At 43.2% G+C, this 144,179-nt stretch overlaps 1 protein-coding gene and 1 long non-coding RNA gene across 3 annotated transcripts in view; both read left to right on the plus strand.

Annotated features, from left to right (window-relative positions):
- The window catches only part of LOC147998798 (uncharacterized), a 14,733-nt gene extending 254 nt beyond the window's left edge, over positions 1 to 14,479 (plus strand). Inside the window, exon 2 of the long non-coding RNA XR_015643763.1 lies at positions 11,799 to 14,479. This is a non-coding gene — a long non-coding RNA (uncharacterized LOC147998798). The remainder of the gene's footprint in view (positions 1 to 11,798) is intronic.
- Positions 14,480 to 46,242: 31,763 nt separating this feature from the next.
- Ces5a (carboxylesterase 5A) lies at positions 46,243 to 104,506 on the plus strand. 2 transcript variants are annotated; one of them, NM_001012056.2, is given in 13 exon segments: positions 74,903 to 75,116; positions 75,992 to 76,196; positions 79,533 to 79,671; positions 81,757 to 81,890; positions 83,977 to 84,130; positions 86,733 to 86,837; positions 89,249 to 89,353; positions 90,722 to 90,862; positions 93,447 to 93,515; positions 94,449 to 94,596; positions 101,311 to 101,460; positions 103,838 to 103,910; positions 103,988 to 104,506. In NM_001012056.2, coding segments are annotated over 13 exon segments (1,728 nt in total). In that variant the 5' UTR covers positions 74,903 to 75,043; the 3' UTR covers positions 104,220 to 104,506.
- Positions 104,507 to 144,179: the final 39,673 nt, after the last annotated feature.

Consider the following 144,179-nt stretch of genomic DNA (forward strand, 5'->3'; position numbering starts at 1 on the left):
TTACAGGCAAGGGTTGGTTAACAGTGTTATGCCACTGTCTTTCACTGAAAATTATACCAGGCGGACCCTTGAATTCAAACAGACAAGAGCAAGAAACCAACAGTAGTGGTTTGAATGGGAGAGTGAAAGCGTCCCTGGCTATAAATGACATGGCTGGCAATACATCAGATGAGCTGATTTCAGAGCTCTCTTGAAAAAAGTAAATACACTAAAATAGTGAGGAAATACAAAGATACATAAGAATTAGTCTTATCAGGTATAAGGGCGTATAAAAATCTAATAAGGCAAGACACTACATAGAATAAGTAGACATGCTCAAGAAACAATAATAGGTAAAAAAAATTCTGTGGTGATTCAAAGTATGACAAAGACGACATCACAAATTAGAGGATAATTCAGTAAAATGGATGTGGAAAATTTGTGTCACCACTTGGAAATATTCCAGTTATCAAGTCTTTGTGCTGGCTGGTGTTTTGTCAACTTGACATGAGCTAGAAACATCTGAGACGAGAGGGCCTTCACTGACGGACTGCGTCCATCACGTTGCCTGTGGTTCATTTTCTTCTTCAGTGATTGATGTGGGAAGACCCAGCTCACAGTGGGTGGTGCCACCCCTGGGCAGACGTTTACACAATTTAACTCAGCTGTTAAAAACAATGATTTCATGAAATTCACAGGCAAATGGATGGAACTTGAAAATATCATCCTGAGTGAGGTAACCCAATCACAAAAGAACACACATGGTATGTACTCACTAATAAGTGGATATTAGCCAAAAAGAAGCTTGAAATACCCATGATACAACTCACAGGCCATATGAAACCCAAGAAGAAAGACGATCACACCAAAGTGTGGATACTACAGTCCTACTCAGTAGGGGGAAGAGAATAATCTCTGGGAAGTAGAGGGGTCTGAGAGGGAAAGAGGAGGGGGAGGGAAAAGGGGGTCCAGTTCAGATATGGGAGGAGATGGGTGAGAAGTACAGAGGGTCAGGAATTTGAAAGTAGGTGTGTAGTAGTGGGGGAGGGGGAGCTGGGGGGGAGCCAATAGAAAGTACCAGATGCTAGGGACCTAAGAGGTTCCCAAGACCCAACAGGGAGAACTTTAGCCGAAATACCCAACAAAGGGGGAGATAGAGCCTGTAGAGACCGTATCCAGTAGATAGGCACAGCCCCCCAGTTGAGGGATAGGGCCACTCACTCACCTCAAAAATATTAATCCAGAATTGCTCCCGTCAAAAGGAAATGCAGGGACAAAGAGTGGGGCAGAGACTAAAGGAAAGGCCATTCAGAGACTGCCCCTCCTAGGGATCCATCTCATCTGCTGACACCAAACCCAGACTCTATTGCTGATGCCAAGAAGTACTTACTGACAGGAGTCCAGTATAGCTGTCCCCTGAGAGTCTCTGCCAGAGCTGGACCAATATACATAGTAATGTGCACAGCCAAACATTGGACTGAGCGTGGAGACCCCATTGGTGAAGTTAGGAGCTGAAGGGGTTTGCTACCTCACAGGAAGAATAAAAGTATCAACCAACCAGACCTCCCAAAGGTCCCAGGGACTAAACCACCAATCAAAGAGTACACAGTGGGGGCCCAAGGATCTAGCTGTATATGTAGCAGAGTATAGCCTTATTTGGCATTACTGAAAGGGGAGCCTCTTGGTCCTGTGGAGGCTGGATGATCCAGGATAGGGGAATGCTAGGCTACTGAGGCAGGAGTGGATGGGCGGGTGGGGGAGCACCCTCATAGAGGCAGGGGGAAGGAGGAGGGGATAGGGGGCTTGTGGAGGGGAGACTGGGAAGGGGGATAACATTTGAAAAGTAAATAAATAAAACAATCTATTTAAAAAAGAAGAAAAAAGGAAAGCAAGCAGAACGACCTATGAGAAGCAAGCCAGTAAGCAGCATTTCTCCATGGCTTCTGCTTCAGATCCTACCAGGTTCCTGCTTGAGTTCCTGACCTGATTTCCTCAATGAGCAAAATAACCTTGTCCTTCCTAAGTTGCTTTTGGTCATGGTGTTTATCACAGCAGTAGAGAGCCAATAGGACAGATTTGAATGTCAACTATGGATATGAAAGTGTAGAGGGGAGAATGGAAGAATCTCCTAGAAGCTATCTAAGAACAGATTGACAGTAGACATTCCAGAAAGAACTATACACATGGATCTGAGTTGAGGGTACCAGCTGAGCTTTCCAGGTTGTTGTGTTTCAGGACAGAAAATTGAACCAGACATGTGTAGTATTGAAACAGAGATACTTTGTAAAGAAAAGGAAAGGTACTCCTGGGTTTGGGAGTGGGTGAGCGAGCTGGGGAATGGCGTTATGTCCAAGGCCAGGGACCTTGTGACCCTTATAAATGGGTTGCATAGTAACCATCTTCTCTCCAAGTTGTATACAGGGATCTTTTTCTCAGGTGTACTTTGTTACATGTTGCCCATGTTGAACATATTACATTTATTAGAGTGCCTTAAAGACTGTGGTTCAGCTAGTCCAACAATGGCTACCTCTTGAGAAGAAGCCTCGTCCAGTAGTTGTTCAGTCCATGGTTCTAGATATCTTATCTGGTCTTTGGTAAATGCTGGGATCCAGAAGAAGTAGGCTGTAATACCGGTGAAGGAATGCCTCAGCAGCTGGTATAAGACCTTGCCAATGAGAGTGAGGGAAAGCAGACAAAAAACAAAAGATCCCCCCACCCTCCAATGTCCTTTATATCGGCTGCCAGAAGAAGGTGCAGCCCAGAGTTCAGGAAGGTCTTCTGACATCGAATGATCCAATCAAGAAAAATCCCTCACAGAGGTGTCCAGCTGCTTGGGCTTTTAGTTAATGTCAGATGTGGACAAGTTGACAAGCGAGAATAGCTGTCAAAACTGGACTCGCTCATATTTTAATTTTGGTAGCTGTCTCTGCATAGCCCTGGTCTCCTGCCAGAAAAGGATCCAGGCGCTTGCTATCTATTTATAACAGTAAATAAAAACCTGAACACACTGTAAAAAAAATCAACAACTCTTCTTAGATTCTCAGAGAATTAGGATCACTGGTCAAACCATTGCCTCCAAATCTGGGAAAACAGATGAGTTCAGTGAATCACATCGGATTCACAGAAACCTCCAGAAATCAGTGCTTGGAGGGGGAAAGCTCAGCTTGCAATTGACCAATTGCTGGAGAATCTCTGTGAAATATGTTCGAGAGTAAAATTTCGAAGGACACAGTAATGGGGAAGGACAGCACTTGTTTTTCAACTCTTAACAGACGGGCAAGTACATCTTTTCTCTCTTATAGTTCAATAACGAGTTAAAGTTTGGACAAAGAACATGAAAAGAATGGCTGACATCACCAGCTATCAGGAAGTACAAATGGGTGCTACCCTTCATACCAAGTAGGAAGACCTCAATATAAAAGACAAAAACAAAACAGAAGCAACCAGCCAGCCAACCAACAAAGAGTTGATTTGATGAAACTTTGGAGAAATTAGAAGCTTCATTTAGTGCTCATAAAACTATAAAATGCCTCAGTTATATAAGGCTATAAAGACAGAGAGTAGATCAATGCCTAGATCCAGGAATGGAAAGGGGGATAGATGAAGACAGCCAGGAGGGTGGTGGAGAGGTGGGGATTGATGGGTAAAGAGTGAGCTCCCCTTCCCCACCCACAGGGGTGGAGAGAATATTCTAAAGTTGGTTGTGGTTAAAGCTGTATAATTCTGAACACACTAAAATCCATCACATTGGATATTTTAAATAGGTAAATTTTATAGTTTCAGATTATATTTATCAAAAATGAATGCTTTTCTATTAAAAAATCTTTTTATACCAACATCTGAAATCATCCTGGTAGAATAAAACCATCTTTAATGGTCACACATCAAAAAACAGTAAAAAAAAAAGTTTAAGTAGAAGCAGCATAGGGGTGTGCGTAACAAAACTATTTTGCGTAAGGCTAATCACGAGAAAGCAAGTAACTCTATAGCATGGCACTTCCATAGGACAAGGTAATATCCGTGTTCTTCACAGAACAAAGTAACACTGCTGTTCTAGGTGGGAAAAGAAGAAATGGATGTGTCAACTACATTCAACGTACGATCACTGAGTGAGTCTTAAATCTTAAATGTTAAAAACAAGGAACCCAACTCAGAAAGTCCATTCCTGTACATACACCTTGTCGTATATTGCCCCTTCCTTTTCCGTCAGTTTTAGTGTTTCCGGTCTCATGCTGAGGTCTTTGATCCATTCAGCGTCCACCTTTGCGTAGACCAGGGTGATAGATATGACTCTTATGTCATCTTTCTACACAGAGATGTCTGGTTTTCCCAGCTATCTGTCAAAGATGCCCTTGACAAACGAGTTGATAAGCAAATGTGGGTGGGGGAACTCTCATAAGGGCCCTAGATGGAGAGTTACAGGCAACTAATGGCTTCCAAGAGAGGGCATTATTAGTTTTCTGCAGGGACAGGGTGCTTAACTGGTTACTCAATACCAAATGTTCAGTTCTAAAAACATGTACACGTGCACAGCACAGAATGAACTCAGCATGTGGTATTTATTCATTTATATATCAATTTGTTTACATACAGGTGTAATAATATTTAAAGAAGCCGAGGCCATGATTTTGAAAGGGGAGGCAGGGAAGGAATCGGGAAGAAAAGAGAGACAGGAGGAAATGATGTAAATATAGTTCAGACACACAAATATTTAAAAAAAAATAAAGACAAAAGGAGCAAAAAAAGAGCACGGCCAGAAGAAGAAAGGAAATCTGAATATAGACTGTTTCATAATACTGTCAAACTTAAGTAAGATAATATTCTTCGTATATGGGGAAATGCTCTTGTCTTTAGTGAGAAATGCACTTACATATTAGGGAATAAAGTATTATGCTTTTTAACCTACCTTAACACACAATTAGCGACCAAATAGCAATTAGTGACCAGTTAGCAATCAATGAGTCTCAAGTAGGTAAAAGTTCTTCCAGTTTTCTATGGATTTTACACAGTTAAAAACAGAAGGGCTGGAGGGATGGCTCAGTGGTTAAGAGCACTGACTGCTCTTCCAGAGGTCCTGAGTTCAAATCCCAGCAACCACATGGTGGGTCGCAACCATCTGCAGTAGGATCTGATGACTTCTTCTTGTGTCTGAAAACAGCTACAGTGTACTCATATACATCAAATAAGTAATATTTAAATAAAATAAAAACAGAAGGTGGGGAAATTAATTAAAAGAAAGAATTAAGAGAAGAACCAACTGAAGCAATATCAGCTTTTTGACGCTAGCAATAAGGCCATTGCCCCAATCTGTGGCTTGGGGTATGCATTCTACTTGATTATATTGATTACATGTACATAATGCTTAAAAATGATTACTGATCTGTCAACAAAACTTAGGAAGTCCCGTAAAGGATGCAGATTGGATATCTGCATACTTTAGCTTGACCTTAAGTAGACCTTTAGAAATAGCTTGTCAATACTTGATAGAGTTATCTATGACTTAGCATTCCATTCTCTTTTATATATTGGATAACAGTCCATGTTATTATCTACAGGCATGTACACAGTTCACATGCATCCCTATGTCTTTCAGACTCTACTGACAATTGTTCAATAAACAAATGGATGAATAAATTAAGATGTTTTCACATAATAAAATAGAACAATACAAAGAAATGCCCTGATGCTTGACAGAACAGCATGGTCCAATTCTACATCTCCCCAAGAAAACGTTGAAAGAAGACACACACACAACACATATATGATTCTGTTGATCAAAGCTAAAACACTGACAGTTTTATTTGTTACAGGGGCAAACTATGGATTCTCTTAGGGCTGAGGCATAGCAGTGAATAGGAGGGGGAATGAGGGCATTGGTAATCTGTTCATCTGAATTTCTAGAGCCATAAGTAAGTTTGCTTTACAAAAATTCATCAATTAAAACAAATAATAATCCAGGGGCAGAAAGGTTGCTTAATGGCTAAGAGAACACATGCGCCAACAGAATAAAAATAGTTTCATTCGTTGTAGGTGTCTGATTCAGTGGATTCACGATGCAGGGGTCCTGCCAGAGAGAATGTAGGCTCAGATTTTGGGTGTGGCTCTTCTGTCTAGCCTCTAACATGACCAGGATGTGCCATCCTTCCATGTAGTTGATGGGCACTAATAGACTCTTGCTGGTCCATGACATTTATCTCTCTCTCATTTGTACCATACAAATGAGGTTAAAATGCTGACACCCTGTTGGCACAGAGGCAGGCTAGTTCCAAAGTGTCCCATTTTCTCTTGCTATTTAGCATTCAGAGTGGATTCAGAACAACAAATGCCTGGCCCACTTTGAGAACGCAGCCTGATCCTATGGTACATGTCAGGCCTTGTTCCTCCAGTGGGTGCTTATTAAGGGGTCTCTCATCCTTCCTTCATAGATCAGCCAAGTGCTTGAAGTGACTATGTAAGGACAGTGACATGTTCTTTCAAGGCCAGGGGCTTGTAGTGGAAAGGAGGCTGGGCCAGAATGGGAAGAGTACCAGTTGATTTAAATCCTGGTAATGACAGAAACCTGGGAGAGTCACAAGACTATATCATTAGATGCTACCATGACAAGAGGCCTGGACTTAGGGCCAAAATTCTGACTGCAAACTTTGTAGGCTATCTGACTCCAGTCTGGTGTAGTTATGCCCTCCAAGGATCTATGTCTCCATCTGTGGTGTGGGGAGAGTTAATCCTGCTGCTTTGTCTCCCAAGGTTGTTGGAAGGGGCGTGGAGGTTTTCTTAGTTGAAACACGCGGGGCTTGGAAGCTGCTTCCTCGATTTTCAGCAGTACAATCATTAACCATTAACCTCACTCTCTTTTATGGCCCTTTTCATAGGCTGCATTTTGTTGGAGTTATTATCTTACATTAGCTGGCGTTTTAAGGTCTGTTTGTCTCACAGTGAAGAGGCATTTCAGATTAATCGCATGGAACCCACAAAGCAGTATTTCACTGCCTACCGGAGAGGGCTGGGTCCTTCTCTGCTGATTCTATCAACTCTCTCCCTTTTTACCTGCGTCAAATTGGGCTTTGGGGAACGGATATGTATAAGTACAACACACACACACACACACACACACACACACACGTAAATCTCTTCCAAGACTGACTGCGAGTATTGCCTGTAGAGATAGGAAGAGAAGCAAGGAGTTGAGCAGCAGAGAGCTGGGGGGACCAGGGACCAGGATACCCTTATAAGGGACTTGGTAAGACATCAAGGGAGTGGGGAGCAAGGTTGCTGACATCAGTGGGTTTCCTCTCTTAGATTTATATGAGTTCAGGCAGCTTCAAATCTTGGTGGTTTCTCTCGGGTATAAAAATTTGATGGGATGCTTGCCCTGAAGAGAGAAGAGCAATCAATTCTTCAATCAACTCTTACTGCTTACCTGTAACTTTGTGTGTGTGTGTGTGTGTGTGTGTGTGTGTGTGTGTGTGTGTGAGAGAGAGAGACAGAGAGATAGAGAGACAGAGAGAGACAGAGAGACAGAGACACAGAGAGAGACAGAGACACAGACAGAGACAGACACATACACACACACCCAGAGAGAGAGACAGAGAGATAGAGAGACAGAGAGAGACAGAGAGACAGAGACACAGAGAGAGACAGAGACACAGACAGAGACAGACACATACACACACACCCAGAGAGAGAGAGAGAGAGAGAGAGAGAGAGAGAGAGAGAGAGAGAGAGAGAGAATATGAATCGTGTCAATATATTTGTGAGGTATCCAGGAGTACTAGGAGAACAAACATGTCAGATATAGGATCTGGCTTTATGAGACCCATCGAGTTTCTCCATTAAGTCATTAGGTGGACAGTGTCCCACTGAAATTCTTGGAGGCTGTGCCAATTATGTCCCCCAAACCTTCGTGTCTGCTCAGATCTTCAGAGTGTGGCTTTCTTTCGCAAGGGGGTCTCAGCAGATGAAATTAACTTAGTAAGGATGTGGTTGTAGTGGATTGAGGTGGACCCTGTCCACACTATGGATATCTTAATAGGAAGAGGAACATTTAGACAGAGAAGATGACGCACAGGAAAATGGCTATGTAGAGGCAGAGACTGTAAGTGAGGTGATGTACCCCCTTACTGAGCAGTACCGATTGTCGATGGCAGCCACCATAAATTAGAACAGTACAAAGAGAGATTTAGCCCTGTATCTTTTGGAGGGTGGGAAGCGCTATTTTCATCTTGATATTTGGACTTCCAGCTTTCAGATTTGTGAAAGAATAGAATTCTGTGCTTTTTAGATACCCTGTTTGTAGTGTGTTATGATGGTGGCCCCAGGGAATGAGCACCAAAGCTAAGCAATGGTGTTTTCTATGGCTCTCCTATAGCATGTGGCGAGCTTCTCCCACCCAGAGACAAAGTTGGCTTGTTTCATCATCAGCCCCAGCCCCAGATCTAAATCTCCTTCCCAAAGTCCCTGTTCGGAGATGCACCCATGAAATCAGAACATCATAGTTGCCCAAACAAGACTTGCATGCACGGGGCAGCACCAGTTGACATTGCAGTGCTGAAGAGGAGCGAAATCTTGCAAGGCCCCAACCCTAGAAGAAGAGCTACATGCAATTCAGAGCTTCTGGGAGGAGGAGGAGAATCAGTGGTCTCCTTGCATGAACTTTCTGGTAGTTTTCCCAATCCTAATTTATATATTCATATATGTGTATATACGCATATACATATGGGTATATATGCAATGATCATTAAAAAAGGAGGAGGGCATAAATTTGAGAGGGAGTGGGAGACATGGGAGGAGCTGGAAGGAAGAGAATATGGGGGTGTACATGATGTCAATAACGTGAAACACCAGCAGAAAGTGCCTGTTCCACAGAAGAATGGCTCTGCTGATGACAGACCAGCCATCACCATGTCTGTTCCAGGCTCCTTGGACTTGCGTGTCTTGTACCTCCTCTGTGTCCCACTTTACGTTCATCCTTGCAGGTCTTGGGGCTCACATAGAGTCCTGAAGGAGTCCTGGTCCCCAGCACGTTTTCAACTCTTTTTCCAAACTTGTGGTGATTTGAAGGGAGAATGGCTCCCTTAAGCTCAGATGATGGCATGCTTGGCCTCGGCTGGAGGAATAATTTGGGAAGGATTAGGTGTGAACTTGTTGGAGGTGGGCATGTCATTGGGGGGGGGGACTTTGGGGTCTCAAAAGATCACACCATCTCCAGTTAGTCTCTCTCTCTCTCTCTCTCTCTCTCTCTCTCTCTCCCTCCTCCCTCCTCTCCCTCCTCCTCTCTCCTCCCTCTCTCTCTTTCTGTCTCTCTTTCTCTCTCTCTTCTCTCTCTCTCCTCCCTCTCCTCCCTCTCCTCTCTCTCCTCCCTCTCCTCTCTCTCCTCCCTCTCCTCTCTCTCCTCTTTCTCCTTTCTCTCTCCTCCCTCCCTCTCCCCCCCCCCTCTCTCTCATGCTGGAAACCCATCTCCTGGGTCTACTGGTGTGTCGATCTTCATCTTCCGACCTCCAGAGCTCTGAGAACCGAGAATTTATTGTTTAAGTCACCCAGTGGTCTGTAGTAGTTTGTTATAGTAGCCCGAGCTGCTTTCCTATCACTTTAGTCTCACCCACTCTCATTATCCCTCTCTGCTACCCACATAGTTTAAAGTCCTTTTTAAAAGTTGTAGATTTTTTTTAATATAAAAGGCTTAATAATAAAGATTTTTAAATTTTCGTGGGCCATCATGGCTATCCTTGTGGTAGTAGTCATTAATAGTATTTGAACAAATGGGTGGAGCTCTGTTCCAGTAAAACATTATCAATGGATACTGGCATTTGAATATCATATCATTTTTGCCTTCAATGAAATTTTCTTCCTCTGATGTTCCAACAGGGACTAAAAGAAAATTGTTGAGTTTGTAGGAATCACACCGACAGATATTTTGATAGTTCCCAGGAAGCATTCTCAGCCTTCTTCAAGACAGTCTTTGCCTTATGATATTCCACTCTCATAGATACCCCTCAAACAAATATGGAGCACCTATGATGGCCAGGAAGCAAGTTTATATCAGATGCTGGGGGATATGCATCTGAGAAAGACAGATGAACCTGGCCAGAGCTGGAGTTGATCCCAGGGCTTTTCTTCCCCCCAGCAACCCAAGTCATAGAGATGCACACTTCCCTCTAAACATCTCGAGGCTGTCTTTTGCTTCTCTTACATGCTCAGTGCACATAGAAGACTCAGCTCATCCTGGTTATCTGCTGGCCCTTGGCGTTTTATGAGTCATTTTTAAGTCTCGTGGTCTTTTGTTCTTCTGGAGTTCACGGGCACTCAATACTTGCCTGATGACTCTCCACGATGGTAAGCTATCATCATACAAAGGCCGTCTTAAGGAAGGAGTTTCTCAGGGCTATCCAACTACAGTCCCCATCTTTTGTGTGCCTCCCACAAACTCAGTGGTTTCGCTGCATTTGTTGGAACATCAGAGGAAGAGTATTTCATTGTAGGCAAAAATGATATGGCATTCAAATTCAGTGTCCATAAAGTTTTATTGGAACACAGGGAGTAGACAAAACATTCTCTTACTAAGATCATTGACCTGTTTACTGAAGAACCACAATTTCTTTTTGATTCTAGGACACCCTCAAACTACTTCTACAGCCGTTCACAGCCCAACTCACGAATACTCTGAGAACTGCAGAACTTCTGTTGGTTGCTTTCCTCATCTGCTTATGTTGCCTCTTGAAGGAGAGGCAAGAAAAATGGCTCTGAACTCTGCACTTTGGCTAGGGCAAAGGAGCCACCCTTGAAACAATATAGTACGGTTTAGTGGAGAATCCAGATTTCGTGACAGTAAGGAGCCAGCAAAGTCAAATGGCAGCGTTCTGTTGGCCCCTGAGCTCCAACCGAATGCTCTAGGGCCTGGATGTATGAAGTGAGCCTGTGGTATGCCAGGGTAACAGACAAGATTTTTGTTAAGGAAGAGACTTGCCTGAGGGAAGGCGGAGCCTTGAAACAGTCTTTATCTGTTTGTCTGTATTTAGCTCCAAAGCAAGGGGTATGAGGAAGGGCCTCGGACCCACTCTCAGGACATTTCTAGTAAACTCAGGGGCTGTTACCTGCTGGGTGGATGGTGCGATTTAACAAGCAGGAGGTAAAATATGAAGGACCCGGATTCTCTTTGCAGAGAAGAGGGTTGCTAGATTGGCAGCATTGACTGCTGCTGGTCTCCTGCCAGGTGACAGGTGTTTTAGGGTTTTGTGCTTGACCTTGGATGGTGCCAACCATCTGGAGTTGAGTTAGTTCATAGCCCACATGTATATCTGGGAACACCCCGGGGAGATCACAGCTGATGGAGACCTGGGGTCTATCTGGCACTCCCCACTGTCTTCCTCTGTGGTTTGGGACAATAATTCCTAATAATCCCCTGGGTCATTTTCCTTCTGCAAAATGCTCAAATCAGTCACTTTTAATCTTAGCTGCCCATTGTTACTGATATCTGAAGCCCACCCCCAGCCAGAAAATGTGTATTAAATGATAAATTTCCCACATCATAGTAATTGGTCCCTGACTTCTGAAGACTGGGCATTTGATTTTGACCTTTTGATGGTGCAAAGGGGACATATACTCAGTAAAAGAACACACCTTCGCTTTTGATCTTTTGCCAAGTCAATGACACATTATATAGTACTCTGTTATCACAGTGTCAAGCAGAGGAAATAAAAAAAAAATATTTTGGAGTGGCCTATGTGGCTATGCTAGCATGTTTGGTAGATCAGATATATGGAAGAGACTTAAATTTACAATAGTTCATCTGGCTCTAACGTCATTACCCTCTGTAACCCATACAGGCACTTTTGGGAGTCAGCAAGCCAAACCACTGATCTCAGACCTAAGGGCACACCAGCAATGACGGGGTGACCGCTGGAGATTCAGAAGGGCGGGCGCAGCTACGGCTTTGGATTTACTTCGTAAGTCAAGCATCCACCTCCGAGTGACGAGTATAAACAATGCTATAGACAAGGAGAGAAGAAACTAGAATGCTCCTTCGGGGCTCTATTATCAGTTTAAATGTGTGGTTCAAAAGTCAGCGTTTCCCGGCGTGCGGAGAGAAGTTGGGCGTGAATGTGCTCGGTAGGCTTCATACATGATGCAAGGGCAGCAGCCTGGGAAATCCTAGAGTCTGGCCTCCGAGGTCCTGCGGCTCCGATCCTGAGGTCCCACAGGGCAGTGATTTAGTTCCTCCTCCCCATGCCGGAGCCACTTGTTGACTGTAAGCTCAACAGAAGTCACTGTTTGTAAGCTCGGCTTCAGAGTCCCCCGAGAGAGCAGCCAGCTGGCAGCCGTGCAGAAAGCAGTAAACACATTTGACTTTTCTACATTGACGATGCCACGTATGTGGTGTTCAAGGAGACTGGATCTCTGTGTCAAGGCAGCAGGGTCACGGAGGCTTAGCGTCAAGCCCAGTTCCTGCTCCGTTTTACTGTGTACATTGATCCAAAGGTAGGAACTAGCTAGACGCAGCATTTGCCCAGACCCTAGTTCCAACCCCTGGAACAGGAAAAATAGAAATATCTTTAGAGATCGTCTCTTCGGGACAGCTCTCTGGGCCACCTTGATGCTGGAAGAATAATGAGCAGAGATTAGCGGATCTGAAGCAGGTTCCGGGGCTGAGCTCTGAGCCTGCCCCTGACTCGGAGAGATCATACCCACACGTCTTCTCCTCCATGTAGCGTGTGGCAACTTAGTGGCAGTGAAATTCATTGTGCGTAATGGAGTGATTGATGAATGATTTCAAATATGGAGAAAGATGTACTCAGTAAGTCAAGCAGACGCCTCCAAGAGGAGATAACTGGGAATAAAAACAATTACATGGTTAAACGGGAAAAATTTAAACACGTCTCCCAAGTTCTCCATCGGTTTGACTGTGTAGTTTGGAAGGCTGCAGGGATTTGGTTCAGTGAATTACTAATCGAGATTCTTTTCTCTTCCCCTTCTGGTAGCTAGTGATATGTGTGTGTGTGTGTGTGTGTGTGTGTGTGTGTGTGTGTGTGTGTGTGTGTATGTGTGTGTGTAGAAAAAACAAGGGCAGGATTTTGGTATCCTCTGGCAGTCCCTAGGCTTCGATTTCTGGGGATTTAGTAGGCTGTCCTTGTGGTGGTCAGAGAGGAATCAGAAATACTTGGCTGACATCAGGCAAGAATCCAGAGCCCTGCTGAGAGGGCCTTCAGAGGACATCTAGCTGGCTTCATTGTGACACTGAGGTCCAGAGAAGGAAAGGATCCCACAGGGTCAGTTGTGTGGCTCTACGCCAGGCTTCTCCACTGTTCTTTCTATGGAGTGGAAATGCTAGCATGGACCTCAGTGAGATGTGCCGGGGAAGATCAGGAATGGGAGGGATAGACATTTAGTTCCTGGGAAGGTGGGGAAGGATTGGCCATGAACTTATTTACGTTCATTTTGTGAGGAACCCTCGTCTTTTATCACCTTACCAGCTGTACCTACGCTAGCTGAGGTTCCTGGGCCCCTGTCCCCTGCTGGCTTGAGCACAGGCATAGGCAGATACGGCCCCTGACATTTTCCTTGAGATGGTGACAGCTGGTGAGACTTTTGACTAAAGAGCAAGCGGCAAAAAACAGTGACTGTGTGAAAAGCGGTTTAAAAATGTGCTGCTGCCATCTGTTTGGCCACAGAGGTTTTGTGGGGCATGCGTGGGGCGGTGGGGAGGCCTTATCTCCCACGTCTGGGTATCACCTTAGTCGGGGCCAGCAAGGAGAAACTTTTCCAAGACTGCCAAGTTTCGTCTTCTTTATCTCAGCCTCTCTTCCTGCTCCCCATGCAAAGCCTCATCTTGTTTTCTGAAAAGACATTTTCTCAACGTCTTCAGCTGCTAACCAAGTACCAAATCTGTAGATAACAGTGGGTTGGCTCAAAGGGGGGCTTTGCTTTCAAAAAGCTGTATGTGAGCTAGGATTTAGAAGACCGTTATCTTAGCTGAGGATGGAGCTCTGAGGTAGAGCACTTTGTACACTGTATGTACAAAGCTCTGGGTTCAAATCCTTGGCTTCACTCTGTATTGTCTTTCACATCTCAAAGTACCCCACACTTTTTTTTTTCCTGCTGACATTGCCTCATGTCTGTTTATTTTGTTTTGTTTTTTTGTTAAAAGATTATAACAATTACACTTTCTAATTATTTATCTTCGTGTCACACAGAAACTCTTAATGTTGTTTGCTGATTCCACTCACACTTCTTTTGATGAATTCGTGTTTAATTACAAGAAGATTTTGGTGCCTGTGTGTTTTTGATGTAGGTCATTATACTGATTGCAAACGTTAACAGCTTCGTCTCTTTGTGCTGAGTGTTGGATTTCTCTTTTCCTTCTCTTGTCTTGTCACTGGGCAAGCTTAGAGGACAGCCTTAGTCCTTCTGAGTGCACTTTGATCCTGCCTCCAGCTATCACGTGTGCTGTGAGTCCAGGGCAAACAAATGTCATCTGCTGTTTTAATAAAAAAATGAAAATGACGTAAAATTCCAGAGTGTTAAAATCATTCGTGGAGACTAGTCTATTGAGTCACATGGGTTGTTTTTTAATTTTGTATTCACCTTACGGTTCCCACATCCATTGTATTTTCCTTGTCTGGTTTTGGTACTGGGCTGTGCTAGACATATAGAATGAACCGCATAGTGTTTTTCTCCCTGATGTAGTGCAGTGCATGGAATCATACCCTTCTTGGACGTTTGGTAGAACATGACCGTTAACATTTCCCTGTCTGTCCACTGCAGCACAGGATGGGTGTGGGCAGTAAACCCTCTCTTGTTACCATGTCTTTGACTAATTGTTCTTTGATGGTGGCCTTCTTTTCCAATTTTCTAGGTGTACTGTTTCCCAGAAAGCTTTCAAATCATCTATAGCTGAAATGTCTTTGTGTAAATTAGTGTATAGTCACACTTGAATTAAAAAGGAAATGTATTTTGAAGCCTTAGAGCTTTAGCTATTAGCATTACTATTGTTTGCCCAGCAAAGTGATGGTGAAGGTCACGTTGCTGAAGATGCCGTACACTTCACACAGAGACTCTTAACTGGACAGAGCTGAGACTAAGTGGCTGCTGGGTGCTCATGTTGGATACCCTAAGTTGGGGGTATCTGCATCACATCCCTCAAGGCCCAGGGAATGTCATGGAAGATAGATTGTTAGAGCTGCGGCATGGGGAGGAGAATCCTAAACACTGTCTTCTGAATATGAGATGGCCATTGCAGCCATCACCACACACACAGCAGCTGTGGTTACCGATGTAAGACCTAACACACACACACACACACACACACACACACACACACTCAAGCACACACACACTCACACACACACTCACTTACACTCACACACTCACACACACACTCACACACACTCATACACACACACTCACACATACACACACTCAAGCACACACACACTCAAGCACACACACACACTCACACACACACTCACACACACTCATACACACACACTCACACATACACACACTCAAGCACACACACACTCAAGCACACACACACACTCACACACACACACTCAAGAACACACACTCACACACACTCACACACACACACTCACACACACACATACATACTCACACACACACACATTCAAGAACACATACACTCACACACACACTCACACACATATACACACACACACTCAAGCACACACACACACTCAAGCACACACACACACACACACATTTATATGTGACATAGAAGTTGGAGGGGGACTGGTTGGGAAGGAGGAAGTCAGCAGATGTGGGAAGGAATAAGAGGTACCTGCTGTGACCGCTATGTTCACGTCTATGACGTTGTCAAGAGGTTGGAATTGTTGGTGGCAATAGCGTAACAAAACCAGTGAGGGCTTGGGAAGATGGCTACCCAAACAAAGTGCTAGTGAGTATGAGAATTGGGTTCCCAGAATCCATGGAAAAGCCAATGAATGTGAATGAATGCCTGTGTTCCCAGCATACGGAAGGCAGAGATGGGGACTCCCTAGGGCAATTTGGCTAGTCAGACTAGAGGAGACAGCAGGCTCTAGGTCCATCAGGAGACCAAATCTCAACATATGCAGTAAATGATCGAGGAAGACATTCGGTTATTCACGCCTATACTCACACATGTACATGTGTGCTTACACACACATACAACCCACATAGGTGATCATGCACATACCACATATGCCTAAATGGCACACTGAACTGTGTAAGTGGACAAGTTGTCCACTATCTGGATTTTTAAATAAAAACAAATCTTTAATCAAAAAATTGAAAAAAGAAACTTGCCTGTTAAACCTGCTTTCTTCATCTTAAAGTTGTTTTACGATCTTTCACCCTATTCCTATGGTCTCAGGTTTTCATAAGTTATATAGCAAGCTTATTGATATGTTCAAAGAACTAGCTTTTAGCTTTATTAAAGATCTATGTTATTAATTTTTGTTTCATAGCTTGATGATTGTACATTTTATATTTCCTATTCTTTCCCTCTGATTTTACTAGGTTTATTTATTTTCCTCTAGCTTATTGAATTAAAAAAAAGAGAGAGCTCACTTTCATTCTTCTGGTTCTTTTCTTTAAAACCAGGTTTTCCTGGCTTCGGTATACATCTTCATGCTGTGGGATTCATGGCCATGATATCTCCTTGATATGCATTTCTAGATAGTTTATTATTTTTTCTTTGTTAACTAAGGGTCACTTAAAAGGTGTCTAACAGTCTAAGCTACACAGGTTGGCTAGCGATTTGTCATGTTTTCTACTTTCTACCCTAGAAGGCAACCTCTGATTGCCTCCTTATAGGATTTGTTGACATTTCCTTTGTACCTTAGTGTATGAGTAAATTTTTCTCTTACAGTGCTGCCAGTTGAGCCCAAAGCCTTGCCCATGTCAAGCAGGTTATGGTATTTACCATTCGGGTCTCCCCTTTCTGTGTGGGAGTCACAGCTGTTTGATGTGACAGTTCTGAGAGCTAGAGAATCAAACACATCTCCCTGGTGGGAAATGGTCACGGTCTCCTTGTGCATATTTTAGGTTTTCCTTTTTGTAGCAAATCTATGCTTTTGGGTTTGTGGAAGATGAACTATCTTCATGGATTTTGCGTGTTCTTTGCATGTCTATTTTTGTGGTGCTGAGATTGGACAAAGGCCACCGTTCATGCTGGTCAAGCACTTTGCCACTGAGTTATACTCAGCCCCTGGACAGTTTATTTCATCACGTTGGAATAGCTTTCTCCTAGCTCCTTTCTTCTTTACCTTAATCTAAATCACTCCTTGGAGTGCGTTGTTTTTATTAGAATTGGAATAAATATATTTTTCTACACTCCTAGTGTTATATTGCTTTGGGTATGACTAATAAGCCACATCTAGCTGTATTTTATATTAAGGTTCTTCTTTGATAACCCCTGTCACTCAATAAGAATTTCAACCCATTCACACTTACCGGGATGATCGATAGACTTTCAAGTCGATTGATTTGTCAATTTCGAGGACATTTTGTTCATAATAAGTTTCGTTCTTGTACATTCAACCCATTGTAAAAGGCTGATGCACTTCGAGGTAGTGACCTATGCTGACTCATGTCTGGTGTCTCTCCGGTGAAAACATTGAAATCTGCTTTTTATTTTCTTTTATTTATTGTTTCCTGACATGATTCTCATTTTTCTCACATGAGCATTTGCATACTGGTACACCTAAGGACTTTAGTTAGATTTTTTTCTTTTACAATGATGAAGATCTAAGTACAGCTCTTCCCCCTTTCCCTCCCATCCTCCAGCCCTTCCTGTGCACTCCAGTTTGTCACTGTCCTCCGCGTCTCTGGACGTATTTGAATGATTGCAAATCATTTGTTTTGTTGTCATTGTTTTTTGTTTTTGTTTTTGTTTTGTTTCCCAGACTTTTTCTATTTTTATGTGGCCTCAGAATTCTTTGTCACCTGCTTGAAACAAGAACAAGAATCATGGGGCTGGCTGATGGTTCCGTTGTACCATTTGATGAGTCTGCAAACAGGGGGGGAGCAAGGACTGGAAAGATGCCCAGGAGGGCACTGCAGTGGGACTGGAGCTGCTTTGTGTCCTGCTCTGAGTCTCCAGGCATTGGGATAGTTGTTATGTGGCGTTATTACAGCAATTTCTGACTGATACAGCAGTCTTCCAGCCCAGACAGGGATCCTAACTCTTAACACAGCACTGCCTTAACCAAAAGACTTGGGTTAGCGGTAAAAAGGTCAGGTCTGGTTCCCATGAGTGAGGTTAGTTATTTCCAGGGCCTGAGACAGGGACTGTAGCAGAAAGAAGAAGACAAAAACAAAACAAAACAAAACAAAAAACAACCAACCAAGCAAACAAAAAAAGAAAAGAAGACAATCAACAAAACAAACAAAAACAAAACAAAACCAACCAACCAGCCAGCCATCCAGCCAACCAACCAACCAACCAACCAACCAACCAACCAATCAGCCAGCCAGCCAACCAACCAACCAACCAACCAACCAACCAACCAACCAACCAATCAGCCAGCCAGCCAACTGTGCTCACTTAATGCTTTCTGATGGCTTTAATTAGGAAGAGCAAGATTTTGATCAAGAGACAGAGGATGGGGCTAGGTGGTGCCTGGGGGCTCCTTTGTTTTTCTATGAAGCTTCCCATGGAGACTTAGGGACCTCCTGCCCCGGGGCCTGAAATTCTGCCTGACTCGGGGCTTCTCAGAATCTCCACTGGGGCAATGAAAGAACAAGAGCTCCCATGTGAACAATATGGAAACCAGGAGTCAAGTCTCACCGAAATATCCTGACCGGTATGTTAGGAAATCGGGGAGAAGCTGCACCGGCTTCCTTCCCACCCAAAGAAAGGATGGATTTTAAGGTGCTTTCCTGCAGTTGAGTTTCCGTTGCTTAAGTGAATTCCAAACGCTGCTGAAAATTCCATTCATTATTTAAACCATTTCAGCTCCCCTGAGAACCTAAGTGCCCAGCAGGAAGGAAGGCACTTTCCCATGCTTGTGTGCCGGGGTGGCTGGAGGAGCTGGGGTAGAGGCAGAGGGCAGGTTTGCAATGTTCCCCAAGAGTCTGTAGAGGTGGGCCAAGAGACCATGGAATGGTGGTGGTGGGATGGACCGGGACAGGGCTGGGAGCCATTACAACCATCCAGGGTGTTACCCTAACTCTCTGATCCTGCGAATCATCTGACTACTTGCTGAAAAATAAATAGATTGCCAGGCAGATGTGGTTTCAGCAGATCTGTATTGAGATCCGAAGATCGTCACTTTTAGGTAAACCCCGAGGTCACTTTGGTAACTGGGTGGGCGTGGCAAATACTGACCAACCAAGCTGCCTTTGCTTTAGGGGTGCAGCTATTTCGGGTTCAACGATGGGGGTCTCACTTGTGATCGCAGGGTGAGCCAGTTAGCACTGGATCTAACTACAGGGCAAACCTACGGAGGGCTGGGTTGAGATGGCCAAATCGTAGCCTTATTGGAACTTACACGCACCCGGAGTGTTTGATGCCCCCTTGCTTTTGGCAGCTCATTTTCTTTTTATAGGAAAGCTGATGGCGCGCAGGGCCCCTGGAAGCCAAGCTCAAACCCTGCCTCACCTCACTGCAGGACCACAGGGAGGCTATTGATCTCCTTTTTATTGATATGCACCTTATAGCAAATGATGCTTCTGTACCTAGTAAGAACATTCATTAGCTTATTAGCACTCTGACCAATTATTTGAGACGATACTGTCTGAGGAGGAAGGATTTATTTTAGCTCATAGTTCTAGAAGGTCCAGCCTGTGGCTGTGTGGTCCCAAGTACTTTGTCCTGAGAAGGGTGGTAGCAAGAGTACAGGAGGAAGCTGTATACTTGATGATGGAGAGGAAGCAGAGAGAAGGGGCTGGAACCAGTATAATCTTTAAAAGCATTCCCAGTGACTTATGACTTGAGGTGGGGAGGGGCCGCTCCCTAAGTGGTGCGGCCAGCTGGGGAGGGAGCATTTAACACCGGAGCCTGAGGGAGACATTTTCTATTCAAATCATTACTCCATTCTAAGTGGTATTAGGCAGTGAGTACTTGGTGAGGGAAACAGGTTTAAATGAGAGGCAAGAGCCCCACTTTAAGTATGACTGTGGGTGTGATATGAGCACGGAACCGCCAGCAAGAAGCCTCTGGAAGGGAAGCCTGCACACCGGGCTGCCCAGGTTCTGGGAATTGATGTCGGATTTCAGGTCTAGCAATTGGTGTGGAAATGCACAGGACCCAGGGAGCTTCTTAGCGTGGCTGCCTGTGATAAAGAAAAATCCAGACTTAACTGGCTGTTTCGATTAGAAGTGATGTAACAGGCAGGCTTTGGCCTAGTTTTCTCAAAGCAGGCAGGTTCCCCAGGCTCCTCCCACACCCTTTTCTGAATTGTCAAGTGATGGCTACTGCCACCTAGTGGTGAGGACTGCACTGCACGGGCATGGAGAAAGGCTCTGGACCTGGGGAGATGCTGTATCCAGGGAGACACGCAGACAAACGGAAACCCCTCAAGTGTTCATGTTTCTCCCTCTCCCCTCTCCCCTCTCCCCTCTCCCCTCTCCCCTCTCCCTCTCCCTCTCCCTCTCCCTCTCTCTCTCCCCTCTCCCTCTCCCTCTCTCTCTCCTTCTCCCTGTCCCTGTCCCTGTCCCTGTCCCTCTCCCTGTCCTTCTCCCTCTCCTCTCCCTGTCCTTCTCCCTCTCCCTCTCTCTCTCTCTCTCCCTCTCCCTCTCTCTCTCTCTCTCCCTCTCCCTGTCCCTCTCCCTCTCCCTCTCCCTCTCCCTCTCCTCTCCCCTCTCCCTGTCCTCCCTGTCCCTGTCCTCCCTGTCCCTGTCCTCCCTGTCCCTGTCCCTCTCCCTCTCCCTCTCTTCTCCCTCTCCCTCTCCCTCTCCCTCTCTCCCTCTCCCTCTCCCTCTCCCCTCTCCCTCTCCCTCTCCCTGTCCCTCTCCCTCTCCCTGTCCCTGTCCCTGTCCCTCTCCCTCTCCCTCTCCCTCTCCCTCTCCCTCTCCCTCTCCTTCTCCCTCTCCGTCTCTGTCTCTCATCCAGTCTCCCCACATACTCAGACACAACACAGTAAGACTGCCTGGTTCCTTATCTCTCCTTGGAGACAGGATTGGAAGATGACTTATTCTAGGAGTTCTTGGGGTTTTCTCTACATAGAGGTGAATCTCTTTTAGTTTAATGGCACCGAATTTTTGCTTTGGCCAGAGAAATGCTAGCATGAGAGCTTGTAGCAGAGCAGTGACCGTCCAGCCACAAATGCTTACAGAAAGTTCCTGTGGTCCAGGCTCCTTACACTACGGGTGGGGTAACGCCTCGATGATATCACAGATGGGGAACACCGCGGATGACATCACTTGGTGGCTGTCCTAGCCTGTCCTTTCCCAGATCCTCTTTCTCTCATGAACACTCAGCGTTAGTAACTAATGCTACCATATGCCAGGAATTTCTAACCGCTTGGCAGGAACGAAAACCGTAGCGGTTTCAAACAAGGGAGGAAGCCATGCATGTTCGTGTTAGCATCTCCAGCGGCCGCCATTCCCAAACCTTTCAGTGAAACAGTACGCAGAATTAGAATTTATGGGCAAAGTCAAGTAATAAAAACTGCGGAGAATGACACTTACTATGCCCCTTGGACAAGCTTGAAACACCCGAGAGCAAGGAAGGTGCAGCTTGGAAGCCAAGGCAATTTGTGAGAAACCCCAGATGTGGAGTCCCAGCGCCTGCCTTCCTGTCCTTCTCTGGCCAAAGCTTGGGGTGTGGCTCTGGGGATCACCCTGGCCTTTGGATCTCCTAGGTTCTGTACTCATAGAACAATGTCTGGGATCTTGGGAAGAACCAATGAGAGAATTGGAGAACGGGCAAAGTGATTTGCGTAACATCCTGTATCCGTAAATGATCTATTTCCTTTTTCATAATTGGGTTTAGTTCGTAATCAACAGACGTTTGTGTCTCTTACGTGGTTGGGTCTGTGAGTTGGGATGATTGTAATCGTCTTAAACCAGAACCTAAGATAGAGCGTCCTCAGTGGGAGACAGCGCTCTGCTGTCCTCTCTCCTCTTGTTTCCAGCCTGGCTCACCACGGTGAGCCTGGGATCTCTGGATGCGTAAATTTAGAAGAAACCATCAAACAGGTGCCTGAGAAGCCGCATCATTTAATATTCTAGAGGCGTGATAGTGCGCTTTGGCCCACAGACTCCACATTTGTGTTGCCGATCTCTTCCATAATGATCGTCGTGGTGGGTAAGGGTTCACATCCACAGTTAAATGCCATGGATTGAGTTATGGCTTATTAATCTTCCTTTGTGAGGCAGCCTTAATGTTCTTACCATTTTTTAAAAAGTCGTCGGGGGGCTGGGGATTTAGCTCAGTGGTAGAGCGCTTACCTAGGAAGCGCAAGGCCCTGGGTTCGGTCCCCAGCTCCAGAAAAAAGAACCAAAAAAAAAAAAGTCGTCGGGGCATTTTATTATTGATTTGTTGGAGCTCTTTATATATTTGATACAAGTTTGTCAGGTATACGTTTTTGCAACTCGTTCTCCTAATGGGGGTTTCCTACTTCATTTTCCTCATGATGTCTTCTTAAAAGCAGGGATTAAAAAGAAAACCCAAGTCCAGCGATCTACTGTTTTGATTCATATTTAGTGTTCTTTTAATGTTCTTAGATCATCCTTTGTTCAGTCTTGGACTGCGGCTATTTCCCGTGGCGTTTTCTTTGAGATGTTTCATGGTTTTCAGTTTTATGTTTAGGCCAATGATCTGCCCGAAGTCATTTTCATGGGTAGAGAAGAGGGACTCAGGATTCCACATGGATGAGAGTCCTTCAAGCATCATTTGTCAGAAACATTTTTCTGTTCACCACTGAACTGGCTTAAAACTTTGGGAGTTAATTTTTAAGTAAGTTTATTTTTAAAAAATGCTTGTGCCAAGTAAATTAAATGAAAACCACGGCCCCACAGGTCACAGCAGCACCAAGTATTCAGGGGCTGTCCAATCCCATGTATAGAGTCATATATCCACTGCCACAATCAAATACAGAAGAGTCTGATGTCCTCAAACCTCCTCCACACTGTGTTCACATCTGTCTGTGGCTGACTGACGCATACCCCCTAGATTGAACACTGAACATTATAGAACCCCCCTTACCCATGTGTCCTCTGATTGGCACACACTGTCTAGATTATTGAACACATGGTAGTTCCAAAGATCAGGGCATATATGGCATTACCTAAAGAACACTTAGCCTGACTGATTTTTCTATTGTATTCCTTTTAGATTTTTAGTTTTTACATTAGATTTATTGTGCTCTTCTAAAAGATTTATCCTCATTTTCTTTTATGTGTCTGCGTCTGTAAGTCACATGTGTGGGTGCCCATGAGGACTTTATGCGGGTGCTGGGAACTGAACTCAGGTCCTCTGGAAGAGCTCCCAGCTACTGGGTGGTCTCTCTAGCCTTTTCTTCATACCGTGTTCTTTTTTCTTCCTGATTACTTTGAGTTAATTTGTTCTTTTTAAATCTCTTGCAGACTCTCAGTCCACCACCTCTTTGAGATGTTTCTTCTTCCTGACACATATATCTAATGGTGTCCCCCGACCCCCAGGTTTTAGCTGCTGTCTACTTGGCAATGCTGTATGCCAATTCAATTCACTTCAAGCACTTCCCAATTTCTTTTGAGAATCTTTTACTTTTTCTGACTCAAAATTTACCCAGAGATGTACTGTTTGATATCTTAGTGTTTAGAGATTTTCCTCTCATCTTTCTTACTGATATCCAACTAAATTCTGCTATAGCTTCAAATATATCTCACGTGGCCATTATTCTGAATTGGTTAGTATGTGTTCCATGATCCATGCCTCTGGTTTTCATTGGCATGGACTTAATGCTCCCTTAAAGAGAATGTGTGCTTTCCCTTGTTGGGGAGGACATCCCTATAACTACTCACGGGAGTTATCCATTTGTTAGGGATTTTATTTTATTTTATTTTTGTTTCTTCACATCTAAAATCTGAGTCTCCTACTTTTTTTTTGGAGATGCCTTCTGATTTTACTTACTATTTATTTATTATTTATTGAAAATAATTTTTTGTACAACATATTTTAATCATTTCTCCTCCCCAAATTTCTCCAAGATCCTTTGCACCTCCCTACCACCCAATACTGTTCGTTCTCTCTCTCTCTCTCTCTCTCTCTCTCTCTCTCTCTCTCGCCCTTTCTGACTTTTTGAGTCAGAACTGTAAATAATTTCAGTGCTGTCAGTTTATCCTATGTTTCTGACTCTGCCAGGCTCAGGTCTAGGGAGGCCAGAGAGGATGTGGATGATTCACAGCCCAATACTTTGCATCTGGCCCCAGTCCTTTGTCTGCTACTTCTCCCTTTGCAGATTGCTCTGGATGCTCTCAGATTTTAGAGTGATGTCTCTTCTGGAGGCTACCTCCTTATTCTCAGTTCATGAGGAAGCATGAAGGGGAGCTGGCAGCCATGGGTCCTCTTGCTGTATCCTGGCTAATGTATCGACTCCAAGACTACAAGGGTCATTGTGGAATGGACACTGGACACAGGATTCAAGTTACACAGCAAGTGTCATCACTGAGCCTTTCGTGTAGGCCAGAGAGACACAGAACCTTTTTGCTGGAGTTAACTCCTGGAGTGAACTCACTCTGGGAAGAGTTTACTTGACAGCAAGTTGACACCCAGATGAAATGGTCTGTGAGGGAAAGGAGAGAGGCAGACTCCTAATGGGCTTTCTTTAGGGACCTAGATCCAGCCATTCCTGATGTCAGTATGTGTTTCTCACATCCTGGGCTTTTTAAGCAAAACAAACCAAGCCAGACCTGGCAACAAACCGCTTTCTCTGAGTTAGTCAGAGTTAGTTGATATTTCTATCATTTAATATAAGGGAGTCTCATTGTCCTTGACGCTATCTCTATGTTTTAAGTTTCCTTTCAACTCCATAAGTTCCCCAGCTGGGATTTAAGGAATCCATTACCTTCTTAAGCCTGAGAGCAACGCCCACTTCTTTGAGAGGGCAAATGGTGTATTTCATGGTTCTCCAAACTTGGCGTCCTTGGAGAATCTCAGCGCAGACAGTGAGTGAGCAGAGAAGCTTGTGAGGTTGACACGGAAGGCAAGCTGTGCTCCAGAGCCTACATCCAAAGGCCAGAGCTCATCTTCCTTCAGAAGGGAAGACAGCACCCTGCGAGGGACAGAAAGGACGGCTGCTCCCTCTTTTGCTGGTACCAACAAAATCTACATTGCTGGCAGCTCAGAAATGATGGGGTGTATTTACTTTTGGGACTCAATTCAAAAAGAGGGAAATGATTTGAGGAGGAGGGGGGGGGAACCTGACAGTTTTCAGAAATGGGAAAAGGAATGTTGTTTCTCCACGGTATTTTGCTACATCTGTTAAAATTAAATCAAGATCTCAAATTACAGGAAAGGTGACATGTTAGACTCGTAGGTAAAGCGTGTGTGCCTAGCAGTTATTAGGAGCCCAGGACCATAGGGATAGTTTTGCTGATGGAGAGGAGGGCCCTTGGGGGAGGACTCTGTCAAGGTCACATGGGGAATTAACTGAGGGTAGCAGCCATGCTCTGCAGTAGATCTTCCTGGTGTGGATACTCCCCTGTGGTTCAGCCACCCACTCTGTCACTCATCCCTCTGGCAATCCCTGAGGTATAAGTGAGTTTTTGTCAGGCAAGGTCTGAGGCGTGAAGGAGGCGGCAGCGTCATCAGGAGGGTTTTTTGAGCACTTCCATGTCCTACACAGTTTTGGGAAGACCTTGGCAGCCCAATGGACCATGCCTTCCAGGAGTTCCCAGCCCAGAGAGAGTGAGACGCAGAAACACACGCTACTTAGGGCTGGGATGATTGGACCAGTGTTATGCTCCTGGCAGGATAAGTCAAAGAAAGGGGCTGGTTAGCAAGACTTCCCCAGAAGAGTAAGTAAGGTCTCATGTTAGATCTTGAAGGCCACTCTGATTTCTCCATGTTAGTGAGGCATGTGACTGGGTTCTGGGGGAGGGAGGCATATGTCCTCCTTGCTTCCCTTGTGACATTTATCTAACAGTGGCCTTTGTGTCAAGTTTGCTTGGTTTCCCAAAGCCCCTTTGTAGCTGTATTGGACATCCATGTGCCTTGTTTTCCTATTCTGTCAAGAAAGTGTAATCACAACATTCCTTCTAGATGGTTATTCATCACGTAGAGATACAAAGTAAGAGTACGGAAAGATGTCCAGTGCACAATCAGCACCCAGTCCTTGCTTAGTTTGGCTTTGCTTGGCTTTGCATGATCCTGTTGTTGCAGCTTTGCAGACTAGACCTTGCTCTTCCTCCGTGCACTTGCTAGAGTGTGCATTTGAGAATCCTCTGGGCTAGCTATGCCAACAGACAACTTGCCATACACAGCCTCCTGGTGATGATGTTCAAGGGTAAAGTATCTGAGCCAGCGAGACGGGTCATCAGGTATCTTCTTATGACCGGATCCAACTGGCCCTGATGTCTTCTGCCAGCACCCATGATAAATGAACTACAATAGTTAATACACAAATGGTGCTCCACACTCTTTCTCTTCATTAAAATGTTCCTTAGCTTTCAAGTGACATTTCATTGTCTGAAATAAAGTCTCTATTCTGGCTGCTAAAGCCTCTAGCAGCTTCATGCCCCACTCCCAGAAGGCATCTGTCTTAGTCCTTGGTCTACAATAACTTAATACCACATACTGGGTAATTAATAAAGCATAAAGTTTTATTCTGCTCAGGGTTCTGGAGGCTGGGGGTGGTATGAGATGGAGGGAGTGCATCCAGGAAAGAGTTTACTACTGGTGGGGGACAGAGTCCTAGGGTGGTGCAGGGTTTCCCACAGAGAGATAGCAAGTTGCTAACTTGAATCTTCTTATAAAGCCAGTGCTTTATCATCATCAAGGGTCCAACTTTATAATCTCATCTAATCCCAATTGCATCTCAAATGCTCTGTTTACAGATCAATTAATGTATATTTTAGGGATTGGATTGCAATGTGAATTTTAGAGGGAACAAACACCCAGAATGCAGCAGTATCCACTTAGTAGATGTGAGTAGGCTGGTTTGTCTGAACTATGCTGGTATTGCATAGAGAATAGCCAGGCTTTAAGGAGCCCTAGGCATCAAAGAAGACGACTCAGCTGGCAGAAGACATCAGGGCCAGCTAGGGAGAGAGTGTATGATTGGATCCGGTCATAAGGAGATACCGGGATGACGCTTCTTGCTAGCTCAGATGTTTACCCTTGAACATCATCACCAGAAGGCTGAGCAAAGGGAGTTACCTGTGGGTATGGCTAATCCAGAGAATTCTCAAATGGATACTCTAGCAAGTACATGGAGGAAGGGAAGAGTCTATCCTGCAAGGCTGCAACGACAGAATTGTGCAAAGCAAAGCAAGGACTCTCCTTGCTTTTTCCAACTATGGCAGAGATCCAGGCATGCTGCTGAGGATGGCCTTGGGAAGAAGGGAAGTGACAGAGGCCCAAAGCAGGTGGCAGGGCAAAGTATGCAGTAGCAAATGCTGTCTGAAGCCAGAGGATGCAGGACCTGAGAACAGGGCTCCACACTTGGGTGACTGTGAAGGACCTTCGTGCAGACTGGAATTCAGACAGCAGTGGCAACCTCAGCTTGTGTGTGTCACCTCTGACTCAGTGTTTTTATATGTGGCTTCCTGATTACTAAATTCTGTCCCTGGTAATTCTGTGGTTGTCAGGCAGCTTGCCTGTTTCACATTTTTTAGAATCCCAGGAGGAGTAGGTGGAGTGTGTCTGGGAGGGGCAGAGTTCTGGAAGAGGAGAGAAACTAATCAATGAAACTAATCAATGAAACTGGTTGCCAGGACAGTACAGGGGGAAAACTTGGAAAAGATAACTCTCAGGCAGTTAGAATCTGAGGCTGCCATTTTTTAAAATGGCATAGAACTCAGAGTTGAGGCAAATGAGCTATGGAGAAGTGGTTTTTGGCAAGGCTTTGCTGGTTAGAAGGACATTGGTGCTTGAAAAGGGAAGACACAGAAGTCCAAGAAGGAAGTGCGACTACTTTTATATATCAAGTTGGGCAACTGGGTACTCAGATATTCAGTCAAATATCATTCTGGATGTGTTTGTGAAGGTGCTTTTAGATGAGAGTTAGAGTTAGTTAGTTCTTCACAACGTGGGCAGATCTTGTCCAGCTGAAAGTCTAAATAGACCAAGAATAGCTACAGACTCCTCTCTTGACTGTTTTGTGCTGGGACACGCTTAAACTCAGTTCTTGGGTCTCTGACTTGCTAGTTATCAGATGGAACTCTCTTCAGACAACCCTCCTCTTCCTCAGGCTTTCAGACTGATGGGGATTGTTATGGTGGTATCTCCTGGGTCTCCAGTAGCCAATCTTGGGATGTTTCAGCTTTCATTCTTTATTCATATTCTCTCTCTCTCTCTCTCTCTCTCTCTCTCTCTGTGTGTGTGTGTGTGCGCGCATGCAAGAGAGTACACACACACGTGCGCGCACGCACACACACACACATGCACACACACTCACACAATGAATTTCTATTCATTTACTTCCCTACAGAACCCCAATCAATCAGATGGACAATGTAACGGTGGAAACCAAGAGCACTGGATATCCTCATGGGTCCCCAGGCTCAGCTGGAGGACCACATTTCTGCATCTAGCCCATGGGTCGATAAATAACAAATATTTATTGTGTACTTAGTCTAGTCTGCAGTGATGATGTGTTTTACATGTTCATCTGTTTAATCAATAAACACTTCCTGGGTGTCTATTGAACGTCTGAAATATATCATTCAATAAGATAAGAATCCTTATGTTCTCGAAGTTCACTTTGTAGCTAAGGCAATGTTGAACAATGAACAGTGATATGACATTCACGTAGTTTATTGCTATACAAACATTAAGTAAGGGGCATTAAGCTTTGGAGTTAGGTTGCCACTTTAAACAGGTTAGTCATGGAGCCCTCCCTTTGAAAGGGAAATGTGATCAGGGAATTAAGAAGCAAGATAGAGCAGACATAGAGGAGGAAAGAGCACACGCAAAGGTCAGTGCATTTGAGGAAGGGGATGGGACAAATCTAGTGGGGCTGGATGAGCATGAAAAAGGAGGGGAGGCCAAGAATAGAAGCTGTAAGAAGAGAGTTGTAGCTTTAAGAAGAATGGAGTTATGTCAGGGGCAGGAAATGGGATAGGGTCAGAGATGGTCATATGAAGAGAATGAGGCCAGTCTCATAATGGCAGGCATATTTTCTCTCATTTGTGGTTCCTATACATAAAATCATATATGTATCTATAAAGCAAGTGAGAAATGTCTAGAGAATTCATGGGAGGGGAGGAAGGGAGGAGAGATAGGATGGGTAGGAACTGGTCGGGGAGGGATATGTTCAACACACAATACATATCAGTAAGAAAGATTACACAATGCAGCTTTAGTCCAGACAGGAGTCCTTGAAGCTTTCTTACAGAAGGATGGTCAAATTAGTCTTATTTTAGCAGAAGCCTGCCTTCCCCAGCCCCCACCAGATCCCACTTTTCAGTGATCCTGGGGGAGACATGGGGATGGCTGGAACCAGGGCAGTGCCGGGTAGATGGATTAACAATCGAAAGTGACAGGGGGAGCACTGGTGTGGTTGGAGCAGCATGGGGATGGAGGAGTCTGGTGTAAGGTGAGGTTACATGCGGACCATCAAAATCTAATCATGTGAGGAAGGGGCTGGCTGGGGAAGAGAGCTTGTTGCATATGCATGAAGCACTGTTTGGATCCCAGGACTCATGTAATAAGTTGGACGTGATCTCAGGTCTACTCGAACTCTAGCACTTGGCATACAGTCAGGTCGGAGAGACGAGAGCAAGGCTGGGGCTTGCTGGACACCAGATCTTAGCTCCAGGTTCAGTGAGAGACCCTGTTTCAAGAGAATAAGGCAGGGATTGGTACACTAGAATGCTTAGCATCCTCTTATGACCTCCATACATGCAAACTACATAGGTGCATACACCCCTCGCATGTATAAACACCACGCGCGCACACACACACACACACACACACACACACACACACACACACACACACATACACCCAAACATTATAAGACTACCTGGGGAGTGGGATGAAGCCAGGTTCTGTGCACTTTATGCAGGAGGCATGTGCTGGTAGACAGACCTGCTGTTTGCTCCCCATTCTGAGGATTCTGAGGAGGGGGCTGGAAGAAGAGGGTACTCTTAGCATCACATCTGCACAACATGTCTGCCAGCAGGCTTGTCAGCCAAGCACCTACTTCCTCAGAGAGGTGGAGGAACCACTTTCTCAGGAGAGCGAGAGAGGAACACGTCCTGTTGTCTTGGCATACTTTGGTGGTTCTAAGGTATTCCTTTCTCTGTTCCTGTCGAGTACCTGATTTGACCCATTGTAGTTGAAGCCCAGGGGATCTCCGCTTCTCTTTGTGATTAATCTACCAGGCCCAGTTTCCTAACTTTCCACACTCCTTAGCTGAGTGTCTTCAACCTGACAACAGCCTTGGCATTTCTATTCAGCATAGACTTCCATGGATTTCCTGGTCAGGTGAAGGGAATGAGTTGCACCTGCACTGGAGAAAGCACTTAGAGTCCTCGGGGACCACTTTTAACAGACTTTATCATTTTTTCCCCTTTTCTCTCTTCTTCTTTTTCTCTGTCTTAAGCAAAAATTCTGAGTTTTCTGTTGAGTGTCGTGGCAGGTATGAGTCATGATTATGCGAGCCTGGACACCCATGTAAGCACCATATGGAAGATGGGGGACGAGGGTCCTTTAAGGAGCCAGTGCAACGTAGAGCCTTGACGACTCAGTGTGTGGTCTGTGATTTAACAGCATTAAAATCATGTAGGAACTTGTTAGACACCTCAGGCCTTTTCTCAGATGGCAGAATGAAAGTATGTATTGCCTCATTTTAGAACAGAGATCGGGGGATGATTTGGCGCGCATTCAGATCTAAGGAGCACCACAGTTTGAGTGAAGTGTGAATGTGGCCCCCAAAGATCAGTGCTCTGGAAGCTTGGCCCCTAGTGTGGGGTTAAGGTGGTGGAACCCTTAAGATTGAACCCAATGAAAGGTGAGGAGGTTATAGGGGTGCTGCCCTGGGAAGAGATTAATGTAGTTATTTCAGGAAGAATCCTAATTGTTCCCTCAAGAATAGTTCTATTTAAAAAAAAAGAACAATTCTGACCCCCCGATCTGTTTGGCTCCCCGTGTCATTATGTGACTGTTTTATACACATTCTGTCCATTGTGCTGCATTTATCAATCACCATTAAATACTGAATCAATGGGGCTTCTGTATCTTAGACATTCAGCCTCCAAACTATAGGATACCAACCCCCCTTCTAATTATAAAGTACCCAGCCTCAGAGATTTATTTTTTTTGTTATAGAGATAGAAAATACAAGAATCATTTCTGTGGAACGCCAGAACAAATCCCTTTAGCTCCCTGAGCCTTTGGGACTGGGTATTTTTGTGATTAATTGAAGCGGGATCAGGGATCAAATCAGGACATTGATTACTTATTGGTGTAAGGACGGTGGATAAATTTATTTTAAAATATCTTCGAGCCTCAGTTTTTTCTTGTGGAGATTGTAGGTAGTAATGGTAGATAATTGCCTGTGATTTAAGAGGAGTTCATGGCATTTTACTGGTGGAAAGTGCTTGGCACACTGTCAGGCTTAGGCAGAGAGAGCTCAGAATATGCCAGAGATGTTCTCCCCCTGCAGCTCTTCAATGATTGCACTATCTTCAACCCACCTGATGACTTTTGATAGATGAGACAACAGATGGAGATACATTTTGGGAACATGTAAATTGATGAAAATGGAGTGTTTCTCTAAATTTTGAGAGAAGATCATTCATAAAAGTGATTTCATGTGTGTGGTTCAGTTGTTGGCTGGCTTTGGCATGAGCTTTAGACCAGGGTAAGGGGGTAAGGGTAGGTCACCTTCAAAGGAGTGCACAGAGCTCTGAGCTGTAAGGTAGAGTTGGGGAATGGCCATGTACCTCCCAGGAGAGACTGAATCATGGCATTTAGGCAGGGACCCTGGCAGGCAGGGAGATAAAACTAACCACAATGACACTCCTGTCATGTCAGGAGCCCTTTGCCCCATAGTTTCCTAGTCTGCATCTGTATTAAGAAATGACTCAGGGGCTAGAGACATAGCTCAGTGGGTATAGCTTACCACTCAAGCTTGAGGACCTGAATTCTGATCCTTAACTTCAGTCTTAGTTAGGGTTTTATTACTGTGAAGGGACACATGATCAAGGCAACTTTTATAAAAGAAAGCACTTAATTGGGGGCTGGCTTACAGGTTTATACTTGATCATAGCCAAAAGGCCGAGAAGCGATGGCTTGCAGTTTTAAAGGTTCAGTTTATTATCATCATGGCAGGAAGCATGGTAGCATGCAGGTAGACAAGGTGCTGGAGAGGAGCCCTCAAAGCCAACCTCCAGAGTGACTCACTTCCTCCAACAAGGCCACACCCACTCCAATAAGGCCACACCTCCTAATAGTGCCACTCCCTATGGGCCAAGCATTCAAGCACATAAATCTATGGGATCATACCTATTCTAAAAACCATGGCCTTCATATAAAAAGCCAGGTGCGGTGGCTCAGACCTGTAATCTTAGCTTAGCACTGGGGATGTGGAAAGAGGGAGATCCCCGGGGCTTGCTGGCCAGTCAGTCTAGCCAATTGATGAGCTCCAGGTTCAGTGTGAGAGACACTGTCCTAAAAATTAGGGTAGAGAAGCAATTGAGGAAAAACATTGGGTGCTGTTACATTGTAAACTACATATATTCACAGAGAGAGAGAGAGGGAGGGAGGGAGGGAAGGAGAGAGAGAGAGAGAGAGAGAGAGAGAGAGAGAGAGAGACAGGAAAGGGAGAGGGGGAGAGGGAAGGAGGAAGGGGGGAAAGGGAGGAGAGAGAGAAAGGGAGAGGGAGAGGGAGAGGAGTTCCTTGATGTATTATTGTATAGAGCTCAGAAGAATTCCAGCTTGGAGGCTTGACCTAAGCTAGTCTTAGTGTGGGGAAGTACAAGGTGTTCTTATAAGGAGCCAGTATACGTCCAGCAGGAAAAGCCCGTGTCCCGGGAACAACTCAGCCTCTGTTGAGAAACACTATCAAGACGGAGGCTGGTGGTGTAGCTCTGGCCTTCTAGGATTGGCTCTGGGTGTGGTTGAAAGTTAGGTCTCAGCATGTTGGAGATTGTCAGGTAAGAGTAGGTGGGAAGGGCCTTTAGAGCACAGCCGAGGCTCTAGAATGAGAACTGCCATGAAGGACTGAAGGAGGCACGTGGGTCCTCTGCTCTGCCCTTGATGCTACTCTGGGACTCACCTCATTGGCAAGACTGAGCCAGCTGTTTGAGAGTTTTGAAGAGGAGCACAAGTTTACAGAGTCCCATTTAGTCTCTATTGTAGGGTCTTTAGAGGACTGGCTTGAGGTTTAATAATAAAGACACAGAGACATCTATTAGCTTGTTTGCCTGGGCAGTCTCTCAGCTAGCCTCTAACTTAACCAGACTTCACCACTGAACCTCTCAGTTTGGCTATCATGGCCTTACCTCCCTGCTCCTTCTGGTCTCCCTGCTATCTGCTGGTCCTCCTCCTGCTCCAGTTGCCAAGGATTTTTTATTATGCAAAAAGCCACACTCCTTACTCCAATTGACATTGGATGACCTTCCTCTCACAGCTTGCCTTTCTTTTTGGGCGGGTGAGGAAGCACAAGCATTTGCATGTCCTGCTAGTCTGGTACCGCTGGTCTAGCAATTAACCATCGAGAACACAGGGACAGCAGCATTTTCTCCTATGTTTGGGTCATCTCAACATCTCCCCCTATTAGTTCAAGAAATTGTTTTCTCTCTAACATTAGTAAACTACATATAACAATTAAATATGAGAACAATCATCTGGGCAAGAATTATATTCATCATATTCGGTCCATTTAGATTTGGCACCTCTGGGAAAGCACTTCACTATCTTCTAGAAGGTTTGTGTCAAATGAGCAAGGGAAAGAGATCTGAAACATATATATCTTAAATCCTCTTCTCACTATCTTTTAAGCTTTTATGTCCTCCAACCTTAAAACACCTTCTCAGACCCTACAACAGTCTCTTAGACCCTACAACTTAAGCTCTTGTATCTTTTCGGAGTCTGGCAATGAGGTAGACCGTAAGACAGACATGTAGCTCTAAGAGAGTGAGGCCTGAGGCCTGACCTTCCCACATGAGGATAACTGAGAAAGCAGCTTGAGTCTTGGTTGTTAGTGATAAGCTTATAAAAGTATAACTGTCTGGTCTTCAACCTCATCAGAGACCTGAGAAGGATAAATTTTACCTGAGCAAGCAGGAAATGCAGAACAAGTAGCCTCCGTATCTATAAAAATGACAGAGACCTGAAATGGTCACCCAAAGTTCCTCAGTGGGGCATCCGCCTTTGACTGCCAGGCCCAGAAGATCTGACAGGGTGTGTGTGTATGTGTGTGTGTGTGTGTGTGTGTGTGTGTGTGTCTGTGTGTATGTGTGTGTGTCTCTGTGTGTGTCTGTGTATGTGTATGTGTGTGTATGTGTGTATGTATATGTGTGTGTGTGTGTGTGTATGTGTGTGTGTGTGTGTGTGTGTATGTGTGTGTGTGTGTGTGTGTGTGTGTGTGTGTGTGTGTGTGTGTAGCAGGAACTTGAGTGGACTGTCCTACCTACTTTAGGCAAGGTAGGGCAAGCGACTGCCCAGTGTCCTGCTTGTTCACAGTTTGGACAGTGTGCTGTTAGCAGTCAAGGAAAAGGGCAGTTTATAGCTCAATGTCCAGCTTTACTACATGTAAAGCATGCTCCAGGGGAGGGTTCTTCTGTGCCCATCATCTTCTTTGGAGGAGATTAGGGATGCTTCCAGGAGCTGATGTGTGTCTCTGTCAGAAAAGCCTCCTTTATTGAAACACCTTAAATGCCATATTCTGTAGATCCCTGAAGTATTTGAGGACCACTGTATGTCTAATATATATCTAAATAGATAAATTTGTCTGTTTCTAGTGACTTAGCTTTTTTCGTTTAAACATTGCAAACATATTCAGGAGGCTAAGAAGGTTTGTTCCTACCATGACTACCTAGCATGACTACATGTATTGTTCTGAATGCATTAAAAGATTTTATTATTTATAGGTGACTGACTACTAATTTGTATTTCTTAATTATCCTTAACAGTTTACAATAGTAACTTTCATAACACTAGGGTTTTACACTATATTTTTAAGTGAAATACATTCGAGTTATGTGCACATATACCTTAAACAAAAATCGAGTCATATCTGCAGTATGTTGAGGTAAATATAACCTTAAATTTCTACCATCATACAAAAATCCATATCAACCTAAAATATTTGAGACTCATTGCTTTCTTAGTCTAAAGGACAGACAATAATCCACCCTTCTTTTCCCTCTCATTCCCCTCCCCAGTTTCACCCCCTAACACTAGATAGGAGAGAAAGAAAGATGGAGGGGAGGGAGAGAAAGAGACCCCTTTCCTTTGTTTCTTTCCTGACCATAGCTATTAACAACCCCAATCAACCCCCTTAGATGTCAACAATCATCCATAATCCACCAGATGACCGATATCCACCTACTCCACCTCTTGGGAATGAGGCTGTTGTGTCCTTTAGATGGCTTCCTGCAGTCTGGGGGGCAAGTGCAGGCAGGCCCAGGAGGAGCAGGTCTTGGCCTTGACTCAAGCCTTATTGCTCTGTTCTCTTCATCCAGACATAGTGATGATACCAGGCCAACTGAGAACACAGGGATACACTTTTTCATAGCCAGTGGATACAGTATTTGTGGGTCATCTTTAATCAACCCGAGGTCCGACATGAAGACAGTACTGAAGTGAGGCTGAACAACACCCAAGTCCAAGTTCAGCAGAAGGAGGTTTTGCAATATGGCGACTAGAATGACTAGACAGCAGGCAAACCCGGGGTTCCCATTCCTCTTTCTCTCTAGTTGCTTGCTGTCAATAAGGTTCTGGATGATCTTCTCAGCCTTTCAGATCACTTCCTCACTAAAAGCACAGCCTTTAGTGTGAGGCTAAATTAGTTAGTTGCAAGCAGTACAAAGCTCAGGGTGCAGGGTGTAGACAGAGTAAGAAGCCAGGCAAGGCAGCTAATTATTGCTTCCAGAATCTGGTGGAGTAGGGGGTGTCTTAGTTGGGGTTCTATTGCTGTGAAGAGACACTATGACCATGGCAACTCTTATAAAGGAAAATACTTTACTCAGACTGGCTTATAGTTTCAGAGGTTTAGTCCATTATCATCATGGAGGGAAGTGTGGTGGTGCGCAGGCAGGCAGGATACTAGAGGAAGTGCTGAGAGTTCTACATCTGGATTGGCAGGCAGCAGGAAGAAGCTGCCACACTGGGTGTGGCTTGAGCTTGTAAGAAATCCTGCCCGCCATGGCCCACATTCTCTAACAAAGTCACACCTACTCCAACAAAGCCACACTGCCTAATCATGCCATTCCCTAGGGAACCTATGGGGACCATTTTTTTTTTTTTGTTGTTGTTGTTCAAAACACCACAAGGGATTAGAAGACAAAGGGGTTGGGGAATTCAGAAAAGTCTTCTCAAGAAGGAGAAATTGCAGGTACAGGAAAAGAGACAGATCCACAATGCTTAGGGAAAGAGTTCACTGTGGTTGAAATGGTAGCAGATCCAGTCACCAAGGTCAGGCTATGAGGAAGCTTTTGGACAGGGTGAGGACAGAGACACTTTGCCTCTGGGCAACTCCTATCTTACTGGGACTGTGCATGTCTCTGGGCTGTAGGCTTTGGGTGACTGTTGCTGGCAGGCTGCCTGTTGCCATGAGGTGGACACTGAGGAGGGGAGACTGAAAGCAAGTGGGGTGATCAGGTCTCTCTGTGTCTGTTGGGCCATGTATCTCCCTGTGATGACAGTTCGAGGCTGATAACTGCCATGCCTTCCTACCTTCCCAGTCTTTAGGAGTTCCCACCTATGTAAGAACCATGCAGGAGTCTTACTCAGATTCACCACAGGCCTCTAGGAGGAGTCTAGGAGCTAGTCTAGCTAGTTTTAGCTAGTCCAGATTGAGAGGACAATTATCACAGTTCTGAAACATTACTTCCCAAGGTAAACTCAAGGAGGAGGAAGAAGATGAGGTGCATGTTTCACCCGAGATGCCTGTTTAAGATGACACCCTGTGATCCTGAGTCCTGCCACTCATTTCCTAGGAGATCCTTTCCTCTCAAGTGTGGGCTTGGTGAGGGGACTTAGTCTAAGAAACATAAATCAGCAGCCGTGATGGAATGTCACTTTTAAGACCAGGTTATAAAAGGATTGAATTGTGGCTTCCGTCCTCATGAGTCTTCCTACTGTATTAGTTTCATGCTCTGAGGCCAGCCAGCTCTCCATTTGTTAGCTGATTCTTTATGGGCCCACCTAACAAGATATTGAGGTAGACCCGTGGCCTGTGGTGGATCTGAGTAAGAATCTGAAATCTATAGTCCAAAGACCACTTAGGACCTGAAACCTGCCAATTGCCACGTAGGCTAGTTTGGAAGCGAAATTTCCCTCTGTCTACATTCAGATGAGATCATAGCTCAAAGCAACAGCTTGTCTCAGAAAACAACTTGAGCTCAAGGGCCCCCAGAGGGAGCCATCCAAATTCCAGACTCACGGAAATTGTGATACATCAAACAAGTATTGTTATAAACTATTATCTATCAGAAGACATTTTCTGTAACAGATTAGTATTTGTAGTGGTCTCTGTGACCACCCAGGATAGCAAAGTGACATTCTAGAGGAGGCAAGAAGACAGTTTGGTTTGTTACAACTAAGTGGCTGGCATTATTTTAACTTGGTGATAACTCAGTTCTGTGTGCACAACAAGGCACAAAATAAGCTAAATAAAGATTGTATACAATGACATCAAAACTCTTTGTAGGAATAAGTGGCCTTCCATAACGGTGGGTTCTGGAGCTTGACTACACACGACACCTTCCACAATGATGAATTCTATAGATCGAGAAAAACAAACTTACAATAAGGGTCTGAGGGAGAATCTGGTGTGGTCTTGTCCACAGACAATGTATAACCCAGCCTTTTGGGCAGAGCACAGGCTATTCTGTCCTTTCTGTGAGCATAATGACCTCTGTGCCTCCTATAATTGGGCATTGAGGTCTGCCATACAAAGGAAAAAGCGGGCAATGTGGAGAGTTAGTGCTGGGGCAAGTCTGATGGCAGAGTGCTCAAGTGGAAGGCTTTCGAGTCCTTTTTGGGTTAGTTGATGGAGACCGTTTCACTGTAATGGGTTAGTCGATGGAGACACTTTCTTGGTGTGGCCTGACTTTAAAAAAAAAAATCCACCTTTTAGCCATTCAACCAAGACTCCTCCCAGGTAGTAGTTATCTACAGAGGGAGAGGATTCATGGCTGCACAAGCACGTATTTTGTTTAACTTTTTAGTAAAATGTTAACAGTCAGTCCTGGCGTACTATAGGAGCACCTGGAAAGTCTTTCTGGCAGAGTGAATGGAGGCTCCCAGGAGATCTCAATGCAGAATGGCCAGCTGCCTGAGGAGAAGGTTATTTTGAGTTCATTTCCTAATCTCACCCTCTCCTGACCTTTTCCTGTTCTTCCTACTCTTTCCTTCCCTGACCTGCCTCCTCTCTGGCTTCTCTCTTCCTCAACTTCTCTCCATTCTCCTTAGAGGCCTTTCTCTTACCAACTCTAGTCCTCCCTTCCCCTCTCCCCTTCTCCCCTCCACTCTCTCCTCATGTCCTGCTCTTTTCTCCCTCTCTCCTTCCTCTCTCTTCCTCCTTCCCTGGCTTATGATGAAAGGCCTCTTCAGCCTCCATACTGATGAATTATGCAAACCGTTCCAGCGGGTGTGCCTGGCATCCAATTAAGTCCTTGGCTAGGTTGATAACACAGACAGATTAAAATGTAATTCATTGGGCTTGACATTTAGGCCCCAGTATGAGTGGCAGGGAAGAGAAACAACACCCTCGGGTACTTTGTTTGCATTTTGAGAGGGGGGCTCTGGGTTACCTGTGCTTGCTTAGCTAATGCTGGCTTAGAGTAGTGAGTTTTCCCACTGTGTTTGTGGTAGGTCAAGGGACTGCGGGAAGGCCCATGATGGGCTTTCAGCTGAAGCAGACTTGCTTTTTTTTCTTGTTCCCTCTAGACTTTTAATTTGGAAATAATTTGAGAATTACACAAGAGTAGCAATCATAGCACAGCGAGTCCCCATCTCCTTCCCTGAGCTTTTGCTGATGCTCACGTCTTATGTAACCACGGAACAGCGATCAAAGCAAAGAAATTAACATGGGCACAATCCCATTAACTAAGCTACTGATGTGTTTTGGATTTCACCCAGTTTCTCACTAAGATCTTTTTTTTTTTTTTTCTCCTGCTCTAGGATCCAGGCCAGGACCTTACATTCCACAGCGGCCTTTTGTGATCTTGATTCCCTAGGGAGAACAGTTCCTCCTCAATCCTCAAGCCAGTGGCTCTCATACATCATAATTGTACCAGCGATTTTGCTTAAAGGGCACATCCTTCAGTAGACATCCCAATTGGGAAGTCTTTGCTACAGGCTTGGCATCTTTATCCTTAACAAGCAGCCCACAGAGAGATGGCGACCCTGCCCTGCCCCCAAGCACAGTTGTCTAGTCTCAGGGCTCTCAGTTTCTTTGCCAATTCCCTTGTCACCAGCGCCATGTGGCGTTCCTCGTCTTTTGGCTTAGCCTTAGGATAAAGCTGTGTTCTCACCGTGCATCATCACCCCTGGCAAGATCTAGAGGGCAGGGGCTCAGATTGCATGCATTTCCCCCTTTCCACTACTGAGATGACTAATAGTTGGCCTGAGCAAAATCCCCATGCAAGTCCTACTTGGAGAGGCCGGCAACTGGGACCTCTGTGTCTGGACAGAAATCTCCATGTTGCCCTTTAATCCATAGAATAACCCTGCAAGGAAATAAGGGTTCTTTTCATTTTATAGAGCAGTCCTAGGAAAGACAATATAAGAAGTGTGATTAAATTTGGACTTTAGTATAGGAACATATTTATGTTTTAATATTTTTATTAACACTGAAAGGTCAAATGTAGCTGAACCTCCTATTTTTATCTTTAGTCTCAACTAAGTAATGACCTGTGACTTAGAGACTGTAGATAAACTCAGACTTGGATGTGATGGTAATGGCTATAGCAAGAGGAACCCTTGTGCTTGTCTGTCCAATGTCTGTCTTAACTGGGAGGCCACAAGTAACAGGATGTGAGGACCATCTGTTTTTGTCCCTCACCGTTTCTCCAGAGTATGGTACAATAGGGCAGTGGGGACTTAATAAATATTTGCTGCATAAATAAATGGTCATATGCATGAGTGCTTATACAAGTGAACATATAAATGAATGGCTATGGGCATGAATATATATATACACATATATATATATGCATATATATACACATGTATATGTATGTATATATATGTGAGTGTATAATCACATGCATGTATGTAATGTATGATGGCTACAGGCACTATACACATACACCACAAGGATGTACAAATGAATGGCAACAGACATGAGTGTATAAGTGAGTAACCACATGTATATGTATTATGTTAGTATATATATATATATATATATATATATATATATATATATATATATGAGCTATCAATAGGTGACTGCAGATGTGAGTGTACAAGTGAGTGCATAAAAGAGGGCTCCATGCACAAATATGTAGACGAGTAGTTAATAATAAATGCTACACACATGCTCAGAAGGACTTGCTCCTGCACTGATGGTGGTTAGACAGGTAAGCTGACTAGGAGTTGGAGGTCTGACCTGTCTCCAGAGACTGTATACCCCGTGAGCATGGGCTATGAACCAGTTCCTCATCTTCGTGCTTAGCACCTCTGCTTTCTCAGCTGTGAAATGCTGTCTCCTCTGTAGCTAAGCTTCTCTGGTCTATGACCTTGCTTCCTTAACCCCACCCTCTTGAATGGGTTAAAAATGAGGATAAAAGAGGCTCACTGCTGGCTCCTAGATATTTCTTCCCACTTTGCTATTTCTTCTCTCCTTTCTTCTGCTCATCTCTCCTATCCCATGACAATGTTTTGAGCACCCCTTTTGCGCTTGGCCTTTCAGTTTTGTTTATTTCTTTTTGTTTGCTGCTGTTGTTGTTTTCCTTGAATGCCCCCTTCCACATTGTCAGATGGATCCGAAGCCTGGAGGGGCTGGCATAATGTGGTTCCTTGCAGACCAGGGAAGACATCGGGAGCGACTGGAATCTTTTAAAATAGACCTGTTGTCGTTGTCGTCGCTGGAATGTATTTTTAGCCCTGTGAGAGATTGGCATACTCTCTCTACCACCATCTGCCAAAGGCAGTTGCTAGGCAACTGACACTGACGACAGCAAGGGGAGGATCTGGGGACTCTAGTGGCTCAGTCCTTCTGCACTGTCTAGTTCTTACATGACAACAGTCTGGCCCAAGAGAATAAACACTCCTAACCTGGGAGAGTACAATTCAACTCAGTTCAAGGTTCCTGAGCTGAGTCCAGAGGGGACTGCCCAGGCAACAAGGACAGTGGCAACCAAGGTCTCTTTGTTGCCCAGGCAACAAGAATAGTGGGAACTGATGTCTTTTTGGTAGGCAGAGATTTTATTTAGAAAGGTCAGGTGCTGTCGCACTCACTGAGCCAATATAGCACAGCCTCAGCTCTCACAGCACTGTAGGGATGGGCCTGAGCTGGACATGGTCTATTGGCAAATGGTCAGTCTAGAGCAGGAGCCCTGGAATGAAGCAGGAGGCAGATGGCTGGGGTTCCTGGGCTCTCACCCAATTTGGTTTATTTTTCTCTGTGTGAGTTGTCTGCCTTTCTCTGGACTCTAGTTGTCTCCTATCCAAAGTTAGGGTGTTGAACCAGGTAGAACACATCCATATAAAAGAAGGCAAAACAATCACAGAGCAAGGATCCATTAACAAGGCTTGGCATCAGATCTTCACTCTACCTCTTATGGCTTGTTTGTGAGTTCAGGGAAGCCTCAAAGACACAGTCTCTTCTGTGAAAGACAGACTTGTTCTTATTATTCTTTGAGAATTCAGAAAATAGTACTTTGATTTAGGTGTATATTGCAGCACAGAAAATAGGTAGATATCAATAAATTTCAAAGCAGAGAAGGTAAATCTTCTATAATCACCTATCCTCTTTCTTATTAACAGACTTAAATCTGGGAATGACTCCAGCCTTCCGTGTAACAAAATTTTCACCAAAGACTGCTGAAGAAATGAGAAGGGTACCCCTGCTATTTTATGCATTTTTAGGAAAACTGCTTTTCTTAGAGTTCCTTATAAACCAGGGCACAGCTATGCCTGGAACACCCACTTATGAAGCAAAGTGGGAGGCAGTGCTAGGGATGTAGACGAGACGGCAGAGCAAGAAGATGGCAGGAACCTGGGATGTGCCGGGCTTAGTACAGATCCCTCCACTCATGGAGGAGGGAGTGAAGTATTGTGTGAGGGGCCTGCGCACTGGTGGGTGAACTGGGAAGGTGTGTTACCAAGTAGGTATCACAGAGGATGGGCAGAGGTGTGTTCTATAGGGAGTCTCTGAGAGTTGGGGAGCATCTGGCTCTAATTGCTGCCCAAGGGGTGGGGAACTGGGGCAATGCTACCCTGACACTCATGAATTCCTGCGAGCAGCTGTTCTCTGGCACCTCCAGGCTTCTATGCTGTGGGCAGAGTGAGTACCAGTAGCCCAAAGGCATTCCCCTATGAATCTCCCAGCGTATACAGTCCTTCCATTTTTTAGTATGGTGATACGGAGCTCAGAGAAAGAATCAGCTTGCTCAAATACTAGAAGACATAACAGAATCCATATTTCCTGACCTCACCCAGGTGAACAGTGCAGCCAACACAGAGGTAAGTGAGTCCACAGGGGTACATGATGCCTTTCACTCTTCTTGAGATAGCTGTAGCTGCTCTCTGCTCTATCCCAGTGCTCCTTCCAATCGCTCTGGTATCTGGTATCTCCACTCGTTGTTTGATTTGGCTTAGTTTCCAGGCACAGGTTGGTGTGATGATGGGAAGAGGGTTGAACTGCCTCTATAATCACTGTCCTGTTTCATGGGGAGAGCCTGGAGGGAAGACGCTTGACATCACTGCCTTCAGCTTTGCCTGCTTCCCCCAGTAGCTTTAGACATGTTGGAAAGTGTGAGGGCACTTCAGATAGGCTCCCAAGTTGCCTGCCATCCTCAGCATGGGATGGAAATAGAGGGCAGTGTTCTCATTGGTGAGAGGACAGGGTAGCTTTAGAATAAACTCGGGCAAATGAAAACTGTCCTTTCGATTTGGTTAGAATCCAAACACCTCTCCACTTCCTCTCCTAGGAAGACCTTGGATCAATGCTTGACCTTCTCCACGTGCTGTGGGAGAAACTAGAATGGTACAGGTCTACTCACTTGCCAGCCTGTGCCAGAACAATAGCTATACTTGACACAGCCACCCTTTGTTTGGCTTCCAGCAGAGCATGCTGGTGGCTCTGCCTCTAAGCCCTCCTCAGGCTGCTCTCAGTGCTAAGATCTGCCCGAGCTGATCCACCCAATGAGTAGTTTATAGTAACACCCTGATTAAATCAAAGCCTGATCTAGGCAGCTTTCCTCAGCTCTTACAGCGCAGTCCAATCATGCTGACTCTCCCATCCCATTGCTGGTTTTCTTTCGTGTGCCTGTGGCTTCTTTTAAAAGGTAGAAATCCCTGTTTCTTCTTATTTTTATCCCCTTTAATATAGACAGTAGAGTTAAAGGAACTGCATTTCAACCCCAAGTTTTCTTCTCCCTCCAGAGTTGTGTTGGAACAGACAAGCATTATGTGAAGGCTTCTTTCAGCCCCCACTTGCCTTCACTGCTGACCATCGTAGGAGATGCCATGTAGGAGAATCCAGACACTGTGTACAGCTGCATCTCAGCATGGCCCATTTTGGCTGGAATTCAAAGAGTAATTATAGCCAAATGAGTATTATTACAACCCACGTCAATCAGCAGCCTTCTCCTCGAATGCTCTCATAAGGAAACAGGGACACTCTCTGAAAGATGCTGTCTGGGTAAAGCCCATGTGTCTTTCTGGGGACCAGGATGTGTGTGCTTATCCGGAGGGAAAGAGTGCCTATTACCTGTTGCCAAGTCTGAAGAGGATAGCCTGTGTGATCTGAGACTGTTGGTCCCTGGAGTTAGACAGATCCAAATTCAAATTCCACATGCTACTTCCTCCCTCTGTGAACTTACACATGGGCTTAATGTCTCTACATCTCCATGTTCTGATGGGTGATTTGTGGCTTCAGGGATTCAGAGAGACAGCGTGTTTAAAGAGCCAAAAGAGTTCTAGGGTGATTTGTTAACAGAACTTCCTTTCCTCCTCATTCAGTAATTAATCATCAGCTCTTTGTCCTCTGTTGGGGGGCGTGGCTGTGTGATTGTGAAGGCTTTGCATCAGCAGCTGGATGCTAAGACACATTTGTCTGCGTTTTAGGCCTCCTTTGGAACACAAAGCAATGGGTGCAGGGAGAGTTTCCTGGAGAAACGAGTGTGGGGAAGTCATACTGAACATCACATTGGCAACTCTTCTGTAGGGGGATGGGATGCCCTGGGGAACAGGGTAGGAACAATGGGAATTGGAAGACTCCCATAACTGTGGAGTTCCACCAACTTTAGAACAGTACTTTGGGAAATCTCATGGGTGTGAAGGAAAGACTTTGTCTCAGTAGAAGTTTGGTGGAGAAGAGCTCTTTGCCTAGGCCCCTGGTGGCCTGGTTAGAAAGAACATTGTTATGGTTTCAATCTGCAATGCCCACCATACACTCTTGTTTTGAACATTTGGTTCCCAGCCAGTGGAACTGATTTGGGAGGGTGTGGGTCTAGCTGGTAGGCATAGGTTTTCATGAGAGGGTTCCTAGCTCCTGACTCTCTTTCCACTTCCTGATCTGCATGATGTGAATAGCTCCCCATACACACTCTTACAATTGCCACCCTACAGCCGTGGTCTGAACCACCATACCAAGCCTCCTCTGTCATAGCGAAACTCCTTGAGACCATGAACCCAGAGAATTCTTTTCCCCTTTGAATTGTTTCTGCCAGCTATTTTGGCCATGCTAACTCAAAAGCAACAAATAAAAATGCTTCTAAAAGTGGGTCTACAAGCAGCCAGGCAACCTTGTTCGTAAGCATGGGGCTTGGGCATGGGGCTTGAGTCAATCTTGTAAATTTGCTCCCTTCAATTTACTAAAACAAAGATTTGCACCTGATAGGGACCATAATTTGAGGTGTCTGGAATTTCTTTGAGAATGTGTTAGGGACCTGGGTGAGGTTTAGAGACCCTAGGTCCTTCTGCTAGGTCACAACCATTTCCCAATAGCCTTGCCTTCCCCCCAACCTTTGATGTATGGTGGAGTATTTAAGATCTAAACTATAGCATCAGGATTTAGAGAAAAAAGCCTAGTGATCCCATCTCTCAATCTCCTCCATGTCTTCTATGGACAGGTCCTTAAGATGTCAGTTCTGAGGGGGAGGAAAGTAGTAGACAGTAGCGTCACCATGCCATTTCATCCTACCCAAGGAAGGGGGATAGCCATCTTTAGGACTTGCCCAATGCCACATCAAGTATCGGTAAGGACATCCCTATTGCCAATCCATGCCTTCTGACCATATCCTCCCCCAAGCACAGCCACTTTTCAGGAGCAGATGCTCACGTTTTTCAGAACCTGCCCTGGCTGGTTAGGTGGCGAGGTGTTCTGCTTCATTATAAGTAGAACATGAAGCATCGGGCATCTTTAGTAGCTTTTGGCAGGCAAAGGATCAGAGCCGTGCTCAGCATCCAAATGTAGAGTCAAAAGGCTCAGAATCAAAGGCAAGGCATTTTGTTTGAAGTCAACTCTCAGGTCATTATACAGCACTTCTGTCATTTAGAGGAACAGCGATGAGGAATTTTGGCTGCAGCTGGCTGTCTTGTACTGTCAGACAGTCCCGGAACATCCAGAACCTTATTGTTGGCTTCAAAATTAAAATAAAAGCCATTGATATGGAAGAACTAAAGAGGAACAGCTCCAGTGGGGTCAATGTACTGTTTTCAGATATTTTGGGTTGGCCTGTATCCCATAATGAGCGTGAGAGGTGCTGGAATTTGCCATGGAAACAACCTGAGGGATGCTGGGAGGATTTAGAACTTGGTAGGGGATTCTAGCTATAGCTGGTACCCAGTGCACAGGGAAGATGAGTGATGCTTACATCGCTAAGAAGTCGGAGGAGCCAGATCCCAGCGGCAGGTGCATCTTACCAATGATGAGGAAGCTGTTCTCCAAACTGTAAGGCTGGGCAGCTTGGTGTATTTTGGATACGTGCAATTAATTTTAGCTTCCCATTGAAACCAAGTGAGGAGCTTAAGAGATTTCCCTGTCAGTAAAGTGGGGCTTGAGTTTGAATCCTTAATATCCACATCAAAGCCAGGGGGTACTCCTATGACCTCAGTGCAGGAGGGACAGGCAAGATAGGGAAATCCTTGGAACTTGGTGGTTAGCCTAGCCGACCAACACATGTGTGAGCCCGAGCTTGTGCAAAATAAACTTCTAACAGTATTCTTGACAGTATTGTGCTCTTGGATCCAGATGTTGGTACCGGTGTCAGCACAAAGTATGGAGGTTGAGTATACACTGGTAGGTGAGCAGCTGCACAGCTCCTCCTTGCTTTTGGCTGAAGGAGGATGAGCTTGTATTTCCTGCCTCAGCCTAACCCCACTAGTTTGATTGCTCCATTTCTCCTGGGTGGTGGCCAAGTTCTGGGACATTGCCCTGGGCTTTGGGCTCAAGCCCCTGGAAGCAACTGTAGCATCACATAGTAATTTTTCCTGGACTTGAGTTCTCCTCTTCTTGGCCAGGCTCCTTCCCAGATTTTATTATGGGATGGCACTGAGCTGTTTCTTCCAGACAGTGAGGCTCCTTGTCTATCTGGGGCAGAGCTATAATTAATTTCCTATTAAATATCTCAGCTGCCTTTTCTCTCCGTTAACATTCGTGAGAGGGTCTGAATCTCCCTTAATTCCCTGCAGCTGCTCTCATTCTGCATGGCTTCTTGGGGATATGATTCTTTTGTTTCCTTGTTTTTCTTTTTAAGCAAATGTTTTGTTTTTGAGTTCTGGATAGGTGTCATCTGGAGTCTTTAGGGAGAAATATCCCCCTCTGAAACTTCTGGACAGGGCATTAGAGCTGCTGGTTGGGAAGAGGTCATTGCTTGTGATTGGTCAATGAGATTATCACCAAGGAAGGCTTAGTAGGGCAAGGAGGAGAGCATTTGAATCTGTATCCACATTCTCTGCTGTGTGATCTTGGGAAATTCCTTACCTTTTTGGGCCAAATTATTACCATCTGTAAGGATGGGGTTGAGTTTAATTAAAGGTTTACAGTTAAAAACAAAAGCAAATCCATCAGAACCCTCATTAAAATCAAGGTAAATTAAGTGTGATTGCTAATTTCATTGGTTAAAATGGTTAGTATCATACATTTAGCTCAATGTTTCTCAGCCTTTTTGATCTATGGACCTTTGGATCCAGATGGTTATAGGAGGCTGTCCTATGCACTCACAGTGACTGAGAAAGGCCTGAGAAATATTCAGATGTTGACAGAGACCCCACAGTGGGCAACTGTTGCCTCTGCAGAGAATTACAAGTTTAAGCTGATTGACCTATTAAAAGATGAGGGTCCAGGGAATAATGAAAGGTAATTATTGGTCCACTCTCCATGGCCTTCTGGTGAACCAGGGTTGCAGGAAACAGTTTAAACATCAGTACATTCAGAGTTTCAATAGTTCTCAGCTTAAAACTTCCCCCATGGACCCAGGATCCTATGTGTTTTTGTCAGCTCTCTGCTGCTGCTTTCAAAAAGTCACCCTAAGGACAAAAGACTTGACTCATGTTCCAAAGGTTTCAGTCCATGGTTACTTGGCTCTGTTTTTCTGTTTCTGGACCTGTGACCATGCAGGACATAACAATCATGGTAAAGCAAGGAGGCTAGAAGGGAGGGAGAGGAGAGGACAGAGGATAGAAGGGAGAGAGATGGGGGTATTCCTCAGAGAATTACTCCATTCAACTAGGTCCTATGCCTTGAATGTCCATTACTTCTCAATAGTCCATCAATTTATGAATGTACTACATTGATGAAGTCAGAGTCACCATGATTCAATAAATGTCTAAGACCCCCGCCTATGAATATTGCAACATTGGAGGGAAAGCCTTCAATACACAAGCCTTTAGTGATAATCGCATGTAAATCATAACATCTCCCTTTAGATATGGACTGAAACACACTCTCTTGTTTACGTGTCCCTGAAATCTCTGGGTTTTAAAGTTTAAGATGTCAAGTGGAATAGCCAGCATCCTCAAGACTGTGATTAAAACCTGTGTGGGGTTGGGAACTTCCTACTAAAGAAGCCTGAAGCCATGGATCCAATAGTCACTAGTAGAGTGAAGCCTAAATACAGTTTATCTGGGTTTCTGCTCTAGATTGGATCTGGGATGCTGCTTCAAGGCTTGGCTTCTTCCAACCCGTGGGAGGTGGAACCTTTAAGAAGTGGGGAATAGTAGGATATCTTTAAACCACTGGAGGTGTGTCCTCCGAGGAGACTGTTTCTGCATTTTCATAACCATGCCCAGGTCTGCAGAGAAGGACTTATTGTAGAATATGAGGGAGATTAAAGCCAGAGGCATCTGGAAGAGTCCAGAGCAAGGAGAGAGAGAAATAGATTTACTATGGTCACCAATCTGAACTGGGCCATGAGACAAGAGAGGCAGCATGGAAAGGTCAGCAAAAGAGGAAGAGAAGAGAGAAGGGGAAGAGGACGTGTGGATCAAGGAGGAAGCTGAGGACTGAGAGAACAGAGGGAAGAGAGGGCAGAAAAAGAGATAACCAAGAGAGTGCATGGTCAAAACAGAAGCCCCTGTGCTGAAGAGGTTTAGGGTAGGGGCTCGGGTATGCCAGCCAGGATGACTCTGGAACAGGTATTTGCTGAGAAGGCCTATAGGCAGCATGTCCTTGGGTAGGCTAACAGCCACCTCAGTTGGCCATTTGTTCTGAGGTTATTTGGGACCTGATAGTCTCTTTTCTTCTTCTTTTGCCTCTGTGGCTGCTATATGACAGGCATCTGACTAGCCTTACCCTATGCTCTCACTATGATGCAGGCCAGGAAACAGCCATGAGATGCTGAAAAATGTCCAAAACTGCAACTCAACATAAACTCCCCCTCTTCCTAAGCCAATTATCTCAGATAGATTGTTATAGTAATATAAAGTCAACTAACACGTTTACCCCTGTTAAACTGCCTTTTTTTCCATGTGCCCAAACGTCCAAATCTCAATCATTTTTATCACATCCTGTCTTCTGTTAAAGTTACCAGCACTTGCATGAACCTCCTGGCCCAAATCTAAGTTCTATGGGTAATCTTTATGTCTCAGTTTCTCTGTATGCTTCCCCCCTCCATCTAGTTTTCACATGAGCCATTTAGTGAAGTTAATAGGCAGAGTATATCAATCCTTTCCAAGAATGAACAGGTTAACAATGTATTGGTATATGATAATATATCTCCTTCTATTCCTTCCACCCACTGGCCATTTTTCATTCAGCTAGCCATTTTCTTGTATTTATCAATTCAAGAAGAATGGGTTCAGCATAATAATGAGAATCAGTTGTAGAACTATGAGGTCTCAAAACCTTAGACTCTAGTAGAGTAGAGAAGTCTTATATTTTCAAGAGTAAGTTTGTGATTGAAATCAAGTGGTAGTGACAGGGAATTCAACTCCATGGTGTGGTGTCATGTACTTGTAAAAACTGTGTTGAGTTAGAGAAGAATAGGGCTCTGCTTGTGGTGTTCCTCATTGTGTGGATCAGGATTCCCACGCACTCCTATGCTAAGCCTGTGGTGAACAACTATTATCTTTGACAGATTCCCATTTGACTGGTTCTTTCCTGGTAGAAATCAGAGAGGATTCACCTGGACTGATGAAAGAGCTTATATCATTGGCTGACAGTGTTTTCAGGGCTAAATCTTGAGCTAGGGTTTTGGCCGATAGATGAGTATAATGGGCTAACCAATCATGAGTCAGTGTTGGGAAAATGTCCAGACAAGCATATATTGAGTATGAGCTGGAACACCCATCATCTGTGCTTGACAGTGAATGAATGAGGACATGGTCCTGACTTCCACCACTCTGGGTATATGACCGAGGAGTTGACTATTTTCATCCATACTAATAACTTGTCATCAGAACCAGTTAGTAATGGGCCCCATCCTATTAACTTATTCTTCTTTGGGTTACTGAAATATAATTCACTTTAAGGAGCAGAGAAGGGGCTCAAGGGGTATCTTCATATTTCTGTAGGTATGTGACCACCAGATCACGACACAAAACATAGAAGCTCAAGCGATCTCCTGTGTTCTTCTCCCTCTTCAATACTCACCACCATGAGGCCACTGTTTGCCTCTATTGTATAATAGAGTTTCTACTGAAGAAGCTTTAAAAGTTTATGAAGTATAATTTATTATTCTTTTCTGGGTGTTATATTTTGTATTCTCCTTTAGAAATCTCTGCCTGTTATAGTACCAAAAAAAAAATACGTTCTCCTGAGTTCACATTTAAGTCTACAACTTATCTTTAACTAATTTGTGTGTGTGATGAGTTATGGTGAAGGTTCCTTTATAGTAAGTGAGCCTTGCCATTGGGTAGCATAGGTCTCCAAATATTTTTCAATATGCCTTGGTTTTTCCATGTAAGATTAGAATTACCATTTCAATTTCCAATAAAGTGAAATGAAATAAGCCACCTGGACTTTCATGTGGATTCAATTTACTCAGTCTAGTCTGAGAAAATTGATATCTGTGATGATTAATCTTCATCATTCACTTGCCTGGATTTAGAGTTATTTAGAAGATTGGAGAAGCACGCTTCTGGAAATGTCTATGAGGGTGTTTATAGACAAGTTTAACTGAGGGGAAGACCAATCCTAAATGCAGGTGGCTATAGTCCTAGATGAAATAAAAGTGGGGAAAGGGCCACTTCCACCAGTGCATTGGCATTTCTCCTGTCTGCTTCATGGCCTGATATGATGTGAGTTTCTGTGCTCTACTGTGATTTACCCTCCATAGCACATGGAAACCTCTAAACTGGGAGCCCAAGTAATCATTCTGTCCTCAGCTTGTTTCTGTGATACATTTTTGTCAGATTAAAACACAAGCATCTTACTGATATTGAGTCTTTGAACCCATGAACACATTTTAACACTGAACACATGGTTACTTGAGATCTCCTTTAGTTTCTCTTAGCAGTACTATGTAATTTTAGGATACAAATCATTCAAATCTTCCATTTAATGTATTGAGTATTGGATATTTTGATTCAGTCATACTTTGCATTTTGAAATATTTAGCTTCTTTGTTCATAAAGAATAGAAAATTGATTTTCATATTGAAAGAACATTCCCATAAATTGAATAAGGATTGTTTTTCATCTATGGTAATAAGTAGTCAGTAGAACTAGTTGTAAGTTTGTTCAACTGACCCGTGATGGCTTGTTGTAGTAAATATACCATTTTAAATCATGAAATTACTGTTAACACTTTTCTTCTAAAAATCAACCAACCAAGGATAAACTCACTTCAGTAAACACACCTCTGAGTATCAGCAAATCAATACTAGGGAAACCTGAGCAAGCACACTTCTAAGAAGAACTCAGCCCATTTATTCTATCTAAAAATCCATCACATCCTGAACCTTGTACAATTTTCCTTGTGATATTTTCCATTGATTCTTGGATAATTTACAAATGTGTTAACTTTCAAGGTGTAGAAATTTTATTATGTTTAGTTGCTGATTTCTATATTGTGAGAGGATATAATCTGCAAATTTTTAATATTTTGTTATTTATTAAAGCTTGCTTTAGGAAAATTTCAGAAGGTGGCTGAGGACATACAGGTGTGGTATGTTAAAATTCCCGGAGAACAAAGTTGGGAAAGTTGGATAACAGATGTCAGTTGATGTGGGTGATAGCTGAAAATCTCCAGTTCAAAAGAAAGGAAAACAAAGGACATTGGCAAACAGATCATGGATAAGTCAAGATCTGCCTTGAAAGGATTGGAGGTTCTAGGAACTTCTTCCCAGTGAGAGGTACTGAACAGGAGAGAGAGAGAGAGAGAGAGAGAGAGAGAGAGAGAGAGAGAGAGAGAGAGAGAGAGAGAGAGAGAGAGATTAAGAAAAATCAGCAGTGTATTCTCAATAAAAGACATTTTAAATAAAAAATAAATAAAAAGAAGCAAAAGAAGGGAGTTTGCAACAGAGGGAGACAGAACACCAGGAAGGACTTTATTTTGTCATCCAACTGTAGCAGTGGAAAGATGCCATTAATAGAGACCTGTGCTGAGTGACCCTGTGTTTGGTGACCCTCAGCTATCAGACCCTATATTTCACAAACCTCCAGCAAATCAAATGCCACAGGATTATACCCTGAGACAGTCTAGTAGAATACCTTGAGACTGTGAAGAACAAAATTTGCATGCAATATTCAACAACATAGAAACCTAATTGAATCTAAAGACTATGGAAAACATAGACACAAGGTTCAGGCAGTACACCTAATCTTAGTTGAGAAGAACCACTGAAGGACAAAGTCAGCACTTGGAACCAGACTCCAGAAGTCTCATACACCCACGTTTGTGATCTGACCTCACAAAGGACTGCTGAAAGGTGAGAATAGCATTCATAACACTACTCTTTAAGAATGTCATAGAAGCATGGCTAGTATCTGTGTCCTGACTTGGTAAAGGACTGCTCAGGTGTATGGCAGATGCCGAACCCATATCATACAGTATATAGTATAGAGTACTAATAAATTAATGCTCATAGTACTATCAGTGTTTTTTTCTTCATGAAATGATTGACATTTATATAGTTACTGTATTAAAAGTAGTGGGCCTACCCTTTAATGATGATTGTTTGTAGATAATATTTTGCTTTCAAGCCTGATGGCCCTAATTCTCATGTAGAAGAAATCAACAACTCATCCCTACAACAACTTGAATACTGCAGACGCCTCCACTGAAAAAAAATTAAAAGGTATCAAAAAAGTAAACCAATGATTTAATCCAAGATGCAAAGTCCTGATGCAAAATAAAAGAAACATAAAAAACCAAGACAGCATGATACTTCCAAAACTTAAACCTGTAGTAATGTCCTCTAGTGAGAATGCGTTAGATGAACTCCCAGACAAAGAGTTCAAATGAACAATAACAGGTATGTTTAAGAAAATAAAGCAGGGCACAAATAAACTTCTTAATTAATCCCAAAAGAGTTCAGACAAACAACTGAATGAAATAATGATGTCAATATTAAAGTGGATGAGAGATACTGAAAAAAAACAAACAAAATGAAATAAGTCAAATAAAAAAAGCTCTGCAGAAAATCTCAGCAATACAGTGTATCAGGGGAAGGGCAGAAAATCAGGGCTTGAACATGGTGGTGGATATGGAACATTCAGACCATGACAAAGATAATAAGAAATATGAACAGAACATTTGAGATCACAGGGACCCTATAGAAAGACCAAATCTATGAACAGATGAAGGATGATTTAAATCTTAAAGATACAGAAACATTCAATGAAATCATATCAAGAAATTGCCAAAATCTAGGGGGAAATAATTATTCATCTAGGTATAGAAGGTGTTAACATTAACCAGACAAAACCAGAAAAGCATCTTCCCATGGCACATTGAGATGGTTTAGTGGGTAAAGGTTTGTGCTTGTAAATTCTGATGACCTAAATTTGATTCCTCAACCCACATTGTGCAAGGAGAGAAACAACTTCCACAAGCTGTCCTCTGACATAGACAGTTGTGTGTGCACCTGTGCATAAATAAACCTTTCTATGCCAGTATTCATTTATTTGTTGCCTCCAAGAAGTGCACCTCACCACCAAAGATGTATACAAATAGAGATGCAGAGATGATCCAATATATGCAATAAACAAGTATAATATATCACATAAAGAGACTTGTCTTAGTCAGGGTTTCTATATCTGCACAAAACATCATGACCAAGAAGCAAGTTTGGGAAGAAAGGGTTTTATTCAGCTTACATTTCCACATTGCTGTTCATCACCAGAGGAAGTCAGGACTGGAACTCAAGCAGGGCAGGAAGCAGGAGGTGATGAAGAGGCCATGGAGGGATGTTACTTACTGGCTTGCTTCCCCTGGCTTGCTCAGCTTGCTCTCTTATAGAACCCAAGACTACCAGTCCAGGGACAGCACCACCCACGATGGGCTGGGCCCTCCCCCTTTGATCACTATTTGAGAAAATGCTTTACAGCTGGATCTCATGGAAGCATTTTCTCAAGGGAAGTTCCTTTCTCTGTGATAATTCCAACTTGTGTCAAGTTGACACACAAAACCAGTCAGTACAAGACCTGAGGACACAAATAACATGATCATCTCAATGAATGAAGAAAGACATTTGACAAAATCCAACCAACGTCTTTTTATGATAACTTATCATGATGCAGTTTAGGGCCTTGGAAAAACAAGAACAAACAAATCAAGAATCAGTAGACAGAAAGAAATTATTAAAATTATAGCAGAAATTAATAAAATGGAAACAAAAATAAGAACCAAGGAAACCAAGAGTTGGTTGTCTGAGAAGATAAGCAAAACGAACAAACTCTTAGCTAAACTAACCAAGAGAGTGAGAAAACCTAAATATTAGAAAATGGAGACAGAAAAGGAGAAATTTCTACAGATACCAAAAAAAAATTAAGAAAATCATTACTAGAAAGGTCATCCAGAGACTGTCCTACCTGGATACAGACACCAAATCCAGACACTTTTGCAGATGCCAAGAAGTGCTTGCTGACAGGAGCCTGATACAGCTATTTTCTGTGAGGCTTTGCCAGAGACTGACAAATACCGAGGTGGATGCTTGCAGACAACCATTGGACTGAGCATGGGGACCCTGATGAAGGAGTTAGGGAAAGGACTGAAGGAGTTTGCAACCCCATAGGAAGAACAATAATATCAACTAACAAGACCACCCCTCCCCCACAGAGCTTCCAGGGACTAAGCCACAAACCAAAGAGGGACCCTTGGCTCTAGCCACATATGTAGCAGAGGATGGCATTGTCTGGCATCAATAGGAGGAGAAGCCCTTGGTCCTATGAAGGTTCCATTTCCCCATTGTAGAGGAATGCCAGGGGGAGGAGGGATGGGCAAGGAGGTTCTGAAGGGGAAACCAGGAAATGGGATAACATTTGAAATGTAAATACGTAAAATGTCCAATTTACAAGAAAGAAAATCATTAGTACATATTAAAAAGTGCATTCCACTAATTTGGAAAAGCTAACAGAAACATTGATTTCTAGACGTATATGACCTCCAGAAATAAAATCAAAATGAGATAAATGTATCTATAACAAACAATAACATTAAAGTAATAATTTTAAAATCCTCTGATTAAAAAATAGTCCAGACTCAGATATATTCACTGCAGAACTCTACCAGCCATTTCAGGAAGAGCTAATGCCGAAGTTTCTCCCACTGCTCCATGTAGTAGACAAGGTAGGGACACCACCAATAATCATGATGTTATTATGATATGAAAACCAGATAAAGACATAAAAGAAAACCACAGGCTAAACTTGTGATGAATATAGTTGCAAAAATTCTCACAAAATGCTTTCAATCTAAATTTAAGTCCACATCAAAAAAATCATTCACCATGTTCCAGCTGGTTTCATTCCAGACATTTAGGGGTGGCTTAATATGTGCAAATCAATAAATGCTAACACTTCACAGAAATGGATTTCAGGACAGGAATTGCAAGATTACCTCAATGGATGCAGAAAAACCTTTGCTGAAATCCAGCCAACATTTCTTTATGATAGAAACCCCAAAGAAAAGACATCTCAGTGGTTAAAACGTTTGCTGCACAAAGCACTAAGACTTGAGTTCAGATCTCTAGACTCCTTGTAAAATGAAGGCAACCACACATGTACCAACCTTGCTGGCTAGTGTTTATAGTTAGGGAAACTGCTATGTGGTATGCTGGGGTATGAAAGACATTAGTGGTCTTGTACAAGACCGTGCGTGCTGTAATGATGACTTGCCATGGAATTTGCGCAATGGTGGCATTACTGCTGTAGCATAACCAACCGTTTTCTTATTGGATATGCAGCCTAATCCACGGAAGGCAATCCGTTCTCAGTACTATAGAACCGGTGAAAGCCTATGACTGTGGAGGTCATAGGTCTTAGAGCGAAATCTACTATCGTTATTTCGTAAATGGTCATACTGTCAAGCTGCCTTTTAAATATTTATATTCATAGACATGAGCTGTATTTAATTAGATTAAATCAATTAATTCTATTCAAGTCTTTATCTTTAGTGGTTTCTTTTGCCTATTTGATCATCTGGATGGTTTTGTTAAAACTTTGTGACTGTTTTCTATCTTTCCTTAAGACCAGTGTTTGCTTCATAATATGGAGGCTGTGCTGTTAGGATTGCTATACAGTGCTAGTCATATCTATGGGTGTTCATGTACAGATTTAGACAAGCATGGACAGGTAATATATATTTTAATTGCATAGACTTCTCTTGTCATTGTCTACTAAAAAAATAAAGTAACACAACTACTTAGTAGATTTTATTGTAGTGAGAATTATATACCACCTAGAGATGACTTAAATAGAAGAGTGTAAAGCCAGGCCATGGTGATGCATGCCTTTAATTCCAGTACTTGGGAGGCAAAGGCAGATGGATCTCTGAGTTCAAGGTCAGCCTGTTCTACACTGTGAGTTGCAGGATAGCCAGAGCTCTATAGAGAAACCTTGTCTTGAAAAACCAAACCAAACCAACCAACCAACCAACCAACCAACTAACCAACCAACCAACCAACCAACTAACCAACCAACCAACAAAACAACTAACTAACCAACCAACCAACCAACCAACCAACCAACTAACCAACAAACCAACCAACTAGCCAACAAACCAACCAACCAACCAACTAGCCCTGTTCCTGCTGTTTGTAGGAATATATTGCACACAGCTTTTAGATCTAGTCAGTTTATACTATTTTTAAAAGCTTTGATTTCTATGAGTTGCTTATATTTAAAGGATCTATCTATTATCCAAAGCAGCACATTAGAAACTTTAATTATCATCATACAATTGTCCCTTCAAAACTTGTGAGTTTCTTCACTGTCTATTTTGGAGTTCTGTTAGATGTGGGTGTATTGGGCCTTCATCATTACATATACCCTTCTCTATGTCTTTTTAAGAGTGTTTGTGTGGTCAAGTGTGTGTGTGGGTATCCATGTGCAGGGGTGAGAGTGAATATGAGTTGCCTAATATACAAAGTCAATATTCTTATAATGATGTCTCATTAGGAAAGGGAAGGAAAACACTCCCTGCGTGTCAGAGACGGTACTGAGCATGACTCAGCAGACAGCTCACCAGTTGACTAAATTGGCACCAGTAGGCTGTAGGGAGTCCCCTATCTCCCAGTCCTGTCACTAGCAGTGAGCACACAGATGTACACCACTCTTATGTGAGTGCTGGAGGTGCAAACCCAGCTCTTCACCTTTGTGTGACAGACACTTTAGAGATTGTTTTCTTTTTAATTAGTTTCTTTCATTCTACTTTTATGTGAACTATTTTTTATATGTTGACGTTTTGTTGAAAATTATACATCCTGAATATCTTAAGACAGAAGTTCTGCAAATCCTCACTTTACCCAACTTTCTGTCACTGTAACAAAATAGTTCTGAAAAATAGCTTAAACAGAGGAAAAGTTCACTGGTGGTTTTTGGGACTTCAGGCCACAGTCTCTTGGGCCCATCGCTTTGGGTCTTTGGCAAGGCAGAATGTCATGGTAGGAGCTCAGGCCATTATGGCAGAGGACTTCATCACATTATGACTGTTCACTTCATCACAGTTCCAAGTCCTCTTCAAGCACCCTACTCCTCCCACTGTGCCCCACTGTCTAGAGGTTCTGGCCTCTCTCAATAGAACCAGCAGACTTCTGATCAACCCTTGAACACATGAATGTCTTTGGGCTGGGGCAGGGGCATTCAAGATCCAAACCACAACCCTTCCCCCTTCGAGTGTGTTGTTTATATTTCATTGGTTTTTCTATGTTTAGTGATTTATAAACTAAATTTGTTAAGTTTGTATTCTATGTTCTCTGTGGCCACTGATATCTCTATTTGGTCAGCTTACCAGTCATTTGGCAGGGATTTCCTGTTTACGTTTCATTTTTTTTGTTTTGTTTTAATTTATTCTGTGGAGTTTAAAGTCGAAATTTAAATGCACATACCATGGAGGCTTTAGATATGGTACCGAACAATGTTGAGACAAAAACCAAAACAAACAATAATAGCAACAAAACCAGATCATTTATACATTCCTTTTTTTTTTTTAATTTTACTTTTACAAAGTTACTAGGAACACACAAGTCCTAAGTCCTCACTGTTTGCCAGGCAGTGAATCAGCAAAGAGTCACAGGACAGAGGGCTCCCCTAAAAGTTCTGCAGGCCTAAGTCTAGCCTGTGCATATTTTATTGGTTGGTGGTTCAGTCTCTGAGAGCCCTAAGGGTCCAGGCTAGTGGATTCTGTTGGTCTTCCTGTGGAGCGCCTATCCCCTTTTAGGGGCTGCAATCTTTTCTCCTATTCTTCCATAAGAGTTCCCAAGCTCCATCTGCTGTTTGGCTATGGGTATATGCATGTGTCTGAGTCAGTTGGTGACTAGGGCCTCTCAGAGGACAGCCATGCTAGACTCCTGTCTGCAAGCATAACAGAGTCTCATTGATAGTGTCAGGGATTGGTGCTTGCCCATGGGATGGGTCTCAAGTTGGGCTAATTATTGGTTGGTTGTTCCCTCAGTCTTTGCCCCATGCCAATCCCTACATTTCTTGTAGTCAGGATAAGTTTTGGGTGGAAAGTTTTGTGGGTGGGTTGGTTTCCCTGTTACTCCACCAGTCCTCCGTGATTCCTGCCTGGCCACAGGAGGCAGCCTCTTCAGACTCAATATCCCTAATGCTGTGAGTCACAACCAAGGAGACCCCCATTGGTTCTCGGATGCCTTCTCTATCCCAGGTCTCTGTCTCTTCCTGGAGATGCCCCCACCTCCTCACCCCCCACCATGTCAGTTGCAGATTTCCATTTAACCAAAGAACATACATGGACTTGACCAAGGCATCCCTGCACATATGTAACAGATATGGGTCCTAAATAACTGGAGTGGGGGCTACCCCAAAAACTGTTCCCTGTATGTGGGATATGTTCTTGTAGCTGGGCTGTCTTGTCTGGCCTCAGTGGGAGAGGAAGCGCCTAGCTTCACAGAGACTTAAAGTGCCAGGAAGGGGAGATACCCATGGGTGGGGCCCACCTGCCCACTCAGAGGAGAAGAGGTGGGCGGTTGGGAGAAGGACTGTGGGAGGGGGTAATTGGGAGGGGGAAGTGAGCAGGATATACGGTGAGTAAGTAGAAGAAAAACCCTACAGCAGCAGTGTGAATGAATGGCTATGCACAGACCTGGGCAGGAAGGTGATATCAGGCGTTCTTCACGCAACAGGCAATGGGTATGAACCGACAATTGGGAAAACCTGGACTTATACTGATACTGAGAGACGATAAAATCTTAGCTCTGGGACACTTTTTATTTATTTTTTATTCTTAAATTTACTTATTCACTTTATATCCCAATATCAGCTCACTTCCAATAACCCTCATGCAGATCCTGACCCCTCTTTTCCTACCCTCCTTACCCCCATATACTACCCCTTTGCCTTCACCCCCTACCCGCTTCCCAGCACATCAAGCTGCTTTAATTCTGTTCTGTAACCTAACACTTCCGCAGCTGCCTGAGAGGCAGCCTGCCTCAAGGGCTTCTCATTAGCTTTAGGAAAGAGACCTTCAAGTATAAAAGCGCTCAGTCCGCCTGCGAAGAGTCTACATTTACACCAATAAACGGGGAAAATAGACTTAAAAGAGATTGCATTGTGGGTTCAGAATAATTTTTTAAAAAGTCATTTCCCTTGAAAAGGAAAACATGATACTCTTCAGCTCTTTCAATGTGCGTTAGATGCCCATGGTTTGTAAATTCTAAACTTGAAGCACAATTCTATTTTTGAAATGCTTCTTAAGCCTAATCCAAAAAAACAGAAAAGAAGCCAGCATATTTGTGAAATGCCTACCCAATACATGATTTCACTGGAAAAAATCCATTCAGGTCTATCCCTATCTTCAGATGAGTGTTTAGTACTCCCATTCAACAATTTCACACAACTATTTAGTGCCTCTAACTATGAGAAGGCATAAACAAAATCTTCCAGTCTTTGGAGATACTTTCTGTGTGCACTAAAGTCCGCCTTCAGCACCCAGGTTGGCAGTCCACAATCAACTTTGCCTTGTTGCTTAAAGACATTTGTTGAGTGTGTTCCCCACCTTTGAAATGCATGTTGCCACAGGACTACAAGGGAATGCTTTAAGTCTTTCCCATGTGGGAGTCAGTTTTTTGTTGCTGTGACAGAATGCCTCGCACAAACATTTTAAATGGAAGAATAATTTATTTTGGCTCATAGGCTCAGGGATTTCTGTCTGCCACAGTGCGAATAGGGCTGAGGAAGCAGAGAGAGGGAACACTTCCATTGGTAGGTAGGTTACACCCACTCTTATTTTGTTTGGGCCCCCAGAATATAGGGCAGGGCCACCAACATTGGGGTGGGTTCCTGCCCTTAGGTAACGCCCTCTGGAAAAGCTATGTTGGGCACACTCAGGTGTGACTTTGAAATCAAGCTTTGCTCTCACAAGTTTCCCAGTCTCCAGGTTGTCATCTGAAGCTTTCACATGACAGCTGTTTTCCTGGATGGGAATCCCCTGGCCTACCATGATCACAGTTATTTTTTCCCATTTTTAAATTTAAATTCCTTTTTGTTCATCTAACACATTTGATCACACTCTCTGAACTCCTCCTGAGTTCTACTCAATATCCTACGCACCCAACATCACCCACAAAACAAAACACCATAAAATTTGTGTTGTGTGGGCCAACTCCCTCTGAACGTGAGCCTGCCTTGGAGTCTCCCAGGGATGTTCCATTGCAGAAAATTAGGTTTTCCCCTCTCATCAGGTATCAATTGTAAATGGCTTCTTGGTTAGGAGTGAGACCCTGTGTCCCCTTCCCCATCTTAGCACTCGGACCCTAGATAGCTTGAACCTGTGCATGGAGATAGAATATGATCAGTTCGTTGCTAATGAAGTCTTTTTTCAAAGTCTTTTTTCCCCTCTACTGGGTATTTGAATTGATCCATCTGAACTCGCCAGAGAACTGGGGAGTGGGAGAGGGGGCCAAAAGATGCCACAGAACTCCCCTGCCATGGCTTAGGTATTCTTATCTGGATTAAAGGTTTATCCGGTTTTGTTTTCACACAGCTTTCAGCTGCTTTGCAGAGAGATCAGATAAAATTTACTCTGACAGTTCTGTTAGCATATCCACTCACTCGTGGCTGAATGGGCTCTGGGAGTCCTTCCTTGCTTGATGGTTGTCTATGGTTTATTGGTAATTTCTCCCTAGGTCACTAGACTGGAGGCTATGATTGGTCTTTAGATAAAGTCCAGCGTGGGTGAGCTGAGGACTTGCTGATAAGGTTCCCTGATTCTTTTCCCTGATTCTTTTCTTCCTGTATGGATCACAAGAGCCCTGAACACACCTTTGCTCTTCTTGGTGCTTGAAGGCTAGCCTCGGGGCATAGGTGTTGGGCAAGCAGTTTTTCCCCTTTTCTTCTGTTCCCATCTTCTGAGCGTCCTCCAGGGTTGCTTCTAAAAATAGCTACCGTTCTTTGGAGTCTCCCGGACTCCAAAGAGTCTTGTGTTTTATTTTCTGTCTGCTTTTAAGCTTTCTCTTTAAAAAGCTTTTGATTTTCAGACATTGATCTTGGTATACTAAGTAGCAATGTTTTCCTTTGAATTAATTTGGTCTAGAATTTGTTGAGATTTTTAGATACGTGAATGCCTTTTTAAAATTAGTTTTTCAGGCAATATTTTTTTTTCAAGTAATTTTCAGTTTTGCTGCCTTCTCTTCCAGACTCTAATATTGTTTTGAGATAAGATTTTAGTGTGTAGCTCAGGCCGATGGCAAAGGACAATCTTCCTGCCTCTGTCTCATAGATGCTGACTGAGATAACACCCACCACCCCAGCCTTTTCTGGTCCCCAATCTCACACAAATGTTGGGCTGTTACACATTGTGTTGCTGTTTTCAAGTTTGCTCACCGATTCCCCAGCTAACATGAGTTTACTCTCTAACCAGTTCAACACAGAATTTATCTTACGTGCAGCATTTTTATGCTTCAAAACTGTCATTACCAGTATTGTCGCGTTTTAATTTTGCCTGAAATATTCCATCTTTCTGCTCATCTTGCCCGCGTGGTTCTCTTCCCTATGTTTGTAATCGTCATTTTAAAGTTCTTATAAATTACTAACGTCTCGGTCATTTATGAAAACTGCTTTTTATTGAGTTTGACTTCTGATGGCAAGTCGTGTTTTCTTGTTTCCTCACGATTTACATGGTTTTCTACCTTATACCAGATATCGTTAACTACAGTTGTGCTTCAGTCAGCTTAACTACTGCTGATCTCCAGTTTCACTCTTCTGGCTGGGACGATCCAGTCTTTTCCGTCTGTGGGGCTCTAGTAAGCAGCACAGTCCGTGTGCGCCATTTCTGTTTCCCAGCATCCCCCTGGGCTTCTCAGCGCCAAGGCTCACTCCACAAACCTGTGCCTGGGAAGTGGCAGCCGGAAAGCCCTTGTTGGACTCTATTCCAGACTTTGGTCTGCTGGGCTAACCCACATTAGCACCGGAAACTTGGATGGTCTGATTCTGTTCCCAAGAGAGGCTACCTGTCTGGGTAGTTCATTCTCCTAGCTTGCGAGGCCCACTTGGCAATCCCTCTGCATCCTGTATTCATATGCACATACCAGGAGTGCTTTGTTCTCTTTGTGTAACTTGCTTTAAAGAGGCTTCTCTGTGACCATCCATCTGATCTTCAAACAATTTTAAGGAAAAAATCCATACTTTTATAACTTTATCCAGTCTTTACTCCTTCCTACACCAGAAGCTGTAATAATCTTCCATGTTTTAAAATTTCCATGACTGACTTTACAAGCAGAGTTGTATTTCCTAAGGTTTTTGAAAAGCCACCCTGATGACTGCTCAAGGTTTTGATATTAGGCCAGGGCAGCCTGTTATGTGGTAGCCACACGGACTAATTTCTCTAATATTAAACCAACCTTGTATGACCAGGTAGCCATGGGGAAATCTAAGTAAGTGCTTGAGTTTCATTTGCTTCTAATAGACTTTAAAATTCATCCTTTTTTTTTTTTTTTGAGGTCACAGAGCTAAAGGATTATTATGGATACCTCTGAAGATGGCCAGTCCATTAAACTGTTACCTTTTGCTCTCTCGCCTTATTCTCCAGCATATAATTTTTTTTAATTTGTTTTATTTTAATGATTAAACGCAAGGTAATTTATTCATGGGAAAAGAAAGTAAAAAGAATACACAGTATAAACTTACCTCTTAGTACTTTCCTTTTAGATATATTAAATTTGGATATCCAATAGTCATCAGATTCAAAATGTGGGCAAAGGGTTTGCTAAATTTGTTATTGTTTTTCTTTTGTTGTTCTTCTTCTTGTTCTTATTGTTACTCTTGATGTTCTTGTTCTTGTCATCTGAAATGCTAATTTATGGAAAGAATTCAATAGATATTAAAGGGAGTCATCTATATTTGATTTTTATTCCCCCATAAGGCCTTTGATCTGTTTTGAATGAACATCTGGGAGTGTTAGAGTCACTGTTTCATCACTAGGACCAAATACCCAACAAACTATTTAAAGAAGGGTTTGTTTTGGCTCACAGCTTTGAAGGCACCATTCTATCATCATAGGAGGGCATGGGAGAGCCAAGCAACTCATAGCATGGCGTCTAGAAAGCAAAGAAAAATAATATGAGAAACAGGGTAGGATAAAATACAGCAGTCAAGGAAAACAATCTCTCAGTGACCCACTACTTGAGTTAAGTTCTAGTTCCTGCCTTTCACTGCCTCCACCAGACACTATTATGTTATGAATCCATTGAAGGATAAATGCATTCACTAAGCCAGAAACTTCATGGTTCAATTTCCCATGGAAATGATCTCACCTCCCCACCCCAGGCAAGCTTTTCTAATCTCTTAGGCATTTATCCATCTAGTTAAATTGACAATCATGATTTGCTATTGCAAAATAGTATTCAATATTTTAATTCTCTCTGCCATGTTGACATGATTGATCTTTAAATGTTTACCCCTCCCTCAAATCATAAAAAAGATAAAATGAAAAAAAAATGCCTATACAGGATTCTCTTTCACATTTTCCTTCTCAAATTTCACAGACAATAAAAATGCAAGAGTTATTTACTTCAAATCTCAAGCACCTTAGATGCACCTTGAAATGTGAGACTAGATGATTTGACATTTTTTGTTTTTTGTAATCAGTAACTTCAGATTCATTTTCCCCCCCCCCAGGTTCTCTTGGGAAACAGTTTCCTGTGTTTCATGATCCTTCTTTTCTTTTCGTAGCTTTTCTTCTCAGTCTGATTTAATATGTAGTGGAAGGTAGTCTCAATCAGCCTTAGAGACCTTCAGATCCTAAAACCCTGGAGTCTCTGAATGATACCAGCTTGTCTTTCTATGACAATGGGATGACTAGTAGATGAGGACTGGTCACTAGAAGGTTAAAATGATGAGTCCCTTCAACAGTGTCTGGGGATGGGAAAGAAACCTAGTGTTGAACTCATGAAGAATGTGCAGTGATTTAATCAATCATGCCCATAGAACAAAAACTCCTAGTCCTTCAGGTGAGTAAGCTTGGTGAGCCTGTGATTAGCTGTCACTGGAAGTTCCTGGAAATGGGGGTGGGGGTTGGGTAGAGAAGAGGAGCCAGGGAGAGAGAAAGAGAGAGAGAGAGAGAGAGAGAGAGAGAGAGAGAGAGAGAGAGAGAGAGAGAGAGAGAGAGAGAGAGAGAGAGAGAAATGCCTTTTCAATGAACTTGATCCTTCTACCTGGCTACTCATCTTTATCTTTTATAACAAGCATAGCAATGCAAGTGCTTCCCTGAGTCCTCTAAACCACTCAAGCAAATTAATCCGACCATATCCTGGGTTGCTGAAATTCCAGTTTCTATCTGATCAGAAGGATGAATACTGTTTGTGACTGAGATCTGAGTTAGTTTGTAGTCTTGTAGGGCCAAGCTCTAACTCAGTGGTATCTGTTGCTCTAGGCAGTCAAATTGAATTGTCACTTGTCAAATGTCAGTGGGCATCCAGATGGCTTTCACTGGAGAAGTGTTTGAAGTATGGAAAAATAACCTACACAGTGGGTGAAGTGTTGTGTTGATTGGTGCACGAGACTAGAAACAAACAAATAAACAAACACTTGTTTTTTGCTCTATCTCTTAGACTTACCAAGATCTAGTCCCTGTCCTTTAGAGTTCTAGTACAGGATTGAAATGTTTTGCTAAGTTTAGGTTATTCTTGGCCACTTTGCAGAAGTAGTATCTTCATCTATTGAATTCATTTATAATTTTAAGCATAACATTTACTAAAGTCCCGTACTATAAAACATAGGGATGGTCAATGGAATAATAAGGAAATCCAATGGATCACAGCCCTTGTGTGATCTGTAACCCAGTGTGATGATTCATTTTGATTTTCAACTCGGCGGATTCTAGAATCTCCTAGAGGCTGAACCTCTGTGTGTGTCTGTGATTCCATGGGCTCTGGTCCAAGACCAGGTACGAAGGAGAAAGCTGGAGCTGAGGATATGACTTAGAAGTTAAGAACCTCACTCTTGTTCTCTTCCTGAGGACCCAGGTTCAGTTCCTAATCCCCACATGGTGGGTCACACTGATCCATAACTCCGTATATAGAGCATCTGATGCTTTCTTCTAACCTCCGCAGGTACCAGACACACATGTGGTGCGCGTACAGAGGAACACTTACACACATAAAATAAATATATATCCTAATAAATATTATGAAAAGGAGAAGACCAACTGAGCATCAGCATTTATCTCGCTCTGTTTCCTAATTCACATTGTGAACACAGTGGAACCAGCCATCTCATACCCCTGCTGCCTTCCTTCCTATGACAAAACTCACCCTCAAAACTATGAGCTGAAATTAACTCTTTTTTCACTTACGTTGCATTCATTAGGCATTTTGTCGTAGTAACAAGAAAAGTAATTACTACGCCTAGTAAGAGAGGCTGAATAACATTGTGGTTGAAACTAGCATCAAACAGATCCATGTTTAAAGACTACCTTTACCACTCAATGATCTCTATGACCTTCCTTTTACCCGACAGGGCTCAGTTTCTTATCTCTAAACAGAAGAACCAAAGAATCACTTCCATAATATTTTATGAAGATTTAACAATGCAAGGCTCGTTATACTGTGAAGACTGACACAGAATTTATCAACATGGAGTCTGTATTTCCATAGCAGGGTTTGTTAAAACTTCAGCCGACGTCAGAGAGGTCCAAAGGGATTTATGTAAAATCTCTGAGACATCTGCTTGTGGGGAAGCTCTTTGAATCGGGGAATAATGGGTTCATCCTTGGGGAAGTAGTATATTACTGTCACAGCTCCTTTCTTTCCCACCTTGGTAAATATTGGGGGGGGGGGCTCCTGCTAAAGAATTGTATCCCATCTATCTAACTCTAAAAGAAGTAAAGGGCCCATAGGTCTTCCTCATTGATTAAGATAATTAAAATAGATGTTCACAGAAGTCCTCTTCCCAGGTGATTTCAGGTTCTGTCAAGTTGATAATTAAGGTTAACTGCCACAGCACTCAATGTTTTCTCAACTTGAGACACGGGTGACACCATTGGACTCATTTCCCAAGATGCATCTTCATGTTTCTTCCTAAAACCTCTGAGTCATGTTTTTTTGACCTGCCTCTTTCCAGGCTCCTGAGCAACCCACTTCATTCACCAACATCCAGAAGTGTGTTTGTATTTCAGGTTGTTCTTATTCAAGATAGATGTCTAAAAGCATAGCTTAAAATGGGGCACGAGTCTTGCCTGGTCTCCTTTAGGGTAGGCGTTATAGAACAATTGGATTTTCACCCCACTTTTTTTTTTTTTTTTTGGTTCTTTTTTTCGGAGCTGGGGACCGAACCCAGGGCCTTGCGCTTCCTAGGCAAGCGCTCTACCACTGAGCTAAATCCCCAACCCCTCACCCCACTTTTCTTAAACATGACTCTATATGAACAAAGACTGTTTTCTTCCTTCATCAGCTAGTGACAGAGACTCTGCTGTGGGTGGGTATATGGATTCTCTTAAGAGAGGGGCATTTGCCCAGGGAAATGACAGGGGCAGCCATGCCTATGTATGCTTATACAGATTTGCTTAGTTCCAACTTCTAAATGTGATTGTCTGACCCTATTTCTAGATCTGAAAATATTCAGCTTCTAACTGACAGCACCAGTGGTAATACTTACTTTATATCCAAGAGAAGGATAGTAGCAGCCATGGGGATGGGCTTTGCAAGTGTCCAAGTCTTAGACTGGGAGTGCCAGCTGCTGGCCTCTGAAGTCACTTTATACCACAGCCATGCTCCCTGGAGGCTTCCTCCAGTTATACTGAGCACAAGAGTAATATAAGACACAGACCAATTTCTGGGGAGCCTCTGTGGTGATTGGTTTTAGTTTCTAGGCTCCCCAATATATTTTATACCAACTTTAGTCCTCATGGGCATCTAGAATGCTCCTGACCAACACATTTGTCTTATTTTATCCAGTTAAAATGAATCACCTTTCAGAATCACCTTGGCAACTCCCCTCTATTTGTCTGGCTCCTTCCCCAATTTTAAGCCCCACATAACTCCCTCAGTAAAAACCCTTGTACAAAATCCTCTCTGGGCACATGTTTCTTAGTTGATTCAACACAAAGAGTATCAAGACTAGTCTCAGAGAGCAGGCAGGTGGTATGATGGGGGGACAGGAACTGGGCCTTGAAGAAATAGAAGGTGTTATCTTGTTCGACTGGAGGTGGGCAGGGAGACTCTATCACAAAATGGGAGCTCAGTTGCTAGCATTTTTTTTTTCTGGTGTTGGGGGGATGATATTAACAAATTGAGAACATGGTAAGAGGTACAGTAATATAGGATTGGAAAAATAGAACACCAAAGCCAGCATAGACAAGAGAGTAGACTGATGGCTATTAAGTTCTGAGCTGCAGAACATGGTAGAAGACAGAGCTCTTAAGGAACAGAGAATGGCTGTGCACGAGACCATCAATGCCCGTGTGAAAGCATAAAGAAAGTCTTTTCACTCTATTGTGGTAGCCATCCTCAGCGTGCTGTTGCTACTCCATTCTCCTGTCTCCTTTATTGTGGATGTGAAGCAGCATCTCATGGTCTATTTTGCTTCTCCAGACACAATACCTTATTAAGCAACTCTATCATTTCTGATAGGCAAAAGCCTTTTCATGGGTCCTTGGATGTTTGGGGTCTTAGAGTCTTTCTCCTGGCAGCTGAGTGTCAACACCTAGTATTGACACTCCACCATCTTCTAGAATGATGGCTATCATTACCACTCTCTTGTAGGAAAGCCCTGTGACCAGAGAACCCATTTCTCTCGTTCTCCTGCCTGTTGATGCTAGTCCCTGACCCCACCACTCCCACATCTATGGTGAAGTCTTACCCTGCAGCTTCACTGAGTTTTCCTTGCTATTCTTTAAGTACACCAGGAATTCTCTCAGGACAATCAACCATACATCACGTGAGTGTGTTATTATTATTATTATTATTATTATTATTATTATTATTATTATATCCTCTCCTACCCTACTTCATCTTCTTCCCATCTCTTCAGGACCACCATCAAGAATCATCTCCACTCCATTCCCGTTAGTACCTGTGAGGCACACTGTATAACTCATTTGGTAAGAAATTTATTTTCCTCTACAGAATGGACAACTTGAAACCTAAAAGCACAAGTCTCCCAGAGTTCATTCCCATTACAGGCCAATTGTTCTCAATCTGTGGGTCATGACCCCTTCCAGGGTCCAAATAATCTCTCACAGGGGTTGCCTCAGACCATCAGAAAACACATATTTACATTACAAATCATAAGAGTAGGAAAATTACAGTTATGAAGTAGTGATACAAATAATTTTATGACTGGGGTCACCACAACATGAGGAACTGTATGAAAAGGTTGTGGCCCTGGGATGTTGGAAACCTATTGCTATAGGTAATCTCCATGAGGAAATGAAGTTTCATTTTGTGAGGCATAAGTCCCAGATACAACCTGTGTCTTGTTAGAGCAGGAGTTTCTTTTTTCCTTCAGTAAAAAGGGGAGGAGGAGACTTTAGGGGAAATCTGGGTGTTCCTGGTTTTCCAATGGACCATCCCAGGCCCCATGGCATGCTTAATGCCTCAGTGCCTGGCTTTGGCTTAGGAGACCTTAGCTTCTTCCAAGGTTATATATGGAGCTTCTCGTTTAACTCTGCTATCCTTGTGATTGAACCCTGTGTCTAATTTTCAGCACAGTCTAGGTACTAGGAATAAAGGCTCTCTTTCAAAGCTGCCCACAGGCCCCTTGACTTGCACATCATGTTGACAACAGATTCTACTGAAGCTCACTTTTCCCTTCAAGTTTCCAAGGCAGTTAACAGCCAGCCAATGCCATGCTTCAAACTCTCTTACCTCTATCTATGTCTGGTGCGGATAGAGCTTAGGTGCTCTCACAAGCTGCCCTTCTACTGGGAGTCTTCCTAATCTATCAGTGCTAGCAATCTGAGGCCACTGGACTAGCAAGTAATTGCATTTTATAGTTTCACTGTGTTCTTTCTTCTGGTTCTTTTAATGCCAGTGGACTTAATTTTGTTTCCTGAAAGCAAAACCTGGTACAAGGTTTCTCAAACAACAGCAACAACAACAACAACAACAACAACAACAACAACAACAACAACAACAACAAAACAGATTGAGAGAGAGAGAGAGAGAGAGAGAGAGAGAGAGAGAGAGAGAGAGAGAGAGAGAGGGAGAAGGAGAGGGACAGGGAGAGGGAGGACCAAGTTGGGCTATGTGTGCATTATAGACAATATAACTGTCACATGAGTGCACACATTATAGACGAGATTACTGTCAGAATAGTGAGACTTTGGGTTCTCGGTAACAATGAGAATCTAACTTCTCTAAGTCGCTGGCCTTCTGAGCAGCATATAGAATGCCTCCAGAACCCTCCTTGCTGTTGTGGCCCTCTCATTGACAGTTGCTGTCAGGGCTTTAACTGTCCTGTAATTACAGTTTCATTTGAGTCAAAGATATGTTTGTATATGTTCCAGTCTGAGTCTGATTGAGATCTCAGCTCTCATCTGAGTTTTCTCCCTCAGGGTTCAGTAGAGCAGCCTGGAAAACAGGGAGAAGTGGTCAAAGGTTAGCGTCTCTGGGCCACTGGTCTATGCTCCTGATGAGAGAACATTTGGGACCAGGGAGGTAGTGGCAATTGAAAGGGTGAATTGATTGTGGGCCAAGTAGACAGAGAAGCAAGACTGGCCTTCCTGATCTTATTGTTCCTCGTTTCTTTTTTTTTTTTTTTTTTTTTTTTTTTTTTTGGTTCTTTTTTTCGGAGCTGGGGACCGAACCCAGGGCCTTGTGCTTCCTAGGCAAGCGCTCTACCACTGAGCTAAATCCCCAACCCCTGTTCCTCGTTTCTTATTCCATTCTCCTCAGATGTATAAGATTTGCTGTTAAGAGGTAAGGAAGTTAGCTTCAAGGCCCAGATGTGTCCATTACTGTGATATTGAACAAGCGTGCTACTACATAAAACTTCGATTCCTTATATGCAAGTTGAAGAATTTTATTACACATGTGAGGGTTTTAAACTGGGGCCTGGTACCTATAATACTCCCTATCAGTGGAAGGTGAGACACTCAGAGGTGTGTCCTATGTGATAACAAGATAGCATGTTTGAAGCCACTTTGAAAGTTTTAACAGTAAACTACTGACTTCTGATTGGACAGAAATGGGCACAGATACCCAGTCAGGAAGAATGTTTGTGGCTGCCACACAGGAAGACTGGGAACGAAGGAGATTAAAGTAACTGGCAGGGAGCACATTGGCCTTCATCCTGGCTCACATGACTTTTGAGGTGGCAAAATTTGTGTCTTCAAAGCCAGTCACCTGCCTGTCAGCAACCTCCCTCCTTTCCTGTGGAAATGTCTCTGCTTCTTTGTCAGGTTCCCATGGTCTCACAGGCAGGTCTGGAAACCTCACACTTATGACCCTAGGACATATCATTAAATGTCTGAAAAGCTGTCATTTATAATGCAGGGAAACTGAGGCCCAAAGGAGAGGAATGATTTGTTCAAGGATACCTTCTATTCTAAGGGAGAATCAAAGTAGAATCCAGGTCTCCATTAAGAATTATGGAATTAATTACCCATTAAGGCCATGGGTAAGAACATCTAGTAGCTTAGGGCTGCTCCACCAAGAAGTGCTGGCTTGGAAAGGCAGGGAGAGAAAATCATACTCTTCTTTAGGACATTTTGGAGACCAGTTTGTGGGGAGGATTCAGACTTGGATTCTACTTGGACAAACACCATTGTCCAACCTACTGTAGGTTCCAGATCTGAACAGAACACTTTGACATCTACAAAGCTATAAAGGTAGTCTGGCTGCAGTCAGTGTCCTGCTGCTCATGTGTTGAAATAGCCAGTGAACCCGACTCAGATGAAAAATGAACACACCTTAATCAAAACTAAAATTGTTAAAGCTTCTTGTGAATTCTCTCAGTAGCAGGTATGTATGTGAGCATTCATTAGGCTCTTTACATGTCCAGAATTGCATGCGTACGTGTGAGCTTCTCAGGCAAGCTGGGAATGGTTTAGACATTCCCTCTCCTCCACCGACAAATTGCCAGAGGTTTTGGTCACCTCAAAGACGGGCAGTTTAAAGTGCCAGGTCTTTCTTATTTTTCTTTTTCTAGCTTTAAAAAGTGAGGTTTAATTAGTGTATAATATACACTAATATATTAGTGTAACATGTAAACAGCCAGGTTTTAACCTAAACATCTCTTTTCCTCCTTAGTTGAAGCTTATAGTCTACTAGGGTCTAATCTCCTATGTTGGTCATTGGGATTCAGGGAAAATTTGCAATATTTTAATTTTATTTATACATATATTTATTTTATTGAAAAATAGATTTTTCCTCATGTAATATATCTTGATTATGTTTTCCCGTCCCTCTATTTCCACCTCCTCCCCACCTTCCCTCCCAGCTGGATCCACCCCCTTTCTGTCTCTTGTTAGAAAACAAACATGCTTCTATGGGATAATAATAAAATATAAACAATAAGAAAAAATATAAGATGAAACAAAAGCTATCATGCCAGAATTAGATAACACAAACAGACAGATAGAGGCCGAGAGAAGGCATGAGAAACAGAGACCCATTCAGAAATCCCATAAAACACTACGTTGGAAGCCATAATATATATACACAAAGACTGCAGGGTAAAAAGAGAGAAGAGAAAAATATATAAATTAAAATAAGGTAAAATGAAAATGAAAACGTAATAAGATGAAATGAAAATAAAACAGGAAGAGCTATGACATGACATTATGAGACAAGACAGCTCCACAGATGTGACTGAGTTTGTCTTCTGTTGGCCATCTTCGGCTGGGCCTGCAGCCTACGCCTTCTCTCTTCATGCGGCCTCTGTCTCTATGAGCTCAGATGACTTCCGTCTTGTGGATTTTGAGGGCCCCGTTTTCTTGGTATCCTCCAGCCCCTCTGGCTCTCATACACCGGAGCTCCCTGATCCTTGGGGGCTGTGGATTTCATGGAGACATCTCATCTAGGACTGAGTATTCCAAAGTTTCTCTCTCTCTCTGCATAATGTCTGGCTGTGGGTCTTTGTATTTATCCCCCTCTGCTGCAGGGGAAAGCCTCTCTGATGATGGCTGGGAAAGACACTGGCCCGCCTTTCTGGCTGGAGCCTAGACAAACACACACACACACACACACACACACACACACACACACACACACACACACACACAAAATCATTAGTTTTTTTTTATTTACCTGTGTGTGTGGGCATGCCTACATGAATCTATGTGTCCTGTACCTACAGGTGCCTGTGAAGTCAGAGGATGTGGAATTTCTTGGAAATGGAGTTAGAGACCATTGGGAGTGGCCTGACATGTGTGCTGGGAACTCAGGTCCTCTATAAGAGTAACCAGTGCTCCTAACTGCCAAGCCATCTCTCTAGTCTCAATCAGTTCTTAATGTTAACTTAAAGCATTGGAGATTTTTTGCCAAGTCAGGAGCCAGACTTCCATGGATTTCGCAGTCACCTTTCTACAGTTTTGGTGAACCAGCAGTACGTAGGAGTGGAGTTGGGAGCAGGGAGAGGAGGACCAGCTGGAGTAATTCAATCCTTCATGGATTTACGGAGTGTCTTTGCTTAAACAAAGAGTATTCACCAGTCGCTGGTTCTGACTTTGAGAAACTCCGTTATTGTTTCTTGAATAGAGTTTTGTGTCCAGCAGGAATTTAATACTTGCTCATGACTCACCATGTGAACGTTCTTGAGGTGACTACCCAGAAATCTGTGAGTTAGATGGATACTTCCCAAACCTACTATTATGGTTTTCAAATCATAGAGCCTGGTACCCAAATCGCCAAGGGATGGGAGGATTCGTTTTTACAAAGTACCAGTCCAATCTACCAGCACTTGGGAAATCCTCTTCGAGGCTCTTGACTAAGTGAGGTGTGAAGCCATAGGGGAAAGTGAGGCTGTTCCTGGTTCTTGCTCTGGATCCCCAGGATCTACCAGAAGTTTCCCAGAGCCCTTACCTATATCGGAATGAGCACTCTGATAAGCAATCAGAATGCTAAAGACAAATCCGGTGGCATTGATATCATAACTCCATCTCTTTAGACCTGATATATAGGTATAGCTTAGTATATAGGTGGGAAACCCTAGGTGTAGGTTAGTTGCAGAGGGCTGACTCAAGACACAATTCAAGCCAGCAAAAAATGTGATAGTGAGGTCAAAGAATTAATTTTTAAAAAAATTGAAAATGTCTTTAAAAAAAACTTGACCCACAACACTTCCATAAAACAAGTGTGTACTAAAGGTGAGGAGTCCCTGTAACTTTAGCAAACATACATTTTGTTCAGTTTGCCCACGTCCTTCCATGCCCGATTGCCTCTCTCCTGGTCATCTTCATTCACTGCAAGTTTGTAGCCTTTCCAGGATTCTGTCAGCATCTGATATGAATTGAATATCACATATTTCCTACAGGAGCAGGTGTCCCTAGCTAGTGATGCTCTTTTGAGATATTATGGAAGCTTTGGGGTATGAAACACCTGGGGGAAGTGAGTCACTTAGGGCAGGTCATTGAGGGTTTCTCATTTTTGGCTTCTTCCTATGTCCTTCTCTCTGCTTCCTGCTTGTTATGGTAAAACCTTCCACCACCACACATATCAACTGCCATAAACTCTTTGAAACCATAGGCCCAAACAAACCTTTTCATGATTTCTTCAGATTGGGGGTTTTATTACAACAAAGGGATATCTGACCCACACGGCATCTGCATGTGAAAACCCTAGCTAGCAGATCCCAAGAGTCCTTCTAATTTCTGTCATCCTATGAGTTCAAATCTATAAGGCGCTTTTTCTCAGGACAAATGTTAATCATTACCTACTCCGTATGTAAATCAGAACTGGAAGGTCCCGTTTGACCAATTCTCTGAAAATCTTGCCTTAACCTTATTCTTCATTTCTTCTGCATCCCATGTCTTGCCTTTGGGGTGCCTGTCTACTCACAGGCAGCACATTCCGGTCCCTGACAGAAGTTCTTTGAGGCCAGAAGCAACCGTGGATATCCAGACAGTTCAGGCACACCAACCAGATGAGTGGGGACTGGGTGCATACAGGCCAGGCCCTAATCTGGGTCCTTTGGATCTTTGCAGCCATCATCAGGGGTGAGATGACCTGTGGGAGATGAGGGCTCTCAGGCTATAGGAGAAGGGCAGGATTTTCTATTAGGGGAAATGAACCTATTTCCCAGAGGTCTCAGGGAGGTGGGCATGGAGACGGATGTGTAGACCTTGGGTTCCTCACACCCTGTAAGGAAAGGTGTCATCCTGGGCGCTGGTAAGACATGTGGACTGGAGCCTGTGTTCTATGGTGTAGGCTGTGGAGACAGGACTTGCCCAAATGACAGGGAAAATGATGCCAGACTCCTGGGTCCTGCTAAGTAAGTAAGGCTTCATGCTCTGTGCAAAACCCAAGAGGCTTATATGCACTATCTTCAAACTCTTGTAAGCTTCCAGCTATCATTATGAGCATTTTCTTTAACATTCTCACTGACATATTCATTTTCCTAGGTAACCAAAGCAGCTGCCTAAGTCATCCAAAGACTCTATGGCTATTATTGCTCAGGGGTCCATCTAGGCTAAAATTTAAATTTTAAGAAAGTTTACTTAGTTTGTAAAAATGTCACCATCCAGAAACTGCAGGCCGCAGGCAATGACTGACGTGTGGAGGTTTTGTGGTGAGTATGGAAATGACAAGATTGTAGTAGACTCCACAGTCCTTTTGGCACCTACCAAGCACCAAAGAAAGGGCAACTTTGGTGTGGTAGAAGAGAAGTTCTTTGGTGTGGTGGTGGGCTCTCAGAAGCAACTGAGGCAGGGCCCCGTGATGGTGGTTTCCAAGCAATCCTGAAGGAAGAGGGCCTTGTCTCAGAGAGAAGGTCCCAGCTACTGTACCCTCTGGATGGAGAAAGAGTCCCAGCATGGCTGATTGTTTCCCTCTTTCCAGTCAGCTTTCTCAGCCCTGCCTTGTGTTTCCTCAGGGTCTGTGACTGAAGAGCCACATAGGTATACCAGGCTGGGATGGGTGCAGGGGAAGCAAGCCACTGTGCTGGGAAGACTTGAACCTGTGAACGTGTTTCTTGGGATCCCCTTTGCTGCACCCCCTCTCGGACCTCTGCGGTTTTCCAATCCACAGCCTCCGATCCCTTGGCACGATTTGCGAGAAGCCACTACCTATCCCAATGTGTAAGTCACAGGTGGCTTGTGTCTCTGGGAACTTGAAGAGATTGTTGAAGGGCAATGCAGATCAGAAAGTCTGGGAGCAGAGGAGAGGAAAGATGGACCTGGAGGTGGGAGGACACAGGTCTGGGTGTTTCCGTGTCTCAGCTTTCCCACAGTGTCTGCTCAGCAGAGTTGCTGGAACATTGTTAGGAATGTTTGGTTCCTTGGTCTCTTCAAAGCTTCCGAATCAGACTCCCAGAGCTGGGTCCAAGAATTTTAATGATCGGAAAGCTCTTTGGGGTTCTGAGTCCTGAGCAGGTGTAGGAAGTGGGTTCCAGTCTTTCAATGAAAGGGGTTTTCCTGATGTTTCTATGTGACCCTTCACCCTGGGATGACCTTTGTGGTCAGTCTGGGTGAGGGTTTCCGAGAGCATAATGACAGTGTGAGTATGTGTATGTCAGTGTGTGTGTGAGTTTGTGTGTATCTGTCTGTGTCTGACTGCATGTATATCTCTCTCTGTGTCTGTGTCTATGGATCAGTGTGTCTGTCTGTGTCTGACTATGTGTGTTTGTTAAAGTCTGTGTGTCTGTGTCTATCAGTGTGTCTATCTGTGTCTGACTGTGTGTGTCTGTGTCTGACTGCATGTCTGCTAATGACTGTGTGTTTGTGTCTGTCTGTGTCTGTGTCTGACTGTGTGTGTGTCTTTGTCTGACTCTGTGTGTGTCTGTCTGTGTCTGACTATATATGTATATGTATATGTATATGTATATGTATATGTATATGTATATGTATATGTATATGTGTGTCTGTGTCTGTGTCTGACTGTGTGTGTCTGTGTCTGACTCTGTGTTTGGCGTGTGTGTGTGTGTGTGTGTGTGTGTGTGTGTGTGTGTGTGTTCGTGTGTGTGTATACATACATATGCTCTAAACTCCCATAGTCTCAGTTGTGTTTCATGCAAGGCCAGGCCCTCAGTGGGAACTCCATAGATGCCTGTAGAATGGTTTTATAAATGGCTGCTGCCTTAGTTATTTTTCTTGTCTCCATGACTAAAATCTGACAGGAAGCTACTTGAGGGAAGAAGGGCCGATTTTGGCCCACAGTTTGAGCAGACGGGATCTACCGTTGTAGGGAAGGCTCAGCAGAGTCTGTGGAGGCAGGAGACTGCAGCTGAGACTCCTCATATCTGGGCCAATGAGGAGGAGGCAGAGAACAGGGTTTGCTTCTGCTCCTTTCTCCCCTTTCCCTCACTGTGAGACTCAGCCCACAGGATCCATTTAGGGTAGATTCTCCCAGGGAGCATCTCCTAGGAGACTCCAAATGCAGTCAAGTTGCCAATGAAGATTAGCTGTCACAGATGCCTCTGTGACCCAAGAGGCTTAGGAGGCAAGTAGCTCCCAGTCAGTGAAGAGTCCCAGGGCCAGCAGAGTAACAAGTTACCACATTAGTTGCAGAAGAGTTAGGGAACACTGTGTAGGGTGGGGAGTGAAGAAAGAATCTTTTGCACTGTATGGAAGCATCGCCTGTCAATAAAAATGCTATCGGCCTAAGCCTTAAAGGGCCCTGGGGATGCCCAATTCTTCTGCTTTTCTGAGTTCTTAGGTTGAGTCACATGGGTCCCAGGCTAAAGGAGTACTTTGGTACTAGGACATTCCCTACACCACAAGAGATGGCTTCAAGTGGCTCACCTGTGAACTGGAAATAATATGATAAAACCCATTAGTTGGCTTTTTTATTTGATTTTTGCTTGTTTATCCATTCAATTATTCATTCAACTCATTGAGAACCAACTCCAAAATTGGATACCATTAGGTCTTGGGGAATTCCACAGTGAACTAAAGAGATTCTTCAGTCTATAATGAATTACATCTTTGTAATTTGTACATTGTAAACTGAAAATATATTTAATTTCCTTATTGACCCTACCCCACATCATCCCCCCAACCTGAATATGTGCCCCTGTGATACTGTGACCATTCACCTATACAACCAAATAGCTGCGCATTAGGCTTACCCAGGTAAAAATCAAAACTTGGCATTTGAAGTTTGGTTTCTATGGATTACATATTGATTTTTTTTATATCATAAAGTTGAGAAACCCACAGGATCATTGTGTGTTGGGCACTGTCATCACAGCCTCCCTGAAGGAGGATGTAGACCAATAACGACAGAGGGCAGAGAAAAATAATTAAAATGTAAGGAGCCAAGGCAACCACCAGGGGTCAGAGAAGACAACTGAGAGGCAAGAATTACCTATCCCAGCTTTAAGGAAAGGTCAGGCATCCTCAGGGGAAAGCAGTGAGGCCTGAATTTATGAATGACAACATACAAAGAAGCAAGGAGCATAAAAGCTCCCAAACGAATGTATTTCAGTGATGTCTTCTCCTTGTTCATGAGTGTCCACTCCTATCAAGAAAACAATAATAATGGAGCAGTTAAGAATGACAGAAGTATATATATGCACACACACACACACACACACACACACAGAGACACACACAGACACACACACAGACACACAAACACATAGACACGCACACAGACACTACACACACACACACACACACACACACACACACACACACACACACACAGTTTCCCTTCGATCACCCCTTAGCCCTTGGGCTAAGATCAAATGTAGTATGTTCTCATTGTTAGAGTGTGTCAGACTCTTTGCTAGGAACTGTGGGATGCAGAAGTGATTAATCCAGACTCAGAGGCCTTTTAGCTGCTCACATTTGACCTGCTAATGTCACATACAAGCCTAGGGCAAGGTGTAGGGGATAACCCACATTCAGGTGGGTGTTTCTAAAGAAGAGCTATGGTGACTTGGTGAAACCTCAGGTGGCTTGTTGGGGGATGAGTATTTGGAGTGAATCTGAGATGGAGAACAGAACATTTAGGGAGAAGCAATCCAGGCAGAGATAGCTTGTGCAAAGCCTGGGCTCAGAGCCTTCCTACATCTGTCTGGGTGCCTGACACAGAGGCGATCAAAAGATCCCATTGTTTCTCTGGCTGAAGATGAAAGACTGGTGGAAGCAAGCTTTTGCAAAGCAACTCTGGTGGGCACAGGCAGGGCGTGTGCCCAGGGTTAATGACACAGCTACTCTGGACAATGAACTTTCCTATCCAGGAACTGTATCAAAGGGGCTCATCACATGTTAGTTTACTTGTTTGTTTCTGAAAAAAGGAGGCCCAGGGCACAGTCAGATTCTGTGCCAATCATTTTGACGTGCCTTTGTGCTCAGAAGGGATGCCTGGGCCTTGCTTCTGTCCCAGGAAAGCATGGTGCCGTAGATGCTGGAGAGATTAATTTTCCTCCTACCTCTCTTTCCCCTCGCCCTCCTCTCCCTCACTCTCAGGTGCTTTCAGAACTTAGAGTGGCTCTTCATATATCAAAACCTGCTCAAAGTACATTACCCTAAACTTGGAGTGTCAGAGGACTGTCTGTACCTCAACATTTATGCACCAGCCTACGCCAATGATGGCTCCCGTCTCCCGGTAAGGCTGCCTGCTGCACTGGGGATCTGTTAGCAGGCCTGGAAACTAGCTAGGCATGGGGCATCTAGAGTTAGATTTAGCCTCCTCTTGGGTAAGAGGAAAAGCCCATCACACAAGTAACTCAAAAAAACAAAACAAAACAAAACAAAACAAAACATAATGGAAGCTGTCCTTTGCATTGTCTCTGTTGAATATTTCAATGGTAGAGGTTTTAACAGTCAATTTTCATTTTTCCCCCTCAATGGTATTGAAGTCTGTATTTCTTAGAAAAGATACATTTTGATTGTTATTTTTTTTTTAGTTTGAGAACGCCCTTTTAAAAAATATAATTGAATTATTCAACTTTTCTTATCTAATTGAGACAGTTAGGTATGTAGAATGAAGGAAGGCTTCTTTCTATAGTCTTCATCTTAGATACTACCTCCCTCTCAGCACTCTCTCTCCATGCCTCTGTAAGGAAAGAGCCTTTCCACATATGACAATAACATTTATCAAGTATTTACTGTGCACCAGGCATTGAACATTGCACTATTTAACTCAGTGTGTAAAAGTGGTTGAACCCATTTTGCAGATGACAAAGTTGAGGCACAAGGAGTGCACACATGCGTGCTCTATGTTGTACAAAGCTTCCCCTCCATGGCTTTCTTCTTTTTCCTTGACTCGAGGGCTATTGTCTTGGATAAGGGGTTGGATGAACAGAAGGGATTTATTATGAACTATGAAAGTGACGATACCATTTGAATAGCATTTTGTGTTTCTTGATCCTACTTTTTCCTAAATAAGAGAAGATTTCTATACTCCCCCTCTCTGCCTCCTTTACATTGAAGATGAAAGAAAGAAAGAAAGAAAGAAAGAGAGAAAGAAAGAAAGGAAGGAAGGAAGGAAGGAAGAAGGAAGGAAGGAAAGAAAGAAAGAAAGAAAGAAAGAAAGAAAGAAAGAAAGAAAGGAAGAAAGAAAGAAAGAAAGAAAGAAAGAAAGAAAGAAAGAAAGGAAGAAAGAAAGAAAGAAAGGATGGACCTAAAGAAATCTCTTCAGCTTAATAATGGCTTAGTAATTTGTCTTATCACTATGAGAGAACACCCAGGCAAAAGCAAGTTTAGGAAGAAAGAGTTGATTTTGGCTAACAGTTCTAGGGGTCAGTCTATCATGGCAGACAAGTCACATCCTCTGTTGCTCCCACTGGATCTGCAGTTAGGACCAGAGACATGTTTGATGATGCTCACCAAGGTCTCTTCTCTAGTGTAGCCCAGGACGCCAGGCTCAGGTTCAGAAGAGTCTTTCCACCTTAGTTCTCCTAATATAGATAGTCTTTCACAGCTATGCCCAGAGGCTAACCTAATCTAGACAGCCCCTCACACACTCACTTGGAAGCATGTCTTCTAGGTGACTCTAGAGCCTTCCTAACATTACAACCCTTTGGAATAGTTCCTTGTCCTATGATGACTCCCTGGTCCAAAGTTATTTTCATTGCTACTTTTAACTGTAATCTTGGTATTGTTATGAATCATAATGTAAATGTCTGCATTTTCTGATGGTCTCCGGCGACCTCTGTGAAAGGATCATTTGACCCCAGGGGGGTCGCAACTCACAGGTTGTGAACTGCTGTTCTAGTGCCTGTGAAGTTGATAGTTTTAACTTTACAACTTTTCCCCTTATAAACCCTACAGTGATTTCTGTCTTCCTGTGAGTCACAGACTCAGTGAGTTTCAGTTACTGGTCTCTGAGCATTTGAACGGAATCAATGCTGTTTTAACTAATGCTTTGGTTGCAGACTCTTATTTGGACCTCACAGAATCCTCCTAAGTGAGGTAGTTATACTCGTTACAACTCTTACTTCAGTAGGGAGGGGGGGGAAGAGCCCAGGGTGGTTGAGTAGCCTGTCAGTACACACTCAACTAATCCAATCTACTCACTGAGATGCCAGGAGTCTATATGTTTACCCCTGGGTCTATTCAAAAGACAAGACCTAGGAGCCTACTTAAAAAGAAGAGTGAGACACTTACATTTTCCTCAATTTAAAAAAAAACAAACAAAGAATCCAACACGCATGGGGAAGGATTGACTCGAGTGACTCTGTCTCCTCAGGTCATGATGTGGATACCTGGAGGTGGCTTTGAGACTGGCTCGGCCTCCATCTTCGATGGGTCTGCCCTGGCTGCCTATGAGGACGTGTTGATTGTGACCATCCAGTACCGCCTAGGAATATTTGGATTCTTCAAGTGAGTCTCTTCCGGTGAATGGCGCTCCATATCACAAAGGGAAGTGGCGTAGCAATTGTGGATGACTGAACCTTCAGTAGCACTGAGTAAATTAGGTCCTAATTAGCTTGGCAATTTAGCACATTAATATAAAACTGCTCAGATCCTAGCAGTTTAAAAAGACCTTTCTCATCAAGGACACTCTAGGTTTGTGCCCCAGATACAGAACAGATGTCCTTGCACACAGTTAACCGGGACCCTAGGACCCTTCCACCTTGTGTCTCTGACACAGATGCTCTCCATCTTTATTTGACCAGCAATGAAGAAAGCATGTAGGGCCACACAGGAGACGCACTCCCGGGTCAGCCTCAAGGAGGCATTCACCACTCTGTTCACATACCACTGGGTAGAAGGCATTCACAAGACCCACAGAGCTGCAAAGGAGACCGTGGTGTAGCACAGTGGTGAGACCTGGAATTTTGTGAATCTGATAGTCCGGGACAAGCCCAATTGGGCAGGGAGCTGGATGCCATGATGTTTATGGAATTTGGGACTTTATCTTTTATAGACTGGGAGGGTCCTAGAAGTGGCCTGCTCAGAGAAGAATAGCAGGAAGCAGTACTTTGGGAGAGACTGGAGTCTAGACCATGATTGACTGCTGTTCATTAACAAATGAGGGGGCAGCAGTAGGGAGGCTACTGCCGACTTACTGAATCTATGGAAGGTTGAACCATAGAAGCAAGAGGAAGCAAATGTAACACAGTGTGCCTGTTATCTATCTTTCCAGCAGTCCCACAGAGCAGGCACTATTTTTATCCTTAGTTTCATGAGGAATTTGAGGCCAAGTGGTTAGATGACTGGCCCAAGGCTACCCGATAAGCAGTGAATTCTATGCCACACCTAGAGATCTTAGTGACTTCTATGAGGTGGTTCTCCCTCTGGGAGGAACGGAACCACTGTGGGACACACTATGGAAGGAAGGTTAAATTGACAGGGCTTGGAGAGGGCTGAGAATGAAAACTTAGCCTTAGCCAGCCATGGTTACAGGCAGACAGAGGGATGTAGAAGAGGGAACAGGTTTGAAAACCTAAGGATAGTAGGGGATAGGATGCTGAAATTTCTCTCACAGCTTGCAAACCACATGGCAGTTCTGGGTCCCAATATTTCTTTGTTTTCTTATTTCATGCACTTCCCCATGAGTTGCCCAATAATTTTGGGAAGCATGGGACTTTATGAGACACATGCATTGAGTGTGATTACACGAGTGGATTCTGAGGGCAGAATCGTTGACTCCTATTTTTTTTTCCCGATCTTTCTGACAAGGAGATTTAATATGTCTGTGCCTGAATTTCCCAGTCTGTTTAGAAGGGATGAGTATAATGGTGGGACATTCATAAATTTATCTGACAAGAATTGACACAAGCATGGCGTTGGGGTAGTGTGCCATTATCCTCTCTGTCTAGCATGGAGGGCACATGGGGTGGTGGGGTGTATAGCCTAGACTCTCTCCACTCAACCCTCAGAGCCTCTTGCCAATGGCGCAGGCTGAAACCCAAGCAGTGCAGTTTCTAGAGGCCAACCTTTCAGGGCAGGACAGAGAAAATCCAGAGAGGCAAAGAGGACAATGTCCAGAGCCATCTGTCTCACAGGCTGTGGAGATTTTAGGAGTCAGCCAAACATTTCTTGGGGCCGTATTGGGCACACTTGCTGCTGTGGGTACTGCCTTTATTGTTAATAAGGAGGCAATTTGGGATTTTGTTATTCATTGGAATTTCTTAGTTCAAGAAAGCCTGGGTCAAGGGGGCAGAGATAACTCTTAGCAACCAAACACTTTAGGGGTCCATGTGTTAAGGGGAGCCAACAACACCCTAACATTAGACATAAAATACTGCCTGTGTACTTCTCTTAAGGACCATTTTTGCATTTTTGAGGAAATCACAAAACATAAGGGCAAGGCCTTGTGCCCTCAGCGTGTGCAGAGTTCTGGTTCCCAATGTCCTGCCAGCTCACACCTGACAGGGACTAGGGACTGGGGACCTGACCTGACTGGGGACTGCAGGACTCATGCTAGCTAGCTAAGAACTTTCACTTTGCCTCTTGCTCCCAGCACACAGAACCAGCATGCCCCTGGGAACTGGGCCTTCCAGGATCAGTTGGCTGCCTTGCAATGGGTTAGGGAGAACATCAACTACTTCGGTGGAAACCCTGACTCTGTGACCATCTTTGGTGGCTCGGCAGGAGCCATAAGCATTTCTAGCCTCGTGAGTTTTCTGCTTTATGACTTGGCTGTGGGGTGGTGGTGGTTTTCGTCATAAAGACAACAGACATCATCTACATTTGCTTGGTCCCCTTGTGTTGAATACATATAACATTTTTTATTTCCTTAGGGTTAAAAAAAGACACTTGTATAAATTCTTTGAGAGTTTTATATGTGCTGACAATGTATTATATCCATTCCCTTCCTCTTCTAAACTCCTCCAAGAGGCAACTCTCCAAGCCTCACATCCTTTTTACTTTGAATAACCCACCTAGTTCAGTTTGTGCTGCCCATGTCCACATCAGTGTGGAGTGGCCCACTGAAGTAGAATATACATTTTAAAGAATATATATTGCTTCGTAGACAAGTTGAGAGGCTGGGGCACAATCTATTTCATTGACAAGACAGCTGTCAACAGGAGAGTTTAGATAAATACCTAAGGTTACACAATGAGTGATGATTTGAGGGGGAAAAAATCCCTGTGTTTGTAGAGTCAAATCTTTATAATCTAGTCTTCTGTACTGGTAAGCACTTGTTGATAGTTCTCTACCTTCTCTTCCTCCTCCTCCTCTTCTTCCTCCTCCTTCTCCTCTTCCTCCTCCTCCTCTTCGTCCTCCTTTTCCTCCTCCTTCTCCCTCTCCCTTTCTTTCTCCTCCCTCTCCCTCTCCTGCCTCTCCCTCTGCCTCTCCCTCTCCTCCTCTCCCTCCTTTTCCTCCTCCCTCTCCCTCTCCTTCTGCCTCTCCCTCTCCCTCTCCTCCTCCCCCTCCTCCTCCCCCTCCCCCTCCTCCCCCTCCTCCTCCTCCTCTTCCTCCTCCTCCTCCCCCTCCTCCCCCTCCTCTTTTTCCTCCTCCTCCTCCCCTTCTTCTTCTTCTTCTTCTTCTTCTTCTTCTTCTTCTTCTTCTTCTTCTTCTTCTTCTTCTTCTTCTTCTTCTTCTTCTTCTTCTCTCTCTCTCTCTCTCTCTCTCTCTCTCTCTCTCTCTCACACACACACACACACACACATACACACACACACACACAGGGTAGGAGCCCCTGAAGGAAGAACAATCACATCTTGAACCAGGAAACCAGGAAGTAGTGAGATACATGCAGTTGGGCCTGCTTAGTTACCACTCTCTCTGGAGAGCCACTTAGGTCCTTTCTAGCACCAGAGGCCCCTCCTCAGCTCTACCTTTTTCACACTTTTTTCCAATACTGTGGTCCTGGAGACTAAACATCTAGTATTTGGACCTCCTTACAGGCAGGGGGGGTCACACAAACCGTAGCATTATTCTCTGGAAAAACTCATTTAAACACGAATAAGGAAAGACATTGAAAGACCTGTAGATGTGCATATAATAACATTAATTTCTCCCTGGAAACAGGATGTAGGAATTTTAGAGTTTGTCTGCTGAGTTTGGATGTGTATCTTTTTGTATAAATCGGCTGCAGAACTCACTGGCTTTGAATACAGTTTCTGAGCCTTTTATTTTCCAGTTAGCATCTATATTCAAAGTAACTTGTAGTTTGCAAAGTAGCTTGTACTCTTATACTGTTGTAACAGTATGGCAGGGTTTTATAGTTCTCTAAAATATTTCACTCTTACCCATACCAATTTTTTTTTAGCCACTCATATTTACCAATATTTCCCTAGACACAATGCTTTTTTTTCATATGGGAAGGCCACTGGTTCGGATGATAGTCCCTCGGCTGTGTAATTACAGTAACTTGTGTAGTTGGCAGTGCAACATTGCAAACTTCATACCTGACTGTTGGGAAATAGAATAGAAATGTATGAATCTGCTGGAAAATGGCTTGTCCCCACATGGTCAGCATTTCCCTGACATAAATTAACATGTTAACCAGAGTCCAGTTACATAGTAGTGGGTCAAGAGGGTTTCTGCTGTGCAGTGGCCACCAGTACTCAAGGTAACTTTATGTTTTCAATATTGCCTTCTAAGGAGGACTATGGTAACCCACTTTGTGTATATGATAAGCGCCATCCTTCCTGAATGAAATCGATCAGGCACTCAGTTGATGTTAGCAATCGGGCAACCTCTGAGGAAGGGGAGGGGCTTGTGGGGGAGGGGCTGGCCACAGAAGGGCTGGCTTCAGAGGTTACCTCATATTCATTACTTCTTCCACCCTAAATAAAAAAAAAATCTATGACACAAATGCAACTTTTGCTACAGTGTTTCAGGGGAATAAACTGATGCTTGGAAATATTAAGTAACTTGCCAATAGCAAGGGAATAAAGATACTAGACGCCATGCCAGAATAGCTGTAAGTGTTCCTGAAGCCAATCATGGAGGTCCATGCCTGAAATCCTGGCACTCGGAGACTGAAACAGAAGAATGGAGGGAGCTGGGGCAAGAATTCGTGAAGCGTTCCATAATTTTTTTTAAAAAATTAGATCCTATCTTCAAAGCAGAAAAACAAAATGGGAAATGGGGACTCACAGAGGTGAAATAACTCATTTCAGCCTTGAATATCCAAGCAGGGCTCTCCAGGCCAAAGCTTGGATTCTAAAGCAGACTTTCTGGGAGAATGTCTTTAAGGAAGGGATTGATCACATTGGGTGTGATTCTTGGATCACTGAAGCTGGATCTCCTACATTCTCTTTCTAGATTCTGTCTCCTTTGAGCGCGGGGTTATTCCACAGAGCCATCATGCAGAGCGGAGTGGCCATCATCCCCAGCCTGAAGAATTTTGATGATGAACTGAAACATGGTGTAGGTATACTGTTCATATCTCTCCGTAGTACTCAAAAGCCCACAGGGTGCCCTCTTCTCATACGCTTAGACTTTCTTCCTGACCATGGCAAGGGCTACTTTATGCCTATATGGAAGGTCTGTTCAACAGGAAAGGCACCAGCTATTTGTACCAATGGGTGTATGTATGCATGCCATGGAGCAGTGGCTCTCAACCTGTGGGTCACAACTCCACGAGGGGGAGTCAGATGGCCCTTTCATAGGGGTTGCTTAAGATCATCAAATAACAGAGATATTTATATTGTAATTCATTATTATTTCATTTTTTTTATATATGAGAGTATGCTGTCGCTGTCTTCAGACACACTAGAAGAAGACATCAGATCCCATTACAGATGGTTGTGAGCCATCATGTGGTTGCTGGGAATTGAACTCAGGACATCTAGAGGAGCAGTCAGTGCTCACTGAGCCATCTCTCCAGTCCCTGGCAGTTATATTAACATTAATATAATATTAGCAAATAATATATCATATATTAATTATATATTATATATTAATTAATTAATTATTATATATTATATATTAATTAATTAATATATTATATTATATTATATTAACATTAATATAATATTAGCAAACAGTGGCAAAATTACAGTAATGTAGCAATGAAAAGAATTTTATGGTTGGGGGTCAGTACAGCATGAGGAACTGTATTAAAGGGTCATAGGATTAGGAAGGTTGAGAACCATTGTCACAGAAGAAAGGAGTCCAGCTACACAATGCAACATTATTGTTGTGTCTGAGTGTGCACATATGTGTTATAATTCTTAAATAATTTTTGTGGGGATACAAATCAGTCCCAGTATTCTTATTCTGTACAGCTAATCTTCTGTGCCTATCATATTTTATGCTACCCTAGAGTGTAATGTTGAGAAAGACTCTGAGGCTGTTTCCGGGAGTGTGGTGCAGTGACTCTGGAGTTTAGGGGAAGAGGTAGGGTATATATCTCAGATATTTGTTACCCCCTGGAAATTAGTCATTCAAGACTATTTCTCTTCCTTCCTTCCCTCCTTCCCTCCCCCTCCTTCCTTCCCTCCCTCCCTCCTTCCTTCTTTTCCTTCTCTCTCCTTCCTTCCTTCCTTCCTTCCTTCCTTCCTTCCTTCCTTCCTTCCTTCCTTCCTTCCTTCTCTTGAGATGAATGTCTCACTGTTATTTTGACTGGTCTCAAATTTCTGGGGTGAAAAGGCCTTCCTATCTCAGTCTCTAGAGTATATGGGTACTACACTGTAAACCCCCTCATTCAGATCATGTGATACATTTTCTTAAACATGATGTAGAAAATAGCACACATAACCTCCGACATCTAAATAATGTCATAAGATTGTGAACTAGCTTCAGTGCAGATGAATACTGATTTGGGTAATGCTTAATTAAACAAGGCTACTTTCAACTTATGCATCACTCGTTCACTCCCAAAGCACTCATTGAGCACCTGTGGTTTCTCAGTGCTCAATTAGGACTCATGACTTTATCAACGGAGAAAGCATATTTTCAACTAGAGAAGTCTTTTGTTATGTTGATGTTACCTGGAGTCTGTGGATTGGTATGGAAGCTTGTTCTAAAACGACCTAAAGTCACATGTAGACACTATATGTTGACCATGTATGCAACTTATATTCAGTCCTCAGAGCATTCATGACTCCCAGTTACAAAGCTCCCATAAGGACAGTTGTAAATGAATGAATGAGCTCTACAAATATGGGAAACTTGATGGTAGGCTGCAACGATGCCTGGCAATGGCTGGGGTAGGAAAGGTGGGGACACTGGAGTATGTGAGATCAGGGAACAAAGAGCATTATGGGACTTCAGTGGTCTGGAAGGGAGTCCTAGAGAAGGCAGGGCTTGGGCCTCAAATTAGAGAAACAAGTAAATCAAGCAAATATAAAATTATAACTATAAAATCTTTAGATATAGAGAAAGGACCCCTAGAGATTCCTAGCCATTTATGGGACTGAAACTTAATCCATAGAGAAACTCAGCACAGATCCCAAACCCTGCCTCAGCTAATGATTGGAGGTCCCAAAGTGATCCCTCACTCTTGAGGTTCAAGCTCCATTTAACATACCAAGATCAGAACCTGTGGCATTGTAGCTAAGTGTACAGGCCTGGTATATCTGTGACCAGGAAGGAACCCTGATTCCAATCCATGGCCATAGACTGACAACTCCTTTCCTCCAGCTCTGGAAGCCAGTAGAGTTAGGATAGCACAAAGCTAACCTCAATGTGGCAGCATTGGCCTACAGCAAGTTAGGTAGCATGCTGGACCTCACTCAGATGGACCAACCAACTGTGGCTGGTGGAGGCCACTTTCCAGGCCTTAGTTCTCCTGGATACATTCAGTACCACTGTCTGTCTGCCCTCTCTGTAAACAGTTGCAGGTGGTTGCGGATGTCTGTAAGTGCAACGTATCAGACTCCAAGGTTTTGCTGAAGTGCCTGAGGGAAAAGTCTTCTCTCGAGTTGCTGAGCCTTGGCCAGGTGAGGAGGGGGGGAGAGCTGGGGGGGGTGGATAACTCAGTAGATGGATTGGATATATATTCTAACCCTTTATTTTGATCTTTTTTATTTTGATTTTGATCTATCTTGACAAGAGAGGGGTTGGAGATTCATGGCAACATCTGAATGTTGTGGGGTTTCAGACATTTCCTTACAAGGGATTTAAAGAACACTGTGGGATGGGGATGTTGCTCAGCCTGGGTTGTTCTTAGACATTGAAGGCATCGCCCTGGGAAGAGGGCCCTGCTTGTACTCCATGACCCTGAAGCTAAAGTCAAGACTGAGTGTTGGGAGTTTGAATTGGAAGTGACTTTTTTTTTCTTGTTGTGACAGAATATTCAAAAAATCTCAGTTGCCTGAAAAGGAATGGTCAGAGACACACCCACTGCTGTAGGCATTCAACCAGTCTGGCTGGTACTTGTGGATTTCCGTCATTAGATGACTAATGGCTAATCTTGAGATTCTGCTAGTCCTTGAATGATTAAGATTGTTACTTATCAGACTCAAATGTTTGTAGCTACCTGGCATGGATAAAACATCTGGAGTCTAGAGTGGGTAATAGAGAACCACCAGTTAAGCTCTTGCATGGCTCTCTTCTACCCAATTTCCTAAACTGGCACCCAAAGAGAGAAAAATATGATCAGGGCTGGTGCGAGAGCTCATCCAAGAAAAGTATTTGCTGCATAAGCCTGATGACATCAGTTCAATGCCCAGAACCCACCCAAAGGTGAAAGGAGAGAACCACGCTACCCAGCTGTCCTCGGGTCCCACAAAGACACTGTGGCATGTACCAGCTGCATGCCACAGCCCCCCTCCCCCAACAAATAATAGAAAAAGATGAGAAATAGTTGTTGCTTTCTGAGGCCCAACACACAGGAGTGGATTTGTACCCACTTTCTCATCCAAGTTACTCCTACCCTTCCCAGTTTGGCCAGAAATTCTGAAACTTGAGTGGACATCAGTATCACCTGGGGGCAGCCCCAATGACAGCCTGCTAGACTGCCCTTAGTGTTCCCTATTCAACAGACCTGAGAATTTATGTCTCTAATAAACTTCCAGATGCCATCGATGCTAGTCTATGAACCTCTTGGAGAACGACTTTGCTAAGCTCTTATTTTCCTTGGGTGATATTATCATTGTTGTTTTTATTATTTAGCAAATGACAAAACACAGCGCGGCAGAGTTTAGATTTTTTTTTCCTTAAGTGCACGGCAGGCCAAGTCTGAAACGAACACATCTGGCTGGGTCAATGGTGTTTTGCTTCTCCTTTTCCTGAATGCATCTGGGCTTCTGAGGACAGTAGATTTCATAAATGGAAACAACTGTTGGTTTCCCTTTTCTTTGTTGCAGAAAACAAAGGCATTCACTCGAGTGGTTGATGGTTCTTTCTTTCCTGAAGAACCGATGGAACTGTTGTCTCAAAAGACATTTAAAACAGTTCCTTCTATCATTGGAGTCAATAACCAGGAGTGTGGCTACATACTGCCCATGGTAAGAATTCTGGCTGTCCTCCTTGCTTCTGCCTCTATAGCAAGACGACTGTTTGCTTTCATAGATGATTCTCTGTGTGGTAAGAATTGGGAGACCATTGATATTCATGCAACAATAACCTTCCCACTGACCAGAAGAGGAGTCATAGTCTGCTAAAAGAAGGATTTATTTGGCCTGTGATTTCGACCAATAGAAGTAAAAACAGTATGCTTCCAGCATTTGGAGATGACATCACATGACGGAGAAGTAGAAAGGGAAGGCGTTATGCAGAAGGGGTCCAGCATAAAGAGGTTGCCTTACCTTTTTAATGACTCACCCTCTTGCAAACTAACTAGGTCCTAGGAGAATTAGAGTAACCTCTTCCTGTGACCTAGTCACTTTTGCCTAGGTCCTACCTCCTGGAGATTTACCACTGTACAATACACTTCTAATGGGAACCAAACTTCCAGCACATGATCACCTGGTTGGACATACTCAGTCACATCTAAACTACAGGCAAGAAGAACTAGAGACTGGAGGATCAACAGTATGTCAGCCTCGGCCCTTATACTGATTTATTGCAAATGAAGCAACTGTATCCAGAGGAGAGAGTTAGATCCATTGAGAGTTGGATCCATTTGTCTTTACTAAAAACAAAACAAAACAAAAGAAAACAACCCCTAAAGTTACTATTTCAGATAGATTTGTGGAACTGCACTCCCTCAAATTATATGCAGTCTTTGTCTAGGTATTTTGACTTCCAAGAGCCCTACAAAGATTGCTTCTGTGTAGAATTATGAAAAGTAGAGAAGTTGTATACATTTAGAAACCCTGAACCTTTGATAGTAGACATTCATAGCTTTCTGTCAAGTCACATTTTCCAGGGCCATATAGTGGATACGTATAATTAGAAGATGCTTTCAGAGCATGCCCAGAGCAATGAAGAACACAGGGTGGGGAAGAAGTCATCTTCAGGAGTGTCAGAGGGCGGCAATGAGGATAAGCCCTCTGAGGAGGGGTAGATGGTTGAACAGAAGCCCAGGTAAGCAGAGGGAGGGACACTTTCTGGACTCTGGGAAAAGCTTTTCATCTGTTTTATAAGTTTGGAGGAGAGTTCAAATTCATTATGACATCAAAGTTCACTTACTTAGACCAACCTCTGTTTTAAAGTGGCAGGGTAGCAGGGAGAGAAGACTAAGAAATAAAGGAATCAGTGACTGCGAGGCACTATGAGCAGTCTCCAGAGTGCCTTCCCCATACCAGGCACATATCATCTGAACGAAAACTTGCAAACAGGTGCCACCTCTTCTACTTTTAGTTAAAAAACTGCCCTTCAGAGGGTGAGAGTGGTGTTTCTGTCTCCAGCCAATAAAGAGACCGTGCTGTGTAACTTGTATGCATTTAGTCTCTGCTTTTCAAGATGGAAACTCATTAAATAGCCTGGCATATTGCAAGCTCTCAGTAAGCACTAGCTTTTGAATAGCTTTAGGATAAGGGGGAATTAGTGCTCAGGTCTGCACCATTCAGGGGATACCATGCCTATGGGTTTCAGTCAAATCTGTCCTTATTTCCTTGAGACCTAATGCAAATCTAGTTCCTAAAATGTGTCTGTGGGAAAGTGTCAGGGAAGAAGATGACAAGATTTTCAAGTAAATTTATTTGCCTAGGGAACTATAGGTCTACCAGATAATGTTTTAAAGCTGTAGTACTGCCAGGAGATAATCACCAAGTATCTATGTAGAGCCTCTGCCATGTAAGGACCGCCACGGTGAGTGCTTTCCAAAGAGCAACTCTCCAGTGTCAGCAGTCTTTGTGGGTGGTTCATTGTTTTCATATCTCAAGGGAAGAATTGGAGACACAAGGAATTATTTGTACATTCACCACAGCCCTCATTCCCAGTCCCCCAAAATGTTGTGAACCCCTGGTCTTACCTTTGGCTTCTTACCAGTTATGGCCGAAAAGGTTTTGGAAGGAGAGTAACAAGCCACTGGCTTCTCTCTGAATCTGAGGTCAAAGCCAAGTGTGTATCAGTTCAGATCACCATAACAAAGTGAGTCTCGGTGTCTTGAACCACAGAAGTGCATCTTCTCTCACTTTTGGAGTCCCCTGTGCTTGAGATCAAGCTGTCACAAGCTTGGCTTCTCTTTGACTTGTGGATGGTCACTTTCTCACTTAGTTCAGTATAGTGTGTCCTTATGCTTGGATTCCTAGTATCTGTGGGTCTGAATTTCTCTTCTCAGAGTGCCTTTAGTGGTCTCATTAAAATAGCATCACTGCTTTAAAGACCAAATACTGTTATACTCTGATACACAGGGGTTGGGGAGGGGTGTTCAGCACCCCAACATATGAGTTTAATCCAGCTGATAGCTCGTAACCACTAGGACTCCACAGGGCCACAGATATGACAGGGAATGGCTGCTTTTGATAAGACAGGAGAAGGGGACATTCACTGGCCAATCGATAACCAACACTTCTACATGCATGGCCACCTGGGACTGAGAGGACTCCTGTCTTTCCGGTTTCCACTGGAAGAAAAATTACACGTTCAGGTCCTGTTTTGCTCTCTGGTGCTCATGGAGGATTCCCTGTTTCTCTCTCTTCGCAGAGGGAAGCGCCTGAGATTCTTTTCGGCTCCAATGAGTCTACCGCTCTCACCCTGATACATGTCTTGCTGGTAAGTGACTGTGGATGATGTGGCTCTCCAGACAGTCATCCACTTGACAAACATCCCTGTGCCCTACACGTGGATAGAGCTGAGAGTTCCTCAAAAAGTTGACCTTCTGCAGTCTGCCATTGAAGCTCAGGACAAGGGCAAGGTTAGAAGAGTGGGAGGCAGCTGGAGTTGGGTTTAAGAAGGCACTCAGTTGTCCAATGGAAGGGCTCAGTCAGAGCGATCAGGAACCAAGAGATCCAAGGCCTGCTCTCAGCCAGGCAGCGTACTCTGCTTGTCCTCTTGACTAATCCTTAGAATGACCCATTCTAAAAATGACAGATGAAGAGAATGAGGCTGTAAGACAACAAATGGCTTAGAAACACAGCTTGCCCCAGGAGCTGGGACAGTTTTGTGGATGTATGGCCAGTGTGTCATACACCACTTCCTTCTCCTTCAGCTTGATGCTTTGCTGTCAACACCTGGAAATTCTTAATAACTTTGAGACACAAGACCCCAGATTTTCATTTTGCAATGAGTGCCACCAATGTGTACTGTGTGGCCTAGGGCATGGGGTTTGAGGATAGACTTGTGAAAGAATTGTAGTCCCATGAGTTTGGACCAACCATTTATTCTCTTCATGTTCTCTAAGTTGCCAAAACTGTGGTGTTATTTTTAGTGCATCCTAGGATTGCTGGTGGGTGAAATGAGGCAATGCACAGACAGTATTTACAACTTTACCTTCACAGGTTAATGCTTAATTAACAGGTTGGCTATTGTTACTTGGATTTCCTATGACCATGAATTTGTCTTTTTTTCTCTTTTTCTTTTCCTTTCCCTTCACTTTTCCTCTTCTTCCCTCTTTTCCTCCCTCCCTCCCTTTCTTCCTCTCCCTGTCCCTCCTTTCCTCCCTCCCTCCCTTTCTTCTTTCTTTCCTCTCTTCCTTTCTTTTCCCAGCATATTCCCCCCCAGTATATGCACATCGTGGCAAAAGATTACTTCCACGGCAAGCATTCTCTGACTGACATCCGAGACACTTTACTGGATTTGTTTGGAGATGTGTTCTTTGTGGTTCCTGGGCTGGTCACAGCTCGAAATCACAGAGGTGAGTCCCTGAAGAGCATTTCCTCAAGGACACAGACAGTGAGACAGGAGGTTACAGGGTCCATGTTGTTTCCTGAGGACCCATCCCAGGGCTCCTTCACTGTGAGGATCTCTTTGGTGCGCTCATGGTGGAAGAACACTATAGCCATCGTTGTGACTCGGGAACATATACCACTTATTATTTCAGTCCTCTACTTTCTTCAGTTTTCTCTCTGGAGCTGGTTGTCTTTCAAGACATCTTAGCTATAGGAGTAAGGAAGAAAGCGAGATGAAAGTAAAAAAGTCCCTGGGGAGTTAATGTAAAGGTAATCTCCCTTCGTCTGTTCCTCTTTCCTCCCCTTCCTCCCCTTCTCCCTTCCCCCTCCCTCATCTCCCCTTCCCCGTTTTTCTTCTAGAAAATACTTATCAGTGACTTCCTTTGTACTTGATTCTGCTCTATATCCTGGAAGTTTGGCATCAAGCAGAATAAATACCCTGCCACTGTGCTAGTAAGAAAGACTGGAAAAAAGAAACAGATTTCATGTAGACTGTGTTCTATGGTGATGTGTGCAGTGGCATCAGTGAGGGACAAAGACCATGGGCCAGGTTGCCATGCGAGGTCACTGTTGCACTGCATCTCTTAATGACAGACAAGTTGAGGACTGTTCAGTTGATGTTGAGTTTGACAACACAGAAGTCACTGGTGACCTTGACAGCGACTTTAACTGAATGATGAGAGAGTGTAAGAGTAATTTAAATGGTTCGAGGAAAGTGGGGTTGGGGGACATTTATCTGTAAACGCAGTACTGTGGAACAATTTCAATTCTTTTGTAACAGTTTTGTAGATATTAATGAACTAATTCTAAAATTTACATGAGAATGCTGGGATGGCCAAATCAATCTTGAGTGAGTGTAACAAAATTAGAAAAGATACAATTCACTTGATTTTAGGACTTATCATTGAACTAGGATAATTGAGCAGGTCCCACCTCTCACTGAGGCACTACTGGCAAGGAACAGTTGCTAGGGTAGAGAGAATAATTTTTGTGGAAGTGGACACTGGTTGGTTGCCAGTATTTCAGTAGATCACCTGACCCAGGCCTATATGGGTGACACTAACCGGGTTAGTAGGTTATAGAATTAAAATACATCAAGTTGAGGGAGGTAAAGAGGGGGGAAAGTGGGCAGGCATAGTCTTATTTCATTATATACATGTATAACATTCTCAAAAATAAGGAAAAATTTAAAGGAGGAAAGACCATTCCTTCAACCCCCAGCATGCATATGCACACATGCACACACAAATGAGTCTGACTGAAAGGACTGTGGTGTTTTCTTCCTCTGATCTGTTTGTTTCATTGGTCCCCAAGGTTTATGGAAATCTCAGCTGGCTTACTGTCATAAACTGATCACTAAGTAACAGAAGATAGGCTGCAGTGACCACTTAGAACAAATAATAAAAACTTTATAAAGTCAGTATAGAGTATCAGTAAAACAAACAAACGAACCCAGCAGTACCCCCAAACAAAAATTCAGGCAGTTAGTAAGATTAGATTCCATCACTTCCACACCAGAACTTCTGTTGTTATTGTTTTTATTTTTTTTAATTATTGTAGACAAAGAAACAAGAAGGCAATGCTTACATACAGGAAAAGTAAATTAACAGCCCAAACATTACAGATACAAAAACTTTAAATCAACTATTTTAAATATGGAATGGCAGGTATGCTAACCACTGTCTCACCATCGCCTGAGCAAAAATTTACTATTTTAAATATGTTCAAATGTCTAAAGGAAACCATGAGACTAACGTATAACTAAATAGTGGCCATAAAGAGAATTTATTTCTTAAAACTGAGAAGAAACTGTACAAAGTGGAAAGATACAATAGCTGAAATGAACAAGTTACTCTAAGGATCCATCATGGCTCTGTGCACATGAAAGAAAGAAGAAGGCATTTAGTTTATGCCAATTGAGACTCAATCTGAAAGAGAAAAGAAAAAAGGAAAATGAGCAGAGCACAGGAATCCTGTAGGATAATTTGACCAACCAAATATATGTCTAAAAGGATCTCAAGAAAGACAGGAGAGAGAAAAGAGGCAGGAAGAATAAGTAACGGACAAAACGTTCCAAAGTTTTTGAAAGTCTGTCTTCCAAGAATGTCAAAACCCCAGATAGGAAAAACTTAGAGACCACAAAGAGACACATTGTATCTAAAGTCAGAGATAAATAAAGGAGCTTCATGGACACAGAGAGTTGATACTTGTCATTTATGAATCAGATTATCATAGGCTCTATCAAATGAAGTGATGGTGGTCATAAGGCATGGGGATGACATATTCAAAGTGCCAGGAGATAACATAGTCAAGGCTGCTAACCAATAATTAGATATCTGGGTAAAACTGTCATTTGGAAAAGAAGGAAAAATTATGGCATTTTCAGGTACACAGAACGTACATAGCTAATAAACTTGCCAGAAAAGGAAAAGGAATTCTTTAAACATTTTAAGCTGAGACAAAAGGATGCAGAAAGAATTTCAAATCCACATGAAAAAGAAAATAATACAGTAAAACTAACCATGTAAGTAAATATGGAATTAATTCTTAATCTATTTTTATTTACAACATCCCCTTACATAAATTATTTTAAAGACAATCGCATAAAACAAGTGTAAATCTGTTAGAAAGATACAATACATAGACATATAAATTCAGTCTTAATAACAAAGGTTTTACTCTATTAAGAGTAAATTGATATTAATTTGAACTTGATTATCATAATTTAAGATGTGAATTACAATCTTCAACATTAATTTAGAAAATAACTAAAATTTTCCTGATAAAAAAGCAAGAAGTGGATCAAAATGATGCAGTAGAAAACTCTAGTGCAAAAGAAGGCATTAATGGAGCTATTAAAAAAACCAAACTGCTATAAAAGACATAGAAAACAAATAGTAAATTGGTGGAAGTCAGTCCTTCTCTTTTATGAATTATATTAAATGTAAATGGACTAATTTCCCAATAGTCAGATGTTTCAGAGGGATTAAAGAAACTGTGCTATTGAGAAGAGATTCACCCCAGAACAAAGGAAGTACACTGGCTGACAGTGGAAGAATGGAGACGATTGTCAAGGCAGACAGCCACCAGAAGAAGCTGGGCTGCTGCTTAAGTCAGACAAAATACATCTGGAGACAGAAAGTGGGACAAGACACAGTGAAGGACATTATAACTACACCAAGAAGGCATCACAATTAAAAACCTACATGTGCCTTACGATAGAACCACAAAATATATGAAGTAAAAGTGATGGGAAAAGATCGAAGGGATAGTTTTATTGTAATAGTTGGAGACCTTAACATCTCACTTTCAATGACAGAACAATTATGAAAGTTATGAAGAGGGAAATAGCCGAGAATACTATAAACCAGCCAGACCTAACGTTGCGTAAAGAGCATTATACCAGAGTCTCCATTTCTCTCTTGTACATGTGATGTACACGATAGACTACACATTTGACCACAGAACAAATCTCAGTGAATCCGAGAAGGTAGAGTATGATCACAGTGGAGTGAAATCAGAAATCAACAAGAAATATGAAAACTCGAACATGTAAAAATTAAACAACATAATTTTCACACTTAAGATATTATGTCACGAGATGTATGACAAAGTATTTAGTACTCTAAGCATTTTACATATTTCCTATAAGTGAAATACAATATTTGTGGTTTTTGTCTAGCTTATTACCATAATGCCCAAAGTTCACCTATTTACTACCACCTACGAGAATTTCTTTCTCAGGCTGAGGAATAATCTTTGCCCGTATATACCATGTTTGTTTATGCATTCATCAATGGTTGTTGGAATGGATCTACCTTCTGATTATGGCGAAAAATGCTGTTTGAACACGAACATAGGGATACCCATTCTTTTACACGCATATTCCTGGAGCTCACAATCATTCTATCTTACGAAGAGCTGCGCGTTACTTTCATAATGGCTCTGACGATTTTCATACCCTCTACCAATGCGTGAGAACAGGATTCCCTCTGCTGCATCGACACCCGCTTCCTGCAGTTTCAGGAGAAATAGCTACCACATACATGTATGTGTGGGTGAAGTGATATTCAGTTATCGTGTTAATATGTGTCTCTCCAATGGGTAGACAGGTTGGAGAGATCTCCATGTACTTTTCAGACATTTTGAAATTAAGTTTTCTCTTGCTCCCTATTCTCTTCCCCTCTTCCTTCTCTGCCCTTTCTCTCCCCATCCCCCTCCTCCTACCATATGTTCATGGCTGACCTCTACTCCTCTCCTCTCTCTCTTTTTCCCCTACCCCCTCAACTCTTCTAAATAAACTCTATTCCATACTAAAAATAATTTAAAAAAAATCCAATACAAAATAATGAATCTCATGATGAGAGTTCCATACATGAATATCATCAATTTTCCCTCCCCTACTCCATTTGGTTGAAACACACATCCCATGTAAGAGAAAATGTGGAATATTTTCCAAACATTTTCATGTCTCGTAGCAAAACAAAATGCCTGTGCAAGTTGTTTCCTCTTTTTTCTTTTAACTGAGAATTATCTCTTTCTTTTTTTTTTTGCTTTAGAAATTCTTTGTATATTGCACAGACTAACTCCATTTGAGATATGATTTGCAAGTATTTGCCATAATTTGAAAGACACTCTATAGGTTGATTTCTTATTCTGTTGATAGTGGATAGCAGAATACTGGTTTTAAATGTTCAAATATTGCCTCACTTATGTTTTCTTTGTTAATTGTGTAATTTGTATTGTATTTTAGAAACCACTGCCAAATGCAGGGCAGTGGGAATTAAAACAAATTTTATTTTTGTTGTGTTTAAGTTTGTGTGTGTGTGTGTGTGTGTGTGTGGTGTGTGTGTATGGTATGTGTGTGTATGGTGTGTGTGTGTATGGTGTGTGTGTATGGTGGGTGTGTGTATGGTGGGTGTGTATGTATGGTGTGTGTGTATGGTGTGTGTATGGTGTGTGTATGGTGTGTGTATGGTGTGTGTGTATGGTGTATGTATGGTGTGTGTATGGTGTGTGTATGGTGTGTGTATGGTGTGTGTGTATATGGTGGGTGTGTGTATGGTATGTGTGTATGTATGGTGTGTGTGTGCATGGTGTGTATGTGTGTGTGTATGGTGTGTGTGTATATGGTGTGTGTGTGTATGGTATGTGTGTGTATGGTGTGTGTGTGTATGGTGTGTGTGTGTATGGTGTGTGTGTGTATGGTGTGTGTGTGTATGGTGTGTGTGTGTATGGTGGGTGTGTGTATGGTGTGTGTATGTATGGTGTGTGTGTGCATGGTGTGTGTGTGTGTATGGTGTGTGTATGGTGTGTGTATGGTGGGTGTGTGTATGGTATGTGTGTATGTATGGTGGGTGTGTGTGCATGGAGTGTATGTGTGTGTGTGTATGGTATGTGTGTGTGTATGGTGTGTGTGTATGTATGGTGTGTGTGTATGTATGGTGTGTGTGTATGTATGGTGTGTGTGTGCATGGTGTGTGTGTGTGTGTGTGTGTGTGTGTGTGTGTGTTGGGTTAAGGGACATATTCTATGTGGTCAGTAAATGATTATGCATAGATGTGCCAAAGCTCCTCAAATTCTACATTTGAAGTGTGTGCATTTTATTATGTGGGAAAGAAACATAAAGAGAAGGAATGAAATAAGTGTAAGGCAGATAGATTATGCTGTCTTGTTGGAAGAGATGCCAAGAAACGAGCTGATAATTGGAAGAAAATTTGAGACCAAGTGTGTGTTTTTGCACGCGAGTGCCTGTGTGCTCAAGTATGTGTGTGTGTGTTTCAGAGGAAGGACGTTGGTGGAAGGAGGTGGGGTGGAGGTTGCATGGGTGCAGACTGTTTTGGAAAGGGGGAAATTCTGGGTGCTTCCAGACATATGGACCAGGGTGAACGACAGGAAGTCACAAGGTATATCTGGGCTCAGTATGGTGAGTTTTTTGTGTGTGTCTGTTTGTTTATAAGTAGAATTCTTTCCTTCTCTGAGTGTGCATAGGGTTGCCACATCTTTGTCAGTAGGATAAGAAGGCTGGTCTAGAGGGGGTTCCAGCCCCAAATAAGGAAGGAAGGAAGGGAGAGAAGGAGGAGGAGGGAGGAGGAGGAGGGAGGAGGGAGGAGGGAGGAGGCAGGAGGCAGGAGGCAGGCAGGAGGCAGGAGGGAGGAGGGAGGAGGCAGGAGGCAGGAGGCAGGCAGGAGGCAGGAGGCAGGAGGCAGGAGGGAGGAGGGAGGAGGGAGGAGGCAGGAGGCAGGAGGCAGGAGGGAGGAGGGAGGAGGCAGGAGGCAGGAGGCAGGAGGGAGGAGGCAGGCAGGAGGGAGGAGGGAGGAGGCAGGCAGGAGGGAGGAGGCAGGAGGCAGGAGGCAGGAGGCAGGAGGCAGGAGGCAGGCAGGCAGGAGGCAGGCAGGAGGCAGGCAGGAGGCAGGCAGGAGGCAGGAGGCAGGAGGCAGGAGGCAGGCAGGAGGCAGGAGGCAGGAGGCAGGAGGCAGGAGGCAGGAGGCAGGCAGGCAGGCAGGCGGCAGGCAGGCAGGCAGGCAGGCAGGCAGGCAGGCAGGCAGGCAGGCAGGCAGGCAGGAGGCAGGCAGGGTGGTTTATGAGCTAGCACACCTCTGGGCCTGTAAATTTGGGCCTTGAAAGGTAGGGCTACAGGACCATGCCTACCTGATGCTTTCTGCTCTTTGTTTTTTCAGATGCTGGTGGACCTGTCTATTTTTATGAGTTTCAGCACCGACCCAACTGCTTTCAGAACACAAGGCCAGCTTTCGTGAAGGCTGACCACACGGATGAAATCCGCTTTGTCTTTGGAGGCCCATTCCTGGAGGGTGACGTGGTCATGTTTGGTGAGTAAGTGGCTGTGGGCTCCTCTTGCAGGGACATGGAATGCGGAATGCCGTGAGAAGAGAGTAGAGTTAATTCCCCCAACTGCTTCTGTAAAGCCCCCTGCTCATCCACCCCACCCCACTGTGCAAGAGTCAGTAAGAGCTGGGGGCTGGGATTTCATTAGCTCAGTGGTTTATAAACATATACCTATTTTACACACACACACACACACACACACACACACACACACACACACACACACACACGGTGGGGGGAAAAGAGGGAGAAGAAATGGGGGGGAGGGAGGGAAGGAAAGAAGGAGAGAGAGAGAAGAAGGAGGAGGAGGAGGAAGAGGAAGAAGGAGAAGAAGAAGAAGAAGAAGAAGAAGAAGAAGAAGAAGAAGAAGAAGAAGAAGAAGAAGAAGAAAAAGAAGAAGAAGAAAAAGAAGAAGAAGAAGAAAAAGAAGAAGAAAAGAAGAAGAAGAAGAGAAGAGAGACAGAGAGAGAGAGAGAGAGAGAGAGAGAGAGAGAGAGAGAGAGAGAGAGAGAGAGAGACTGAAAAGTTACAAGCAAATCCCCCATAGGAACAACGACTAAAACATTTAGTTTAAGATACCATGCAATGGAGGATCTTTACTAACTCAGCCTTTGACAGAGGATAGTTCTTTTGTTGAGATTTGTGGATTGTCGTTTCGTCATTTTGTTTATCTACCCATCCTTATTAGTTGTGGCAGAGGTACCCCTAAGGTGCTTTTTATTTTTGTTTGTTTTTTGATTTTTAAATAAGGATGAAGTTAAATAATTGTCATAAAACAAACAGTGAGTGCTTAATACATGCTTTTATTTAGCAGTGGTTTCACACTCTGACTGAAGGAAGGCCTCTCCAAACTGGAAACAATGATTAGCCTTAGTGGTGTGTGTGTGTGTGTGTGTGTGTGTGTGTGTGTGTGTGTGTGTGTGTGTGTGTGTGTGTGTCTGTGTGTGTGTGTGTGTGTGTGTGTGTGTGTGTCTGTGTCTGTGTCTGTGTCTGTGTGTGTCTGAGTGTGTTGGGGGGGGAGGTTAGATTCCTTGCACTCTAGAATCTTTAATGTCTGTAAGGAAAGAGCAAGCTAATAAAATCTTGAACAACTTATGGAAAAGTAGAAATGTGGGTGACTTTTAATGTATGCAGCCTGCTCAAGCTCAGAAATGGCAGGAGAAGAACAGACCACTCTTGGCCCGTGAATCATTCTACCCTAAATCAATCCGTGTTTGGTCTATTCCAGCAGGTGTGGGAAACAACTATTTCATATCTTAGAGGAAGGCTGTAGACATTTGCAGTGTGTACAGTCCTCAGCCTAGCAATTCCGTGTGCAGGGCTTTTGGCTAATTATATCCACATGTGCCAAAATATAAAAACATACAAGAAACATTGCTATCTCCAAAAAGTGCTTGATAGCATGTAAATATCTGTCACTGGAATGTGGGGTACACATACTATGTTCAGTACTTTCTTAGCTGCCATTGCACATACACATGTTTGAACATTGACTATACTGTGAGGTTATAGAACAATGGTAGGTTTACAGCTGACAATGTAGAACTTATAGATACAATTTCCAGATACAACTTTTGTAGAGAGAACAAGGTGCAGAACCTGTGCCTGTGAATAAACAGATGCATAAAGTTGTGTCCAGCTGTGCCCTGTGACCATCTTCCTGAATGTGTCTACAGCATTGGTAACAGCGCTTATCTTTGAGCCGGCAGCTAAGTTTCTGCAGGGAAGTGATGGGATTTACCTGTTATTGCAAGTGAGAGGGAAGTGATTTAAAGGGTTGCAGATGCTATCTGCCAAATGACATTGTTTTATAGATGGGCTGTGGGATCCTTGGGGATTTATTATTGTTAGGGGCATCTTGGAAACAAGCTTTAGCAGATAGTAGTGGATGGCTGGGGGGGGGGAGGAAGAAGGAGGAGGCGGAGAGAAGAGAGACAGAGAAGCAGAGAGACAGAGACAGTCAAAGAGGCAGACACAGAGACAGACAGTCACACACAGAGAGACAGAGACACAGAGAGACAGACAGAGAGACAGTCACAGAGAGAGGGAGAGGGAGAGTGAGAGCAAGAGCGCGTGCACGCATGAGAGAGCGAGAGAGAGAGAGAGAGAGAGAGAGAGAGAGAGAGAGAGAGAAAGAGAGAGGGAGAGCACTCTGCATTCAAATGGTAATGGGTGGATCAGAGGACCAATGAGAAAGATATGCTCAACCTGCATTCTATGGGCGGTGCCTCAGTTGCATATTGGAGCTAGGACTTAAGGATTCAGTAATGGGCTCAAGGCATGACTGGGCTCACCATTGGGAGGAGGCTTGGGATGTCTGTGACGCAGGCAAGCAGCTGCATTTCTGTTCATCTCCTCCAGAGGAAGCCACTGAGGATGAGAAGTTGCTAAGCAGGAAGATGATGAGCTACTGGGCTAACTTTGCCAGGAGTGGGTGAGTGAACCAGCCAGCCTCCTTGCAGTTGGGCGTTTGAGGATGGCCATCTTACTGGGGTCTGCTCTCACTTTCAGGGATCCTAACGGGGATGACCTGCCTCTGTGGCCAGCCTACGATCAGAATGAATCGTACCTGAAGCTGGATGTGAACATCAGCACTGGATGGAGACTGAAAGATCGGAGAGTGGAATTTTGGACAGACACCCTGCCCCTGATCACGTCTGCTTCCAAAGCGCTACTCAGTCCCACTTTCCCCTTAATCCTCTTTTCGCTGCTGCCGCCGTCTCTTCTCTCCATTGCTTCTTAGAAGTCATGATTGTTTGCTTCTGATTTTCTTCTAAGTTTCTCCCTCAGCCATTATCCCCATTCCCAGCTGAGCTGCTTTCCTGGAGACTTCTGTGCGCTAATCTGCTTTCACTGATGTTTTATGGGCTTAGGGATCAACCTCATAAAATTCTTTTCAACATCAAAAAAATTCAATTTGTCTTGGAAGGTAATGAAATTTTCTCAATGAGTCTGGAGGAGGGCTGGTCCATTACTTGTCATATAATGAACCCATTACTCATATAAAATAAAATCAGAGTGCAAAATGTATGCAGGGAATGCAATTTAATTTGTGTTCGTAGATCCCCTCCCACCCCCCCAGCACTCAAGATACAGATAACGAATACAATGGGAGTTCTCTTAGCTCCAGTGCAGTACAACTTTTAGTATGAACCACATCTTGGCACCTCTTGGCTGTGTCTTAGTGAGCAATGTGGGGGAGGGGCACATGCTGGAAAGTGTTCTGCTCTGACATCATTCAAGGTCCGGGGGCGTGGAGCTCCAAAAGCAGACAGCAAGGGTCAGGCCAAGAACAAGAAGAGGCTTCGATGGTGTGGTTAAAGATGATTCCACAATTCGTTAAAGCTATGCCGGGTGCATCATATATACCAGGTATGTCCCCAATGGGTAGAGTGAGTGTTTAGGAGATCTACACCTCTGAATGTCTTATGGTATAAATCTAGTGATTGCTACTTGGGAAGTGTACAGTGTGTTAAGATTTAGAAGAGAGGGAACTTGATTTAGAGCAAAGCTGTGGGCCTTCTCTGGAGAACTCACATTTATGCAAGAAAGGGTAGAATCAAGTTAGCCAACTGGCAGGTGTGTGTGTGTGTGTGTGTGTGTGTGTGTGTGTGTGTGTGTGTGTGCGTGTTCTTCTTGCCACCATTTGACAAAACTAAGGTGACATGCTTACTCTTTCTATCCCTACTGTATAACTTGTCACAGTATCTTGTTGTTGCTTCAGGACTATACATGATGTACAAACAGCAGGCAGCTTCCTGTGATGCCAGTAACTTTGAGCTTATCCAGTTCACAGGTCTCCAACTGACAGACTGATTCTGCCCGCCCAGAAGGGCATTCTTCAGCCCAGGCAAAAAAGAACTGATTTGTAATTAGTAGTGGGCTAATTTTATTGGAGGAACTTTGTATTCCAAGCCACCTTTCCAACTTCTCTAGAAAATAAAAACAAACTCTGGAGTCAGCAGAGTTCTGTTCCCATATGCTGAGAACCTATGGGCCACATGCTGGAAGGTGGGGCTTCCTCAAGACTGTTGCTGACGTCATCCGGGAAGCTGACTTGCTCCTTCACAGCAAGTCTCTTTCTGCCTCTGCTTACTCTCTGAACACGCCAACACCATGGGCTGTCTCTAGCTCAAGTGGTTTTGGAAAAGGTGGATCAGAGATACCTGGATCTCTTTAGGGTCCTAGAAAGAGGTCACTCCATTTGTAAGGGAGCCAGAAATTCCATGACCTCTGCAGCTGTTGGGAACTCTTTCCTATCGTATTATTTGGAAAAACTATCAGCTAGAAGCATTTATTTAAAACAAAAAAAAATGTTACAGAGTTGGTACAGTGGTTCATTCTATCGAGTGCTTGGCTTCCCAGTGTGAGCAATAGACCCCACATACAAATTTCGGGTGTAGTGCTAGGCACCCCTAATCCTGGTGTTGGAGAGGTGGAGACTGGAGGTTTCCTGGGGCACTAGCCTCATTGGTGAGTTCAAGGTCTGTGAGAGACTCTGTCTTAAAGAGTGTGGACTGCATTACTGAGGGAGGGTGATGCCTGACATTGTCCTTTGTTTTCCACATGCATACACATGTGCCATGTACACACATGTGAACGCACATGTGAGCACACATGTGAGTGCACATGTGAACACAATGCATTACATTACTACTACATCGAATGCTGTCACAGGCTTCATTTACACTGCCCACGTCCAGCATCCTCAAACAGGGTTCTAATTTTGGCAGGTGTCTTTCTGTGATATTCCCATGTCACCCAGATAATGAGTCCTATCCTTTTCTCTTAACATGCAATTTGATGTATTGTGGATTTGAAATTGACATATAAATGAAAGCGTGTGTCTTAGTTAGGGTTTCATTGCTGTGAAGAGACGCCATGACCAAGGCAACTCTTATAAAGGACAGCATTTAATCAGGGCTGGCTTACAATTTCAGAGGGTCAGTTCATTATCATCATGGCAGGAAACATGGCAGTGTCCAGGCAGGCATGGTGCTGGAGGAATTGAGAGTTCTACTTCTTGTTCCATGAACGCAAACAGGAGAAGACTGGCTTCCAGGCAGCAAGGAGGAGTGTCTCAATGTCCACCCCAAAGTGACACACTTCCTCCAACAAGGCCACACCTAACTCAACATGGCTACACCTCCTAATGGTGCCACTCCCTGGACCAAGCAAACTCAAACCACTACATGTTGGGGTTTTTTTTTTTTTTTCTGTTTGTCTGTGACTCCCCTCTCAGGGGTGTAGATGAATCGTTTGGATGCATATTCTAGTATCCAGTAGCTAACCAGTCTCCAGTCACAATGAAGTAGGAGTTCCCTGCATGGGCCCCAGACATCTGTATTTTCAGTTCACAGATGTCTGATGTTCACTTGATTAAGAAGCCCCAAGTCTACACTTGGTCTACGTATACTTTCTCTCCAGAAGCCTGTTTTAATATCCTGGACAAGGATGCGTATAGTTCCATTTTTAATCTTTGGTGTGTTGAGACACATTTCAGGTAGCCTGGTCTTGCCTTGAACTCAATACATCCGTGGTGAGAGTGACCTTGGACTCCTACCTCCCAGGCGCTGGGATTATCAATATATGCCTTCCCTCCTAGCTTTAGAGGTGTAATTTCACGAGCTACTTTGGGAATGATTGTTTTTTTATTTTAAAATATTTATGGAATCAAGATTATTAAGAACAAGGGTTCCCATAAGTGTATTCTCCATGAGATATTTAAGTTCACCAACTGAAGAGTCATAGCACTTCCTTCTCATTTGCAGTGTGTGGTATCAAGACAACGTGTAGTTCATAGCAACCACCTATGCTTTCCTTCATCGTACAAATCCAAAGTATGTAATAATAACTTTATTATTTGAAAAAAATATATATATTCCTTTTATAGAAAGTTTTTTTTAGCTATCCCACTCCTGATCTTGGGCCCTTTTCATTAAATCAAAACAAGATCAAGATTTAGGAACAAAACACATCTTTGCCTGTGAATCTCGTAGTGTCCAGCTCATAGCAGTGCACCAACAAGGAAAAGGAGCTTCCTCCTGCTGGCAGCTCCGGGCAGCTGGGGGAACCCTGTACATCGAGGATGGGACACAACCATGCTGAACTAGAAGGAGCAATACCTTCGACTTTCATTTTTGCTGTAACATTTGGCATGGGAAGTGGCGTTAGTCATGACCCAAAAGGCTAGACTCATAGGCCGACGAGAGGTTGAGCAAGGTCTGAGTGTTTTTGCTTTGTACTTTCTGTAAAGTTCCCGAAGAGCCTCAGGTGAGGCCAATCTTTCTTCTAGGCCTACCTTTTCTTTTGTTCTCCAGATGGCCTCTGGACTGGAGATCATCTGCTCAAGTCAAAAGTCCAATTCTTCTTTCTCAGCCACTGACCAGAGATGTATATTAGCTTCCACCTTTCTCAGAGGTGGGGAGAGAGTAAGAATTGTGCTCAGTCTTACACTGGGGAAGATGCCATATCTGGTACTTCCCCAGACATTTTGCCCACAGCTGAGAGGGAGGCCATTTTGTTCATAACCTTTGTTCTCTGCTAAAGGATTCTGGAGTGGGTGCATACAGGGAATGATGGTTCTCCCAGGCTACAGAAGGAGGTAAACAGAATCCGTGGTCAGTAGGGGTATGTGATGAGGGACCTTGTCATTATATAGAAGGAGAAACTGAGGCTCCCATGGAAATGCACTTGTTCAAGGTCACCTGAAAATCACAATGAGTGTGCCTCATTTGCTCCCTGGGAAGAAAAGGATAGAAAGAAAACAAACCAAAACCAGGACAGCAACAACAACAAAACAAGAATAAATATAAGAATGAGGAGGAGGGAGGAGAAAGAGGAGGAGGAGAAGAAGAAGACAACAATCTACTTAGCCATTTGAGTGTGTCAAAATACAGGACACACTTACTGATCAATGTTGGCTTGAATGGATTGGAGCTCATGTGTAGACTTAAGGGTGATTAGTAAGGGGACCTGCAGGAACAGTGCTGCGAGAGTGCGGAAGCACATGTGCAGGGCATGGAAGGGGCTGACCAGCACACAGTGTGCTTATGATCATAAGGTTGCTGGAGTGAATACATGTGAGGACCTATGGGGACAGCTTTCATAATCTGATCTGCAGGAAATACTTAGAAAAAAACCAGAAAGTCATATTAGTTCGTCCTCTGTTGCCGTAACAATATACTTAAGGCCGAGAGGCTCGCATAGATAAAAAGCTTATCGAACGCACAGTCATGGGGCCCAAAAGCATAGTGCTGGCATCTGCTGGCTTTGGTGAGGACTTTAGGATAGATGACACTGTGAGGTGGGAGCATGTTCAGAAGAGATCTGTTGGGGGGAAGATAGACTCGCCTACTAACAGCAGCATCAATCTAGTCTGTCCTTCCACAGTCAACAGATAACACAGCTGAAAGGGTTGGAGAGTCAAATACCCTGTCCAAATTCTGTCCGTTGGGTGAAAGAAGATCCAGAGAGAAGCCTTGATTTGCATAAGCCTTGAGTTCCTGGTCTGATTTCCCTAAGGGATGGACTGCTCTCCTCCCCACATTGCTTTTGGTCATGGTGTTTCACACAGCACTAGCAACTCTGTTGTGCCGAGCACAGAATCTAGAATCTGGAAGTGTATAGAGATGTACAAAGAGTAAAGCATCTGGCCTGGGTTCTGAAGTGATAGCTCACTGAAGCTCAGGAGGTAACTGCAGTGGCTATGACCCTTGACCAATCTAATACCTGCCACCTAGCTCTCGATGGCGGTCCAGATAGTGGTCGGTATGTTACCAAGTGACTGTCAGTGGTTCATTTCCCGTTTTGTTTGTTTTCAGGTAGGAATCGTTTTGTAGATAGAGTATGTCGTTACTTGTATTTCTCCGCTTACTATCTGTTTATTTGATCATCTAATTTTTAAGCGCACCGACCTATTTCTCACATTTATCTCGAATTCATTGCATGTAACACTGGTCTTCCATTTATAAAAAATGAGTATCTGAAATTAAAAAGTAATTAGTGCAGTTAAAGAAATTTCACAGTGACAGAGATGGTATGCCGATTGGTGTGGACCTCCAAACAGAAAGCAGAAAGGGTGGGAGTGGGGGAGGGGGTTGGGTTCAGGGACGAGACGCCCCTTTGAAAAGCATGCCCAGACAACATATTTCCTCTCCCTAGGTCCCCGCTCCTGAAAGTACATTCAGCTGCGGATTCATCAAAGGATCATTAAACTACCCAAGCCAGTGCCCTCATGATCCACTCAGCTCAATAGCATCATGATCTAGGGGCAAGTATTCAACACTTAAAAATGTAGTTAGGCACGTGATGATGAAATTGTAACATCGGCAGCTTGGGTAAAGTACATGAGCGTATCCAAACTTGGAAGCCTTGAACCATCAGAGATACCAGACAGCAGAAGCTGGGAGATGTGTCTTACCATCTTCATTGAGCAACTTTGGGGTTTCAAGTTGCCCTACAGTGTTGCACCTCCTTCTCAGGGTCCAGGTAGCCTGATTATGTCTGACTCCAAGGCTAGAGTTCTACAGTGGAGAAAGTCTTATATACAAAGTCGGATTTGTTTATGTGTATCTGCTATGGACCTGTTACAGACTGTTCCGGTGACAGAGAATAGACATGGCTTGGTGGCCCTAAAGGATTTCTGGGAAGCCCTTTGAAGGAGGGAGGTGTTTTGTGCTACATTAGATGATGTAGTTGGTCTGTTTATACAGAGCAGTGATTGAGCTCTGGGGCAGGGACAGCACATCCTTTAGGGGGAGCCCAGAGAAGTCAGAGAACTGTTGCAGTTCCCACGCTCTGGTTCTGGTCTCCATCTCTGCTTGCATGACTTATGATGAGTCCCCTCAAATACAAATATTATGAGCTCTGTTCCAGGAAAGAGGTGGGAAGAACTGTAAGGGATAATGGTTTGGGTTCTGGAGAGTGTTTTATTCTCTGAACTCAGACTTGAAGTTGGAGGAGTTGTGTCCAATCAGCCTCGGTCATGAAAGATGATACAAAAGACCATAAAATCCCTGAGATCTCAGCAGGCATCAGGTTCAGGAGGCCAGTGTGCTAACTGCAGGCTTCACACAGGGGGAATAAAAGATTGAATTATTAACCCCTTGATTCTTAGTCTATTTCTAGCTGGATCTGAAATATCTAAAACAGATTGTTAAAACATTTTAGCAGAATATTAAAGTACCGACCAGTTTCAGCTGGAGCATAGGTCTAAATCCAGCTCAGACTGTAAGCTGTGTACTTTTATGTGCTGGATGATCCTATGTTTTAAAAAGGGATAATATTTTTTGGGCTGTAGTGAGAAGGAAGCAAGTGCTTGTTTTTTAAACACTTAGAATAGGCTAGAGGAGGACACACACAGGACATGAGTATTGCCAAAAGACACCAGGTCATTCAGGAGGTATTGGGTAGATAGGCTGCGGGCAAAGGCCTTTATTGTGTTTTTCCTGAAAGGAAGTGAGGAGGTAGAAGAAGCTGGTGTGTAGTCTATGTGGAATTATTTCAGAGGACTTTGGGGCACATGGGCTGTTCCTAGTTTTCTGGTGTTTCGCTTTGGGTGTCTGGAGTGTGGATTCTGGAGTGGGTGCATCCAGGGAATGATGGTTCTCTCAGGCTACAGAAGGAGGAAAACAGAATCCATGGTCAGTAGGGTTATGTGATGAGGAACCTTGTCATTACATAGAAGGAGAAACTGAGGCTCCCATGGAAATGCACTTGTTCAAGGTCACCTGAAAATCACATCTGGACACATCTCTGATTCCAGAATCTAGCCCAGGGCTCATCTATCAGAGCCTAGACAGCCCAAGCCTCTACTGGATTTTATCTTCTTTCTGGGTACGGGACACCATGAGAAGTCAGGTGCTGAGTGCAAGGCAGAGCTGGGAAGGACTCAGATTTTATTTTGGCAATGCTCACCTATTTTCATTTTCAGGAGCTCCACACAGTCTGCTCTCAGAATCTGCCCTTTTATCAGTTAAATAAGCACATTACTGGGCACCTAGCAAGGTTTCTTTGAGGAATTAGTTGTACGAGGGATTGGAATCCACACCTGGCACACAGTAAGTGCCTGATGTGTGTACCTTCGTACACTTACTATGTACGTGTCAATTTCTCATGGCCTTTTCTTTGCCCTTCCTCGTGGAATTTACTCCCTATAAAGTTTATCAAGCACAAAGGCAAATTGCAAGGCTGCTGCTGACTGTCGACATCCAGAGCTATGGTGACAACTCATGAAGCAGGGTTCTGGGTTTTTAGAGTCTCCAATATCAATGATTAAGTTATGGTGGGGCTATGTTTTCTATATTAGATTAAAATCATTGTAAGTCAGAACATGATAAATTAGGGACTATCTGGACATGACTCCCTGAAAGTTCATAACAGTGGTATTTGTAGTATTAGCAGCCACCATAAAAAACAGCCTGAGTAGACACAGCATGGAACTGGCCACTGGCATTATGACACTTGGATACTATATCTATCTATCTGTCTGTCTGTCTGTCTGTCTGTCTGTCTGTCTGTCTGTCTATCTATCTATCCTCTCAATTTATAATGAATAATTTATTCAAGACATACTATTAGTCCATATAATATGTAATACTTTATTAGGAATGTAGTTAATCACTATAAATTATTACTAATAATAATTACTCAAGGAAAAATCCAGAGTAAATATGAGAATTTAGAGGTTCAGATATTGTTTTTAAAACTTTTCCCACAAAGCATTCCTAAAACATGGACTATGATTTTGTGAGGCTCCATCTAGATGGTTGTTTTTGTCTCGGGCCACACATACTTTGCTATCAGGAACCATTGAGAAAAGGCTAAGGCTAGCAGTCAGCCTGCTGTTTTTGCGTGGTCTGCCATTGGTGAGCTCTGAGAAGCCAGGACTCAAGCAGGTATGCCTTCAATGTCATTATTATATAGCCCAAGGATTGCTGGGCATTGGCCCACCCTATTGAGTAGATTTCCTACAGATCAACAAAAGATGAACTTTCACAAATTAGTGCTTTTTAGGTGAATTAATGATTTCAGAGAAGTCATGATTTGATTAAAATAATTTTAGGAAGAAAATTTTAAGATGGTTTTACTTATCTTGCTAGAAGGATGTAATAAAGTTAGAATCAAGGATAGAATATGCCCACTCCTCATAAATAGTAAGTAAAAGCTGCATAATAAGAATCCTTCAGGAGGGTTCATTTGTAGGATGAATTTCACAAATGTCTTCCCATTAGAGAGTCCTGAGATGTTCGTTTTTTGACAGACCCATAGAGATAACAATTGTGGACGTTCTCAGGAGGATGTTCAGAAAGGGGAAGGAGCTGGAGGGAAGGCTCAGGAGAGTTGGGACTGGCCTAATTGCTTCCAACCTACATGTGCAGTCACATGATTATAGGCATCTTAATGGACAATTAAGCCAGAAGCTAGATAAAATAGTAGGATAGACTTTATGCACTAATATGACCACAGTAAGTTAAACAAGTAAGCATGACCTGAACCTAAATCTCTGACACTAAAAGATGTAGATGGCTCAAAGAGGGCACCGCAGGTGTGAGTCCAGGTGTGAGTCCAGGTGTGAGTCCAGGTGGCTACATCCATGGTTTGTTAATCAATTCCTGCAGGGGAATTGTCAAATCCTCCTACATCTTCATCAGAGACTTCGTAGCCTGGCCAAGACTTTTCTCCCCAAATACTGAGGATTCAAAGATGTTTAAAATTTTTAAAGTTTTTTAAAAACTGCTCTCAGGTCCTTGAGGAAGTGGTTTTGTGTAGGAGATTTGTACCCCGAGCAGGGAAATGGCTGCCAATTGAAGCTTTCCAGAACAACTGCATCTGAAAGCATCAAGCTTTCTCAGGCTGGCATTTTAGGGGGCTGTGCTTATCCTGAAGTGTGTGTTAGGCTACTGGATCCAGCTACAGTTATATCTCTCAGTGCAGAGGTTTAAATATGACCAACACATCCTGAGGTGCCTGAGCTCATGTTCGGAAATTTTGGAGGTCATCAAGATCTCAACCATAATGGTTGATTTTGGTTTCCTGTCACCTGAGTCTAAGGAGTGTGTTTTCTATGTCCCCTGTCCATGAACTCTCTGCTTCTACATAGAAGTCCTTTACTTTCTTTGACTTTTTCTAATTCATGGAAGAACTATGCTCATTGAGACCCAACAAAGAAATGCCTTGCTTTTTATTGATTTGATCGATTTTTCTCTTAGGTTCTTTCTGTAAATTCTTGAGGACTCACAAGTACTTAATTTCTTCAACAGATTATGGGATATCCACTTTCTGCTGGCAAACTGGACCAGAAGACAGCCACATCTCTTGTGAGGAAATCTAGCCCCTATCTTGTAATAGGCTCAGGGTTGTGAGAATTGATTGAGAAGCACAGAAGGGCTGAGAGTTCATCTCAAATGGCAGACAATCCAATGGCCCAAATATATGTAGGCTTGAGGTTCTTTTTTTTTTTTTTTCATCCTTTTAACACTTTATCACTGCAGCAGAAACTGAAAAGTTGAAAAAGACTCCTAAACGTTGCTCGCCATTTAAGGGCAGGGACTACTTTACTGATTTATTTCAGAACATCGCTGAGGATATGATTCCAGCAGCCATTAAAGAGTACTTAGGAGGAGCAGAAGACTCTGTCAGAAGACCTCTTTGTAGGCTCGACTGGAGATGTGTTATTTGCTGTACCATCTGTGAGTGTGGCTTGCCATCACAGAGGTGAGACCCAGGGGCTGGGTACTGCAGAGAGGCTCTGACATCAGCATTTGTTTCGGACCCATTTGCCTCCTGGCACAGACAGATGAGGAAACTATCGAGAGCTGGGCTCAAAGTCTTGATTCTATGTCGCCACGGATGGGTATTCTCCTATTGTATTATCTGCTGGTAAGTGGCACATGCTAAGGAAAGGATCCAAATACATGCAGTTAATTTATAAGGCTAACAATGCACAGTTGAGCACATGTTTAATATTGATGATGGAAGCTTGAGAGTTCTACAGAACAGTCAGAATTTCTCTTGGTGCTGGGGACATTGAGACCACCTAGGTTTCCTCAGCATGAATGTACATGGACCCATGTCTTCTCAGATGATGGAGCCCCTGTCTACATGTAGGAATGTGAGTTTCACTCAAGCTTTTCATCAGATCTGAAACCTGTGGTAGTGGTGGGCAACCATGGGGATTATCTCTTCTCAGTATTTGGTGCCCCGTTTACAAAAGGTAATGGCTCCTTGGTTATATGCCAAAAGTCAGGAGGCCTGGATTCCCAGTCTTGTTTGAGCATCCTTGAGAGAGTTCTTTGACACTAGTTTCATGGTTCATTGAAATGGAGCTGAGCTAATTTGGGCAGTCCCTAGCCTTTCCCTGCTCTGATGGGCATGAAAGAGGATGATATTTGTGTGTGACTTAAAGACCCAAGAGCTGAGAGCAATCCTACGAGGCAGAAAAAGTTCTGGTTATGGCATTTCAAACTTATAGTAAAAGTCTGGAGATTTGGTATGGAAAACAGAAGGAGCCAGCTAATTGATGGACTGTGTGCATCGTTGAAAGTGTGAAATTGGTCAGCATTTTATTCAAATGCAAATTTTGACTCAGTTAATATGGAATAAGGGTAGAGAATTTACAATGTTAAAGGTTTCCATGGCAGTGATGCTGCTGACCTGTGGACCAGTATGAGCAACAAAGGCCTTTTTCCTAAAACTCTTCCTCACAGGGGGTGCCTCAGGTGGAGAGATCAACATCATCAAGATGGTGATGACGTTTTGGGGCAATTTTGCTCAGAATTGGTAAGACTGTGGCAATGATGGACAGGGTTGCTGGGTGAGGTGGTATGTTATGGGGATACCCATGGGGAAATGGTGGATTTTTAAAGTTTAAGTAATCAAAGGCCTAGATATATGACAATAAGAGCCCTCTAACAGTGGTTAGGCTATCTAAGTAGATAGGGAACTCCTCATCTCCAGGGTCATATGGCCCATGGCAGCAGTATATCCAGAGTCCATCCAATTTTCAGAGAAACATGTGAACCACAAAGCACATTTGAGAAACTTTGTGATTCTAGGAGTCCCAGTGGGAAGCCATTGCCTGAATAGGCAGAACACAGCCAGAAGGAAGGACACTTGAAGACTGGCACAACCACTCAGCTGAACGATAAGGAAATGGCATTTTGGACTAAAGTCTGGACTAAGGAGGTAGTGGAAAAGCCCCTCCAGGAAAAACTGAACTCTGAATAGAAAGCCCAGCTAGCTTTGGGGTAACAGTGTAGCAAAGGCAGTGTTAGACCATGTGGTATTTGTAGCTGAAAGGGGTGTCTTACCATGGGGACTTCAGAACTGTGTGATAGGATGTGTGGCATGGGAAGGCAAGAAAAGATGGGATATTTATCTCATTGCTTCAGTTTGCAGAAAACATTAGCTCTTTAAGAGACCAAGTCTGTGTCTACGTTACAGACTCTTCTTTGGCAGAAGATGATGAAGAATCACCATCTTAGGAAGACAAGGGAAAGTGTAGGAAACAACTTACTCAGGGGGGAGGTAGAAACAACAGTAATATACATGAGAAAAATAACATCAAAGATAGAAGGTAATAGTTAATACTATTAGAAGAATTAAAGTTATACCTGACATGTATTGTTTGAAGAGATGAGATCAAACCTGGCAATGGAACGCCCAGGGCAATCAGTAAAGGTTTTCTTTCCTTCTACACAAGAAGAACATGCAGTGTCATAATTCTTACATGCTACATGCCCAGAAAACCAGCATATTATTGGTAACGACAGAATTTGTTGCCGTCTTGAGCACTAATAGATCCCCTTGGTCACAGGAGCCTCTGTATGCCTGGATGGATGGATATGGAGAAACAAGTCCTAAGGCATCCCTGTGTGAGCACAGTACTACTCAGCTCTCTTCTCAAAATAAAATGTTTCAAATTTATTTAAGTGTTTTCACCCTTCATCCCCACAAGCCTATGCTGGGTGGTATCTAGCTAGTGCCTTAGATGCATTAAGGCATCTTCCTTATTGTCTCCATGCAAATGGTCCAATATTTTGAACTTTCTTCGTATGTATCTTTGAGTAGTAGTTTAAATAGGGTGAGAGAGATCTGATTCTCGGTTTTTCTGGCATCAAATGAAAAGGTATTTTCTAGTATATGTTTTGGGAAACTTTGGCAAAAATCAAGTGGCTATTTTTTTTTAAAAATCAAGTGGTTTGTTTTAGAGTAGCATGCATACTATATATATATATGTATATGTATGTATACATATACATATATATATATATATAAAATCACATTGATTTTTTTCTCATGTGGCTCTGAAATATATATTTGAAAACAGGGATTGCAATGGCCCCAGTTTTGCCCCTTTGCTGAGGATTGCTTTATTTACTCAGCGACTCTTTTGCTTTATGTGAATTTTATTGTTTCCCCACTTTTATGAAGGAATGCATTAGTATTCTGATGGGGCTGACACTGAAATTGCAGCTCACCTCTATAGAGTGGGCATTTAACACATTTAACAACACATTAGCATTTCTCTTTACCCAAGAGCACATGAGGTCCTTGGATCTTCCAGTGTCTCCTTCAATGTCTTTCCCCACGCTTTACCATTTCAGTTGTTAAAGGTCTTCTTCCTCCTTTGACTTAGTTCTAGATATTTAATTTTATTTTGTGACTTTATCATGAATGGTGGTGTTTGCCTCATTTCTTTCTCATGGTTTGTTAGTGATATACAGGAAAGCTATTTTTTGGCTCTTGGTCTTCAAAGCATGTGCATAATAAGCCAATATAGACAAAATAGAATTACAAATGTTTCTTTAATCTCAAAGCGAACAGAGTAGTAGGAAAAGAACGTTGAATATATGAAGGAGTGGGAATGTCCTCCCAAGGTAGTCCACTTTGGGGAAACTCTATTTAAATTTCATTAAACAATGGGGATTTAAACTCATTAATTAAAAGATATTATCAAATGTGCCACAATGAGTCTGATTTGAGTTTTAGTTTTTGTCTGTTTTCATTCCTTGCCTTGTTTTGAAGGAACAACAGAAACAAACATTTAAAAGTGATCCCTACTGCACGGCTTCTGCATAACCTATTCTTGAGTGAGCAAAGACAAACCAGAATCCTGAAATCAAAGGCTGAGACAGGAAATGTCTGAGACCTATGTGTTGTAAAGGGGTTCTGTCTGCACTCCTTTTTACTTGCTGCTACCACATTTGTCTATTTCTAGAACCTGGGGCCTCAGAGTGATACCCTGTAGGAGTGAAGCCCCAAGGCAGTTAAGGACAAGAGATGTCAGAGTAACCAGGGTCCCAAGATTCTCGTCATCCTGGCCTTGCTTTGGCTCTTGAACTGCAGCCATCTTAGCTCTTCAAGGCCTTTGCACGGGTCAGTCTGGCACCTGGACTACACTCATTGCTGTTCTGCTCAGCTCAGTGCCACCTCCTCAGAGGGGCCATATCCAGAGCCGATTGGTATCCATCCCAGCAATTATCATTTGGTGCTACAGATCCTGGTGATGTACCTGGTGATGTACCTGGTGATATACCTGGTGATATACCCGGTGACGGTTGGCACAGGTATCTTCACTATTACTGAAAAGCTGCTCTTGCTGGCGGCTGGCTGGTGAAGTTTCCTTTAAGCAGGCAGATGCTAGAGAGGCATTTGTCAGTTTAAAGGGCCAGAGATGCAGAGAAAGCTTAAACGTGAGATGAAGATTAAGACAAGAGTAAGCATGGAGCTGGTATTCATGAGTTCAGACCTCAGGCCTTGGTGGGGGAAGAAAACTCTTCGGCTTTTGGCTTCAGGTTTTCTAGAGAGCTTCAGTGGGTGATATCACAGGCAGGGAAATGGGGCAGCAAAGGAGATTACTTAAGTATTCCTGAAAGACACTGCTTTGCAGTCACACCATAGTGACCTTTCGGAATCGATAGTCCTATGTTTCCCTGGATACCCCTGCACTTTATAGAATCAGATCCCACGTTTGTCCTGGACAAGTCCCTATCCTAAACACCAGCTACTTCTCGTCTTCTCTTCCCCCAGAGAGAAGGAGACGAACCAGAGAGGAGGAGTACAATGGTAGACCGAGAGAAGAAGGAGCTTCCTCCACCCCCCCAGCTCCACTTCTGCTCAAGCAGCCCCTCTCTTCTCAATCCCCAGCTGTTGGGTAGCACTTGCATAAGGCAGGAACTCCAACAGTGAAGCGAGACAAAGCTGTGATGAGAGCAGACACAGAATCAAAAGCATCTTGTGGATGTGGGGCTGAAGCTCAGTGTTGGAGCACATGTATAGCATGTGTAAGAACCAGGGTTCTATTTCAAACGATACAACACGAACGCACTCACACATGCATGCATGCATGGACGCACACTCCATCATTTAACAGGAGAGAGATGACAAAGAGTTGGTGGCAGGCTGTGTGTGCTACACTGTGAGGCCAGCAAATAACTGTTTTGTTAAAGGGCTACCACCTTCCCAAAACAAAGGCAAGGATGCTCTGAAAAGCACATTACCACTGGAAACAGCAGCAGAAGGGCTGGTGCTTAATAGACGCCACCAGACACCAACTCGCAAGACAGCAGCTGCCTTGTTGGACTGTGCCTTTAACAATAGCTTTTGTCTCCCAGCTTCTCCCTGGTCATTCCCTGCATCTTTTAAAGGTGCATCTCTATCATGGGATATCTAAATTCTGAAGAGAGGCCTCTTTACAGCCCCCTTCTTTCTTCAGACTATGAACGATCCTCAGTAAAAACAAAACAAAACAGACAAAATCCATGCCTGTCTGAAAATATTGGATGGTGTGTGTGTGTGTGTGTGTGTGGTGTGTGTGTGTGTGTGGTGTGTGTATGTGTGTGTGTGGTATGTGTGTGTGTATGGTGTGTGTGTATGTGTGTGTGTGGTATGTGTGTGTGTGTGGTATGTGTGTGTGTGTGTGTGTGTGGTATGTGTATGTGTGTGTGTGTATGGTGTGTGTGTATGTGTGTGTGTGGTATGTGTGTGTGTATATGGTGTGTGTGTATGTGTGTGTGGTATGTGTGTGTGTATGGTGTGTGTGTGTGTGGTATGTGTATGTGTGTGTGTGGTATGTGTTTGTGTGTGTGTGTGTGTATGGTATGTGTATGTGTGTGTGTGTATGGTGTGTGTGTGTGGTATGTGTGTGTATGGTGTGTGTGTGTATGTGTGTGTGTGTGGTATGTGTGTGTGTGTGGTGTGTGTGGTGTGTGGTGTGTGTGGTGTGTGTGTGTGTGTATGGTGTGTGTGTATGGTGTGTGTGTATGTGTGTGTGTGTGTGTGTGTGTGTGTGTGTGGTGTGAGTGTATCAGATCTACAGGAGCCACTTGCTCTGCAGAGGAAGCCTGCCAGCCTATGAATTCCTTGCCCATTGGTCCCCTGTATTCCTTTCATCTATCTTGTGACTTTCATGCCTTTAAGCTCTGGCAAACAATGGGTATATGAGATGAAAAAGTCTCTACTATGCTTAGGGTTTTCAGCTTGTTTTTGAGACATGTTCACTCAAAGTCCATCTGTAGGCTGCAGCTCAGGGGGGAGGAACTTCAGCTACTGATGAAGCCTCCGGGAAGTCTGACAGGGACCACTGCTTATCCCCTAAAGTAAAATCAACCTGATGGTCAATAAAGGACCAACAAGACATGCGGGATCTTCTAGACACTTCTTGCCTTTTTTGACCTCATGGAAATACCAGACACATACACTAGTTACTCTCCATTGGGGCCTTGAGTTCTTATATTGCTTCTACTTGTCATAGTTTTAGGCTCGTGGACTCTGTCTTCGTGCTCTTCCCAGCTTATTCTGACTTTACTGCTCTTTGTGTCTCCTCACTGAGCTTGGCATTCCTACTAATGAGGACATCAGTCAACAACCCTGAGTTATCACTTACTGTAGTTAATCTGGGATACTCTTTTTTTTTTTTTTTTTGGTTTTTTTTTTTTCGGAGCTGGGGACCGAACCCAGGGCCTTGCGCTTCCTAGGTAAGCACTCTACCACTGAGCTAAATCCCCAGCCCCATCTGGGATACTCTTAATGCCAATTGGCCAGTCCTCAGGGCCATGTTTTCATGACTCACCTAACCCATGGCAACTTCTCCACTCTTCCCCCCCTCCTCCTCTGTTTCTTCTCTGACCCCCAAACCCTGGAACCCTAAACCCCACCTACATCTCTTCTGCCAAGCTATTGGCTGTTGGCATCTTTATACACCAGTCAGGAATAATTTGAGGGCAAGGTCACATAGCATCACTTGGGTCTACTTGGGGACTCTCTCTTCTCTGGGGCAACCAGGTCTTGAGGATCTGGTATTAGCATTAGAATGCAAGCAGCATCAGGCCAATATAGCACGTCTATATAAGGAAATGAATTGCTTTTTGTGCCTTTGATTGGCCTTCATTTCAGGTTGGCTGGTCAGCTGAAGGCTATTTATTCTTTCTCTTATTTATAGGGCACAACTATACACACTCTCTTTCATTCTGGCTTGCACATTCCTGATAGAGGAATCTTTGTCCTTGATAAAGAAGTAGCAGCCAAATTCTGCCCCTTAATGTCACCATTTTCATTTCAGAAGAAATAAATCAAACCAAGGCATACCTCATTCTTGTCAGCCCTGGCAAACAAAGAAGAAATGCTGCCACCCTATGTACAAGCACTGTAGGCAGGAAGTGGAACTGGTCACTGGCACAGGTGATTCTCCCTGGCCTGGCTTACTTCTCCCAGCCCCTGGGTCAGTTGCACTAAGATAGAATTTTTCTCTCTGGAGACTGTGCTGAGCTCTGCCCACTCTGGAGCAGGCTTCCTGTCAGCCCCGGTCTCCTGGCCATTTTCTTGTATTTGCTCTGGCCCCCAGGCTACAATTTTCTCTCAGAAACCTCATCCCACCCTGTATCACAGAAATAATAATAGATTTCCCTAGGACTTCCCCTTCAGAAGGACGATCTACCATTCTTGGGGTTGGTTGATGTAGGATGTGTTTCTCTTGCTGTTTCCCAACCTCCCTCCCTCCCTCCCTCCCTCCATTCTTCCCTTGAGGCTCCCATATGAGGACCAAAGCAGGGGGAGAGAAATGAGACAGGGGAAGTTGTGAGCCATGTATACTCTATGATCCTTTCTCTGCTGGTGTTCTATATAATTGAAACTCCAACACCTCTGTTTCAGAAAAGGCCGAAAGTTTGATTTCTCTACAGGAACTGATGTTTTACAAGCATCAACTAACTTGGGAAGACTGTCAGAAGTATGTCAAACCCTCTTCACAACCAAGGAGAAAGAAAGAATTTGACTGGAATCTCAGAAACATGCCATGGGAAACAATGGAAGACCAACCAGTGACCTGAGGTTATCTAAGAAAATTTCCCTGCCAAACGGCCACATGGGACCTCAGTTCTAGTGAAGGTAGAGAGTCTCTCAGCCACATTCACTCGACTCTGTTAGGAGGTCTCTGGGTAATAGTCAGACAACCTACAAGCTTCTCTAGGGTACAACAAATAACGTGAGGTTCAGATCAGGCACCATTTGCTTTTCTGGAGCACCCCATAGAGGCCTATACAGCTTACACCCAGGTTGACCTGGAAACCACAGAAAACCAGAGGGCTGTTAGTGTGAATTTTGTTTCACAACACCAGATAGGTATTAGGAAGAAAATAGAAGGATTTGAAGGAAAAGTATTAACAAAGTTCATTAAGATTGCTTTCTGAGTATGCAGTAACAGAAATACCCCAGAGGACAAACTAGTGTGATGAAAGTTTCTGGTTGTGGCATGTGATGCAAACACACATGATATTTTACTGAAGTAGACTCGTGATGTTTTGCTGAGGCAAGAGCCATGAGAGGACAGGTGATGTTTGGAGAGAGTATAAGTAGGACTCAATGGACAGTGATGGGGCTTGCATATCTAGCCTTCCAACAATTCATTGATCTTGAGCCTTTGATGGCATCCAGGCTGATCACTTCCCACACCACCCACAGCCCTGCCCTGCTGATTTGTGCTGATTCAGCAGAGGCCTGGTTGTTTCTGTCAGATTGTGCCACCAACGTTGGTTCTTGTTTGGTGTCCTGATACTACTGAACCGGACTGTTGGTATTCTGACAGTGGAGATTGGAATTACTCTAAAGAACTACTTCTAAACAGGTCCATATCCCCTTGTCCTCTTTACCATCCTTTCCCCTGATCTTTGGGCAGTGGGCTAAAAAGTGAAGGGAGTCGAAGCATTTGAGAACCCTTATTAAAATAGGTTTTGAAAAATCTAAGCCTACAGACTAGAGAACTAGTTAGGACTGTGGTGGCATTCAACAAAGGGGAAGGATCCTGGCTTTCAGGATCTTCAAGGGAAGGGAAAGGATGAGAGAAACAGACATGAAGAAGAGCTATCTTGAAGAAAAGTTGATGTCTACACAGGAAGGAAATAGGCCACTAGAAAAATGAAGGTTCAAAATGAGAGCACAAATCTGGATCTATGCTCCAGCTAGGGAAAGACTGATAGGCTCTGGGCTCAGTTTCCACCCTCAGGTCCCAGGATTACTTCCCAAAGTGGGGAAGGGGCTCCTGGTTAACATTCTGTTGGATACAGGAGCCACACATCCTGTTCCAAAACAGTCAGGTGGGCTAATACGTCAAGAGCAAACAATAATACAAGTGGTTATTGGTGGTTTACAGATCCACTCCTGAGCTACCAGAAACAACCAACCAATAAACAAACAAACAAACAAACAAACAAGCAAAAAAGTGTAGACTTGGGAAAATGGACCATCACCCACTCTTGCCTAGGAATGTCTGAAATTCAGCAGCATCTGTGGCTTCTGCTTTTTTGACCTAGGTGGCATGGATCCATGGTATAATGCCACTATTGTTACAGACATAGAAGTGGGAAAATCACTGTGCAGGACTCTTTTCCCAGTTGGTTTTACTGCCCCTTTGGGTACCCACTTGTCTCAAGAGAGTTTCGGTTTACTGGAAATGGGCGGTAGTCTCTATGTGTGCTGGGTTTCTCCGATAGTTCAATGACTAGCCTTTATGGAGAACTGGAGGTCCTGGAGTGACTTGAGAAAGGAATGGCTAGTGTTCCGCCAACTGCTGGTCACTGAGCTTGGGATGCAGTGGAAAAGGTCTTCTGAACATAATCTCATTGGGGGAAATTCCTTTCTTAATGGTCCAAAACAAAGGAAAGAAGGTCTAGCCACCCCTCACTGGATTCTAATGGCAGTTTTGTTAGTTTTAATCATTGCTTGGTTTTTCATTTTACCTACCCAGAACTCTGAGGTCTAGATGCATAATGAAGTTTTCAATCTATGTCTAAAGCTTTAGCTATTAATTGTGAAGTTTTGGCCATGAAAGCCAGGCCATTGACCCCGTGGCTAGAGGGCGGCCAAATCAGGGGACCAGTTCCTAGGGAGCTTTTGAGAGCCAACTAATGCATACTTGTATTTTCACCTGGCAAGCCAGATCTCGATAAAGCCTGTTTTCCACAAGTTTGCTGGAGTGTTGGTCTCTCATTTGGACCCCTTCTTGGGTAAGGGCTCTCTGTTTTGGATTTACTTGAGTACAAATCTAGCATCTGGCTGAGACAGCCTATGTTAGGCTGTCCAATCTAGGTAGAACATACCCTAGTTCTAAACAACTCAGAAAGATTTGTGGACCTCAGATGAGTAACCTAGTTAAGATCAGTTTCCAAAGTTCTTCCAGATGGTTCTAGTAGGATATTGTTTCTTCTGGGGTCCTCCATCAACTTTGGGTTGGAGCTGTTCATTTCTTCTTCTTCATGGATTCTCAGGGAGTATTGGGTCAGGATGTGTCATTGTAATATCCTATTTGGGGACTCAGTGCCCCTCTTTGTGCTGGTGTATAGAGTCCTTGCTATTTCCTCATACTCTTGTATCCAGAGGTATTAATACCTAGCTGTACATAGAACTCTTGAACATGTATCTTAGTCTTTGGAGTTGGCCTCTCAGGAGTGGCAGTGATCCTACTCTGGGATAGGCTGCTTTTGCCTTCCTTCATCTCATAGCCTAGATGAGTAGTCTCTAATGTACAGAGTTGGGCTCTCCTTGGAGGAGGGGCCCAATCTCATTGTAGGGTCCTGTGAGTAGCAGTTCCTCAGTGTGGCCCTTTTCAAGTAGCCTAGTTAGTATCCTGGTTATGCATTACCTCAGGGGAGTCATCCTTTTTGTGTGGTCATCAGGCAAGAGGGTAGCAGGCTTGATGGTAGTGTGTTTTTCAAGCTAAACTCAAGGGTGGTCCATAAGTAGGCCCCAGACTGTGTTACACAGGATTTAGACAGCTTTCTGGCACCCCTTCTCACCAGAAGCCCTCTTTCTCTATTGATCATCTATGGCTATATGTCATAGTAAAAATATAGTGATTATCCATATATACAGTGGTGGACTTTAAATCCTTGGGGCAACCTGTTACATCTAACCTGCTTTAACCTCCCTCTTGATCTCTCCATTTAAAGTCAGATGAAATTACTCACCTCTGCCAATGAGAGGCTGAAGAAAGCATCTTACAGGTTGGAGATTGTGTATCTCTATTTTTTCTGGAAGAAGCAGACTCAGGAGAATCAGAGGTCCTAGGTTTCCCCATAGGCAGGAAAGATGTAATCTAGGTTAACAGGATACCTGTCTCCATTAGCTAGACAAAATGTATTGTAATAATCCCTTATCTTCCCAGGATCATTGAATATTGTTTAATCTGGGCAGGGGTACCTGAACTGGTTAGGTGAACAACTATAGGACCTTGGTGTTGGGCCAGTCCTTGGGGACAAGTTTCTGCCCGTAACCCTTAGAATATTTATTAACAGAGAGAGTATGACTGTATCTTTTGATTGGAGTCAGAACTTTCAACTAAGAGGTATTTTGACAGAGCAAGACACCAAAATTTTGCTGGATTTTTGTAAATCTTATTGTGTCTCTTTATTAGAGAATGTGATGGCAGTTTTTAGTTCTGCAAAAATTCTTGTCCCAATCAGTTCTCTGTTGTTAAAAATTGTTTGGCTACCTACAGGAACTGGAACCTAATTATACCTTTAATTTTCCAAACTTTTATAATTTTTTTTCTACTGTTAAGAGACATGTTCTAGATTTCAGCCATCTCAGGAATGAGTTCCACCTTGCTGGCAGGATCAAAACTGAGTTCAGGTTCTCAGGCCCTGGATCTCAACTTCTATCCTGCTTCTTCATGTGCTTCATGTTTTTCTGTTAGACAGTAAGGGACATAAAGAGGGAAGATGCTATAATCCTGTTATCTAAACAGTAGAGAGTCACATCTGGCTTAAGGCTGGGAAGGAGAGCTAGAGTGTAGATATTACTTGATTTACTACAGTGACAAGCATCAGGCCACAACACATGCATAGCGTGCTTGACTCAGAAGTAAGCAGCAGAGAGGCTCAAAGGCAAGGCTCAAAATCTGCTACTCGGTGTGTCTCAGATAGCAGTTCCTTCCCCTGGATCTTTTTTCAACATCCAGCCAGGGCAGCAGTCAGTTGTTTTCTGGTCAGAGAACAAGACAGCATGATGGTATTCACTATCTCAGCATCAAGACCTCTGCCTGCCTGCTGTGAGCCTCTGCTTTTATTAGCTACAAGGGGCAGTCACACTGTATCCAATCATACCCTAGCATTACATCGTTATCTGCCACACACAGCGGAGATGAGCTAGCTGCTCATCGCTGTAACATCCAACTCAAACCTGTTCTTATTTCTTAGTTACATGCTCTCTACATTTCATCCCCTGAAGTCTTGTGGCACTTAGAGTCATGGGGATTCACAAGGGTATGCAGGCCGCAGGTACCAGAGTAATGAGTCACATTTTCTGTTATACTCAGTTTGGTAAATCTTAAAGTTAACCTCTCCAGTCTTAGCAGTAGGTTATACCTTTTTCACATATTAAATTGTGATGGGAGGTTTCCTGTGTAACATAAGCATTGAGTTGGAACAGACTTGCTTCTAAAGATGGTTTTACCAATTGTCTAGTACAACATGCATCTAATCTTTTTGCATCTCCATGAACAGATTCACCATTATGTCTTATCAGAGCTTTGCAAAGATCATATTTGATAATGGCTACCTTTGTTTATATAGGCTGCAAACATGGAGGCTATGCAGTGATTTTCCTGTCTAACTGCAAACTGTTCCTTATATAGTGGGTATCTGGTGAGTGGAAACAAACATGGTTTACTAACATACGATGTAGGTCTTCGCCTAGTGGGCCCCTGAGGTATATCATGCTTAATGGGGACATACAATAAGTACAATTTGGGGGAATTCCAAATGTGAACATATGCAATCTGCTAAACAAATATTTCAATGGCTCCATAGTTTTATGGAAACAACTAACAAAAAAGTGTCTGACTGCAGATGAATTTGCCAGGTCGCATTGACATCCTGAGTGTACTCCCCAGTTCTTCCTATTAGAAACTCTTGCTTTCCTCATTATAGACACGTTTAAAGGGATACAAACTTGTTAGTACAAAAAATGCAAAATATCATGAACCAAAATACTTTCAACCAGTTATATACAGGATAAAAAAGCAACACACACACACACACACACACACACACGCACGCACACACACACGCACACACACACACACACGAAATCAAACTGAGCAACCCTAGCTACTTGGTTCTGTATGCTACATTTCTTCAGTTCCTTATTATCGTCCTTATGAATGTAGGCATTCGCTCTGAGTAGGCCTACCACATTGTGTAATTCTGCAGTTCTATGCATTAATAACTTTTCTTGGTTCAACCATGTTTGATGTATGCTCTGTAGTTGTTTCTCATTGTGCTCTGCTAGCCCATCCTTTTCTCTAATAGTTTTAACAAATTTACCCACGTGGCCTTTCTCCAATTCAAAATCAAATTGTGCCTCAGACAAGAAGTAATATTTTAGTTGGCAGTTTACTGTGGCTATTCTCCTCTGGTTGGGTACCACGATCTGGAAATAATAACGTACTAGACAGCATCCTCTAGTTATAATCCATTCTACATGATGATCATCCATGGTGGTTTTATTTAAATAATTGCATCTAGCTCTCATTTCATCATTGATGCACACCAAGAATTTAGAGTTACCCAGGGCTTGTATAGTGGAAAATGCCTCTCGGACTGTTTCCTCCATGTTTCTTATGGGTGTGTGTGGAAATTCATATGTGTTGGGTCCTAGTCTGTAAGTTTGTTCCACGGGGACGTATCCTGGTATGTTATTGACATGTATCCATATGAAGTGGTCAGTTGGTGCTACCCAGCTTTCCTCCTGTGTATATGGTGTTTTATATGACTTATAAGGTTGTGTTACATTTTTACCTATATATCAATTCTGTGCATTTTCTAAAAATATTTGCACTAAGTTTAATTCACATATGCCTTCAGCACAGTGAGACATTCTTTTTTTTTTTGTATTTGACATTTTTTTTATTAACTCGAGTATTTCTTATATACATTTCGAGTGTTATTCCCTTTCCCGGTTTCCGGGCAAAAGTCCCCCTCCCCCCTCCCCCCTCCCCCCTCCCCCCGCCCCTTCCTTATGGGTATTCCCCTCCCAACCCTCCCCACATTGCCGCCCTCCCCCCAACAGTCTAGTTCACTGGGGGTTCAGTCTTAGCAGGACCCAGGGCTTCCCCTTCCACTGGTGCTCTTACTAAGATGTTCATTGCTACCTATGAGGTCAGAGTCCAGGGTCAGTCCATGTATAGTCTTTAGGTAGTGGCTTAGTCCCTGGAAGCTCTGGTTGCTTGGCATTGTTGTACATATGGGGTCTCGAGCCCCTTCAAGCTCTTCCAGTTCTTTCTCTGATTCCTTCAACGGGGGTTCTATTCTCAGTTCAGTGGTTTGCTGCTGGCATTCACCTCTGTATTTGCTGTATTCTGGCTGTGTCTCTCAGGAGCGATCTACATCCGGCTCCTGTCGGTCTGCACTTCTTTGCTTCATCCATCTTGTCTAATTGGGTGGCTGTATATGTATGGGCCACATGTGGGGCAGGCTCTGAATGGGTGTTACTTCAGTCTCTGTTTTAATCTTTGCCTCTCTCTTCCCTGCCAAGGGTATTCTTGTTCCCCTTTTAAAGAAGGCGTGAAACATTCACATTTTGATCATCCGTCTTGAGTTTCATTTGTTCTAGGCATCTAGGGTAATTCAAGCATTTGGGCTAATAGCCACTTATCAATGAATGCATACCATGTATGTCTTTCTGTGATTGGGTTAGCTCACTCAGAATGATATTTTCCAGTTCCAACCATTTGCCTACGAATTTCATAAAGCCGTTGTTTTTGATAGCTGAGTAATATTCCATTGTGTAGATGTACCACATTTTCTGTATCCATTCCTCTGTTGAAGGGCATCTGGGTTCTTTCCAGCTTCTGGCTATTATAAATAAGGCTGCGATGAACATAGTGGAGCACGTGTCTTTTTTATATGTTGGGGCATCTTTTGAGTATATGCCCAAAAGAGGTATAGCTGGATCCTCAGGCAGTTCAATGTCCAATTTTCTGAGGAACCTCCAGACTGATTTCCAGAATGGTTGTACCAGTCTGCAATCCCACCAACAATGGAGGAGTGTTCCTCTTTCTCCGCATCCTCGCCAGCATCTGCTGTCACCTGAGTTTTTGATCTTAGCCATTCTCACTGGTGTGAGGTGAAATCTCAGGGTTGTTTTGATTTGCATTTCCCTTATGACTAAAGATGCTGAACATTTCTTTAGGTGTTTCTCAGCCATTCGGCATTCCTGAGTTGTGAATTGTTTGTTTAGCTCTGAACCCCATTTTTTAATAGGGTTATTTGTCTCCCTGCGGTCTAACTTCTTGAGTTCTTTGTATATTTTGGATATAAGGCCTCTATCTGTTGTAGGATTGGTAAAGATCTTTTCCCAATCTGTTGGTTGCCGTTTTGTCCTAACCACAGTGTCCTTTGCCTTACAGAAGCTTTGCAGTTTTATGAGATCCCATTTGTTGATTCTTGATCTTAGAGCATAAGCCATTGGTGTTTTGTTCAGGAAATTTTTTCCAGTGCCCATGTGTTCCAGATGTTTCCCTAGTTTTTCTTCTATTAGTTTGAGTGTGTCTGGTTTGATGTGGAGGTCCTTGATCCACTTGGACTTAAGCTTTGTACAGGGTGATAAGCATGGATCGATCTGCATTCTTCTACATATTGACCTCCAGTTGAACCAGCACCATTTGCTGAAAATGCTATCTTTTTTCCATTGGATGGTTTTTGGCTCCTTTGTCAAAAATCAAGTGACCATAGGTGTGTGGGTTCATTTCTGGGTCTTCAATTCTATTCCATTGGTCTATCTGTCTGTCTCTGTACCAATACCATGCAGTTTTTATCACTATTGCTCTGTAATACTGCTTGAGTTCAGGGATAGTGATTCCCCCTGAAGTCCTTTTATTGTTGAGGATAGTTTTAGCTATCCTGGGTTTTTTGTTATTCCAGATGAATTTGCAAATTGTTCTGTCTAACTCTTTGAAGAATTGGATTGGTATTTTGATGGGGATTGCATTGAATCTGTAGATTGCTTTTGGTAAAATGGCCATTTTTACTATATTGATCCTGCCAATCCATGAGCATGGGAGATCTTTCCATCTTCTGAGGTCTTCTTCAATTTCTTTCTTCAGTGTCTTGAAGTTCTTATTGTACAGATCTTTTACTTGCTTGGTTAAAGTCACACCGAGGTACTTTATATTATTTGGGTCTATTATGAAGGGTGTCGTTTCCCTAATTTCTTTCTCGGCTTGTTTCTCTTTTGTGTAGAGGAAGGCTACTGATTTATTTGAGTTAATTTTATACCCAGCCACTTTGCTGAAGTTGTTTATCAGCTTTAGTAGTTCTCTGGTGGAACTTTTGGGATCACTTAAATATACTATCATATCATCTGCAAATAGTGATATTTTGACTTCTTCTTTTCCGATCTGTATCCCCTTGACCTCCTTTTGTTGTCTGATTGCTCTGGCTAGAACTTCAAGAACTATATTGAATAAGTAGGGAGAGAGTGGGCAGCCTTGTCTAGTCCCTGATTTTAGTGGGATTGCTTCAAGTTTCTCTCCATTTAGTTTAATGTTAGCAACTGGTTTGCTGTATATGGCTTTTACTATGTTTAGGTATGGGCCTTGAATTCCTATTCTTTCCAGGACTTTTATCATGAAGGGGTGTTGAATTTTGTCAAATGCTTTCTCAGCATCTAATGAAATGATCATGTGGTTTTGTTCTTTCAGTTTGTTTATATAATGGATCACGTTAATGGTTTTCCGTATGTTAAACCATCCCTGCATGCCTGGGATGAAGCCTAGTTGATCATGGTGGATGATTGTTTTGATGTGCTCTTGGATTCGGTTTGCCAGAATTTTATTGAGTATTTTTGCGTCGATATTCAGAAGGGAAATTGGTCTGAAGTTCTCTTTCTTTGTTGGGTCTTTGTGTGGTTTAGGTATAAGAGTAATTGTGGCTTCATAGAAGGTTTTCGGTAGTGATCCATCTGTTTCAATTTTGTGGAATGGTTTGGATAATATTGGTATGAGGTCTTCTATGAAGGTCTGATAGAATTCTGCACTAAACCCGTCTGGACCTGGGCTCTTTTTGGTTGGGAGACCTTTAATGACTGCTTCTATTTCCTTAGGAGTTATGGGGTTGTTTAACTGGTTTATCTGTTCCTGATTTAACTTCGGTACCTGGTATCTGTCTAGGAAATTGTCCATTTCCTGCAGATTTTCAAGTTTTGTTGAATATAGGCTTTTATAGTAAGATCTGATGATTTTTTGAATTTCCTCTGAATCTGTAGTTATGTCTCCCTTTTCATTTCTGATTTTATTAATTTGGATGCACTCTCTGTGTCCTCTCGTTAGTCTGGCTAAGGGTTTACCTATCTTGTTGATTTTCTCAAAGAACCAACTTTTGGTTCTGTTGATTCTTTCTATGGTCCTTTTTGTTTCTACTTGGTTGATTTCAGCTCTGAGTTTGATTATTTCCTGCCTTCTACTCCTCCTGGGTGTATTTGCTTCTTTTTGTTCTAGAGCTTTTAGGTGTGCTGTCAAGCTGCTGACATATGCTCTTTCCTGTTGGCACTCTTTCTGCAGGCACTCAGCGCTATGAGTTTTCCTCTTAGCACAGCTTTCATTGTGTCCCATAAGTTTGGGTATGTTGTACCTTCATTTTCATTAAATTCTAAAAAGTCTTTAATTTCTTTCTTTATTGCTTCCTTGACCAGGTTATCATTGAGTAGAGCATTGTTCAATTTCCACGTATATGTGGGCATTCTTCCCTTATTGTTATTGAAGACCAGTTTTAGGCCGTGGTGGTCCGATAGCACGCATGGGATTATTTCTATCTTTCTGTACCTGTTGAGGCCCGTTTTTTGACCAATTATATGGTCAATTTTGGAGAAAGTACCATGAGGAGCTGAGAAGAAGGTATATCCTTTTGCTTTAGGATAGAATGTTCTATAAATATCCGCTAAGTCCATTTGGCTCATGACTTCTCTTAGTCTGTCTACGTCTCTGTTTAATTTCTGTTTCCATGATCTGTCCATTGATGAGAGTGGGGTGTTGAAATCTCCCACTATTATTGTATGAGGTGCAATGTGTGTTTTGAGCTTTAGTATGGTTTCTTTTACGTATGTAGGTGCCCTAGTATTTGGGGCATAGATATTTAGGATTGAGAGTTCATCTTGGTGGATTTTTCCTTTGATGAATATGAAGTGTCCTTCCTTATCTTTTTTGATGACTTTTAGTTGAAAATTGATTTTATCTGATATTAGAATGGCAACTCCAGCTTGCTTCTTCTGATCATTTGCTTGGAAAGTTGTTTTCCAGCCTTTCACTCTGAGGTAGTGTCTGTCTTTGTCTCTGAGGTGTGTTTCCTGTAGGCAGCAGAATGCAGGGTCCTCGTTGTGTATTCAGTTTGTTAATCTATGTCTCTTTATTGGGGAGTTGAGGCCATTGATGTTGAGAGATATTAAGGAATAGTGATTATTGCTTCCTGTTGTATTCATATTTGGATGTGAGGTTATGTTTGTGTGCTTTTCTTCTCTTTGTTTTGTTGCCAAGACGATTAGTTTCTTGCTTCTTCTAGGGTATAGCTTGCCTCCTTATGTTGGGCTTTACCATTTATTATCCTTTGTAGTGCTGGATTTGTAGAAAGATATTGTGTAAATTTGTTTTTGTCATGGAATATCTTGGTTTCTCCATCTATGTTAATTGAGAGTTTTGCAGGATACAGTAACCTGGGCTGGCATTTGTGTTCTCTTAGGGTCTGTATGACATCTGTCCAGGATCTTCTGGCCTTCATAGTTTCTGGCGAAAAGTCTGGTGTGATTCTGATAGGTCTGCCTTTATATGTTACTTGACCTTTTTCTCTTACTGCTTTTAATATTCTTTCTTTATTTTGTGCGTTTGGTGTTTTGACAATTATGTGACGGGAGGTGTTTCTTTTCTGGTCCAATCTATTTGGAGTTCTGTAGGCTTCTTGTATGCCTATGGGTATCTCTTTTTTTAGGTTAGGGAAGTTTTCTTCTATGACTTTGTTGAAGATATTTACTGGTCCTTTGAGCTGGGAGTCTTCACTCTCTTCTATACCTATTCTCCTTAGGTTTGATCTTCTCATTGAGTCCTGGATTTCCTGTATGTTTTGGACCAGTAGCTTTTTCTGCTTTACATTATCTTTGACAGTTGAGTCAATGATTTCTATGGAATCTTCTGCTCCTGAGATTCTCTCTTCCATCTCCTGTATTCTGTTGGTGAAGTTTGTATCTACAGCTCCTTGTCTCTTCTTTTGGTTTTCTATATCCAGGGTTGTTTCCATGTGTTCTTTCTTGATTGCTTCTATTTCCATTTTTACTTCCTTCAACTGTTTGTGTTTTCCTGGAATTCTTTCAGGGATTTTTGTGACTCCTCTCTATGGGCTTCTACTTGTTTATTTATGATTTCCTGGAATTCTTTCAGGGATTTTTGTGACTCCTCTTTATGGGCTTCTACTTGTTTAATTATGTTTTCCTGGAATTCTTTCAGGCATTTTTGTGATTCCTCTCTGTAGGCTTCTACTTGTTCTCTAAGGGAGTTCTTCACGTCTTTCTTGAAGTCCTCCAGCATCATGATCAAATATGATTTTGAAACTAGATCTTGCTTTTCTGGTGTGTTTGGATATTCCATGTTTGTTTTGGTGGGAGAATTGGGCTCCGATGGTGCCATGTAGTCTTGGTTTCTGTTGCTTGGGTTCCTGTGCTTGCCTCTCGCCATCAGATTATCTCTAGTGTTACTTTGTTCTGCTATTTCTGACAGTGGCTAGACTGCCCTATAAGCCTGTGTGTCAGGAGTGCTGTAGACCTGTTTTCCTGTTTTCTTTCAGCCTGTTATGGCGACAGAGTGTTCTGCTTTCGGGCGTGTAGTTTTCCCTCTCTACAGGTCTTCAGCTGTTCCTGTGGGCCTGTGTCTTGAGTTCACCAGGCAGGTCACTTGCAGCAGAAAAGTTGGTCTTACCTGTGGTCCCGAGGCTCAAGTTCGCTCGTGGGGTGCTGCCCTCGAGCTCTCTGTGGCGGCAGCAATCAGGAAGACCTGTGCCGCCGTTTCCGGGAGCTTCAGTGCACCAGGGTTCCAGGTGGCCTTTGGTGTTTTCCTCTGGCGTCCGAGATGTGTATGCAGAGTGCAGTCTCTTCTGGTTTCCCAGGCGTGTCTGCCTCTCTGAGGGTTTAGCTCTCCCTCCCACGGGATTTGGGTGCAGAGAACTGTTTATCCGGTCTGTTTCCTTCAGGTTCCTGCGGTGTCTGAGGCAGGGGTCCTGCCGCTCCTGGGCCCTCCCCCACGGGAGCCCAGAGGCCTTATACAGTTTCCTCTTGGGCCAGGGATGTGGGCAGGGGTGGGCAGTGTTGTTGGTCTCTTCTGCTCTGCAGCCTCAGGAGTGCCCACCTGACCAGGCGGTCGGGTCTCTCTCCCACGGTGTCTGGGAGCAGAGAGCTGCTGCGGGCCGGGATCCGCGGGTCGAGACATTCTTTCAGTGTCCAAAATAGTTCAAAATTCCGGGGTTCATCCTGTTCACCCTGTTGTAAACAATATGTAACTCTCTACTTAAACTTACTACATTTATAAATTTGGCTCACAATCAGATTATGATTTTTGGTAGTAAGATTCAATGTCCTTTTGTATTCCTGACTGTACGTTTCCTGGAATACATGTATCTCTGTTTCCATGTTACTTACTCTTATATGTAATGCATCAATGGATTGTGACACGGCACACAACGCTTTGGCTGTGTCTGCATTAATATTTTGTATACGATAGAGCTCTGCTTTGACAGGTTGAGCAATGGCTGCCACTACTACTCTGCCCATAATACCTCCAAGGATTGCTCTAGCCACAAAAGCTCCCACTGCTAATGCTTGTAGTAGTTTTCTTCTGCATTTATTTGGTGAGGAATATTGTAGATCATCTAGACAATATGGTTTGGGTGGTTATAATGCTGTTCAATTAATTTTTAACTGGACGGGCTTAATTCTTTTGGCAAGAGAATGGTTTGTGCTGGTCATGTTGTGTCTGGTTCAGTAAATGGAGCTACTGTTAGCTTTGGTTTACCTGGTAATGGTATTATCCATCCTCTAGGACAGTGGGCTCTTTTAAATTTAATCTGCATAGATTTTTGTTTACTATATGTGGTGTATTTGAATTTTCTGCATTGTGTCATAATTTACTGGTCATGGGCAAATAATAAATTATATCCCATGATTTTCCAATAATATCTTTCCATTTGCTTTAGGTTTGTGAGTTGTCCAATCCAACATCTTTATTTTGTGGATTGGGTACTAACAATAAAAATAATATGGTAAACTATCATGTCTAATTTTTGAAATCCCCTTCATATCTAAACCCGAAGTTCTCCACCATTGCTCTGTGTGATTCCGTATTGCTGGGGTGGAGTACAGTAATACTTGTGGTGTGCCTGCCTTTTGCATATTTTGTAGGGCAATATGTGGCTTAATTATTTTCCACTCATGTCCACTCTGAAAAACTGAAGGCCGGTATTTGTTGTGTCTCTTCATATTTAGCAACATTTTTGGCTGGCATTGTTTCCACGGTGTCATTTACTTTAATGTCCCATGGTATTGGGAAATCTAACCTTTGGTTGTCCAGTGCTGTATTACATATTGATTTCAACTGTCTGTAGGACAGTTGTCGTTCTATTACTTGTGTCCCAAAACGTTTCATTACCTTGGTGTTTGTCAGCAAGCACGAGTATTGTGTACCTGCCTATTAAGTTCTCCTTTAGGAAGGTAATGTTTGCTAGGGTTCTGTTATCTTTGTTATTCTCAGTGCGTTAGTTTTATTATAAATATCGAGCTTGAATGGTATCACTCTCATTGGGTATCCAAATAGTACTGGGATATTCTATTTACTAATGTACGACATTTCTGACAACCTTATTTTATTCTTAATATTCCATCCAAACTTTTCTGTTCTCATGATTTTAAAGGTTGAAAAGGTATGACTCAAATTTTTGTAAAGTAGGCCCCTAACATTCTGAATTGTGAAGCTTGTTATTATATTTGGTATTGATATTTTGCTCAGTTATAAGATATACCTGGGGTCTGTGTCTGTACTGGCTAGCTTTGTGTGTCAACTTGACACAAACTGCAGTTATCACATAAAAGGAGCCTCAGTTGTGGAAATGCCTCCATGAGACCTGGCTGTAAGGCATTTTCTCAACTAGTGGTCAAGGTGGGAGGACCCAGCCCATTGTGGTTGGTGCCATCCCTGGGCTGGTGGTCCTGGGTTCTATAAGAAAGCAGGCTGAGCAAGCCAGGGGAAGCAAGCCAGTAAGAAGCATCCCTCCATGGCCTCTGCATCAGCTCCTGCTTCCTGCCCTGCTTGAGTTCCAGTCCTGACTTCCTTTGGTGATGAACAGCAATGTGGAAGTGTGAGCTGAATAAACCCTTTCCTCCCCAACTTGTGCAGGAATAGAAACCCTGACTAAGACAGTTTCCTTGCAATGTTGCCTTCTGCCCTACAGAGTAGCACATAGATGTTGTAGTGCTATATGTGCAAGACTGTGGTTTACCCTATGTTGTTGGCCATGGTTGTGGGAAGGGATCAGGAAGCACTAACAGCTGTAATGTTTTATGCCCAATGCTTTTGTTTTTCACCATTGTTTTAGGTCTGGGAATTTTTTTGGTCTAATACCATAGTCTCAGGATGCTGCATTATATGGTGTTAGGTTACCATACCATCATAAATTAGGGAATTTTATTATGCATAGCCAATTTCTTGTGTTCCATTCCTGTCTTTTTTGCTTTCATGGAATTGGAGCATCTATTCTCATATGGCTTGGGCAAAGGTGGCATCCCTGACTGTAGGGGCCAGGGTTGAACAGTTATACTAGGGTAGTATGTCCAATTCATTGGTTTATATGAATTTATTGTGGTTGAGATGGTTGTGCGTTGTGTGGTTGACTAGATTGCCAGAATCCTCTTCTTCTAGTTCTTCTTCATAAACATACTCATCAATCTGTTCTTCCAGTGCTAGAGTTGTATGGTTATACTATAACTGATTTCCTCCAGACCATATCTGGTGGTGCTAAGCACAACTTGAAAGATATAGAACTGACGACCACATCAAAGGTTGCTTCCGTTTCTATGCCTATAAAAGTGGTTGTGCCGCCCTTTGATGTTTTCTAGGTGTTGTATCTTAGCTGTGAGGGTCTGCACCAATGATTATTGATTACAGCTCTAGCATTGGAAGCATTGCTATACAATTCATTAAAATGACATTTTAGTGGACTTTGCTTAGGAGTATTAGTATCATTTCCATCTTCGGTATCTAACATGTAGGTCTTAAAGGGATGTGCTGGTTTGGTTGCTGCTCTTAATTGGTCCCATCCTTTAAAACATCCATAATTTAAACAATAATATTTCTGCCGAAAGGAGTGGGTGCTGCCAGTGAACCATGTCCAGTATCTCTTAGCTGTCCAATAACCCAGAAATTTTCTAACTGGTCCTACAATAGTGGAGCATCCGGTGGCATTAGGATTTCTTGGGGGAGCGGGTCCAATAGTTGGTACTGTGGTGGTCCGTTTTCTTGAGTGAGTATTTGCACTGCTGGTTTCTGTCATTCCTCTGCTGACCATTGTGCCTGAGCCTGTAGTGCTCGGCATGGTGCTGGTGGCTCCTGCATTTGTTGGTGCACTGGTTGTGGTGATTCCAGTTGTATTGTTGCCTGATGTTCCCTGACTTAATGCAAAACAGTAAGAGCCACAAACATAATGGTGCTAATAGACTGTAAGCACCCATATGCTAATCACCCATATGCTAATCGCCCATATGCTAATCACCCATATGCTAATCGCACATATGCTAATCACCCATATGCTAATATGCTGTAACCACCCATGGGCAAGCCATAGAAATTATGGCTATTCCTGCTATTGCTTCCAGAAGAGTATACAGGATAGGCATCTGAGATGTTTCTACATTTAGGTTATAATTATCTCAGCTATCCATTGTGATGCTTGTGAAGTCAGTACCAATACCAAGAGGCCTGCCAGGGTACCTTAACTTGTATGATCTTATAGGTACACAGTCCAGCAAATAGTCCAATTGGCGAATTTTATTTCTGCCCATTTCATGTTAATTATGGTTATTGTTATTTGGTCACACCAGCGTCTTGCAAAATTTACCACCAGCACTATAATAATAATTATATAATATATTATATATAATCAATAATATATAATTCTAATGTATATAACATAACATATATTATACATGTGGTTTAGTTCATGTATGAATTTCATTAGTTTTCATGCCAGGGAACTTCTCTTACCTCTCTTTGCTAGCTTAGTTTTGAGCAGACTGTTAAATCTTTCGATGGCTGTCGCTGCTGTTGACTGATAAGCCATGTGTTATTCCCATCATATAGTCATAATCCTACAAAAAATTTTAACCTTGCTCCACTGTGCAATGTGTTCCTTGATCAGACTGTATAATATTTTGGGTGCCATAGTGGGAAACCCTATCCCATAATGTGAGTATGGTTAAAGATTGGTTTGGTTCTGGTGTGATTTTGGAGGATCCTAATCTGGTGCATATGTCTACCAAACTGCACACCTATACTCCCTTCCACTGACTTAATGGTCCTGTAAAGTCTATTTGTAAAGAAAGATTGAAACTCAGCCTACGCCCTGTTTCCCTTATAATTGTGTGTGAATCTAGCTTTGACTCTTTGCATTGGTTTATTGCAACCTTGACCCTTTTCCATGCTGCCTTTAAATTTCTACCTGAATACCAATGGACCGTGGCATGCATTCCTGCATGTCCCAGGGTCGCATGTATTTCTTCGTTGGTAATCTTTGTCTCCAAGTCAATAATTGATATCAGTTTCTGTTCTGCTTTAAGCCTTAAGTTACTGGAGCCTTCCAATTTCATTTTAACCTAATTGTTAGGCTGGATAATTTATCCTCTGTATAATTCTGTCTATATTGGCAATCTTCTTTATTAGTATGGGTGTCCATATGATGTATGTATACCCTAACTTCATTGGTTATATTATATAATTCCGTCCAAAATTTCTTGGACCATACATCTTTGCCATTAATTTCCCAATTGTTCTTTCCATTTTCCTGACAATATGCTATCCCATTGGCAACATACCATGAGTCAGTGAACAAATGCAGTACCTTTTGGTTTTCTTTGAGGTTTTGTCTTGCTGCTGCTGCTGGCTGCTACTTCTGCATCTCGTGCAGGTTTAGCTGTTCCTTGTTCTGTGATCCCCATTCCTTCCCAGCTCTGCAGGCTGCTGCCTTTCATAAGACCACGTTCTGTTTACTGGTCGGGGAGCCATCCGTAAACCAGGCATTAACCAGGAAGGGCTGGTACTCTCCTGTCCCCCAATGCCCTGGTGGTACCTGTTTCTGGGGAGGGGTGGCATTTGGGATGATTGATAATCCCTGTGAAGTACAGGGCAGTTGGTCTGAAGTATCGACTCTGACGCCTTTGGCACAGACCCCTTTGCAGACAGGGTGCCAGAGCGAAGGAGCTCTGTTAAGTACCATTTTCACCCAGGGACTAAGCCACTACCCAAAGACTATACATGGACTGACCCTGGGCTCTAATTGCATAGGTAGCAATGAATAGCCTAGTAAGAGCACCAGTGGAAGGGGAAGCCCTTGGTTCTGCCAAGACTGAACCCCCAGTGAACATGATTGTTGGGGGGAGGGCGGTAATGGGGGGAGGATGAGGAGGGGAAGCCCATAGAGAAGGGGAGGGGGAGGGGCTAGGGGTATGTTGGCCTGAAAACCAGGAAAGGGAATAACATTTGAAATGTAAATAAGAAATACACAATTTAATAAAGATGAAAAACAAGTACCATTTTCACTGCAGTACTTTCCTTTCCATGGGTAGACTGACCGGCCCGTGCTTCTTCTGGTGCCTAGATCCAATCTAGGATCAGGGTGATGTTTCTGAATATTACTTGGTCATTCTGTAGCATGCTGTGGCAAGTTTTTAAGGCCTCATATCCTGTCCAAATTGTTTCCTCAAATAGAATTTGTTTTCCAACCATGGGAAGCATTTACAATAGAAGCCTTCTGACCATTTCTTTTGGCAAAGATATTCCAGTGTCCAGTGTTTTATGTACAGTATGTTTAAATATGCTATATCATCTGGTTGAATTATTATACCTTAGAATATCCCTTTATATATTCTAGCACTGTTTTCACAGCTTGTTCTTGGGGTTTATTACAAATAAAATAATTTGCTTTCCTCATAATATACAAAGGATGCAGAAGGACTTGAAAATATGGTATGTGTTGTCTCCAATATCAAAATAATAATCCTATAAGATATTGTACCTTTGTTTTATTGGTTGGTGTTTTACTCTGTTTTAACTTACTTATGACTTCTGTAGGTATTTCTGGTCCTGTAGTGGGCCGCATTACACTCACGAACTTGACCTTTGTATCTGTTCCTGATACCTTATCCTTACTGATGTTCTAACCATCATCTCTCAATACTTGTATGGTTTTGGTCTACTGGGTTTTATTTTTTTCTTTTGGTATATTGTATTTTTTATTCTATTATCAAAAGGCCATCAGCATATGAATACATAAAACAGTTAGGTGCTGGTGTGACCTTATCTAGTGACCATCTTAGAATGTTGCAGGCTATTATTGGGCTGCTTAAGCTTCCTTGTGGTGATCTTAAGAATTGGTACTTTCTCTCTTGCCGAGTGACTGTGGTGCACTCTCTGTTTCGTAGATGCAATGGTATACCAGAGCACATGTCTGACAAATCTAAGGCTGTCAGACATTTTGGTGCTGGTTTCTTAATCCTCACGAAAATATCTTCTACATCTGGTCATTGTCCTGGTGGCTTAGGGAATAATTCATTAGTCCACCCATAATCTACTGTCACTGTCATTCACCATTTACCATTTGGTTTTAAAACCGGCCAAACTGGACTGTTGAAATTGAAGTTTTGAATTGCTTCAATTACTCCTTCCTTTAGTAGGGTTTCAGACATTTCCTCATTTCCTCCTTTAATTGGGGATCATAGCATAAATGAAGGTTTAATTGTTGGTAGCCTATAGGTTCTATTCTTACTCCTACTAGATTATATTTTACTTGGCAATATTTTTTCCTTTTTTAATTGGATATTTTGAATTTACATTTCAAATGTTATTCCCTTTCCCAGTTTCCCGGCCATAAGCCCCTATCGCATCCCCCTCTCCAACCACCCCCCTTCCCACCTCCCCACATTCCCTTACACTGGGAGGATCTAGCTTTGACAGAACCAAGGGTTCGCCTCCCATTGGTGCCAACAAGGCCATTGTCTGCTACATATGTTGCTGGATCCATGGGTCTGTCCATGTGTAGTCTTTGGGTAGTGGTTTAGTCCCTGGGAGCTCTGGTTGGTTGATATTGTTGTTCTTATGGGATTGCAAGCCCCTTCAGCTCCTTCAATCCTTTCTCTAATTCCTCCAATCAGGACCCTGTTCTCAGTTCAATGGTTTGCTGCTATCATTCGTCCCTGTATTTGTCATGCTCTGGCTAAGCCTCTCAGGTGACATCTATATCCGGCTTCTGTCATCATGCCCTTCTTAGCTTCATCAATCTTATCTAGTTTTGGTTGTTGTATGTATATGGGCTGGATCCCCAAGTGGGGCAGGCTCTGAATGGCTGTTCCTTCAGTCTCTGCTCCAAACATTTTCTCCATATCCCCTCCTATGAATATTTTTGCTCCCCTTTTAAGAAGGACTAAAGCATCTGCACTTTGGCCATCCTTCTTGAGCTTCATATGGTCTGTGGATTGTATCATAGATAATTGAAGCTTTTGGGCTAATATCCACTTATCAGTGAGTGCATACCATTTGAGGTTTGAGTTTTTTTGTTTTGTTTTTTTTTTTGGGTTTTGTGTGTGTGTGTGTGTGTGTGTGTGTATGTGTGTGTGTGAGTGTGTGTGTGTGTGTGTGAGAGAGAGAGAGAGAGACAGAGAGAGAGAGAGACAGACAGAGAGAGAGAGAGAGAGAGAGAGAGAGAGAGAGAGAGAGAGAGAGAGAGAGAGAGAGAGAGATTGGGTTACCTCACTCAGGATATTTTCTAGTTCCATCCATTTGCCTATGAATTTCATGAAGTCATTGTTTTTGATAGCTGAGTAATATTCCATTGTGTAGATGTACCACATTTTCTGTATCCAACCCTCTGTTGAAGGACATCTGGGTTCTTTCCAGTTTCTGGCTATTATAAATAAGGCTGCTATGAACATAGTGGAGCATGTGTCTTTGTTATATGTTGGAGCATCTTTTGGGTATATGCCCAGGAGAGGTATAACTGGGTCATCAGTTAGTGCAATGTCTAATTTTCTAAGGAACCTCCAGACTGATTTCCAGAGTGGTTGTGCTAGCTTGCAATCCCATGGACGAGTGTTCCTCTTTCTCCACATCCTCACCAGCATCTGCTGTCACCTGAGTTTTTTATCTTAGCCTTTCTGACTGGTGTGAGGTGGAATCTCAGGGTTGTTTTGATTTGCATAACTAAGGATGTTGAACATTTCTTTGGGTACTTGTCAGCCATTCGATATTCCTCAGCTGAGAATTCTTTGTTTAGCTCTGTACCCCAATTTTAATAGGGTTATTTGGCTCTTTGGAGTCTAATTTCTTGAGTTTTTAGTATATATTTGATATTAGCCTTCTATCAGATGTAGGATTGGTAAAGATCTTTCCCCAATCTGTTGGTTGCTGTTTTGTCCTAATGTCTTTGTCCTTTGCCTTAAAGAAGCTTTGCAGTTTTATGAGGTCCCGTTTTCTATTCTTGATCTTAGAGCATAAGCCATTGGTGTTCTGTTCAGGAAATTTTCCCCAGTGGCCATGTGTTCCAGGCTCTTCCCCACTTTTTCTTCTATTAGTTTGAGTGTATCTGGTTTTATGTGGAGGTCCTTGATCCACTTGGACTTAAGCTTTGTACAAGGTGATAAGAATGGGCCAATTTGCATTCTTCTACATGCTGACCTCCAGTTGAACCAGCACCGTTTGTTGAAAATGCTGTCTTTTTATCTACTGGATGGTTTTAGCTCCTTTGTCAGAGATCAAATGACCATAGGTGTGTGGGTGGCAATATTTTTAAAATTTAGAAAATCAGGAAACCATTCTAAGATCATTGGGAAACCTAAAATATTTTTTTGTGAAACATGCAAAATCTAAGGGAATTATTTTGTCATATACCATTAATTCTAACTTACATACAGGTACTATGGATTTTCCTGCCACTCCTTGCATAGTTATTCTTTCCTTAGTTGATATAGTGTTGGTAGTCCTGTATATATGTTAATATCATTGCCTATGTCAATTAGCCATCTAACATTTTCCTATTCTTAATTCTTAGGGGCAACATAATACATGATTTATTGGCTCCTGACTTGACTCCTGTTGGAAGGCATATGTGTTTGCCTTCTTATAATTGGGCACCAATTATTCCTTTGTACTGGTGGCAACCTTTGTGGTGGCCTTCCGTTCCCTAAAAATGGCTTAGATTTGTTTTTCCCAAAAATCCTATTTGGTGTACCCCTCTGTGGGGTTCCTTTTGCAAATGGCTCTCTGAGTTTTCTGCCAAAGTCTCTAATGTTTGTGAATGGCCTGAGAAATCTGAGTGTTCACCTCCATTTAAATGGATTTCTTCTTATATTTAATGTTACTACTTTTTTCTTGGTCTAACTCCCTATATCCTTTAAAGAAATCAATTACCTCAGAAATGCTTCTGCAATTTTGAAGTGGTTCTCCCTTAATTAAACTCCTTTTGAATTGAGGGGTAAATGGAGCAGCCTCTGGTGAAGCTACTTCATATACATAAACCGCAGTACTCCTAGTTTTCTCACTAGCTGAATGGCCTCTTGGAAAGTGGTCCATGTTTTCGGCTGCTTCAAATCAATGTAAGGCCTAAAGATGGAAACGTGTATCCCCAGTCTGCGGTTATCTAGCCCAGGAGAAGGGTGTGCATCACCTCAAGCAGTGTCTGCGACTTGCTCTAAAGCTTCATACACTGCTGGCTTCTCTATTCTTAATTTTCTTCATCTCTAATTCTGACAGCATTATTGTGTCTGCTCCTTTTCCCCAGAGCTTTATCATATGGGATGCATCCTTCAGTCCATTCTGGGAGGATTCTTGTCTCAACTGACTTAGTTCTTGAGGAGTGCCTGGTCTCGTTTCTATTTGTTGCTCGAGCTGCTCCTCATCATCGATACCAAACAATGTGAA

This window comes from Rattus norvegicus, chromosome 19 (genome assembly GCF_021556685.1).
Source record: "Rattus norvegicus strain SHRSP/BbbUtx chromosome 19, alternate assembly SHRSP_T2T, whole genome shotgun sequence".
NCBI classification, from domain to species: domain Eukaryota; kingdom Metazoa; phylum Chordata; class Mammalia; order Rodentia; family Muridae; genus Rattus; species Rattus norvegicus.

Coding starts and splice junctions, on each gene's coding strand:
- Ces5a (XM_087594497.1), top strand. CDS start 81,760: ATGATGTGGATACCTGGAGGTGGCTTTGAGACTGGCTCGGCCTCCATC. Junction 84,131..86,732: donor CCATAAGCATTTCTAGCCTC/GTGAGTTTTCTG, acceptor TTCTCTTTCTAG/ATTCTGTCTCCTTTGAGCGC. Junction 93,516..94,448: donor CCCTGATACATGTCTTGCTG/GTAAGTGACTGT, acceptor TTCTTTTCCCAG/CATATTCCCCCCCAGTATAT.